General features: G+C 38.9%; 8 protein-coding genes across 15 annotated transcripts in view; 2 read left to right on the forward strand and 6 right to left on the reverse strand.

Moving 5' to 3' along the window:
- Positions 1–67: 67 nt before the first annotated feature.
- Positions 68–6,260, reverse strand: LOC146473094 (short-chain dehydrogenase/reductase family 9C member 7-like). 2 transcript variants are annotated; one of them, XM_085118946.1, is made up of 4 exons: positions 5,009–6,260; positions 2,963–3,145; positions 2,513–2,725; positions 68–1,677 (listed from the first exon to the last, which is right to left on the reverse strand). In XM_085118946.1, the coding sequence occupies exons 1-4, from the start codon at positions 5,325–5,327 to the stop codon at positions 1,457–1,459; spliced, it is 936 nt and encodes a 311-aa protein (XP_084975072.1). In that variant the 5' UTR covers positions 5,328–6,260; the 3' UTR covers positions 68–1,456. The 2 variants fall into 2 exon arrangements, with proteins under 2 accessions (XP_084975072.1, XP_084975071.1); XM_085118945.1 differs by having other exon boundaries at positions 2,513–2,752.
- Positions 6,261–8,627: 2,367 nt separating this feature from the next.
- On the reverse strand, positions 8,628–25,780 carry LOC146473095 (short-chain dehydrogenase/reductase family 9C member 7-like). 2 transcript variants are annotated; one of them, XM_085118812.1, is made up of 4 exons: positions 25,352–25,780; positions 11,306–11,488; positions 10,513–10,695; positions 8,628–9,906 (listed from the first exon to the last, which is right to left on the reverse strand). In XM_085118812.1, exons 1-4 carry the CDS (start codon positions 25,668–25,670, stop codon positions 9,686–9,688), a joined length of 906 nt encoding a protein of 301 aa, XP_084974938.1. In that variant the 5' UTR covers positions 25,671–25,780; the 3' UTR covers positions 8,628–9,685. The 2 variants fall into 2 exon arrangements, with proteins under 2 accessions (XP_084974938.1, XP_084974937.1); XM_085118811.1 differs by having other exon boundaries at positions 8,629–9,906; positions 10,513–10,752.
- Positions 25,781–27,341: 1,561 nt separating this feature from the next.
- LOC146473096 (short-chain dehydrogenase/reductase family 9C member 7-like) lies at positions 27,342–32,105 on the reverse strand. Its single transcript, XM_085118810.1, has 4 exons — positions 31,480–32,105; positions 29,886–30,068; positions 29,023–29,262; positions 27,342–28,450 (listed from the first exon to the last, which is right to left on the reverse strand). Exons 1-4 carry the CDS (start codon positions 31,796–31,798, stop codon positions 28,230–28,232), a joined length of 963 nt encoding a protein of 320 aa, XP_084974936.1. The 5' UTR covers positions 31,799–32,105; the 3' UTR covers positions 27,342–28,229.
- An 8,591-nt stretch (positions 32,106–40,696) lies between these two features.
- On the reverse strand, positions 40,697–43,322 carry LOC146473097 (uncharacterized). The gene has a single exon (XM_085118947.1). The coding sequence runs from the start codon at positions 42,906–42,908 to the stop codon at positions 42,003–42,005; it is 906 nt and encodes a 301-aa protein (XP_084975073.1). The 5' UTR covers positions 42,909–43,322; the 3' UTR covers positions 40,697–42,002.
- A 4,767-nt stretch (positions 43,323–48,089) lies between these two features.
- LOC146473098 (protein D3-like) lies at positions 48,090–56,454 on the reverse strand. The gene is made up of 5 exons (XM_085118815.1): positions 56,300–56,454; positions 51,235–51,288; positions 49,767–49,836; positions 49,404–49,617; positions 48,090–48,551 (listed from the first exon to the last, which is right to left on the reverse strand). The coding sequence occupies exons 1-5, from the start codon at positions 56,357–56,359 to the stop codon at positions 48,446–48,448; spliced, it is 504 nt and encodes a 167-aa protein (XP_084974941.1). The 5' UTR covers positions 56,360–56,454; the 3' UTR covers positions 48,090–48,445.
- A 13-nt stretch (positions 56,455–56,467) lies between these two features.
- LOC146473099 (WD repeat-containing protein 91-like) lies at positions 56,468–75,502 on the forward strand. The gene is made up of 16 exons (XM_085118814.1): positions 56,468–56,624; positions 57,851–58,115; positions 59,337–59,458; positions 61,317–61,546; positions 62,085–62,274; positions 62,685–62,997; positions 63,454–63,483; positions 63,851–63,894; positions 64,716–64,810; positions 66,619–66,715; positions 68,821–68,915; positions 70,367–70,562; positions 71,492–71,600; positions 72,308–72,420; positions 73,507–73,719; positions 73,992–75,502. The coding sequence occupies exons 1-16, from the start codon at positions 56,502–56,504 to the stop codon at positions 74,145–74,147; spliced, it is 2,391 nt and encodes a 796-aa protein (XP_084974940.1). The 5' UTR covers positions 56,468–56,501; the 3' UTR covers positions 74,148–75,502.
- A 1,134-nt stretch (positions 75,503–76,636) lies between these two features.
- LOC146473100 (uncharacterized) lies at positions 76,637–120,964 on the forward strand. Of its 4 annotated transcripts, none has more exons than XM_085118817.1 (26): positions 76,637–76,938; positions 84,457–84,504; positions 87,598–87,670; positions 88,499–88,532; positions 89,403–89,461; positions 91,118–91,275; positions 92,590–92,794; positions 94,493–94,734; positions 97,269–97,427; positions 98,968–99,067; positions 99,501–99,761; positions 101,371–101,525; positions 101,801–101,983; positions 103,305–103,587; positions 105,876–107,840; positions 108,774–108,972; positions 109,351–109,427; positions 110,388–110,592; positions 111,404–111,531; positions 112,597–112,782; positions 113,400–113,483; positions 113,993–114,058; positions 114,993–115,073; positions 116,276–116,528; positions 117,363–117,569; positions 118,315–120,964. In XM_085118817.1, the coding sequence occupies exons 1-26, from the start codon at positions 76,868–76,870 to the stop codon at positions 118,743–118,745; spliced, it is 5,913 nt and encodes a 1,970-aa protein (XP_084974943.1). In that variant the 5' UTR covers positions 76,637–76,867; the 3' UTR covers positions 118,746–120,964. The 4 variants fall into 4 exon arrangements, 3 of the variants coding, with proteins under 3 accessions (XP_084974943.1, XP_084974944.1, XP_084974942.1); XM_085118818.1 differs by having other exon boundaries at positions 76,638–76,876; XM_085118816.1 differs by lacking the exon at positions 76,637–76,938 and adding an exon at positions 78,244–78,595.
- Positions 120,965–122,211: 1,247 nt separating this feature from the next.
- Positions 122,212–127,500, reverse strand: part of LOC146473101 (PACRG-like protein) — a 12,077-nt gene continuing 6,788 nt past the window's right edge. Inside the window, exons 4-7 of one of the 3 annotated variants that reach the window (XM_085118824.1) lie at positions 127,346–127,411; positions 125,201–125,308; positions 124,074–124,154; positions 122,212–123,095 (exon numbers count right to left, since the gene is read on the reverse strand). In XM_085118824.1, coding sequence (XP_084974950.1) covers positions 123,039–123,095; positions 124,074–124,154; positions 125,201–125,308; positions 127,346–127,411 — 312 coding nt within the window. In that variant the 3' untranslated portion in view covers positions 122,212–123,038. Of the gene's footprint in view, positions 123,096–124,073; positions 124,155–125,200; positions 125,309–126,326; positions 127,412–127,500 lie in introns of those variants that run through there. The other 2 variants (XM_085118823.1, XR_014866473.1) reach the window with 2 other exon arrangements.

Below are 127,500 nucleotides of genomic sequence, written 5' to 3' on the forward strand. Positions count from 1 at the left end.
CGCAAATAATTTTTAGCGATACCGCAACATAGAATGTAGCGCGGAGAACAATACATACATACATACACTTTATTTAGACACGGTAAAAATATCAGTTACAAGATAAAAATTTAAAAATAAAACTGATTTACATGTTTTCCGTGTGGGAGTACGAGGAGGACAATTGGCGATCTATCTCATTTCTAAAATTAGTAAAAGATCTAATGGCTCTGACGTTAGATGGAAAGCTGTTCCACAAATGTGCCCCACTGTAGCAGAAACTACGTTTCAAAAACTCGGTACGAGGCTTAGGCAGAGCCAATTTTAAGGGATAAAGAAACAGCGCGCGCAAATAACTTTTAGCGAGAAAGAAACAGTGCGCGCAAGTAATTTTTTCGCGGCATAGAAACAGCGCGCAAATAATTTTTAGCGATAAAGTAATATAGCAGGCGAAAATAATTTTAAGCGATTAAGAAATATAGCGCGCGCAAAAAATTTTTAGCGAGAAAGAAACATAGCGCACGCAAATAATGTTTTAGCGAGAAAAAAAAGAGTACGTCCAAAACAATTTTTAACAATAAAGGAACAAAGCGCGCGGATAAATTTTTGGCCATAAAGCAATATTGCAAGCGCAAATAATTTTTAGCGATAAATAGTCGATGATAGTTGATGGTAGTCCAAACTATCGTTCACTATTTTCAACTATCAAGTGAATGATCAAACGGCTCAAAAAGTAAATCGTAATAGCCGACGATAGTTTGGCGTAAGCCCCCAGCGTCAGGCACCTGCCGAGTGTAAACATTGCAAACATGGCGTCGCGTTAAGTTAATGTCCACAAGAAATCTTGACTCACAGTCCCCGACCAGTTAACTTGTACCTTTCAAAGCTCTATTTTCACTGGACTCTGATAACCTGCAGCTGCATTATTTTTTTATGGCTGCGAACATTATTCTGTCGTTCATTCTTTTGTTTACATCTTTTCTAGATTAACATTGTTCAGTATTTATAATCACATGGGGCGCTTTAAACATTGCTGACCCAAGCAGGACACCTGTCACATATGCATGAAAGAAGTAAATGGCCTCGCTCGCCACCAGTCTTCCTTTATCTCAGTGGTTAGAGCATTCCAACGGTTTACGGAGGGTGCATTTTGCTCGATCCCTGTCGGGGACTCAAATGGTTTCTTTGTTCCACGCTCGTGACAGTATGAATATTACATCCTTGGTAGGGTTTAATAAAATGCCTGATCCTAGCGTTGCCCAGCTTGAGCTTCTGTGTTTTGTTGCAATATCAAGTACTCCGAAACATTTGTTTTTCTATCTTCTACTTTAACTTTGGTCATGGTACCATAACTGCAAATCACTGGAGTTGCTGTGTTCCAGCTGGAATGTCTCCCTCATCATAGCTGACCTCTGAAGTATTTTTATCATGGGGCCAGATTTATGCGACTTCCCAAAGTTTGTTGCATTGTGCTGCATCACTTGCTTGCCAGCGGTGCTGGTAGCCTAAAAACCATGCGCGTAATAATGAAGTCCGCAATGACAGTTGGTAACCGCGCCATCCACACAAAGAAACATTGCGCATCCAAGCCAATTAAATACCGGTCACGTGGTGCTTGTGACGTCAGTGCGTCGACCACAGCGTTTACAACTTGATAGGTGTTGGGTGAAATAGGAAAGGACATTAAAAACGTAATCACTAAAAAGAAAAAATAAATAAATAAACTGAGATCAATTCCTCTAAAAAGATTCACGAATAAAATGATTGATTCTAAAGGATAACGTAACTTTTCATCCCAATAAGTGTACAGTTGTATTTTGTAAGAGTGGCGTTTAGCGGGATATCTTGGCCATTAGCTCTACATTGAGCACGAACCAAACCGCTACTGAAAATCCCTGAAGAAGTAAAGGAAACATGGTGCTATATTATATTAATAGGAAATTGTTAGGCAAGAGTGCTGAGCTACGTATTAGTAAACTTTAAAACTATGAGTAATGAAGGCTCTAGCTTGTGGACTGGTAAATAATAATAATAATAATAATAATAATAATAATAATAATAATAATAATAGTGAAGGTTGTTGTTAGCGCATTAAAAAATTCGCAATGCGCTCACAGTAACTAAGAATAAAAAGGTAACATAAATAGTTAAACGTTGTAACTAATAAAAAAAACTTTGTTACTAAGATATCAACCTAAGGTTTAAAATGTTCAGAAAAGGAGAAATGTTTTAAGTTTTTTTAAAGATGGCCTCAGTTTCATACTGTTTTATAGATTGTGGAAGAGTATTTCAAAGTTTCGGGGGCGTAGGAAAAGGAAGTCTTTTGACCATAGGTGGCTGGTATCGTGTGAAATTGATTAAAATCCCCGTAACTATAGAAACCTTGCATAATCTTCATTTTTATGTCAATTCCAGCGAGTCTTGTTTTATGAGGTGCTCTTTTCAGTTGTTTTTCATTGTGCCCTCCAGCACCTTTAAAATTGCCAATTTAAAAACAAAGTGAAAGACCATAAGGCTGACAAAGGAGGGGTACCTTTTTCCCAGAATTCTTTGCCATATTCTTTCTTTAGTTCATCACTCAAGTCATCCCAGCCTTTTCTCATCTGCCTTTCTCTCGCCCCAGGTTCTGTTAATCTTGTTTGGAATGCTCCCGATTCTATGATGCTAACTTTTATTCCCCAAGGATGCATTTCTCGTCTGAGAGCGTCTGAAAACGCTTCCACGCCATGTTTAGTAGTGCCATAGGCTGAGAAAAAGTTAGATGAAAAACGGCCTGTAAAAAAATATTGGACAATAAAAACCAATCAGGAGCAAACGGATCTATAGTAAAAAGGCTTATTCTATAGCAGATATTAAGCGGGTGGGCCGGCAAATGCTTTGCTTATAAGGGTATAAAAAGCAAACAGAAAGAGTTACTATTGCAAAGCGGTTGAATATTGACCTCAAACCTGTTACACAGAACACTTTTTCAACGATTACGTACCATGAACGCTTGAGAAGTTAACAACTCGTCCCCGGGCCCTTTTCACTAGCGGGAGAAAGGTTTTAGTGACGTCAATCATTCCCCAGAGATTTACGTCTGCGGTGCGTTTAAAAATGTCCAGCGGTGTCCATTCGATGGGAAGTACGTAAAGTATGCCAGCATTGTTTACCAGGCCCCACAATCCTGCCAACATACCAAACAGGGGAAAAACTAAATTGAAACAGAAACACAGCTAAGGAACAATCCTTATGTATTTCTGGTTGAAAACGGATTAGCGGCGATATAGCTAGCTATGTCGAACTACCTGGAGTCCCGTTCAGACATATGAGGACATAAGCCCCCCCCAAAAAAAGAAAAACACAGGTCTTCACTGCCAACTTCTTTTAAACTTTGCCAGGAACTCAGGCATGTGTGACCCAAAGAGTATGGGTTTTGCGCCGTTTTGGTCTGAAATAGGGAAAGGATTTCAAGGCCAAGTTCAAGTTGTTCAAAGAGCGGAAACCTCTATCCAGCGGATTGGGGTACATTTTAACCGCTGGATGGCTATTTATCCAGTGGATAGCGTTATCCGCTTTAAGAACAGCCGGTGCAAGGTCTAAAATTTACTAACATATTTTTGATCTGATATATGGCCAGGGTTTGCAGACCCGAGGCACACACCCCCATTCGGCAGGTAAGGCAGGAATTCTTTTCGGTGATAAACAGGGCAACTGAACAGGCCATAAAAGCAAAGGTGATAATGTTATATTTTGAAATATTATATTTTCTCCATCGCTACGATCTACAACTTCAAATTTGTTTTTAACTAAGCTTGAGTCGCAGGAGTCACCGGTATATGGTTTACCAGTCACAGTTCTACCTACAAACCCACGAGACAAGCATCACTGAAGTGTTGACCTGTATATTCCACGCTATGAGAAATCATAAAAGGAATTCATGTGTTCGCTGTAATTAATTTAAAAAGTGTGTGTACGGCTTTCTAAAAGAACTGAAAAAGTTGGTCTTGTGTCTAAAAGAATGAAAATTTTAAAAAAGCTGAGTTCACCGGAATTTCGAACTCTGGTCCGGAACATAACTGCAAAACGGTACCAAACAACGAAGATTCCCTAAACAAAGAAAGGTATTTCAGAATGAAAAGGGGGGGAGCCCAACTTACTAGCGACTCTTGTGCAGTTGTGTTATTCAAATATGTAATCGTCGATACAACGAGTGAGCAGTCAAGTGCAACATCGTACAAGAGCATGAATAATAAGCACAGATAACAAAGAAACCTCTTACAACAGGTTTGAATGTTGGCAATAGATTCGAATATTATAGACATGATTCAACGGCTATGATTCGACCGTCACAATTTGTCCACGATGGTGCAGGAAATCCCACCATAAACTACTGAAATAAATAACTAAATAAATAAATAAATACCTCTTAGAATTTAAACCGCCGTATAGAAACTGAGATCTGTGGATTTGCCTCACCACGACAAAGTATATTATTGTTTCTTGAGATATAAATGTTAATTTATGCAGTTTATATCGAGACAAACGATATACACCACGAGCAGAATCACTTTTTCATGCCTTTGGCATCGCCATTTTCTGAAAATGAGCGAATCGGGACCGGCGAGGCGGACGGGTTTAATGCTGTGTGTATACCCAGGTGTTTCAGATATCAATCGATGGTCATTACTCGACCATCATCATTCCCTTAGATCAGACAATGTTGAACGAAATTTGATGAAAACTTACTTTAATACTGTAATAGATTCCCCTGGAGCGTACGAGCGAACACAACATGCATTTGTCGACTCGGCTGCAACGGCTTTCTTGTGTTTATGACATGCATATTTAGACAATCTTAGAATCCACATCCAAAATTGAACAGGAAAATAAATTTAAGGTATTCTCATGTTGGGAATGTTCTCTTCCAAAAGGTGCTTATTTTTCAAACTTCAATATCAACTTCTATAATATAAGGTCTAGTATGTTGAGATATTGGCCTGAAATAATTAAGGTAGCCCCTTCATATCACGCAATGCAGTCTGGTTACCTGATTCAGAAGGAATCCTTCTTTCAAGTTCCTCATAGATTTCCTTAATCTGTTGGGAGTTCGTGACATCCATCTGGAATGTTTTCAGTCTGTCACTCGTCACTGATTTCAAACTCTGTTCTCCTTCTTTCGTCAAACAAGTCGCCAACACACAAGCTTCCATCTTGTCCAGTCGAATGGCTGTTTCGCGACCGAAGCCAGAGTCGCAGCCGGTAATCAGAACATACTTTCCTTTGAGATCAACTTTTGCTCGCGGGATCAATCGCCATACAAAATAAATTGTAAATAAACCGACTAAGAGTGGAATGAACCAAGACATGGCTGGGCTAAGGTCTGCAATCTTAATCAGTCACACAATTTAATTTTAATCGTACGCCTACGCGATCTCAGCGTTACGAGTTGGGGGTGGAGCTTCCTACACTGGAGAGACAGCCTGAGGTAAGTTTGGGGATTCGTATAAAAATATGACGGGGCTTAATATATTTTACCCCCAAAGGAACGTGATTTACTTATCCAAGATGAAGATGGAAACTAAAACTGGATTCTTATCCCTAAAAGGTACAATGGTGCACCTTTGTTGTCATCCTCCCACTCCCCACCAAGGCAAAACATTATGTTGTTGTTTGTTGTTGTTGTTGTTGTTTTGACTTGGCAAAACCGGAATAATAAGGAGATATTCCGTATTCATTATACAACGGATCCTGGGAACTACGCTTACGGACTCAGCTAAGGCCTGCATTTAACACTTGCTAGTAAAGCACTCCATACACCAGTTGTTAATGTGAGAGATATAGATCGACTGCCATTAATGAACCAAATTATGCGTACTGAAGTGCAATCACCATTACACGGCAAGGAAAGGCTTTCTTTTAGCTTTTGCTGTGCTCATTGTTTCATGTTGTTTCATGCCTCTCAGTCACAAGTGAAAACCAAGAATTCATGGACATGTTCTTTCGTTGTGCTGTTATTGTCGATGTGGTTGATCAAGCAAGAATGATAATACACTCCACTCATAAATATGCATGTGATTCAGTAATTGTGTCTGTATGACAGAAAAATGCTTTGGTGTGATACTAAGGAACATCTAACATACTAACTAAGTTGTATCTTCAGCCGGTAATCAGGACATACTTTCCTTTGAGATCAATCGCCATACAAGATCAATCGTGGAAAAAAACCCAACTATATATAGTTGCAATAGACTAAAACATGACAGAGAAAGTCGGTGGAACTGTTTCAAGGACTGACGTGGCAACGCCGTTCTTTCTTTCTCTGTTTTCTTTCTATCTTATTTTTTTAGTTTTAGAAACAACTCGTTTTATAGTTTTGTTTTGTTTCAGTAGTAACTTTTCCGCTTCCTTATTTTTGAAATCGTTTACTGTTACCGCGGTTAACTATCATAATATTCCAAATGTATTGTTCCAGATAGTCTGAAATGTCAGCCGTCTCCTCCCCCTAACCCACAGGGGGCGCGGGAGAGAGAGACGTCTGAATTCCGAGCGTTATAATGTCGTCCGTTGACGTCACACAGTAATTTATGCAATTTTGCATAAATAAAACCTTTGAAACAAAATGGCGGCCACGAGTCATGGAAGCGCGCGGCGTGCATTGCAGCATGCATAATGTAGGAGGTTGTGTGCGTTTTGTAAGTCGTAAAATTTGAATACAAAGCATCAACAATGTATGTACGGGATCGCACTTCATTTTCCACCGAAGATGAATCGAAAAATGTTCCGATAAATGCTATTAGTAAATAAAGTGTTGACAGGCCAGACACGACTCATGTTAACGTGGTATGGTGGTATGAAATGTGACTTCTCGTTATGGTTTTGCTTTTTTTTGACGGTTTTTTTGTATGAAATAAGAGTAGGTCCTTCAGAATATTCCTCGAAGCAATGGTTGGTTTTGAATTAAAAGTCATTTGCTCCTCAAGATGTTTTTGAGGTTAGGCATGCAACGCCGGGTGGTAAGTTATGACAAAAGAAAGAATTTTCTTTCGCACTTTATCGTTTTGTTGTAAAGCCGACTTCCGTTCAGTGAAAATCAGAGGTTATTTCTTCAATGAGATTGTGAGGGTAGCCTCTAGCCCAAAAGTGCGTTTTGAAGTGGATGATGTAATAAAATGATTTTGCAGAGGAGGTGTTTCGATAAAGGTCTCAGGGCTTCATTTTTTATTAGTCCCGGCTTTTCTGACCCCGGTGGGTGGCAGGAAGAAAACTGTGTACTGGAAGGTCTCTGCGGGTTTAAAGTGCGTGCGAATGTCAAGGATTCCCGCATGATTGCAGAATCGCTGAGACTTCTGAGAACCAACTACTCAGTGAAATCATTCTATTGCAATACCACCAACTTCAAAACGCGCCTTCAGGCAAGAGGCTATCAACACAATCTCATTGAAAAAATAACCTCTGAGATTAAATTCACTGAACGGAAGTCGGCTTTACAACAAAACGAGAAAGTGCGAAATAAAATTCTTCCCATCTTCACAACTTACCACCCGGTTCGAGAAATATTGAAAGAGCCTCCCACTTATCTCTTACCAAAAAGGAAAATCTTTAAGAGATATACTCGTGAGAGCAAAACTACGTTAAACGAGAAGTCACTTTTCACACCAGGAACTTACGAGTTGTGTCTGGCCTGTCAACACTTTATATTCGCCGCCGAAATGAAATATCTGTTTTCGCAAGTTCGACCAATAAGAAATGGTTATCTATTTCAATTAGGTTAGAACCAATCAAAAACTACCTACCATATTCGCAAAAGTACGTGACGTCAACGGACGACATTATAACGCTCAGAATTCAGACGTCTCTCTCTCCCGCGCCCCCTGTGGGTTAGGGGGAGGAGACGGCTGACATTTCAGACTATGTTCCAGATACAGTAAGCAACTAGATGCGGGTGCATAAGCGAGTGTGAATCGTTACAAACGTAGTTGTCTCTAATACCGAAAAATGTATTAGCAAAATTTTTATTTTGCTTAAAACTTCGTTCAACTTTATTATGTTTCTCTTCAATTTACGTGATAGAGAAATAATTGCTACCCGCAGTCGAGGCGGCTATCCAAGGAATTAAGTTAAAACGAAAATACCAATAAAATTTGAAAATTTACATCTCGACTCAGATACTGCTGATTTTCTCCTTGAGTACTACCATTTCTTGTTCAAACTATTTCAATTGCTTTTTCAATGAAAAACTTTTCTTTTGTAGGCCTTGAACTGAGTTTGTCATGACGAATATTTACCATTTTTTACCAGGTCCGCACTCAACGAACACACGTGCTCTCTCCATCTGCGCCAGATTTCGTTTCGAAAGCCGTCTTACTCGTGCACTCTTGAGGCGGAACTTAACCTGGACTTGACTTCAAAAGCCGTTTAAATGCTTTTTTTCAGAATTGCCAAGTTTAATTTAATTATTGGACTTACTGTTGACAAGTGTGTTTCCGTGATGTTTTCAAAGTTGAAATGCAATCGAATACAAGAGGTGTACGAGACGTTCCTCAGTATCATGGCAACGGACATAGCATTTCTGTAGTTTTGGCTCTTTTCTCCTCCTTCAACAAGACGGGTTTGTCCACAAAATGTTAAGCGCAGTGATGGTATATCATCGTCTTAACTTTCAAGGTGTTTATTTCAAAATGGCATTATTACTCCTTTGGGAAAGGATATCTCTTGAAGGATTTGACCAAACAACTGGAAATGTTCAGTGTAGATTGCTTTCAAAGTGTTTGATGGGATGAGCATAGGAAAGTTACAGGGAAATCTCCCTAAAATTCATCTACAAGAAGACTTTAATCTGGCACTGCATCTAAAGAATTTATTTGATTACAAAATTCTGCACCTAGAAATAGGTTTTGCGCTATCTAATGATGCAAAAAACTCAAAATTTGGGACATTTATAACGAGATATCTGTTCTCACGTACATACTGTCGATGCACAGTATGGGGTCACCGTCATGCAAACATATTACTTATTTCTACAGTTTGTGGTTTATAAGCTTTCCAGCAATTGTTAGATATAATTTTTATATGGCTTGAATTAAACCCTGGGCCGGGTTGTTCGAAAGCTCGAGGTTTTCATCTCGCTCGTTAAAGATGGTTCTAAAGGTTAATTTCAAGCTAAAAGTAAAGAAGAGTCTAAGTCAAAATTGAGGGCCAATCCTCTTTTGGAAGAATCTTAATTGATTAATAATTAAACTCGAATAAAAGGTTCACGTTAATCCAGGATTACTTTAATTGGGCTTTGAAAAACTGGGCCCTGAACGCTACAAATTATTGTAAAGAGCACCAACTTTAAGGTTAAATCATGCCTTGGCCGTGTAGAACGGTCGCTTGAGTCTTGTGTGTGAGAGGCAATATAATATTTTTATTTCAAAAAGACATACGAAAAAATATGGAGGTGAAGAAACCTCACTTACCCATTTCAAAAACTATGATGAGTGGGGCGCTAACCTAGGCCGCTACGATTTCTGGGATCGGGTTAAGGGGCAGAGGGAAAATATGGCGTGTTCACAAATGTAGCAAAGGGATGTGTGTATTAATACAGCTTATCTCTGAAACCTTTTTACAATACTTTCTCCCCCTCAAACAATCCCATAATCCCCGCTCACAGGGCCAACTTCATGCCCAGAGTCTCCATAGTTTGTGAAAGGCAATTGCTAAAGGTTTGATGCACAGTGCTGCATCACTTGCTTCCCAGCGGTGCTGGTATCTTAAGAAACAAACTCGTTATTACGAAGTCCGCAATGACAGTAGGTAACCGCGCCATCCACACAAAGAAGAACCGAGCGTCCAAGCCAACTAAATACCGGTCACGTGGTACCTGTGACGTCAGGGCATCTACAACAGCGTCTACAACTTGATAGGTGTTGGGTGAAGAGGGAAAGGCTGTGAAAAATGAAATGGCTGAAACAAAACAGGCATATGATATGATCAGTGCTTCGAAATATATTCATGATGAAATAAAGTAATTACATATATTTATATCAGCTTATTCCAATACATATACATCTTCTTGTTATAAGTGGGGTATAGCCAGATCGTCTTACGAGTAGCTCTGGATTGTTTACCAAAGATGAGAGGATCAAACATGTATGCCAAGGTTATGTCTTCTTAGGCATTAGATAGGCAAAACTGCTCACCTGTTAATGATAATTATAATAATAACCTTTGCTTAAAACTGGAGTACAGTTATCCTGTGAACAGGCTCTCAAGTGGGGTTTATAGGGCGAAAAGAAACATGGGCAAGCCGGGCGAGCGGAGGGCAGTATGTGGGCGCCCCCTTCTCCGGGATCGATTTTGTCTTCGCCCCATACCCACTTGGGAGCCTGTTCACAGCCTAGAGTACAGTAAATACGCTAAACAGTTATAATTACACATAAGCTTGAATAATCTTCGTTATTATGTAACCTACTAATGAGTATCCCTTGTTCATCCGGATGGTTCCTTCCTGGACCTTTTCAAAGAATCGCTATTTTCTAAACTGGTAAAAACCTGAAAATTGTGGGGTACCTTTTTCCAAGTATTCTTTGCCATATTCTTTCTTTAGTTCATCACTCAAGTCATCCCAGCCTTTTCTCATCTGCCTTTCTCTCGCCCTAGTTTCCGCCATTCCTGTATGGAATGCTCCTGGTTCCATGATGCTCACTTTTATTCCCCAAGGATGCATTTCTCGTCTGAGAGCATCTGAAAACGCTTCCACGCCATATTTTGTAATAGCATAGGACGAGAAGAAGTTAGAAGATGCTCGACCTGTAGACAATACCAGTAAATGTTGCCGGACAGTGTTTTGAAAGAGCTTAAGTGTATTCCAAAGGTTCGAAGGGTTACTTTTATGAAAAATACTTTCAGGTATTTTCAGCTGAAACTTCGGCGATCTTGGCAGTACCTCGGATGACCATCAGCATGTCCTAGAATTTGTTCGTACTAACTGGTTTCCTTGTATGAAGTGACCCTTTAAAACAGGTCAAGACAAAAGAAACAACTCGTTGGGACTTAGTTAAGGATGTCAAAATTACAGTGATTAAAGGCCGTAATTTTCCGAACTTTGACAACTGACCGCCTAATAGAGGGTGACCGCTTTACTTAATTCAGTACGGTGCTGCTTAATGCAGGTTCGACTGTATATAGTCTTTTAGGGTTTCTATAAAAGAGGCACGCAAACATTTTTTTTTCTGAGGAACACCCGCGAAGGTTTGGAATAACCTTAAAGTAATACAGTTAGAGTCGCGGTTGCACAGTTAGTTGAACACTGTACTCAAACATAAACCAGACACATGCATTTTCCTTCTCACTGATTCCTTACCTGCAACACTTGAGAAGTTAACAACTCGTCCTCGGGCCTTTTTCACCAGCGGTAGAAAGGTTTTAGTGACGTCAATCATTCCCCAGAGATTTACGTCTGCTGTGCATTTAAAAATATCAAGCGGCGTCCATTCGATGGGAAGTACGTAAAGTATGCCAGCATTGTTTACCAGGCCCCACAATCCTGCCAACATAGCACAACTTTTTAGGTTACAAGCTCGGGGTGGGGGGGGGGGACTCCCATGTGAAACAGACGGGGATGCTCGTCGTCTCGCTTAGGGGATTTTGGATTTTGGTCTCGCTTAGGGTGTTCCGGGCAAAGCGCCAATATTTTAAGCCCCCAAGGTCTCATTCAGGGTTACGCGAAAAGAAACAGAAGTCAAATTTTGTTTTTAACTTGTTTTGTTTACCGCATTAGGGGTCAAAATTTGCCTGAACCACGCCCAGATGGTCTCCTTTAGGGGTTAAATTCAAAATTTCCGACGAGCATCCCCGTCTGTTCCATATGGGAGTCCCCCCCCCCCCCGGGGTTACAAGTAGCCTCTTGTTTTTCTTTGGGATAGTAGAGCAAGCGAAAATGCGTGTCTCACGGGAATCAAGAAAAAAGTTGAAAAATTAAAAAGGCCGTTTTGTGCTTGTTATGAGTGACACTGTTATTGCATGCTGCCTGCAAGAGTACGAAATATGGATCAAGTGTTAACAGTGTATTAAGAGCGCGTCCGCGAAAGAACCACTCACTCAAAATTTCGGTAGAAATTAGGTTTCTTTTAAATTTTCTGCAAAAGACAAGCAATATATACAATGAACAAAAATTGTGTTTATTGGGGCTGATTCGGTTGTTTTTTTGGAGGGGGAGAAAAAATTTTTTATAGCTACCTCAAATAGCACAGAAAAACGAAAACTAAAACACAAGATTTTTGGGGTTACTCCAAAGTCGCTTAAAAATTACACATTCAGTGAAACAGCTTAATCCTTTCAGGATTACTAGAGTATTGTTTCTTCTTTCCAAATAACTAAAAACTGTTACTCTTTTTTAAAGGGAAGAAAAGTTTTGAGTTTTTGTCTCAACCCCTAAAAATCGCCTTCTCCATTGTTGCCAATGGAACCTTTAAATAAATCGATTTTTCTCAAAGGTGGGAACTCAGCTTGAACAATGACTTTCATCACTCTCTAGTACTAAGGCTAAACAGCAAATAAAGTAATTAAAAGTTGTAGGCACTCTTCACTTTGAAGAGCAAAAAAATCGAGTAAGTTGCCGAAAAATCAACTTTATGTATAAAACCTCAGAAAATCGCATTAGTTTTAAAGTGGGTTTTAGATTCGTTTGATGAAGTTTTCGATCATTGTCAGGGGCGTAGCCAGCCATTTCCTCCATTTAAGCACAAGTTGTACAGCGTAAGTCATATATATCAAACTTTGCCAACGTCCAACGTAGGAACAGGTGGTCTTACTAGTTTTATCCTTGGCAGTCAACAATCTAATGCTTTAATTAATACAGATGCACAGCTGATTCCTTTTCCTTGTGGGATTTTGTTATATTAGAAGAAAAAGTTAAAATTAATAAAGACTGCCTGGCATGATCATGTGAATGACTATTACGGACTAATCATCACTCAAATTCAAGCCTTCTTGGTTTGCTCGCACAGAAGTCGCTGATGATGCTCTCGGGGTCAATCGACATCTCTCTGTATGCGTGCATAAGAGCTAGAGATGATAGTCGCTCTGTCAGCATAGTGGACCCCACGTATGCTTTCACTCTTCTCGTGGTGCTAAATGATTTCTCTGGTGTGGCAGTGGACACTGGCATGGTGAGGAGAATGGTAAGCACGATGCGACATTCGGATAGAGATCTTGTTAAGCGGAAATCAACAGTCAACTAAATTTCCGTGCGCAAAACTCTTTCAAAGTTATATAGTAACATTCCTTTCCTTTGTTAACCTTTCAGCATTTTTAAATATATAATATTAAAAGCCATTATTTTATTTTTCAAGATAAAACGTTGATATAGCGGGTATTCGCTATTGAATAGTAGGCCCACGAAAATACGACCTTTCGGCTGTTAAACAAATTAATTAAGAAAATTCTTATTAAGCCCGTGGTTAATAGCTTAAAGGCTAGCTACGCCCCTGATTGTGAGATGAAAAAGATTCCATTAAAAACTAACTTCTAAATCGTATGCCAACAATTCAATTGTCACAACAGATTTGATGAATTTCGGGCCTCTGAGAATTCTATCTATAAAAAAGGTGTGTGACATGTGGCGTGGCATGTATTACGTCAGTCACTGATTTCCCGTATATAAAGGAAGCGAGAGCATGTGCTCGCCATTAAAAAATATGTAGCTTGTTGTTGTGAACTCTGTGTTGTTTACTCTGTATTTGCGAGAGGACGTCTTGATACATGGTGGCAGCGGTAGTGGTTTTTATTCTGTTTACTGTTTCAACGATGAGCGACGAGGAAACTTCCTCTGGAACCTCCCCGACCGTTTCAGTTCACTACGGCTTCAAACCAAGCTGGACATATCCATCGCCCGTCGTTACCTGAAGTGAAACCGCAACCTCCACTCAATCTTGCTGACTGCTCGGCGAAAAGGTGGAAGTTGTGGAAGCAAACCTGGCTCAACTTTGCTATCGTTTCGAAAGTTTCAACGCAAGGAGAGGCATACCAGAAGGCTCTTTTTCTTTGCACCATCGGGCAGAGCGCCTTGGAAATTTTTAACGCATTTCAGTTCACCACGAGCGAAGATCCAAACAAGGTCGACACGATAATCGCCAAGTTTGACGAATACTTCACGGGTGACGTAAACGAGACGTACGAGCGCTTCAAATTTAACCAACGCAATCAAGAAGCTGGTGAAAACTTCGATGCTTACCTGACCGCCCTCAGAATAATGACCGACACGTGTAACTTCTGCACGTGCCCGACGATGAAAGACTCTCTAATACGAGACCGCATAGTCCTTGGGATCAGAAATGATGATGTTCGAAAATGTCTACTTCAGGAAAGAAAGCTCGACCTAAAGAAATGTATCGATATTTGTCGAGCCCCGGAGAGCGCCACAACTCATATGCAAGTGATAGGTGGAAAACTCGAGGAAGTTCATTGGATTAACAAGGCAAAGGGCCCTCCAAAGACGAGCGGGAGACGCAGTGACCGTCTCGAACATTTACCTGACAGGAGTAGCTCCCAATCACGAAAGCTCAAGTGCAAGTTCTGCTTAAAAATTCATCTTATGAAGAAGGAATTGTGTCCTGCATGGGGTAAAAGGTGCAGTGTCTGTGGTAAAATGAATCACTGGAAGGGCTCGGAAATTTGCGAGCGAAATGACAAAGTTCACTCGGTAAGTGAAGACTCTGAGCATTCTGACTCTTATTCGGACGTCGCCTCAAGACTCTTAATGTCGTTGTTAATGGTGTTCGATCCCAACAAGACAAGCCCATTTATTGTGAAATTCTTGTTAACTCTAAGCCAGTCAGTCTACAAGTGGACTGTGGAGCTACTGTCTGTATCATCCCTAAAAGCCACACCGGTGACAGCCCTATTAAACCTTCCAATGTCTCCCTGGAAATGTGGAATAAAGTGAAAATGAAAGCGCTTGGAACCTGCTCGTTGAAAACCCCAAAACACTGATGAAGTACATGGTAAAGTTTGTCGTTGTTGACAAACAGCTCACCCCCCTGCTTAGCCGCAAGGCTGCCGAAAAGATGAAAGTCATCACAGTCAACTATGACCAGTTTTAGCATGTCGATGGAGTAGTAGATAGCACAGATATCTTAGATGAATTTCCTGACGTTTTCAACGGGGACATTGGAACCCTGCCTGGCTCTGTGCGACTTACACTGAACTCTGATGCGGAACCGATACTTCGCCCGCCAAAGCGACTGCTTATTGAGTTAAAAGAACCAGTGAGGCTAGAACTTGACAGGCTAGTCACTGCAGGAGTTCTCACTCCAGTGGATGAACCCACTAACTGGGTAAATCAGATGGCAATTGCCACCAAGAAGAATGGAGCCCTGCGCATCTGCATAGACCCACGTTCTTTGAACCTTGCGCTAAAGCGGAAACACTATCAACTACCAGTCCTTAATGACATCCTTCCTGACCTTGCTAAGACCAAAATCTTCAGCAAAGTTGACCTTAGTCATGGATATTGGCACTGTTCTTTGGAAGAAGACTCTAGCATGCTTACCACATTTTCTACCCCTTTTGGGAGGTATAGGTGGACACGCCTACCCTTTGGACTTTCCGTAAGCTCGGAAATATTCCAGAAACGTCTGGTCCAAGCACTGGAAGGACTTGTGGGTGTTGCCTGCATAGCAGATGACATCTTGATTTATGGTGTTGGTGACACTCGTGATGAAGCCAGGCAAGATCAGGACAAGGATCTCTCATTGCTATTGGAATGTTGCCGAGAGAAGTCCATCAAACCCAACAGGGACAAAGTGGTGCTGAGGGTACAACAGGTGGATTTCATGGAACATCTGCTGACTGCACGTGAACAGGGTTTGAAACCTGACCCAAACAAAGTGGAAGCCATCTTGAAACTAGAAACGCCTGAGACCAAGGAAGAAATTGAGAGACTGAATGGCACTGTTAACGACCTTGCTAACTTCCTGCCAAGACTTTCCCAAGTCATGGAGCCACTTAGGAGACTGACCCAGACAAGAGTCGAGTGGTACTAGGGAGATGCTGAAGACAAAGCTTTCGATGAGGTGAAGCAACTAATCACTCAAGCTCCAGTTCTTGCTTACTACAGCCCAGACAAGGAACTTGTCATACAGTGCGATGCCAGTAGCCTAGGACTTGATGCGGTCCTTAAGCAAGAAGGTCGGCCCCTTGCTTATGCTAGTAGAGCTTTAACGGATCCAGAGACCCGCTATGCAACCATCGAAAACGAAATTGTTAGCAATTGTCTTTGCACTGGAGAAATGGCATCAGTATGTCTATGGGCGTCACGTTGTCATAAAAACAGACCACACGCCTCTAGAGTCTATCGCCAAGAAACCACTTGATAGGGCGCCAAAACGCCTACAAGGTATGCTCCTCAGAAGCCTGGCCTACGACATAGAGATCCAGTACACCCCTGGTCATACCCAACATCTGGCAGACATGATGAGCACATCATTTCTCCCAGCCGATGGTCAGGCAAACCCCAGTGAATTTGAGTCTGTCAATGCGGTCCAATTCCTACCCATGCGACAAGAGAGGGTACAGAAAATTCAACTCGAGACTGCAAAGGATGAAACCCTGCAACTGCTTATGGACACCATACTGAAAGGATGGCCTGAGGATCGGTCAAAGATCGCAGCTCAACTGACCCCCTACTACAGCATGAGAGATGAACTTAGTGTTTATGATGGGCTGGTGTTCAAAGGGGAGCGCCTTGTTGTGCCTCAAGGGCTGAGAGCTGAGATAAAAAAAGACATACATGCGTCGCACGCTGGTGTTGAAGGCTCTTTAAGGAGAGCGAGAGAGAGCGTGTACTGGCCTGGTATGAACTTTGAACTCAAACACTGAATCTCGACTTGTGAGCCCTGCAGATTATTTGAAGTTTCTCATGGGAAAGAAACCCTCATGAGTCATGACATACCGCAGAGGCCTTGGGAGAAAGTTGCTGTGGACCTCTTCACCCTGAACCAGAAAGATTACTTGGTGACGGTCGACTACTATAGTGGTTATTGGGAGCTGGACCGACTACATAACACAGATTCTGGAACTGTGGTCAGAAAACTCAAGGCCCACTTTGCAAGACATGGGAGTCCGTGTCAACTCGTTAGTGACAATGGCCCCCATTTGTAGCTGCAGAGTTCCAAAAGCTTACAAAAGAATGGGACATTGAGCACAGGGTCATCTCTCCTTACAACAGTAAGGCTAATGGCAAAGAAGAGGCTGCTGTGAAGTCCGCCAAAAAACTCCTCCGTAAAACTGCCAAAGGTGGCAATGACTTCTACTTGGGACTACTGGCTGAGCGCAATATCCCATCACAAGGAATCGGTAGCAGTCCAGTTCAGAGGCTCATGAATAGGAGGACAAGGACATTACTGCCCACACCTGGTTCTCTCCTGGAACCAAGAACCCTGAGCTCTAGTCACAAGAGAGAGAAGCTGAAAGATGTTCAAAAAAGGCAGGCTCGATACTACAATGCTGATGCTCATGACTTACCTGAATCGAATGAGGGAGCCACTGTGAGGCTGAAACCGTTTGTACTGGGGCAAAAGGAGTGGAAGAAGGGAGTGGTTGTTGAACGACTTAACGAAAGGTCATATGAAGTTGAGACAACAGATGGATCTTCCTATAGGCGCAACAGAGCCCATCTGAAGAAGACCAACGAGTCACACCCTGAAGCAGCCAGTGGTAAATCACAACAAATACCAGAAAGCAACATATTAGGCCATGGAAGAAGGACCAGCAAGCTGCCTCCCGAGGAAACCCTTACTGAGCCACCACAAATGTCAAGCTGCCCTGATGAGCCCGATAAGCTCTCACCTTGTGAAGAATCAGGCACTAAAGGCCTGCCATGTATTGATCCCTACAAGGAGCAGAGAGAGCCGGACTTAGGGACTAGAACCCGGTCAGGGAGACTGGTCACCAGACCTTCGTACCTTAAGGACTTTATAGCGTGACCAACCTACAAGCAACTTGTGAACATTGCCTGTTAGGCTTAACACCGAACCTTCTACTTGTCGTTAGGGTTTGAACATTTATAAACAGTTGAGACACTTTCAATATTTTTTGTTAGAGATTGAACATTTATAACCAGTTTAGACAATTTCACACAAAGTGTCCATGTTCCAGTTTATTATTGTTTAAGGTTTCTCATACATGTTCCAGTTATTTTTTTTTGTTTTTTTTTGTTTGTTTGTCTACCCATTTTATATTGGGGAAGATGTGACATGTGGCGTGACATGTATTACGTCAGTCACTAATTTCCCGTATGTAAAGGAAGCGAGAGCATGTGCTCGCCAAAAACATGTAGATTGTTGTCGTGAACTCTGTGTTCTTTACTCTGTATTTGCGAGAGGACGTCTTGATACAAGGTGTTTATTTTTCAAAGTGCAATATCAACTTCTATAATACAAGGTCTAGTATGTTGAGATATTGGCAGTCAACAATCTACTGCTTTAATTAATACAGATGCACAGCTGATTCCTTTTCCTTGTGGGATTTTGTTATATTAGAGGAAAAAGTTAAAATTAATAAAGACTGCCTGGCGTGATCATGTGAATGACTATTACGGACTAATCATCACTCAAATTCAAGCCTTCTTGGTTTGCTCGCACAGAAGTCGCTGATGATGCTCTCGGGGTCAATCGACATCTCTCTGTATGCGTGCATAAGAGCTAGAGATGATAGTCGCTCTGTCAGCATAGTGGACCCCACGTATGCTTTCACTCTTCTCGTGGTGCTAAATGATTTCTCTGGTGTGGCAGTGGACACTGGCATGGGGAGGAGAATGGTAAGCACGATGCGACATTCGGATAGAGATCTTGTTAAGCGGAAATCAACAGTCAACTAAATTTCCGTGCGCAAAACTCTTTCAAAGTTCTATAGTAACATTCCTTTCCTTTGTTAACCTTTCAGCATTTTTAAATATATAATATTAAAAGCCATTGTTTTATTTTTCAAGATAAAACGTTGATATAGCGGGTATTCGCTATTGAATAGTAAGCCAAAGAAAATACGACCTTTTGGCTGTTAAAAAAATTAATTAAGAAAATTTTTATTCTAAATCGTATGCCAAAATATTGTGCCAAGTAATCCTTGTATTATTTGCTACCGGCTTCGGCCGGTACTAGTCACATGTCATGCATTCTTGGTCCATATTCATTAACTGAACGCATAGCGTGAAACACTGTTCGAAGCTTTGCATTCGGCTTTTAAATGTTGTTCAGGTGAACTGATGAAATTGTTCTTCTTCCTGATGGAGTTTTTCCCTGAACATACTGAAATTAACATATTGACAACCTGTCTTATTCTCCAAAAGCAGAGCATGGAAAAGGGGTTGGGTGATATAAGCAATCAGACAGCACTCAGATGGTTTAAAGGAAAAGAAATCTCGCCCTCTTAGCCTGATGATCAATTTGAATTATTTTTAATCACTCAAAGAACATAATTTTGCGCATTCTTGTACAAAAAATTAAGACAGTCTCTACAGCAAGTCAAAATGGAACAAAAGTATTCTTCATGCTTTGGGTATATTCAATAAGACTGACCTTAAAACTAACCGCGGTTCCTTTCGAACTCACTCTGCTTTTTAGGCATTTCAGCCACCGTTGTTGTCATGCAACACGTAATCTTTGGTTGAACTGATTAGCAATTTACAGTTTTAATTCCCATATTTCTCATATAAGCAGTCGTACGGGTTATTCTAATCCTCATTTAATCTTTTTTTTTTCTCTTTTTTCTTTTTTTAATAATTTCTAATAATTTTTAATAATTTCAGAGTCATTAATTGCCAAAGTCGATAAAGGAAAGTCGAGGTCACGGTCAACAATTCAATTGTGAGTCACAACAGATCTAGATTTGATGAATTTCGGGCCACTGAGAATTCTATCTATAAAAAAAATTAAAAATAATAAAAATAATACTAATGATGATAATAATAATAATAATAATAATAATAATAATAATAATAATAATAATAATAGGATCTTTATGATTAGGAGTTGGGATTTTAATTGTAGGGACTTTGGTCGTTGCATTGATTGGCTACGGCTGGCCGCCCAATCATTGTTTAGGATATCTGGGCATTCAGAAGTTTTTACTGCCATTATAATAATCAAATAACAAGGGCTTCTTTAGAGATTGCCTGTACAAGGACCTGTAGTTTTTATTTTTTTTTTTTTAGTTCCTTACTATACGCCTAAGATTGGATGTGTAATTCCCAAAATGATCACTTACTGAGTAAAAACCACATGTTAATATCCGCAGCTGTTTTTCTGATGGGAATGTACGGTATACGGAAAATTTTTCACTAAAACTGATTACAGTTGTAGGGGTTGAAAATCACCCCATTAAAAATAAGACCTTTGAACACTGAATCCTGACTATTGATATTTTAAGCATGAGTTTGCATTTTCCACAGAACGGATAAAATTACAGTTTAACAAGAAAGTTCTATTTTTAAATCGCAAGGCCCGTAGCACCTATAAGGATATTAGGGACGGTTCATTATTTATGGGGATGACTGGGTCGGATAAAAAGTGACCGGGTCATGAAAAATTCCGCCCCTTAAACGACGGGCTATGAGTATTTTAACAAGCAGAATGACCGGGTTCTGAAAAAAATTCCTTTAATGATAACAATAAGAAAGACACTTCGTCACTTCAAAGTATTAATCCTGCTAAATATTCTTGTACTACAGCTAACTATATCAAACAAACTTTTTTTATATTATCAACATGATATTTATAACGAACCGTGCTTTCCAAACTTTACAAAACGCTAAGCGCAAATGATGAATTCTCAACAAAAACGACATTTGCTTACTTTTCTGACTGTCAAATTTAACTCGGTAGTAAACTGAGGAGTAGATACCTTGATTTAAACGTGAACGTCCAAGCTTCAGCATTATAATATATATATATATAAAGCTGATATATATAATCTTTACATGTGTGTAAAAAAAGAAGAGGATGGAAGCGACGTACGTACTGAGAAAATTTACTAGACACCAGGCTTCTCACATCTTTGCAAACGCCCTTTTTCAATAAAATGTACCTCAAGGAGCATCAAAATGCAGCCCAACAGAAGAAATCAGATGTTCCTGGAAGCAGCTATATCGAGAAAATTCTAAAGTTTATTGAGATGCATTACAAAATTGGAGAACTTTTCTTTGAGTACGCGTACTGCGGCTGCTGTACCGAGACTTCAGAATATTGTTCGTTTTGTTCTGATCAAGGTTGGACAAGTCCTTTGCCCATAAAAGGTATTCCACAGCCCATTCCAGATGCAGAAGAACTCTTTCATTTTAAACCGGTGAATGAGACACCCACTACAGATGAGAGTGGTAAGCCATGGGCTCCAGATGACTTCCAGCCACGAGCTAACATTAAGAGATTGGTAAGTGAAGGCACCCTGTCTTGCAAAGAAGAAGTCGAGCAGTTCTCCAAGAAATTTGCTGTGGAGCAAGACTTGATACAAGCTTACATTGCACATTTACAGGATTTGAAAATTCAGAGCAATATCAGAGCAAGGGGGCGCATTGAGCAGAAAAACAAACGCGCTCAAAAAACAGTTGAAGAGTTAATGCCTGGCTCGAATTAGTACAGTCTGGAAGCATAAAAAAAACTACTTGTTTCCGAGTTGGAAAAATATCTAAAACATTACAAACTTTCAAGCAGTGGAACAAAAGCTGACAAGATTAGAAAAATCTCTTTGCTATACTTGGTGCAGACGAGGGTGGTGGCAAACACGCTGATGACAAATCTGTCAACAAAGCTACAGAAATGTTGGAAGATGTAAGTGAAGGTGAAAGTGAAGAAAGTAACAGTGAAGATGATATCGTTCTCGCAGAATTAATTGAAGCAAGCGATTGTGAGTCAGAGAAAGGAACAGCTGGGAGAAGCACGCGACAGGATTACTCTCTCCATGCCAGCGATAAATTGTAGGCTGTTTTTCAGAGTGACTCCGAGGAAGAGGAATTTTATGATTTCAGTTAAGTCATCAAAATGAGGCTTGTACAATTGAAATGCGAAACTAAAAAACTCCTCAAAAACTCGAAGTAGCAACACGAAACCTGGTTCCAGAATAAAAGTAACACTGCCCAAACAACTGTAAAACAAAGCTTGCAAGGTAACGTTCACTAGCAGTTTTGTCTCCGTGGCTTCGCTTATCTCCGGTGATTAGTGGTGTTTGTTCATTTCGATCTTTTCTGTCTGTTGTTTTGGGTTTTAGGGCCTTTTCATATCAGCCCGGTTACCGGGCTGGCCCGGTAGGCGGGACGAGTTTTGTCTTCTGTTCGTATGCGAAATTTAATCCCGGTTACCGAGATGAAAAATGTCCTGAAGGCCCAAAATACCCGTGGAACCGCGTTCCGACTTAACATAACATTTATTCAGGAGGCTTCAACACCAATATAAAAACATCCTGAATAGGGAAATCGCGGGGTTAACCCAGTATAAAAACAATTTCCCTGACTTGTCAGCGACCTTACAAGCCATGCTCGGTTAAAATTGTTTCGTCCCGGTCAGTCCCGGTATCCGGGCTGGAGTGTTCATTTGGGAAAAATTTCCAGCTCGGTTACCGAGATCTCGGTCGCAAAAACCGAGATCTCGGTAACCGGGCCAGCCCGCCTTCTTATATGAACACATCGAAATTTTTGTAAAGAAAAGAGTGGCGAGGCAAGATCTCGGAAACCGAGCCAGCCGGGTCGACCGGGCTCATATGAAGAGACCCTTAGTACACATCTTAATAAATGTTACCAATTTTCTTCGAAATGGACGTTTTGTTTACATTTTTGACGGTGAAAAAACTATGCCCATATTTGGAAAAAATAAAGTTTGTATGCAAATCAATGCATTTTGAGCGTGACGATGCGGACAATGTGGCAACGCGAAGGTACATTAATAAATGAGTTTTACTTCTATGAAAGTGACAAATGGATTTGTCATTGTGGCATTCGTGGAGAGGAAAGATACAATCATCAACAATCATTTTTTACAACTGCATCTAGGCAAAGGCATACGGTACTGTAGTTAAAGTTCTGGCACTGAGGTTTAATAACCAGATAAAAACATTTTGTAATTACACATGCCGCGTTTATTAGGAAAAAAACAAAAAGTTGTTTTCAATTATCCGACCCGGTCATCCCCATAAATAATGAACCGTCCCTTACTCGCTGACTATGCAGACATTCTAAGATATGGTTTTTACTCAGTAAATAATCATTTTGGGAATTACACATCCAATTTTAGGTGTAGGGAACTGAAAAAACCCAAACAACCAGGAGCTCAATATTTGTCTTCGATAAATAAATAACTGGTAAAGTTGTCTCGAATTGTAACAAAAATTTGTTTGTTTGTTTGTTTTGTTTTCATTTTTGTTTTCCTTTTTTTTTTTTTTTCTTTTGGAGATTTCAATTTTTGAGCAGCTGCTGCAATCTACAGGAAATCTCTAAAGAAGCCCTTGTTATGAACCAGTCAATGTAAACCCCGCACCCCCCCCCCCCCCCGGCCGGGACATAGCGGGGCATTTGCAGGGAATTTTCCGTTATTTGACGAGCGAAAGGGCCGCAGGTATCGGGGACTTTGACCTCTTTTGCACGCCATCCAAGAACAGCGGGGGAGTGGACCGGGGTATTTTCCACCGAAATGTCAATGTCAATTCTTGACTGGGTCAAGAATCGCTAATCCGGCCAGATGGCGGCTTTTGGCCATGAAAAGAAGCTAAGAGTCGTTTTATCTTAATCACCTTATATCTTTGGCTGAATATGCCATCCATCTTTAAGGTCGTAGTATAATGCTAAGAACACATAAATATAATTTATTGTTTTGTGAACTTTCAAAAGATTTTTGTTCACAAAAATCTTTTGTCACAGTTTTTATTCGTACTTTATACCAAAGAGCTGGAGATAAAAAGATAATCTCACTAGAGCCGGTGTGAAGCTGTGGAATGAGTTAGCAACAAAGCTCCGGGTATTACCCAAATCGCTATTCAAAAAGAAAATCAAAATATTATTGTACTATTTAACAACCTAGAATCTGAAGACTTGTATGACGATTTTGAATCTCTAGTAACAAAAGTCAAATCGCAGTTGACATAGTTGTATATTACCGTTTTTTCATTCTTTTCCTTCCTACCCTATTTCATGTTTTCCTTGTCTTTTCTCCTGTGTTGCCTTTCAAGAAGCTCAAAAAAGTTCTTCATTATTTTAGTCCTCCCAGAAATCTCAGAAACCTTTCCTTTTTTGTATCTTTGATCTTATAGCTCAGTCTGCCTTCTTACTTAGCAGTTAAAGTCATTCTTTCTTTTTGTCGTCCTGGCCGTCCTAAATTAGCTTTGGTACATTTATACAAACACCTAATAAAGTTGGATAGTTGAATGAGCACTTGAAAAGCATTGTATGGGGTGACGCGTGTTTCTTCACAAATAAAGTTTAAACCATTTACATTAGCCTGTGTAAGCCTCTTTTTTTCAACAAGAGCGGGAGATATGACCGGGGTCATTAGCTTCAATTAGAGGAAAAACCTCACCTTGGGGTGCGGGGCATTTTGCAACTTTAGCAGTGAACGCTTGTCAAATGCCCCGCTATGTCCCGGCCGGGGGGGTGCGGGGGTTTACATTGACTGGTGCACTATTTGATAATTTTTTTTTATCAACAGAATTCTCAGTGACTGTGCATACTACTAAAATTTCTCAAATCTGTTCTGACTCACAATAACTGATGTTGACATTGACCGCGACTTTCTATTATCGACTTTGACAATAACTCTCTGAAATTATTAGAAATATTACAAAAAAGAAAAGAGATGATTAAATGAAGATTAAAATAACCCATAAGACCGTTTATACGGTGAATACGGGGGTTCAAACGTGCTCTAAATCACTAATCGCTTCAACCAAAGATTACATGTTGCGTGACAACATACCGGTACCGGAAATGACCAAAAAGCAGGTTGAGTTCTAAAGGTTAGTTTTTTAAGATTATCAAACATGTACACCCAAAACATAAAAATTAAATACTTTTGCTCCATTTTGACGCAACGTTTAACGCTAAAGACAGGAAGAAGGACTTGCTGCAGTGACTGTCTTATTTTTTCTACTGGAATGCAAATGCTCCTTGAGTGATAAATAATTCAAATTGATCACCAGGGCGATATATCTTTACTTGTAGTTTTCCTTTGAACCATCAGAGTGCTATCCGATTGCTTAGATCACCCAACCCCTTTTATGTGCTCTGCTTTCGGAGAATTAAAGATCAGACAGGTAGGCAATATGTTAATTTCAGTATGTTGATGAAAAAGCTCCATTCCATTGTAATATTGGACTGAAAGATCAATTTTAAATTAAGGTAGCCCCTTCATATCACGCAATGCAGTCTGGTTACCTGATTCAGAAGGAATCCTTCTTTCAAGTTCCTCATAGATTTCCTTAATCTGTTGGGAGTTCGTAACATCCATCTGGAATGTTTTCAGTCTGTCACTCGTCACTGATTTCAAACTCTGTTCTCCTTCTCTCGTCAAACAAGTCGCCAACACACAAGCTCCCATCTTGTCCAGTCGAATGGCTGTTTCGCGACCGAAGCCAGAGTCGCAGCCGGTAATCAGAACATACTTTCCTTTGAGATCAACTTTTGCTCGCGGGATCAATCGCCATACAAAATAAATTGTAAATAAACCGACTAAGAGTGGAATGAACCAAGACATGGCTGGACTAAGGTTTGCAATCTTAATCAGTCACACAATTCCAATCATACACCTACGCGATCTCAGCGTTACGAGTTGGGGGTGGAGATTCGTACACTGGAGAGACAGCCTGAGGTAGGTTTGGGGAGTCGTATATAAATATGACGGGGCTTAATATATTTTACCCCCACAGGAACGTGATTACTTATCCTGTTATTGTCGATGTGGTTGATCAAGCAAGAATGATAATACACTCCACTCATAAATATGCATGTGATTCAGTAATTGTGTCTGTATGACAGAAAAATGCTTTGGTGTGATACTAAGGAACATCTAACATACTAACTAAGTTGTATCTTCAGCCGGTTATCAGGACATACTTTCCTTTGAGATCAATCGCCATACAAGATCAATCGTGGAAAAAAAACCCAACTATATATAGTTGCAATAGACTAAAACATGACAGAGAAAGTCGGTGGAACTGTTTCAACAACGCCTTTCTTTCTTTCTTTCTTTCTTTCTTTCTTTCTTTCTTTCTTTCTTTCTTTCTTTCTTTCTTTCTTTCTTTCTTTCTCTCTTTCTTTCTTTCTTTCTCGGCTTTTCTTTCGTTTATTTTTATTTTTTTCCTTTTTTTTGTAGTTTTGTTTTGTTTCAAGCATAGTTTCAGTAGTAACATTCAGCGTGATGTGTGTGAATTCACCGAAACGTTTACAGTGTCATTTTTCTCTTCCTAATCTTTAAAATCGTTTACTGTTAACTGCGATTAACCATCACAATATTCCAAATGCATTGTACCCGACACAGTACGTACCTAAACGCAGGTTCGTATGAATTGTTACAAAAGTAGTTGTCTCTAATACCGAAAAACGTATTGGCGAAACCTTTATTTTGCTTTCAACTCCCTTCAACTTTATTATGTTTCTCTTAAATTTACCTGATAGAGAAATAATTGCTACCCGTAAATAGCGAGATTGACAGTCGAGGCGGGTATCAAAGGAATTAACTGAGTTAAAACGAAAATACCAGTAAAATTTGAGAATTTACATCTCGACTCAGATAGTACTGATTTTCTCCTTGAGAATTACCATTTCTTATTCAAACTATTTCAATTGCGTTTTCAATGAAAAACTTTCTTTTAGTGTCTTCAAATGAGTTTGTCATGACGAATATTTACCATTATTTACCAGGTCCGCACTCAACGAACACACGTGCTCTCTCCATCTGCGCCAGATTTCGTTTCGAAAGCCGTCTTACTCGTGCACTCTTGAGGCGGAACTTAACCTGGACTTCACTTCAAAAGCTGCTTCAGAATTATTGGATTTACTGTTGACAAGTGTGTTTCCGTGATGTTTTCAAAGTTGAAATGCGATAGAATTTATTGTAAACAAGAAGTGTACGAGACGTACCTCAGTATCATGGCAACGGACATAGCATTTCTGTAGTTTTGGCCCTTTTCTCCTTCTTCAACAAGACGGTTTTGTGCACAAAATGTTAAGCACAGTGATGGTATATCATCGCATTAACTTTCAAGGTGTTTATTTCAAAATGGCATTATTACTCCTTTGGGAAAGGATATCTCTTGAAGGATTTGACCAAACAACTGGAAATGTTGAGTGTAGATTGCCTTCAAAGTGTTTGATGGGATGAGCATAGGAAAGTTACAGGGAAATCTCCCTAAAATTCATCTACAAGAAGACTTTCAACTGGCATTCTATCTAAAGAATTTATTTGATTACAAAATTCTGCACCTAGAAATAGGTTTCCGCTATACAATGATGTAAGAAAGACTCAAAATGTGGGAAATCTAGGCGAGATATCTTTTCTCAAGTACATTCTGTCGATGCTCAGTATGGGGTCACCGTCATGCAAACATATTGCTTATTTCTACAGTTTGTGGTTTATAAGCTTTCCAGCAATTGATAGATATATATTTTATATAGCTTAAATTAAAACCAGGTCCGGGTTGTTCGAAAGCTGATTAACGCTAATCTATGATTAAAACTGAGTTAATCGAGGTTTTCATCTCGCTCGTTAAAAATGGTTCTAAAGGCTTATTTCAAACGAAAGGTAAAGAAAAGTCTAAATCAAAACTGAGGGTCAAAACTCCTTTGGAAGAATCTAAACTCGAATCAAAATTCACGTTAATCTAGGATTAGTTTAATCGGGCTTTGAAAAACTGGGCCCTGGACGCTACAAATTGTTGTAAAGAACACCATGCTTTAAGGTTAAATCATGCCTTGGCTGTGTAGAACGGTCGCTTGATTCTTGTGTGTGAGAGTCAATGTAATATTTTTATTTCAAAAAGACATACGAAACAATGTGAAGGTGAAGAAACCTCACTTACCCATTCCAAAAACTATGATGAGTAGGGCGCTAACCTAGGCCGCTACGATTTCTGGGATCGGTTTAAGGGGCAGAGGGAAAATATGGCGTGTTCACAAACGTAGCAAAGGGATGTGTGTATTAATACAGCTTATCTCTGAGACCCTTTTCTCCCTCTCAAACAATCCCATAATCCCCCGCTCCTCTCTTCATAGTTTGTGAAAGGCAATTGCTAAAGGTTTGACGCGCAGTGCTGCATCACTTGCTTCCCAGCGGTGCTGGTATCTTAAGAAACAAACTCGTTATTACGAAGTCCGCAATGACAGTTGGTAACCGCGCCATCCACACAAAGAAGAACCGTGCGTCCAAGCCAACTAAATACCGGTCACGTGGTACCTGTGACGTCAGGGCATCTACAACAGCGTCTACAACTTGATAGGTGTTGGGTGAAGAGGGAAAGGTTGTGATTAATGTAATGGCTGAAACAAAACAGGCATATGATATGATCAGTTCTTCGAAATATATTCATGTTGAAGTAAAGATATACAAAGGGTATAGCCAGGTTGTCTTACGAGTAGCTCTGGATTGTTTACCGAGTGAAGATGAGAGGATCAAACGTGTATGCCACGGTTATATCTTCTTAGGCAGGAGGTAGGCAAAACTGCTCACCTGTTAATAATAATTATAATAATAACCTTTGCTTAAAACTGGAGTACAGTTATGCTGATGAAAGGCTCTCAAGTGAAGTTTATAGGGCGAAAAGAAGATGGGTGAGCCAGGCAAGCGGAGCGCAGTATGGGGGCGCCCCCTTCTCCGGGCTCGATTTTATCTTCGCCCTATACCCATTTGGGGGCCTGTTCACAAGCTAGAGTACAGGAAATTGGCTAAACAGTTATAATTACACATAAGCTAGAATAATCTTCGTTATTATGTAACCTGCTAATGAGTATCACTTATTTTCATTTGTTGTTCATCCGGATTGTTCCTTCCTGGACCTTTTCAAAGAATCGCTATTTTCTTAACTGGTAAAAAGCTGAGAATTGTGGGGTACCTTTTTCCCAGTATTCTTTGCCATATTCTTTCTTTAGTTCGTCACTCAAGTCATCCCAGCCTTTTCTCATCTGCCTTTCTCTCGCCCTAGTTTCTGTTATTCCTGTCTGGAATCCTCCTGGTTCCATGATGCTCACTTTTATTCCCCAAGGATGCATTTCTCGTCTGAGAGCATCTGAAAACGCTTGCACGCCATATTTTGTAACAGCATAGGACGAGAAGAAGTTAGACGAAAATCGACCTGTAGACAATACCAGTAAATTTTTGACAGTGTTTTGATAGAGCTTAAGTGTATTCCAAAGGTTCGCAGGGTTACTTTTATGAAAAATACTTTCAGGTATTTTCAGCTGAAACTTCAGCGATCTTGGCAATACCTGGGATGACCGTCGGCATGTCCAGGAGTTTGTTCGTACCAACTGGTTTCCTTGTACGAAGTGACCGTTTAAAAAAGGCCAAGACAAAAGAAACAACTCATTGGGACTTAGTAAAGGGTGTCAAAATTACAGTATTAAGGGACGTAATTTTCCGAACTTTGACAACTGACCGGCTAATAGAGGGTGGCCACTTAATGCAGATTAAAATACTGCGTAGCGGAGTTAATTAATGAGAATTGATAGATTATAAAATCGACGCTGTTTCGGCAATGCTGACTTCTTCAGGGTACAAAACTATATCGTTAACTATACCGTTTAAAAGTTTTAACGGTATAGTTTTGTACCCTGAAGAAACAGGGTTGAAACTCTTTTAACAGCGAATAACCTTTAAATAACACAGTTAGAGTATCGGTTGCACAGTAGTTGAACACTGTGCTCATGAAACATAAACCAGGCACATGCATTTTCCTTTTCCGCACTGATACCTTACCTGCAACACTTGAGAAGTTAACAACTCGTCCCCGGGCCTTTTTCACCAGCGGTAGAAAGGTTTTAGTGACGTCAATCATTCCCCAGAGATTTACGTCAGCGGTGCGTTTAAAAATGTCCAGCGGTGTCCATTCGATGGGAAGTACGTAAAGTATGCCAGCATTGTTTACCAGGCCCCACAATCCTGTCAACATAGCACAACTTGTTAGGTTGCAAGTAGCCCCTTGTTTCTCTTTGGGATAGGAAAGTAAGCGAAAATGCGTGTCTCACGGGAATCAAGAAAAAAGATGAAAAATTGAAAAGGCCGTTTTATGTTTGTTCGGACTGTCATTGCATGCTATCTGCAAAAGCACGAAATATGGATCAAGTATTAAAGTTCCACCATGTGACAAGGAAACTATAAAACAAATCTTCAGCTTGCTTTGTTTGTGGTCCAGTTTGGCAATGTTTAGTGGTAAAAATGGAATTTCTGGCGTGTGAGGGCGTATGAATTAGCCGGAAGTGAAATATTTCTGTGGTATCAGAGCAGTGGAAACTGGGGCTAGTTCAGTTGAAGTGCAGCATGGGTAGAAGGGAGGGCTATATAAGAGATGTGTATCATGTGCACGTGAGAAATCATACTAGGCTGACACCTCTCTTAGCTTGCGTTATTTTATTTTTTTGTTTGTATACGTATTTTGAAGTGTGTTGTTCTTCATTGTCATACAACATGCAACCTTCACTTTACTTAAAGTGTGTGAGGATGTTTGAGCTGTAAAGCCTCGTAGAGCTTGAGCCGCGGTTCCTACCCAGATTTCCTGCAGCGTTTTTTCCCCATCGGGGATTTTTCTGGCAGGTTTTTTCTGGCCTTCGTCTGGCAGTGGTCTCTTTTAAACTGTCGCTCAGCTCTGTTTTGTATTATTAACCCCGTATTCGGATGTAATCAGAGTTTGTGGTTTGTAGGTTGTAGTAGAACGTGTTGTTATAGGCACTGCTGCTCGGCCCAAGACGCCAAAATAAACCTAATGGTCTATTTCACGTTTGTGATCTGCGTGGTGGAGCTGAAATCTGAAAATGGATGCTTGAATACGTTGCATGAAGGAAGCACGTAAAATGGAAGTCCAATATTATCAATAATATTCAAAACATTTCACAAGATTGGAACAACACAAGGGGAACCTTTCAGCACTTTAGGCCGTGATTCGAAGCGTGACATAGAAACCGTCACTGAGTGAATTTTGCTCTCTTATACAGAATTTCGCTAGTGAGTAAGGGGCGTAGAAATGAAAAGCAACTTCTTGTTCTCGATTGGAGGCATCTTGAGCCGTTTTTGTCGCTCATTGTAATCTCCGACACAAACAAACAACAGTTGAGCAGTCAAGTGCATCATCATGAATGAGCACTGATAACAAAGAAACCTCCCAACGGTTCACGTTTGGTACAAGATGTTTGCATTATGCTAACAAACAAATAAGCTCAATCTAACTTCACAAAGAATAAAAGGAAAATTACTTTAACTTGTTGATGAAAAAGCTCCATTCCATTGTAATATTAGACTGAAAGACCAATTAAGGGAACCGATTTGTATCACGCACGACAACAATACGTTTACTGACCTGCCTCAGAAGGAATCCTTCTTTCAAACTCCTCATAGATTTCCTTAATCTGTTGGGAGTTCGTAACATCCATCTGGAATGTTTTCAGTCTGTCAGTCGTCACTGATTTCAAACTCTGTTCTCCTTCTTTCGTCAAACAAGTCGCCAACACACAAGCTCCCATCTTGTCCAGTCGAATGGCTGTTTCGCGACCGAAGCCAGAGTCGCAGCCGGTAATCAGAACATACTTTCCTTTGAGATCAACTTTTGCTCGCGGGATCAACCGCCATACAAGATAAATTGTAAATAAACCAACTAAAAATGGAATGAACCAAGACATAGCTGGGCTACTGGAACCTAACGTATTCACAGTCGTCCAGTTTCGTGACAAAATACAACAAGAAGACGAATGCGCAAATCTACATATTGACTGTAATATTGCACGAGTATGATTGGTCAATGCATCCTTAAAATTGGTTCCAGTAATCTTGTTAATAAATTTCAATTATTTGATATCCTTGATATGCAAAAGATTGTTTTTAGCATCTTTAACCGTTTCAAACAAAAGTATATGAAATTGTTAATGAGATTAAACCGTTCAAACATGGCTTACGTCATTTATTTGATAATTAGGGTAAATCAATACACGTGTAACAATGAATGCGAATTTCCCAAAGTAACGAGACCCCCACTCGACAGTAGCGATAACTTACTAACTAACTTAGCGATAACATTTGACAGAGGTATATTACCTGCCATTATACGAATGTCACAATTAAGATTGACTTGGTGATATTGCGAATTTCTGAAGGTAAAAGTAAACCTATCAGAAGTAGCTGTCCCATGCATAAAAAGTAGTTTTCTAATAAAAATCAATTCCGGAAAAAGCTACATCATAACAATGATAGCCAAACGACTTTTACTTAAGCAATAATTGTGGGAGTAGGTACATGATTTTTGTCTGAGTCAGTACGGGATGTATGGACAAGGCTTATTAGGGGTGGGGGAGGTTTGTAGAGCGTGGAAAATGAGCTGGGCCCATGTGGAATCGCGGGAAGGAAGAAAATTCTAATTAGTAGATTGCATCCAATGTTTCTTAAGATTTTTAAAGGATAGTACGCAAGTCTCTAAGGTTTATTTTGCTGGAGCAGGTTCAGTTATCCGCTGCAGCTAACCAGTGTTAACGTTCGCCCATTTCATCCAGTCTTTTCTTCCTTCTTTCCGGAGTTTCTTCATCTTTCTCCCGTTTGTTCTTAATTCCTTCCTTCCTTCCTCCCTTCCTTGCTTCCTTGCTTGCTTGCTGGCATGATTCTTTACTTAGTTGGTACTTGCTGCCATCCTTGCATGGTGTTGCTAAATGATGGCCCGCGGCATTCCTTGGCCCACAGCGAGACTTTTCTCATGAGTAAGGAAGCACCGAGAAGCAAGCGCGAGGAAACATGGAAAGAAATAAGGCACGATACAAGCAAGAATCAGGAAAGAGGAAGGTGAAAAGGAAGGAATGGAAGTCATTTTAAAACTATTTTATAAGTCAACAAACTACGAAACCAAAATGTGGCTTGGATGGGATTTAAAACTCTATCACTTTACAAATGTATGTTTCGAATCCTGTTGGAATCTGTTTTCTTCATCTTCTTTTCTTCTTCTTCTTCTTCTTCTTCTTAATTGCTTCCATTGCTTTCTCAGTTTACAGATGCTTTGTTTGACAAGAATGCTGAGGTTCGCTTATTTAAAGCTATGTGGCATGTTTTATATGATTCATTTTACTTGAAGTTTGACGTGATCATTGCAGACTATTCATCACCACAGCTAGGACATCAGACTCGAAGGACGAAGACAACTTTTCATCGACATTTCTAAAGAAGTTAGGATCATTTTGACTATGTATAGTTTAAAGATGAGATAAATTTGTTAATGTCCTCCTCGAACTCCCACACGACAAACATGTAAATCAGGCTTATTTTCAAAATCTATTTTGTAACTTATGTTTTATCGTGTTTAATAAAGTGTATGTTATGTATGTTATGTTATTGTATTTCGATTCTATTGCATTGCATTGTACTATATTGCATTGCATTGTATTGCATTGCATTGTATTGTATTGCATTGTATTGTATTGTATTGTATTGTATTGCATTGCATTGCATTGCATTGCATTGCATTGTATTGAATTGCATTGCATTGTACTGTATTGCATTGCATTGCATTGCACTGCATTGCACTGCATTGTATTGTATTGTATTGTATTGTATTGTATTATTGTACTGGATTGCATTGTATTGTATTGTGTTCTATTGTATTGCATTGTATTGTAATGGATTGCACTGCATTGCATTGTATTGTATTTTATTGTATTGTATTGTAATGTATTTTCATGCATCGATACATTAACCAAAATGTATCGATGCATGAAAATACATTACAATACAATACAATACAATGCAATGCAATGCAAAGCAATACAATGCAATGCAATGCAATGCAATCCAGTACAATACAATGCAATACAATAGAACACAATACAATACAATACAATGCAATGCAATGCAATGCAATGCAATGCAATCCAATCCAATCCAATAAAATACAATACAATACACAATACAATGCAATGCAATGCAATATAGTACAATGCAATACAATGCAATGTAATGCAATGCAATGCAATACAATACAATACAATACAATACAATGCAATACAATGCAATGCAATGCAATGCAATACAATGCAATGCAATACAGTACAATGCAATGCAATGCAATGCAATACAGTGTTAATTCCATGGATAATAGCTTTTAATAAGATTGCTTGTAAAATTTTGGGGTGGGTAACCTGTGGCACTTTGATTAAAATAAAGAATGGCGCCGTACGGCCACACCCACCAATCGATCGAGTGCAAACATCGATATTTGGAATACCCTTGGGTAGAGGTTTAAAATGATACATGTCTGCAAAAATCCCGAGAAGGGGGAAGGGTTTCACTTTCTGGCCCATGGACTATATTGCTTCCTTTTATACTACGGTGTAAACACCTCCTGTTGATTAAGATAAATCAGTAAATGTCTTGAGTGGTTTGGTTATTACCTTTTGTGTGTGTAACACGTTTTTCTCTCCTGGTTCCTAAGAGGGAGGGGGGGAGGGCTTCCATCCAGCTAGATTCGTCACTGGTATTTCCCTTTGGCACAATTCTATCGTACTGATCGTATTGAAAAACTGAAGAGAACCCCCAAATTCCAGTCCCACCTGGTCTTTTGTCTGATCTGACAGGTCCTGGGGGGAGGGGTGATTGTCTGATTTGGCACATCAGGTATAACAGGAAAGCGGCAACTGGTGTGAGGGAGGCCACCCATGAGGGCTACAGAATGCTAACATACTGCCATGTTGGAACCGGGCATCAGACCAATAGGTTGCGACGAGGGGGGGGGGAGAGGGTAAGGGCTAAGGGGATTCGGCGAACCTCTCCACTGGCTGAAAAGGTCAGTATCAGACTGTGGTCTGCTCAAGGTCATGTTGCGCCTATTTAGGAAAGATTCTTTCGGTTTATCTTACATAAACGCGTACTTGTAGCAAAAAATGACCAAAATTCTTTTTCAGACTCAGTAGAACCAAACGCATACCTTTATTATGTGATATCTCATGTAGGCACATTTAAATTGTCGTAGCCGTAGGGATTTAGGCTCCCCCTCCCGTCGATTACGCCTGCTAGTCACCATTTTTTTCTCACTTCTTCTCGCTCCCCCTCGCCATCCCCGATATCTAGAGGTAATTAGCTGTTATGTGTAACAGACTGTATGTTACGGTTTCTATTTAGTTAGACTGAAATAAACTTCACTAGAGAAAAACCTTGTCAAAAAACACTGAAATTAAGTAGAAGAAAATTCGCATCAACGTCTGAATAACTGTATAAGAGCAGTGCTGCGAGGGGAACTTTCTGGCAAAACGTTCATCTCACTGTTCAGCTTATTGTTTCCTTCGCCGTTCTGATCAAGATCTGATTAAGATCAAGCTGCTGCTGGGTCTCTTGATATAGGGTCGATATAGCAATTTTCTGAAGCGATAAAGCTTCATCTCAAATCGGCCCGAGGACGAATTCGTTTGCCTACCCTTTGAATGCCCAGGAAGTTGACCAAATGTTTCTGTATCTTAAAAGGCTCTCAATTCTTCGTTGTTCTTTGTTAATCGAAACGCAGGCTTTCTACTGCTCATTAGTTTCTCCTCACCTTTTCAGTAAAGGCTTGTCAAGGCTTACACTGCTGTAAGGGCTTCAACACGTTGGTGCAATTGCAGACAGACCAAGATTGCCAGGCCGTTCATACCCTGAGGCAGTGACAAGCTTGATTACTTTAACTAGTTTTCAAATTTCGCAAGCAATTGAGTAGCGCAATTCACCGAGGCATCACTGATTCGAGGAGGATCTTTTACAAAAATCCAGGTAGAGAAAATAAATGACAATTTTCTTTGAGGTAAAAACTGCTGAGTTACTACTTCCAGTAAAGCGTCGCTTTTGTAATCCAAAGTACAATAGTGTTTTAATATACGAAATCTTTTTTTTTTTTTCAGATTGTACCGTTGTGAAGACTTCACTTCCGCGGAGTGGATTACACGTTCCCTATTCGTTTATATCCTGCCTTTAGCCTACCTTAAGGCTGCCTTACAGCCTACCGGCCTATCGAGTAGACTTGCTAGCTGTGCCTTATTCTAGTTAAATACAGTTTGAAATTGTGTTCCTTCAAAAAAACTTTTCTCGGATTTTTTGTCGAAAATTATACAGATTTAGCACAAATGAAAGCAGAAATTAAAGTTTACTTGAATCCTATGTCAAAGCCAATGGTTCAGCTTAGATATTCTGTTGCCAATTTTCATTTTTCATTTTCATCCTTCCTTCTCATCCTCGAACACTTCAATGGTAACCTGAAAAGGTAAGCAGGGCCGTAGCTAGCATGAGGCAAGACGAGGCAGTTGCCTCGTCTCGATTTTAGCCTTTTTTTTTTTTTTGAAGAAACGTTTAATTGAGAAAATAATCCCTAAAAAAAATTGGATTGGTTAAGATAAAACCAGCTAATGTAAGGTGGATGAATTGAGGGGAAAAGCTTTTTAATGAGGTTAATTCGTTTCGTGTGAACTGTGAGTAGCAGTTTTTCAAAAGGTTACAGAGGGGCCATTAAGGAGACGTATCGTGACATAACCGTAACAGGCCGCGTGACATCAAAGGTCACCATAAATCCCGTGTCTTATCTGCGATGGTTGAGAGCCGGTGTGGGAGCTTTCTTTACTTATACAGTAAACTCTCTCTAAGGCGGACACCCTCGGTACCAGATTTACTGTCCGCCTTAGAGAGAGTTCATGTAAACTGATACCCGAACATCAAAACTGAAACCAGTGCGTTATTACTTTAATTACAGTGACAATGTAGTCATGACGGGCCGGCTGCCGTCTCTTTTATATATTACTTACGGAATCCAACACAGTTCATACACACTTTGAACATTTGTGAATCGACCTTAACAAAACTCGTTTGTGTCGCTTGTTACTTGACAGTACGTGGAGTCGGGGTTCATAACCCCCATTCACTACGAAAAAAAAATTTTTAATGCTGCACAGTTGTTGCGTTGCAAGTCTGGTATCTTGTAGGTCGTGGCCTGGATAGCAAAGTGCATAGGTAAAGAAAACGAGAAGATGACAACTGCGGTTGATCTAAACCAAGACGCGAAAAAGCGAAGGAAGAATACAAGTGACTCAACTGATTCCAATAAACGGCAGCGCAAATGAGTTGTTGTATAAATGACGGGAAAAGTGACTTTAATATTGTATTAAGACATATTGTAAGGTCTGGTATATTTTATTAAAACCGCTGTTATCAGATTGCGCTAATTTTTCGGAATTTTGGACCTGTTATAAAATTTCAAAAATATCCGGTGTCCGCTTTGAGAGGTTTTTTGAACCAACATGTTGGAAAAAGTGTCCGCTGTCCGCCTTAGGGAGATGTCCGCCTAAGAGAGAGTTCAGTTACAGAGAAACAAGTGAAATTCGGCAGGGACTAAATTTTCTGTCCGCCTTAAAGAGGTGTCCGTCTTAGAGAGGTGTCCGCTTAGAGAGAGTTGACTGTATAACTGTCGTAAAAGAACAAAAGGTCGTTTGCAGTGCTGGCAATCGATTTATTGCAAACACTCTAATATTGAACGTTTCAGCGAAAAGAAAATGTAAAAGAATAGATTTTAAAAGATTTGTTGATCAGGCTTTTTTTTCGTTTGTAATGGCTCTTAATAGAGCCGTTTGCATTTGGTTGGCGTAAGAGAGGCATTTTATTTCAAAACTTTTGACGGAGCTCGCACATGTTTGCCTCTAGAACATCCATACTGTCTACCATTGAGGTGATGTTGTCTCTCAGACCAAAATAGGTTTCTATTATCCGTCGTAAATAATCCTCTCCCAGTACAGCCGCGGTTATTGCATAGGTGTTTTTTCAAGACATGCAGCAATGCCTTTCGATGTTCTTCAAAGGTTTCCAGGAAATCGAGGGGATCGTCACGGATACGGTTTATCTCTTCCACAACTTCCATCTTGGTGGTACAGTAAAATTTTAAAGCGGGAAGCAAGTCAAGATTTCGCATAGGGTGTAAGTTTTCCATTCAGTTTTTCCATTTTACAGCTTCTATTGACCCTTCCAGTTGGCTCCTGTTCATGCGAGCGTTCCTTCAGCTCACTGAGCAGGCTTAAAACCTGGTCCCGAACAAGCGTGGCTAATGCGAGGCTGAACGGGCTTGCTTTAGCGTACATTCATAAACCAACGGAAATTGACAGCAGCTCTGTTTTAAAGAGATGGGATGCCTCTGGCCACAGACGGATTTCCTTAGCTTTCAGTAAAGAATAAACGATGGGCAAAAAACTTTTACTTCTCTAACTGTTAAGGGAGAAGTTTACTACTCTTATTAACAATTATTCCATGAGCGCGCGTTGGATATGAGATGATAGATAGCAAACGAGGCGCGTAGCGCCGAGTTGGCTATAATCATCTCATATCCAACAAGCGCGAGTGGAATAATTGTGTTATTAGTAAAAACAATCAAGTAACATTGGTAGGCTATGCTGATTTCCTTTTCAAGAGCAACCAGAAAATGATTTATGGTCGCTACTTCTCGGGCACGGTATAATGGCTCATATACCATGGCCGCTAAGCCAATCAAAACCCTGGAATTGCATTATACAATGGTCCAGTTTTTAATAATACGTGTTATAACATTTGAATGCTTTAAAACGCAGATTGTCATTAACTTGGCACCAGTATAAGTATCGCTAAGCAATAAAAAAGTGAACTTCTACACTTGCCCAAGATTGACTTTTCTGAAGAAAAATGCCACGGAAAATGCTGACAAGAGCATTTTTGAGCCTCTAGATTTCAAAATTTTCTGGGGGGGTGGGGGGGGGGGCATGCCCCCACACCCACCTAGCGGCTCGCGCCTTCGGCCCTCGAAACTTGCCTCGTCTTGTTCTGAATTCTGGTTACGGTCCTGGTAAGGATTATAGAAGTATATTATTTGCGAGGAGATGCATGAGCTATGAAATTAAAATTGAGTCGAATAAAAATTATATGAAACACAGATGATAAATTTTGACTAAATCGCTCCGATAATAATCTACTCACCCGCACTCGCTTTCTGGATCCGATCAGTCATCTCTTCCTCTTAACAGAACCAAAAAAAGAACTTCCTAATAATGTGACATCCAAAAGGGTAGATGGATCCTTTGCTGGTCTCGTATACGCGTACAGTCACGGATGTTGACAGTTCGCTGTATAGAGTGAAATTGGCGCAGTGTTTGAGCACTCGCCTTCCACCTATGTGGCCCGGGTTCGATTCCCGGACTCGGCGTCATAAGTGGGCTGAGTTTGTTGGTTCTCTACTCTGCTCCGAGAGGTTTTTCTCCGGGTACTCCGGTTTTCCCCTCTCCTCAAAAAAACCAAGATTTGATTTGATTTGATTTGATTTGTAATTAGCTTTCTTGGATTGTAAAGCGCCTTTGATCATTTAGATGTTAAAGGGCGCTATATAAGTATTAAAATTTAATTTTTTAAATTTAATCAAGGGTCCTTTTATAGTCAAGGTCCTTGTCTAATTAGCTATTTTCCAGAAACTGTGGGGACTATTTACAGACCGAAGGTTTCTCAATGATACCCTATCCTTGACCAAAACTCTACCCCAGACTAAACTGCTTGAAAATCATACCTTTCACAGCAGCCTACAGTACAGGCGTATTTGGGGAGCGAGCGACTTTCTTTGTTAAATGTCTTGCGTCTTGAATTATAACAAGAAGAAGACTGGGGAGAGTAGAAAATCTACCAAAGAGGGACCCCGAGAGGGTGGCGACCCAATGGGCGAACGACTAAAATGGAGCACTCAGCCATAAACGATGAAAACGCCTGAACTGCAGGCTACCTTACCGATGACATCACGACATCGATGTCGAAATCCAAAAATTGCCGAATACACTCGTAAATATCGTAATCGTATCGCATCGAATCAATTTGAAATACTAGTATCGGCCACCCTAAGAAGCCATACAGGAAGCCATGGGTCACTGCTGCGATCAGCCTGGCGCGGCACACGTTCATTCGGGTCCAGTATTCCTCCCGTGTTCAAGTCCTTCTCCTCCTCCTCGCGGTTGGTAATCGAGCTTGGGGACCAGCGGCCGGCGAATTAAAAATATGTTTTCAAGCCTTAACACCATCAGACACTGATAAGAAGGTTTAGGGCTCCAAGATAGATGATGTTTGACAAACGTGTGTGTGCGTTTTTTTTTTTTTTTGGTCGAATGTTGGAGTGATGTTAACTGGCATTTACTCCAGTCACGTTAAACATTGTCCTCATTTCCTTACGTTGTTTACAGCTATTTGCTTTTTTATTGTTTTTTTTTTTTTTTAATCAGTGCTACGTCGCTGAAAAAAGACTGAATTGACGGCGCCAACGCAATGCCCAACACCCACAGGCATTATTAATAGCATCACATCAGTTCCTATCCCCACGCATGAATTATTTGCTAAAATACCCGATTAAAGGTGGCAAAGGCTCGGAAAGGAAGTTTGATGAAAGATGAAAATCATTTGGTTACGTTTTAGATTCCCATTTCGGCACGGCATTAGTCTCATCTTTGCATTTTAAAATATATGGCATCATTTCTATTTACTCGTGTTCCATGTAGCCAATTGTTTTTTTTTTTTTTTGGTATTGTTTTGTCGTTGTCGTTGTTGATGTTTTTCAAGGAATGTGAAATACCAAAATACCAAAGAGCTTCCTGGGTTAAAATTAGTCCCCTCTTCCGCTGAGCCAATAGGCGAGACGAACCCGAACACGCGTGAAAATAGTCTATGTAATGTCGCACGAATCCCCGCCTTCAAATACAGAATATTTATACAACAAATGTGACTGCTTCTCTCGGAACATTTCTCCTGTATGAGAGCCGACATTCTTAAACGATTTCTACAAATTTCAACCACTCTGTTGAACCAACTGGAGTCAAGAATGTTATTGATACTACACAATTATCATTTCAAATGTTTATGGTAGGCGTGAGTTTATCACTGACTAACACTCTCGTCATGTCCGCAGTTGATTTAAGATTTTGCTGTCGCAGATTAGAGGCGTAATTCTCTCATCCAAGGCTCATTAGTGTCAAAATTTCCCGTTCTTCGGTATTGATGCTCAAACGGTTGAACAAAGTAGAAAAAAAGAACAACAACAACTATAGGATAACATGCAAATAATTGTAGTATTGCACATTTTTTTTTAATAAAAATTATTGAAACACCTAATTTGTTAAAAGATTATGGTCCACATTGTCTTTCAATTCTCCCACGGAAAATGCGTTGTCCACTTTCCGGCTTCAAATCTTTGTTTGACGTGGTTGTTTTTCTTTCATTGAACTGGTGGGCAAAATGCATGGCCAAAGAAAACAATTATGTTGTTGTTTGACAATAAACGCTTTAACTTACACTGTTTTTAATAGAAATCTAAATTACCCATTGATGGGTGTTGATTTGCAATTTTAACTTAAATTGAAAATGCTGTTCAATTATGGCAAACAAAGAGATGGAAGTAGAATGTTTCCAAGAAAATTAATGCCGCTGCGATAATTAATTAACCGTCATGAAGTACTTGGCTCCTTCTTCAATCTTGTTTTTGTCTTCGCGGGGCTGGTTCAGTTATTTTGTCCACAATCGCAAGGCGTCAAATGATGAGTAGACTTGTCCGAAAGAGATTAAGTTTCACATGAAAGGTCGCGCTCCCGAGATCTTATACCACCATGAAAGCACGCAGTATTAAACTGGCAACAGGCGATGATAGCAGTTTTAATACCCTTCATCTACCAGCACATACCAACTCCGTCCATAGACCTTTTAGCTCTATTCTAACAGTTTTCCTGTATCTTTTCCCTGTGATCCTTCTCTGTATAAAGTCCTGCTGTCTTGAAGGCGCGTGTTCCTCGGGCCCTGTTCTGCTATTCTTTTCACTCAAGTGTCACAATAAACATCATAAAGATGATAAACAAGTTACACTGTCCAAGCGGCGCTGTTCGCCTGGCGGACTGAACATGGATTCACGGCTCTCAATACATGAGGATCACGAGGCAAGCGCTTGATGGCTCTGGAGCTTGCCTTCGTCAGTGAATGAGCGGTCCATTGATGCCTCGTCAGAGCATCAGACCGACTGTACTTCTGTCCACATCCCAGTACAACGCAAGTAAACACTTTTTTCTCGGCAGTTTGAAGATGTGTCTTTTGATGTTTACTCAAGTGATCCTTTCTGCCAAACGCTTTGTTGCAAATTTCACACTTGTGAGGTCGCACACCGGTGTGTATACGTTTATGTCGCGTTAATTCCTCGTTGCGAGCGAAACGCCTATCGCAACCATCAAAAGTACATTGAAACGGCTTTTCACCGGTGTGAATTCGCAAATGGCCTTGCAGTTGCCCGTTATTGCTACATCGTATATCACAAAGCGGGCAAGGGTATTTCTTCTTTCTTGTTTTGCCGTTCAAAGCTGGAACGCCGCAAATGTTCGATTTTTCGGCCGATTCTTCGAGAACTCGTAAAACCGGTGCAGATTTCAGATTCTTGCACGGTTCGTTAGAATTCTGAGACACAACACAAATGGAAGGAATTATGGTCTGTGATTCAGCGCAGAAACTCATCGGCGAAACTTGGACGTTTACAGGGGGTGGAGGCGTTGTAAAGCCAATCGGGGTTACAGATTGCTTCCAAAACGCTGTTGAGCTACCCAGCTCAGGCGGACGAAAGATCTGTTGAAGAGAAGGTAGCGAAGGAGCGTGAAAGAGAATCGTTGGCTTGAAAACGCGAAACAATCCGAGATTATTTTGTGTTGCTTGCATGGCTTGAACTGTGTACTCCAACAAAACACATGAAATGTGCCCAGTATGACAAGATGGGATTGACATGGAGTTAGGTGGGGTGACGAACGGCCAATCACAAGGCTTGTTGTCGGGCAAATTGTAAATGGAGATGATGCATTAAAGCTTTGATGGCGGGGCGTGATAGGGGGCATGAGGCTATTCAAGGGCCACCACGTAGAATCTTCCTGAAAGCAGACATTTTTGAAGATGAAAAGTCTCAATGTTCATTCTACACGAGAAAATGTTTCCTGACAGATTGCAAAGCTTAGTTTAAGGCAGGGTTGTTGCGTGTTAGAGCGTGATTTTCGATTAAACAGCGCGCTCTGGTTTGTATAAATATTTATCGGCACCTATCAAATACATCGCAAAAGAAAACAATCGAAGTGCAAAACTTCACACAATCGTGAATGATAAACAAAACCCAGGACTAAAAATACGTTTTCCTCACCTAGTACTTCAAATTCGGTTACATGTTCATAGCGTTCAAGCGAATTTTTTGCATTGAGGACAATAAAAGCACAATATCACATTTGATTTCGGGATGAAAACAATAACCATTAGAATACTAAATTCATTAAAACATTAAGCTAAGAACTTGAATTGAACTGCCAACTGAATCCAATATTTTTATCGGAGGTCTGTTCCTTGTCAATATAACACAATTAGCATATTTTCGCAATTTACACTTAGGTCTGTGCACAAGTATTGTGATCACGCCCGCACTGTGGATTGAAATTCATTTCAACACAGTTTGGAAATCTCGCAGAACCGGAAATCATTCGGGGGACTCTAGATCTCGACATACTATACAGTGCCAAGATTGGAAAACAAAGACGGTGGAATACTTCCTGTTCGATCACACGCAACTCGCTACTGGTGAATAAAAATAGTATAAATGCCATGATCGGCAATTGGAAAAACATGTGTACTCAGAAATCCCGGGTCAGAAATGTAGATTAGACCTCCCATTGTTAGAGTCAAGTAGAAAAAAGGCAGATAAATCATTCAGTTTTAAGATCTGTAAGATAACAGAAAGCGATGGTTTGGAGCGTGGCAGCGCGGACAAGTGTTCGGCCCTGAAAAAAAAAATATGCGTCCTTTTAATACATCTCAAATTCTTCACCGAAGAGAGTGTTCTGCTCTTAGCTTTACAAACAACCCTTGACGTCAAATATTTGTTTCACCTTGTTGCAAACTTGCCTCGTAAAAGTGGATCAGTGCCTAACGAAAATCCTAAACGCCTCATCACGGATACGTTGCCGAAAAGCAGCTCTTCCTTTCAATCGGGAAAAAAAATAACACCGACTTGTGTAATCACTTCGATAACAACTCCGTCAGTCCGTGAAAGGCCTGGGTCCCCACCCAATCCACTCGGCTTTTTATTGTTTTGCTGGTGACTACTTCTCCTTTTCTGCTTGTCCCGGCTCTTATTATACTGATCACAGGTCATTTTAAACTTAAGACTGAAGCCACAACGCAGTTGAAACCACAAGAAAACAGAGTTCCTCGGAGGAACTCTGTTTTCTTGTGGTTTCAACTGCGTTTCCTCCTCAGTCGGGAGCATACGGATTACAGTTAGCAAATTGTTGAGAGAGCACGCCGCCTACCAAATTTAAGTAGGCTTGGCTCCTGGAAAAGGAAGCGAGCAACATACATCCTCCGGGTTTGTACGGGTGTGTACGAGAATCCCTGGTCTTCCTTTGTTCATAAGTAGTCTCTAGACGTGTTTCCGTTACTCTGAGAGCATTTGGCAGTTTTAGTCGTAAGGCATTTAACATTAAAGGTGCTCTGGAGTTAGCAGCATTCGGATTAGTTGTCGAAAATTCCCCGACATTTCATATATGACTTCTCGATGACAGAAGTTGTAAACGGCAAATGTTAGAATACATTTGAGACGGAGAGGAGCCTTCGCTTCAGTTTCGCCCCCGCTCGCCCAACCCTAACGCGTCAGCCGTAATTCGACCTTTCCTCCTTCTCAGGCTGAAAGGGGGCAGCATTGGCGACGCCCCTTTCGTCACGTCTTGTTTGTATTCAACTCGACAACAATATCCGACATTGCAGTTCTTCTTGCACTTACGGTATCAGTACTTTACTGGAAAAGTAAAGTTAAGAGAATAGAAAGAAAATTTATGAATCGCTGTCACCTGAAACACATAAAGGAGCTACCGTGGCAGTCCAGACAAGAGTTTAAAGGATCGTCGAGGCGGTCTGAAATGTTAGCAGTCTTTTGACGCTGATCCACAATCGTCGTTGCTTCTTTTGCAGCTCAGTTTTTGGCTAGAACTCATCAGTGACAAATGAATGATTAAAGAACTTGATTATAGACTGTAACAAGTTGTTTATATTTTTTTTATTTTATAGATAGGAGTGTTTTACTGGAAACATCCGGGACTCGAGTGGCGTATTTTCCATATCTTCACCGAGTGAGGATATTGATGATGTCATTTCCCACTTTTTCAATGGCGAGCGATAGATTTTTCTACATAATAAAAAGAAAATTACACGTTGACTTGAAGATACGAATTTTATTTTCTCGTGTTAAAAATAATATTTTACATCCTCGCGCCGCCGTGTAATATCCTCTATATATTTGATCAACTATCGTCCAGTTTTATTATGATTGTTTAATTAATATATAAGTGTACATCGCAGTTATGTATGATTGTTTAGTTGCCAAATAGCGTGACATCATATTGGCTGATCAGAGTTCGACGGTGTGGCCTTGCTATACGGGCTCCCACGGCCGACCATGAGAAGGCTGGGAGCAGCGCGGAAGTTAAATAATTTGTGTCGGTTGTCCCAAACTGAAACGTGACTGATTTACTGTCTCGTTAAGGGGACTGTGTAAAGCCCTTTGTGGTTGCTACGTAAGAAAAACTTGCATTGTAGTTTAAGTCATTTCGTGGTGTCGTTACCTTAAAAACGTTATGCAGTGAACAATAAAGAGCAATAAACGGCAAACGACTTGTTGACGTTTCCCGTTTGCCGTTAGAACGCCAGGATTGATCCCTTAAATTATTTTAGGGAGGGAGATAACATTAAGATGAGCAGGATGTACAATATAAACTTTCTAAAAAAAGACGAAGGTACGCGTGCCTGGCTCACCGCCACAACGCATGATCATCTACAAAGGAGTCGGCTCTCTTGAAGGAAGGTAGGACAAGTTAGTTACGGTAAGGAAATTTTTCTGTCCTAATGACATGTTGTTAAAACATGTGTCTGCGGTTAACAAGCAGTTGACACTATTGTTGTGGTATTCAAATAGAAAACCAACGGAAATTAAATTTGAGGCACTTAGACTGTTGGGACAAACCTAAGTTCAGGATAAAAAAGCTACCGACTAACTTACCAGTCACGGAAAATCGTAAATAAAGCGAATTGTGCATTAATGGCTATGCTTACACAGTTCGTATGTTTATAGAGAGAGCGGCATTAATATTTCCCGTCCGAAATCAATTGCTGTGTCCCTCTTCGTTTCTTCCGTGATACTGTGAACGGCTACAGACATCGACTTTGGCTTGGCACTCCTCCTGGGTCAGGACCTTATTACTTTCTCGCCAGATCTAAAAACATAATAAATAAGTACTTCGCTGCACGAACGCTACCTCCCATAAAGGTCTAGAGAAGGGTACATATTGAAGGGAAAGTTCTACTTGGGCAGGCGACATTCAAACATATTCTAAATTTCCTAAACATGTTTACCAATTGTTCTTCAGACTGCAACCAACCGACAGCCTAATCAGATTAACAATTATCACTTGGTTTCGGTGTAGGGATATGGGGTACCTGGCCGCGGCTCAACCTTTGATGCCGATTTTTCTTTGGAATATGACACACAAATGAGTACATCTCCGATCCTGTAATGAAAACACGTAAAAATTCATAGACCGTACCGAGATATAGGGTAAAGTTGCCAGGTAAACTGCAAGCCGATTGCTGCCGGGTCATTTCTTGCAGCCATGAAATCCTTGGTTCTTAGAAGAGGAGTCGGATCGGAAGCGACCCCAAAAACCATTATCCTACTGGCCCTCATATAATACTGGAAAGGCCCGAAGAGTGTTCACGGCAGCAGACAGGTACGTGACCTATCAATCCCGACTGAGAGGTTTAAAGCACTTTAAAAAAGGAGTTGTCGGAAATGAAAAGAAGTTTTAAAATTAGTATTTACAAACACTAAAATTTTAAAACTTGTCGTCGAGAAAGTCACGGAAAAAATTCTGCAACAGTGGGGTGAGTACATACAGTAGCAAGCCTGCAGGGCTTTGATAACCTTTCACGATGTTTCTTACTCCGTTGCTCCGGTAAGTGATTTACGACCGCAACAGTCATTCGTGCATCGCGGTTGACCGGAAAGAGTAATTCCGTAATCCAATTTTCCGATGAATGCATTGCTGTAGGGAGCTTGGAGCAAATTCCACGAGGGAGATTCTTAGCTCAAAATCCACTGCACGACCTTATCTCATTATCCTCTTATCATAGAAGTATAGGCAGAACTAAGTTTATATTTTGACCAAGAATAGTAACTCACATTTTCGTGCGAGTTTGATTTACTGTAAATAGTACGAATGATCGAAACTCTGCTATTTTAATTTCCAAGAGTGGAGTAACCAACAATCTTGAGCAAGAACTCAAACAACAACTCATGTAATTATAAGCTGAGTTTGAAGGCGAACAGCAAGGGACGCAGAAAGGCTAAATACCTTACTATACAACCTTGCCCCTGAGAGAACTTTTTTTCGAATCAGAGGTTACTAGACAGACACAGGGTACCCACTGAGAGAGACTATATCAAATAGAAGAAAGATCCTCGCAGTTACTACGCAACTTAAGCAGTTGCGAAAAGGAAGCCTGAAAAAAAATCAGGCTTGAAAGGGATTCGAACCCATAACCCTTACGATGCCGGTGCAGTGCTCTACCAACTGAGCTATCAAGCCAACTGGGAGCTGGTCATATTGTGAGTTGGTAATATACCCGTGAAGGATGAATAAATAAATGTAAATATATGAAACATTGCGTAGTAACTGCGAAGATCTTTCTTTTACCTTGGCAGTCCGTATAGGAAAATTCGGACCACTCAGGGATCCAATAAAAAAGTTCCTTTTCACCGCGGATTAGTTGAGCTTTAGAATAATACCGTTTGTTCTCAGAAAAAATTAGGAGCATCGCTATCGACAGAACGTTATTTGAGAATTCACATGATTGGAAAAAAATAACAAAATGAATCCATTATGGAAAACTCTTTCAGTGTTGCCTTTATTTGTTTCAAATTATTTCTATTTGTGCTGATAAAAGTAAAACCTTTTACATTCAAGATTGTTTTAAAATCATCTACTCAGATCTAATCACTTTTTTGTGTCCGTTACATTAGCAAGCGTAAAACAACTACAAAACAACTACACTCAAGTTTGAGAAACCGCTACGTGCTTACACTACAACGGACCAACTCGGCTTTCATGGTAAATGTTGCACCAATACGTTTGCACCACTACTATTAAAGACGAAAGCACAAGACATCCAGATTTTTAAATTTCCCTCGCTGCCGAGTTCCAACCTTTTGGATTGCTGTAGGTGTGTCTATCCCATCAGCCTTCATGCTCAGCCTGGAAGAGATTTCCTGCTACTGGGTTGCCAAGGTTGTACTGAGCGGCCAAATCACGTGCTTTACGGGAGGCACGCTCAAAACCAGGCCTGAAAAAAGAAAAAGTGTGAAGTTAACGAGGAAAGAATGATATCAATTAATCAAAAAATATGTTTTGTCAAAAACTGTCATAAATGGTATAAAATGGTTTTTATATAGACAATAATCTGATTGGCAGAAAACAAGTACATTTTACTTGACCACTTAAAGTGCAAATAACCCCATTTTTTTTTGCCAAATGAAAACTCCTAATTGTCCTGATTAGTTGTGCGAGAGAACCTTCGATGACATCACAAAAAAACTAAGACCCATTCTCCTTCTTGTAAAGGGGTGAACCCAACGACCACAAAGACTTGAAATTTTCACGGACCATAAAAAATATCAAAGAAAAATACTGCAAACAAAATTTTTTTGCATAAGTAATCAGGACAATAATTTTTAAGAGTCTTTGTTCAGCCAAATAAAAATTTAGGGTTAGTTGCACTTTCAGATGTGTCGCACAATTCATTTGAAAACAATCAAAGAGATAAACCAGAGAAACAAGTAAACATTATCACTCTGTTTTTTTAAACAGATCCATTTTGCCAAATGAAAAAGCACCAGGGTGAAGGGGAAACAATTGTGCCTTAACACAACACTAATATAATGTTCTTCATTTTAGGTCATGATTCCGATCCCTTCCTCTCACTGGTTTGTAAAACTCATTTAATAGGATATAATTCACTTACAAATCACCCAACATGATGGCATAAGGTGGGTGCTGACTAGAGCAAAACTAGAGATCTTGTTACAAGTAATCACTTTATTTCTGGACTACACTGATAACTAGCCACTAGACAACAGTCTTGGAGGCTGGTTTGAATGAAGGTACAGTTAACCATTTTACTGTCTTTACATCTTACTTGCTGCAAACAACAGTGTCTGTGTAGCTAATCTTCCCAGGTTGTTTGTATGCTAGAAATATGTAGCGGTGCAGTTTTGTCCCCTTAGGTGGTCCGCTTCCAACATATTCCAGCTGAACCTCTCCTTTGCTCACGTCACATCCAGGGATATTTACCACAAGCCAGTGGTGCCACTCACGGAACTTGGGGTTTTGACGGCTTGGGGCATCAGGGTCTGTAAGTCACCAACATACAAACAAGCCATACTCATTTACAGACTGACACAGAAAGGGAAATAACAACATGAACAAAGACATGTGAGGATGTGAGGAGAAGTTGGTGACATTAAGCTAGACTAGAAATGGCGACAAGAACAAACCCTACCTGTCATTAGAAGGGTGTAAAGTGCCCCATCTTCAACAGGCCAAGAGATTGAAGTTGGAGCTTTCTTTACCTGAAACAAAGTACATGTACCTGTCATCTTAAAATACTATAAGCTGATAGAACAACTGGATCATTTTTTTTTATGGGGCTTGGGAATTTTTTTCTGCACATTGTTTTTTCGTGGGGGTGACCAAATGCATTTTGCAATTGCCTAACCTCCCTTCCCCCCCCAAAAAAAAAAAACAACAACAACAACAACAACAAAGGGAATGGTTCATTCCTAAAGAAAAACATACATGGCAAAGTTGAACCTTCATGTAGCCTGTGTAGCAAGCATTTCATTGGTTTTTGTGCCTTTTCGCTTTTTGACAGTGTGGAAATTAGGAGGACAGCGGAAAAATGGAGTAGGGGGGAGGGGAGAGGAGAGCGAGCAAACACTTGCGCACAAACCCCACGATTTTTAAAAAAGGCTCCTTTGACATTTGATGCTTCAGTGAATTCATTCCTTGAGATGTCATTAATAAATTAGCCAATAACAGAAAGCAAAGTTCTAAGGTTCACTTCAGTTAAAATCAAATCATATTTTCAAGGGAAAAATTAATGCAATGTCAAAGGTTTGGACTACACAAGACATTTTTGATATTGCTGATTCCAGCAGTATGTAGTACGCAAATCATATATATATTATGAACCTAGCAAATGGCCAAGCTCGCCAAGGTTCGCTTCCTATCAGGAAGTCAGACTTTTTCTGGTTTTGTGCTTGTGACATGACAAACTTGTTTCCGGTTAGACATTCTATCCTCCTTCCTCATAGATGAAACGAAATCCTTTCGTAGGACATCTTGGCCATCGATATTGATGAGATGACATTTTAAAAGGCAGCGAGCCTGCAGTTAATCCCATCAAGGTTGAATGATACTTTAAAGTGTTTTTCAAAATCGTGGGGTGTGCAGGCAAATGTTTTCTCTCTCTCTCCTCTCCCCTCCCTCCATTTTTTCTCTCATCCTAATCTCCACATGTTCAATTAACAATGAAAAATGCACAAAACCCTTCTGAAACGCTTGCTACACAGACTTACCTGAACCCCATGATGTACACTACAACAACTAAAGTGTATTTACTTTGTCACCAGAATGGGAAAAATCTGAGTTTCCAGCAGGAGTCATATCCATGACCTGCCAAAAAGTTGATAAGCATCCAAAAAGGAGTGCTTGCAAAGAGCCACATGTTGAACTCATGTCAGCAGCTCAAATAAAATTATTTTTTCTTTGCTGGTGCAAAACTAAACACAGTTTAATAATATTTACACATAAATTTATAATTTATATTTTGCTATTTTGTAGCCTGTTCCAGGCTCCGCAGGCCAGCTATTTTGTGGAAACATTTCCACAGAATATCTTTTCAAAAGATATGTCTACCCAGCTTGCAGAAAACAGATTTAATTACAAGCATGCTGACTGAACATTACCTGAGATGGAGTAAGTGCATTCCCCATGTTCACCTCCAGATCTCCATACTTCACCTAAAATTATATCATTCAAAGAAGGGTCAATAAGGCTACACTGTAGAGAGATTAGAAAATTGACTGACCTTTTTCATACAGATCAGCCTAAAGTTCAATGTACTCAGAAATCTGTATCCCAGAAGAGGCACCCATTTTCAATACAAAAGATAATGGCTTAGTTCCTCCCCAGAACATTCTGGGAGAAACTCTTACTGTTGGAAATTACCTTGCTGACAGAGGTCTCCCTGTGTTGTTTTTGTTTTCATCTGACTTATATTTTAGTTGTTTCTGTGTTCTCCAAGAAATGACAAAAATATAAGAAGAAAACAGAAACAAAAAAGAGAAACCTCTGCTTGCAGCCTACTTGGACATGGGGAGTGGAAAATTTAATCAGGGTGAAAAATTTAACATGGATTTTTTTTTCTTTTTTGGTTCAGCGGGATTTGTGCATGGGTTTTTCCTGGTTTAGAGGAGTTGGGAGTTTTTCAAGGACAGAATTTCGCCAGGTACAATTGTGAGCAAATGGCGCACTCAAAATGGTTTCAAAATAGTTTTTGAAGGGAAAATTTAAATATCACTGTTTGCAAAGCATGAATAGTAATTAACTGAAGCTGAAAATTTGTCCTTGAGGAGAGGCTTTGAAGTGTCAGGAGGGAATTTGAACAACCTTTCACAAGGTTTTATGCACATTTTTATTTTTAAATTCTTAGATAGGTGTCCTTACTAAGTGGGAAACCACTATATTATATTGACACAGAAATAAAGTTATTATTATTATTATTATTATTATTATTATTATTATTATTATTATTAATATTAATATTATTATTATTACTCGGGCCGTAAGGCGGATCGAGTTAAGGTTTCGGTAGCATTATCAAATTCTTTTTTCTTTTTGGGGTAGCCATGGGCCGAGAGATAAGACTTCGGGCCACAAGTTATTGTTCTCGGTCTCGTCTTTTGCACTCGGCTGGTACGAATTATGTTTTCTGTCGTGTTATCATATTCTTTAAATTTTTGGTCGCGTTCTTTGTTTTCGGGCCGTGAGGAGTGTTTACAATATGCGAGCCAGACGTGCAAAGCATGAACAACACATGCGAGGCATGCGAGGCATGAACAACCCCAACATAAACTGCTAACCGTTAAGCTAACCGGGGAGCTATTTAAGCTAATAACCCAAGTGCTATTTAGGCTAACCGGAGTGTTTTTTAGGCTAACCTGTGTCTCTCAAGGTTAGTTTTGTTTAACCGAAAATTTGGCAACTAAATCAGTCTATGACCTCGCGGGCCAAGATAGATTAAGATTTCTCACGTTTACTATAGAAAAACAATCAATGTAGAAACCGTTTCTGTCTTCAAATGAAAGGTGAATAACAAATGCTTTCCCCTGAATTTCATTTAAAAATATAAACAGCGAAACATTGAAAAACGTACAAGGATATAAACGTACGTGTGATGCGTAACGTTACTCTAGAATTGGGGAGGGGGGTACCCAACAGATGCTTAGGTAGGGAGCTGCGGCCCGAGCGTTCAAACCCTCACCCTGTTTAAGACACAATTCTCTGATTTCCCTATCCCGTTTGAGACAGAATTCAAAATTTTCAGGCCCCTTCTAAGACATTTAACCCAAAATCACGCTGTTAATGACTAGAATGAAATAAGAATACACTAGTTTCTTACTGTAGTTTTATGCATTGGCAATCACAATCTGTTTAAGCCATTAGGTCATGTAGGGATACCCTGTTTAAGACAGAAAGTGATAAAATAGATACCCCGTTCAAGACAAAACACCCTGAAACGCACGTCCCCGTTTAGGTCACATAAGGGAATACCCCCTGAGTCTAGATCATACCGAAAATTATGACCCGTCATTGACCCGGCGTCACATACATATTAGGACCGCACAAATGGTTTCTGTCTCTAAACAAAAGGTGAAAACGTCAGGATTAAAGCCCAGGAAGTATGAAAAGCATTTGTATGACAAATGTCGTTTTCCCCTGTGCTTCATTCTGGCTGCAAGAAATGCAATTCTATCTGGTGGTTACTTATTGCCTCACTATATCTCTGTATCTCTATCTATTTGGTAGCCTGCGAGCAAGCTCTCTTGGGGGTGGGGAGCGGGAGGGGGAACGAGTGTCCACCCCCAAGAGAGCTTGCTCGCAGGCTATCTGTTTGGGGGAATTGGCGATGCTGGAGGTTATCACTGTTAAAAGATTGTAGGCTTCACGCACCACACAGTCAAATATGGCCCGAGTATAAGCTGGAAACAGCTTCTTGTTATTACCTAAAATGCCAGGGAGGTGGGGGGGGGGGGAATCGGGGCATAATTTGGCAAAGATATTAAAAGGAGGAAGGAGGACAAGTTAAAGGGAAAGTAGATCATCAGCATGATTCTAATCTTATTGCAATATAAAATAGACGAGCTTTCGCACACAACTTGTCTGTGTATGTTTGAGTAGAGCGTTCCCACATGCCACGCCACACTGCGAAAAGCATTCACACGCAGAATTAGTCCTGTTTAAGGTGGCTGAACACAGTTTGCGTGTGCTTTACAGATTCTGTAAGTGATGCTATTAAGCGCGCGCTAGGGTTGTGGTACGCAAATACGGCGGTCGATAAAGTGATCCCTCAATTTCACATGAAATGGATAATAAAGTTAAGTTTTGATCCTAAATAACTAAGTTTCTCGTTTCTGGACTCTTTTCCTTTTCTTTCCGAGCAAAAAAAACATTCACCAAGATCTTTCGCAAGCTTTTCATCTTTGCCATGAAACCCAAATAAAACCACGCATGCGCATTTGACCAAAAAATTGCGACTGGTTGTTTTCGTGGAAATGAACTGTTTTCTAAGGAACCGCTCATTAGAATTCCCTGAAATTTGGCAGGAAAATAGTTCCCTAAAAGCGTTACTCGCCTACAAAGAGAAACTTAAATCTAACAGAGGGTATCTTCACAAAACATTAAAATGCAAAATCAATATTTGCAGGAGATCTCTCTGTCAAAATTACATGAAAATAGTGCAACTGTGTCAGTGTTTTGTGAATTGTTCTTAGTTGGTCTTACACCATACCAACTTTGGGCGTCCAGAAATACATAGTTTCCAAATAACGTACTCTAACATCTGTACACTAAAAAACTGTATTCGGCCACCTTAATTCGATCAGTATTGCAATGTAAAATTTGTTAGTCTTATGCGCCGATCAAATCGAAACTTCAACATCCCCCCCCCCCCCCCCGGGCAAACCCCGGGCATTTGACTATTTTCTGTGCCCGGGAGTGGGGAATTTGACGGGTAAGGCCTTCCCGGGGGTGGGGAATTTGACCTTGCCTGGGTGGGGTGGGAAAAATTGAACCGGAAGTGTCAGGTTTCAAATTGCTTTCTGGGGGGTCGCCGAAGTCGCTAACAGCTATAAACTCGTGTTTGGACGAGATGGAAGAGATTAAAGGAAGAGATACAGCATTACAAAAAAAGCTTACAAAAAAAGGTCTTCAAAAGTCAGAGTGCTTAAATATTAATTATTTTTATAGATTATATATGAACGATGTACATTTTTTATACTATGAGTCAAGCTGCCGCTTTGTCCCACAGTGAATAGTAAAAGAAATGAACACTGTCGAATGAAAAACCGCTAGAATATCCTGCCACTCGAACAGCATTCTACGTAGCCGGCTAACTAATTAATATGTATTTCTAGTTCTTTAAACGATTTAATTTTTTATGCAATGAGTCAAGCTGCGCCTTTCTCCCGCATTTGTGTCTGCAGATGTTTTTAGAAAATTATAGCCATAAAACAGCAGTGAACAGTTAAGGAAAAAAAAACATTGTTGAATGAAAAACCGCCGCTTTGGCTTAAACTGCAGAATACTCTGCCACTCGAACAGGCTACGTAGCCGGCTCACTCATTTTAAATATGTTATTATGTATTTCTCGTTAACAACCTTTGCCGTGTTTCGGAGTTAGAACAGCTTACACTTGCTGATTGACATTGTCCGACTTAACAAATTCAATTTCCAATCATTAGTTTCAATGTTAATTGTGGTTTTTGTAGTAACTCATGAAAGGAGCCGACAATGATTGTTCTTTAGGAGAGGCATTTGACAGACAAATCCGACGATAAGGTAGAGCATTTGAACACCATTTTGGCCCAAGGGGGCGGGAATTTGAACGACCCAATCTTCAAAAGTTCAAATGCCCGGGGTTTGCCCGGGGGGGGGGGGGGGGGGGGGATCGTTGAAGTTTCGAGTTGATCCGCGCATTACTCCTTACAAACGGAGCCACTTGTAGTTTTCAGTCAACTGACGTGATCGTTTGATACCAACTTTGCCACTAAACAGCACTAACCTTAACTTTATTCTTGGTTTTCACATGACGTCATAAAAAACTGAAATTCATAACTAAACACAATTTTGGGTTTTTATCTTCATCACATATCAGAAAATCTAAATTTACATCGGCTTGCTTGTTTTCAGCAAGATAGCATTCTTTGTTTTGAAAATTGAGCAGTTTGAATTTTAGATTTTTGCGCAGTGCGTGACAGAAGGATTGCTGCTCTAAACATGTCACGTACATGAAAACATCGATTCGCCTCGTGTTTTTTTAGGTCTGATCAGCTAACATGTAATAGAAGCGTTAATGTCAATGTGTGAAAGTTCAGCAGAGAGAAGAAAGGCTTTGAAATAGCCAAGGTAAACTCCAGATGTTTTTGCTGGTTTCCGGCCGCCATGTTGGTGCCCATCAGACGGGGCACCAACATGGCGTCCCATACTAAACTCTGTAATTTTCCGTGGTACATTTTCTCGAATAACTCGATTAGGAGATATCACACAACCCTGTGGCCTTCACACGTTGTATCACTCTTCTACAACATATCAATTTCTCGCCTTTATCTATTGAATGGTTGAGGATTTTATTTTTTCACTTGCGTGACGATGTGTGAGGTGAAAACCACCTATAGTCAAAACTCTCGGGAAAGTCAAGCCGAAGCGATTAGTCAACAGACATGTGTAAAAATATATTCATGTAAAGCTAACCTTCATGACATTACTGGGGAGCACATCTACCACATCGGGGCTAACTTCGTGAGCTTCCATTTCAAAACCTTTTTTTAAAAATGCCTTTTTTTCTGAAAGTCAAACAGGGCAAAACTACTAGCCTGCGCCGCAGCTGTCACTACTCCCGCGGGAACAGCAACTTTGAACGTTCATCAAATCGAGGCTAGTGGAAAGCAACAACATGGCTGCCGCAGTGCCAATGCTTGATGATATAATCAAGGAATACCTCGTATTCCGTGGGTTTTCTAACACTTTAAAGAGCTTTGAATCAGATCTAAAAGCGGATAAAGACAAAAGCTTTAGGGTAGGTTGTTTTCTCAAGTTTACTTTGCATTGAAGTTATTGAGAAAAGGGAATGAAAGCTGGACCAGTGGTACGAGAGTGGATCAAAATAAACAATAATTGACATGTCAGATTGAAGTATAAACAAATAACTGACCTGAAAATAAATTGCTGAAAAATTTATTTTGATAAGGAAGCAGTAAATATTAATATAATGTGTAATTCCAATTGTATAGTACAAGCCTTGTTTGCTCTTCCTAATGACTGCCAGCACTATCACTACAGTTGTACATAAGGCAGGTTTTCTTGCAACTTACATCTACACATACTGATATAAAGAGCACTGAGAGACACGTTGCCAAATATAGATTACATGCTCTAAAGTATCTTGCACTGTTGCAAAACATAGAAGACTACTTTTCCTATAACCCTTATCAAAATTTGGTTTTGGAAGTTGTCAGGAATATACTTTCACAACATTACGAGAATAGTTGCACTTTGTCACATGTTTTTTGCCTCATGATGTGCTCATCAGCATTGCAAGTTGCAAAAAAAAATTTCCTTGGGTAACGTTGCGTTTAGACTTCAGAGTCAGTTTTGAAAGATGTACACAAACCATGTTAAAAGTTGGAAAGAGCTGAGACTGAAGGAAGCAGGTACTCTGTCAGATGGATTGTACTTTACATTGATTTCATGTAACATGTCATGTCTGTAATAGTTATTATTAATAATAATAATAATAATAATAATAATTATTATTATTATTATTATTATTAATTACGAATAAGAACACTATTGTAACTTGATGAGATTTTTTTTTTCCTTTTTCTTCAAAAAAAATTGTGCTTGAAAATAGTCTCTTTTTTTAATCGAAAAGAATTGTAAATAGGTTTTAATAGCTCTTTTTTCTACTTTTAACTTGTAAATAACTATTTGGTTGGAATATTTTACTAGAGATTATTTTTATTTTTAAAAAATTATAATAATAACAATAATAACAATAATAATAATAATAATGATAATAATAATAATAATAATAATAATAATTATTATTATTATTAATTAAATTATTAATTATTATTAATAATTTCTAATTTAACAGGGTATACAAATGTCTTTCAGTAATATCTATATAATAAAATAATTATAGAGCAACTTTCAAATATACAAATATATAGTATACATAGTTTATACCAGTGTTGTTGTTAGCACTGACTAATAATTATTGTTTTGTCTGGTGTATTTTAGGTTGACAAAATTGTGGATCAGCTGTATCAGTATATTTTAAGTTATGACATAGTGGGACTGAGAGACTTTTGGGACTACTTAAATGACAGATTTTTCAAAAGGCTGGACTTCCAACACAGTTCCAATGTCAAAAAGCTGGAAATGTGTCTTTTGAGGCTCTACATAGTCCATGCTCTTCAGAATTCCAAAAATGAGAAGGTTGTGGAGTTTTTTGAGAAGTATACTGCAGAGCTACAAACACAAACAGAGTGGAGAGAATGGTTTGGTAAGTTGCTCTGACTCATAAAATATTAATTGTTTCTCTTGTTTTTTGTTTTCCTTCTGCTATATCTTTCTTATTTTTTCTATTCTACTTAGTTACTTTTCTTATCAATTTACTTCCTTTAAAGCGGCACAGTATTAGTTTTACTAGAGGTGCCCCTCTATTCTTCTCTCGCCTATTTGAATTGTATTTTTGAGCTGCGTGTTAGTCTGTTTTTAATACCTCCAACTTTTGTATTTTGCACTTATATGACTGTAAGAGTGGAGAGTACAAATAACAAAATGTCAAAATGTCAAGTATTAATACTGTAATATGTCAGTTTGACCCAGTTGGTCAGTGGACAGATAACTTTTTCTGGTGGATAAACAAACTTGTCCCTAGGCCCTAGGTAACATTCTGCAAAATACTCGTTGAATCATGGTGTATTCTGTCACTGACATGAAACACTTGATTTTTGTTTTCACTATACTTTTTTCCAGGATCAGATAATTATAATAAACAGCTATATTTGATTTTGGGAAAAGTGTACCAAAGGCAAAAATCAAGTGTTTCACATAACAAAATACTCCATGCTTTGTGGAGTATTCAGCAGTGTGTGCCAGGGTCCTTCTCCGTACCACCATTTGAATATCACAAAGACCCTGGGGACAAGGTTGGTGGATAAATCACCCTTGATTAGAAAAAATGGGTTAATTGGAGAACATTTTATTTGCTAGATAGTGAAATATCACTGACTAAAGTTTTCTGCTTGTTGAACAACCAGTGCCTGTTTCACATGTACCAGCTAAACAACGTTAAAGAAACCTTATCATCATTTGAAAGAGTACATGTACATTAAGTAATAATGAAATTTTTGCAATTGCCTAGAGTATTTATAAAACAACATCTCTGTGTCCTAACAATAAAAATTATAACTACTGAACAGTACTTCTTGAAACTATTAGTGCATTAGGATGCAGGCAGTAAAACCTTGTCTTTGCTATTGTGGATTGTGGTGAATTCACCAGGGTGAATTAGTTTCTGAAGTGCAGGTGGTGATGTCTCAGTAAATGGCATGATAGTAATCAGTTACTGTTGTTACAGTATGTTTAACTTTATGTCAAGTTTGATTCACCAAGGAAGTATTCAGAAATACCTTTGGGTAGTAGCTGCTCAGTCCGAAGGTAAACAAAGAAAAAATCAATATACAGTATCTCTGATTGTGTATTCTTTTTTGTTTTACAGCTATTCCTTTTATCAAGAATCCTGAACAGAACTTCTTGTTTGAGATGTACTTTCAGAGGGCATGGCAGGATACATTTTTCCTTTCACTCTACAACCTTTTGATAACCCTGTTCCATCATATGCATATCCTTTATAAGTATGCCTTAAACAAGATATTTGTTAATAATCAGATCACATCTATCATAATAACAGCCCGTAGCAGCATAAAGAACTTACTAACAATGACTTTGTAGCAAATTAAATCACTCAAATTTAGATGACAAGCTCTTAACCCCAAATCCTTGCCCTAACTCTAAACCCCAACCTAACCCACTATCCCAAAACCCTAAGCCTAACCCTAAAACCTCTACATCAAGATGGAATTTCAATTTCAGTTGTGTGGATGAGGGAAAAACTGAAAATTTGAAGAAAAACTCTGTGAGTCCCCTTGAGAAATACATACCAGTAGCAACTAGATTGACTCAAACCACTTAAAATGTTTAGAAATCATCGGTGTATTTCCAGGAAATTGGCCTAATGGTGGGCATCCATAACCCAGATGGCATTCTGACTTCAAGCTTGCATACCGTTGTGTATGATAAGAAGTGCTCACCATCCTCACTTTATTGTTGTGTACAAAATCATCACAAAGAAGAACAAGCAAATGGGAAAAAAACCTCACTCAATTAGCACGGTCACTCACATACCTGGGTAGTATCATGGAGGAGAAAGCTGGTGCTCATGATCTCCTCCCTCAAATTAACAAGAGCAGAGCTGCCTTTGTGTCTCTAAAATCTAAAGCTTCCATCTCTTTGAAGACCAATGTAAGGCTTTACAACTCAAATGTTAAAACAGTCCTTTCGTGTGACCCAGAGTACTGGGAAATTACCCTGAAACTGATCCTTTTTGCCCAGAAATGCTTGATGGTTATGCTGTAGATCATTTTTCTAAGGATGGTTTAGGGGTCAGATGACCAATGAAGATTGATCAGCAGCAACAATATAAAGGAGAAATGCAACCAAGAAGACGTCATGGTTGAACTGGCTTGCAGACAGTGAAGTTGGATCAACAACCAGCATATGGCATCACCAAGTTACTTTATACTGCACCCTGGAGTGTAGACACAATAATGATTGAGGTAGGTGACACCTGACATCAAGACGATCAGTGGAACCAGTACTGAAGGGAAGATTGCACCTCACCTGGAGTGAGGCATCAAAAGTTGCACAAGACAGGGGACATTGGAGGGAACTAGTGGGGGTCTTACATAATGTACATATATGCACCACATGGTGCAAAGTAGCCTAAGCTCAGTAACACAACTTAGAGGTGCATTACTTATTTTTGCCTTGAGTGTGTATCGGTATCATGTAATTTTTTGTTATTGGATGTTACAAAAAAACAAGAACACCGACTATCTTTTGACATGCCATCTTACAGCAGGTTAGATAAACAGCTGAAAGACCGTTTTAACTATCAAGTTGGAAAATGTTCCACTTCTTTGCAAAAGAAATGACAAATTAACTGTAACTACTAGTCTAAAATGATAAATGTGTTAACCTATTAACTTTGCACAGCTCTGTCCTCTTTCTATCGGCTCTGTTCTGTAACTTCCAGTAGAATTTGGCAGTTTTGTTCACAAGGTGTTAAATTCAATTCCGTTGATTTATCGACTTCAGATTGACTTCTTGATATTCCCCCACATCAGTCTGAGGGTAAATAAACCCATCTTCATTGTCCAAAGTTGAGTTCAACCATAAATAAATCAGTTGTGCTTACATTCATTGGGCCTGGTTACATGGCATGTTGAAAGATAGTTGGTATACGTGAAACATTGAGAATGGCTATAAGAATCTCAAGTTCTAACCCTAGCTGTTTTGTGTTCCTCATCTCAGCCCATGTTTAGTAATGTCCATTTATAACCATTTGTCAACATGTTCAAAGGTTAAAGGTCTAAATAATAAGATATACTACTGCAGCATTTTTTCTTAACAATAATTACCCATGCCAACAATTCTGAAGTATGACGAGGAGCGTGGCAAACTGCATAGGCTGGAACAGGAGGTTTTGAAGCTGAAAGAGCAGGTTGTGTCGTTGGCTGAAGAAGCAGCAAACTTGCAACGTCAGAAATTTAAACTGGAACAAGAGCTAAAAGAGAACCAACGGAGCAGGTCTGATACAGCTGAAACTGTTGAAGAGGAAGACATGGATGAGTTCTATGTTGTTAGCAGGTAAATTCCTTTGGTCAGGCAACTCACCTAATGTATCTCTAGTATTTCTATCAATCCATGCCACATCTAGTCTGATATCAGAGACATTATTTTTGAGTCCCTTCCATTTCATCTACTGCAGTTTTGTCTTCCCTTTCTTGCATCACACTTCACTCCTCAAAACTCAGAAATTGGTAATAATTAAAATGGTCAGCAACACAGTTCCAGTTTTCTGAGTATCGTTTTCAAAATACCCTGATCTCTACTACCAAAGAAGAGAAATTCCAAAACATGTATAATATTTTGGACAAAAATTAGTTATTGAGGCAAAGTTCGTAGTTTACATTCAGTGATCTTAATGTGTCAGGAGCCCCAGCAATTTTGTATCTTACAGGCAATTTTTTTCCACTGATGTATATAAATCCTCTACACTGGATGCCAACACCCCCATGTATTTGAAGGACTGTGCCCATTTCAAAGAAATTCATATTGAAGATAAAAAATTTTTATGTGTCTGGTGTACAGTGTATTGGTTTTTTTTTTTTTTTTTACATTATAGGCCGCAAAAATTTCTACCTACCATGCAAAAGAGGATTTCCAGCTTATTCAAAGACAAGCAAGACAAGAACAAGAAAGGGAAAGACCCAAAACAGCAGCAACAACAGCAGCAGCAGCAGCAGGTTCAAGGAGAGAACATGCAAGCCAAACAGAAAAGACAGCAACTACTCAGGCAACAGCAACAAATACAGGTCAGAATACAGGAGGAGTAGGATGGAAGAACAAATCACAATTTGCTAGATGTTCTATAAGATAAAAAAAGTTGTAAATTCCAGATTACCAATGGTGCTTTCATTAATCTCCACACAGCCAGGCCAATCATTTCATGAATGGAATCCGAATGCACCAATTTTTATGTTATTCCTTTGAACTCCTTCAAATTGGTACATATATGTACATACCATTTCCAGCATGTCTCATTTTGAAGAATTTGTAACGATTTACAGTGTACTGTTGTTGTGTGAAGAACTGAGTCAAGTTTGTGGTTCCAGGATTGCTGATCTAAAGATTGCAGAAATTAAAGAGTTTTGCTGTGGCCATTAAATTACCGTCCCCTTTTAAAAAACTGTCCACTAAACCTGGTTTTGTTTTGTCATAAAAGTTATTACAGGAACAGCAAAAGCAGCTATCATTGCTTGAGGAAGAACAGTTGAAGTCAAGTGTGGTAAATGTATCAGTGCCATTTGACAAATCTCAAGGACAAGAGGCTGAAGTGCAAACCAACTCTCCAAATGATGAAGAGGATGCCAAAACCTCTAAGACAGTAAAACATGTCGTAACTAAAACTCAAAGCTTAGAACGCTGGGAGGAGAATCAAGAGGATGGGGAAAAGTCTGGGTTTTCAATTCGTAGGAGTAGGACTTTGCCTGGAAGATTAAAAACAACTTCCTCAGAGCTGCCTGAAGACAAAGCAGGTATGTATTTTTTGTTAGCAAGTACCAGTCATGTTTGCTTATGACATAATGGAAAACTTTTCTGTTCTTGTAGGATTTGCAAATAAATTTGCAAAATCAAAAAAAAAAAAACCTGCCAGGAAAATGTTTCTGGGTAAGATTTTCATGATATTCTGTGATTTTTTTCAGGAGAATTAGGTTGGAACAATAGCTAACAAAACACAAAGCTTCCAATAAAAAATTAAGGTTTTTTTTTGTCAATTATACTAATAAATGCAACAAAAAGGAGCAAAGCTGAGTATGGTAAGCTACATTAATACATTTGTGTGTGGCAAGCAAGTAATATCTTTGCATTTCAATTTTGTGGAGGTTTATTGCCGCAAATCATTTAAGATGCATAAAGGTAATGAAAATGGGACACACATGAACATGAAAGGTATTAGGGTAGTGTGTTTATTTTTTTTTCTCCCTTGGTAGATGGTGGACATCCAAAAACAGTGCATGAAGGTATGAAGCACTTTGGTTATATTGGCAGTTAGATTATTTATTTATTTACTTATTTATAAAATTTACTACATTAAATGTTCAGTTTGAAAATAAAGCAATACAACATAATGCTGCGAAAGTAGTCCCCACTCCTGAAATAATGACCTTCAAATCTCAGAGGCAATATTCCTTTCAAAGAGTGAGACCTCACTGTCATCTTGGGAAGTTTTACCTCTATATATAGAACATGCAGGTTTGGTGAGAAAAAGATAGTAAGAATAACATAATTTGTAGATTAATGTTGTGGCAAACTCGGAATCAGTTCCCTTTAATGATGATGATTTTATCAGTTGACATAACTGATCTATTTTAATATACACATTCTCAGGTACTGATGACCACAAGCCCAAGCCCTTTATATTTCTCAGTCAGGTGGTTTTTTTTTTGTAATGTTACTGATTAATTTATGTTCTACACAAAGGTTTTTTATGTTATTTTATTTCTGCGTCTTTGGAGTTCCATCATTAGATGGTCAGGATGGTACAAAGATTCATAAATTATGATGTAATCAGTCCAAGTGAAAGTTAACTCTTATTACTGACACCAGAACACTTCACACCTCTGTTTGGGCAGAGAATTTCTGCTATTGTATTTTTGTGGCCAGTACAGTTCCGTTGCACCACTTCATCTCATGCTTACGTTGGAGTATTATTCTCACTACTGATTGCCACACTTGTGGGCCCCATGCAGGAGAATGTACTTCACTAGGCTACACAATTAATTTACTTACAGTGGAGAATCACCAAATTGCAAAAATTTGTACATCGTGCTTTAACATAAAAGTTAGGATACCTACATGTAAATTAGTACAGGGATTTTTTTTTCTTATTTTGCTGCAAGTTTTTTCTAAACGTCGCTCAAGGAATCCTCTGTTGAACAAGCAACTAGTGTGGAGCAATTTTTATTCTGACCAGCTGGCCGCCCAGGGCCAGGTGACGTCAAATGAATGCCATTTATAACCACTGTTGTAGTCTATCTACAAATACGTTATTTCCTGTAAGTGTCAGGCTATAAGGACAATCAATTGCTTCTTTTTGGAGAGGGTGAAATATCACCCCAACTGTGATTTTAGCTCCAACATGATGGTTAGGTGGCTTTAGCTGCTTATTATCAGCTCTTCTGAGATACAGAGTACCAATGAAATGTTCAACAGTGAAAGTGTCTCATTAACCAGTAAGATTTTCTTACCACAGGATGGTTATAAAGAGCACCACTCTGCAATAGTTCACTGTAGGTTTTCATCAAGTGGAAGGATGATTGGCAGTGCTGATGCTGATGGAATTGTTAAGTAAGATTTTGAGCTGTAAATTGCCCTGATCAGATGTTGTTCAGAATATTGATGGCCTCCCATGGAAGGATGACCCATTACCCAAGTGGAAATTCCAATTTAGCTTCATACTTTCCGTTTGGAATCCCCCCTTTCTCCGAGGTTCCAATGACTTTCCATGGAGGCTATGGATAATAGTAATGAACAACACATTGCATAACTGGCATAGCACAAAACTCTCCAGAGATCTTGCAGTAAACCAGATAGTTACCTGACTGCATTATCTGGATTTAATGTCTCATATTACATTTCTCTTCAAGACAATCTCAATAAATTTCTGCTATTCTTGGCATAACTTGGCTTTCCATTCAAAGCAAAGTTAATGATAAATACCTGCAGGTCATTTTGTTGAAAACAGGATTCTGACTGATGGAAGCACTCAAATAATCTCCCAGCTAAGCTATAAACTTTTGAGCTTTCTACATGTGTAATATAATCATGTACACAAAAAAATGTACTCACATGAAATGCGCCTACAATATTGTACCAAACAAGAACACTTAACTGTTAAACCTACAGATTTTGTTTGGCCCTTTTTATTTTACAAACCATCATAGATAATCAAAAAAAACTGTTGTTCTTCATGAATCAGATATTTGCACAGTGTGTGACAGGATTTATGACAACTGAATATTATGTTAGAAAGCTCTCTCTTTTTGTTTGTTTGTTACAAAAACGTTTCTTATAAAGGATGGTTAGGCAGAGATTGGCAAAAACTTTAGGAACATGCCCCATACTGAAGTTCAGTGAGAATGTCTTTGTTTTGCCCACTTGTTTCAGAAGGTAAACTTAAGTATGGGAGAACAGATGAATAGTCCAAGCACCCCGAATGTTAGAGTAAATATCATTAACATTAGTTTTCCAGGTTTCCCGGTGACAACTGCATTAATGTACTGACAATCCTTACCATGCAAAATTTTATACCAGTTATCTTGAAGAAGTGTACTGAGGGCCCAAATCACTCAAAAAAATGAATTTGCTTTGCTGGTCGAAGTTCAGCTTAAAAATTAGTTGTTCCTATAAACAGAGACTAGTACATGTTTTTGCTGTACCAATGAACACATTGTCTAGACATCTGTCTAGAAACAGGAGGATAGAAGACAAGCACAGTATTAAAACATCAAATATTAAATTTTCCAGTTTTGACAAAGTTAAAAGTTCCTACAGTATCACTATCTGTCCATGGATACATCCCTTCCCTGTAGAAATGCTGTTTGTATGTTTACAGTCAAACCTGTATTAAGCGGTCACCCTCTACTAGGCTGTCAGTTATCAAAGTCCTGAAAATTTCTTCCCTTAATTACTGTAATTCTGACCTGTATTAAACGGTCACCTCTATTAAACCGTCACAGTCACCCTTTACAAAGTCCCAACGAGCTGTTTCTATTGCCTTGACCAGTTTGAAACAGTCATTGAAACAGTCAAGGAAACAACTCAATTTGGTAACAAAATGGTGTGCCAGGCAATTGAATCTCTTATCAGTGACCTGCTATACTTGCAGTAAGTAGGATCGTGGCGTTAATGTTTTATAAGTCCTTTTCTTTTCCTTTACCAAGTAAGTGATTTTGTGAGCGCGTTGGTGCATTACCAATGTCACTCTTATTGTGTTTAATTTGTATTAAGCGGTCAACCTGTATTAGGCGGTCACTTAGCCATTCCTTGAGGGTGACCACTTTATACAGGTTCGACTGCATTTCATGGGCTGGGCTTTATATAGTGTCCTCAGTTATCATTGTTATTCAATAGATTGTTTGCCCCTTTTTTTGCAGGGTTTGGACACACCATCCTGATATCCAGACATGTGCCACTGTAATGTCTAAATCCCCGTTGTTATCACTAGAGTGGGCACCTAAACCTGACAGACTGGTAAGATGGTCAGCGGCTTACTGTAACAATAGCCTGACTAACAAGCAGTCAATTTTGACTGGAGGGTCAGATCAACAATGACAAACGTGAACAATACAAAGAACCCCTCTACAATGAAAGTTAAATGGCGTCTAGTGTAGACAAATGAGTGCCGGTAAGTTACGATTGGTTTACTTCTTGGCTGAGAAAGTTCAAGAGTTTGAAACCCTCATGCAAAAAACATTCGGTAAAACATTAGCCAACAAATGTTTGGTGAAATAAATTTAGGGAGAGACATTCATCCAAATTAGTAGTTAAATATATACGCGGATCTTCTGACTGTAAATTGCGTTAAAACGGATACGATTTCTCTGGCCTTGGAGTGGATCTTTTAAATCAAAATTTCGCATGGAAGGCATGCTTCAATTTTCCTCGTATTACACCACCTTTTCAACCATTATGATCAATTTTTTTTGTTGGTTTCCAAGCGACAGCTGTTACCATAGCAACAGTAATTCAACGCTCTTCATTTTTATCAGTCATCTCGAAATCTAGTCAGACACTTTATAACGAAACTTTCAGAATCTGAACTACGCCTAGACATCTTGTTGGTGAACTTAGGAAAACATACACCAACGCACTTGTCACTACAACTAAGATTTGTAAGAACAATATTTTAGTACTTAGCAAATCAATTTTTTCGGGCTGATTTTAGTTATTCCCGCATTTTTCATTAAAATTTTAAGAAGAATAAAATTTATCACTTTCTCTTGTCTTTTATTATAGCGCAACATTATAAGGTCATCCCATTACATTGCATTGCGCGTTCTTACTGTGCATTATTTCTTGCCTTATTATCGCATGCACGTTGGAAACATTGTAGATTTTTCTTGATGCTAAACCCAGCCAATTTCTAAATCCTTATTTCTCCTAAACGAGCACCGTGAGCTATCTCTTTATCTCGTTATTTTATTAAGCTGTTATCCTCTTTATCTTGGAAAATCTGTAGAAAAAAATTTACTACATGCACCACATGCACGCTTGAAACGTTTTAGACAAATAGTCCTTCATACTGTGCTTCCCGGCCAATAAATTTCTCGTCAGTTGCTGCTTATGCTCCATACATTCTCTGTGAAATGTTTTTCTAAGTTCTGCTTTTTCTATGTAATTTCTGTTACCATCAGACATGGCGAGAACTAATGCAATAAACTCATATTTGAAAGCGAGTATTGCAAGTAATTATGGGGTAACTTGAGTGGATCGTAGCTCTTTCGCGGGCACGGTGACCTATCGTCTTTATTTGCATTTTTTTGAAATAACACATAGTGATAAACAATCACAGAAAGTAAATGTACATTGAGCTTCTCAAGTGGCTGCGAAATTAATGCATTTGTGACTCGAAAAGCTCGTAAGCCGTTAGAATAATAATTGTTTTTGACGTTCGAGAAAGTTTAGGATTAACAACCAAAGAACGTGCAAGCTCAATGTGCGTCTATAATGTTGTGCTATGATAAAAGACCTTTGGACAAATGGTAAAGTGATAAGTTTTATTTTTCCTGAGATTTTAACCAAAAATGCGGCGATAACTAAAATCAGCACGTAAAAATTAATTCTCTATTTATATGAGAACGTTCTTGCAGATTTTTTGTCTAAATTATCTATTCTAGGTTGAGAAGTTCAAATCCTGAAATGCGCAATCACCAGGGCCAGGTTGTTCGAAAGCCGATTAACGCTAATCCACGATTAAAAATTAACCGAGGTTTTCATCTCTCATTAAACTGAGGACCAAATTCCTTTTGAAGAGTCTTCATTGATTAGTGATTAAACTCGAATGAAAGTTCACGTTAACCGAGGATTAGCTTAATCGGGCTTTGAACAACTGGGCCCAGAGATAAGGGTTAGGGCAATGTTGGGATGATTAGGTCAGGTTTAGGGGAATTGGGAGATAATTAGGTTAGGGTTAGGACGGTTAGGGCTAGACAACCAATTTTTTTTTATTAAGTTATATTTTTAAGTTTATAGCTGTACGTTATTTTTACTAGCTGGAGGTGAAGCCTCCAAATACCTTTTCAATGGCTTGAAACTGATTCTGAATCGCCTTTTTCTCATTCCTCTGTTGTTTGTAGCTTCTTTTAGGAACTGGAAATGGTAAAGTTAGATTCTATGACACAGAAAATAAGAAGATAATATGTGACGTTTCAACTGAGTCTCAATATCCCAGGTTAGTTGATTGACTTTTGTTTACTGAAAGCCATGATTGTGAGGTCAGCATACACGTTACCGAGGTAACGCTTGGCAACATAGGTGCCATCAGACAGATCATTTTGATGTAGACAACTAAAAGTAATCGGAGTGTTCATTAGTGTCACTGACAACATAACTGCATCTTTTAGTGCTGTCCCAATTTATAACCTGCTGCATGGGAGATGTATAGAATAGAATAGAAACTGGGAAAATCCCATACTAATTTGAAAACACTTAAAACTGCGTAAAATATCTAATAATCGAGTGATAATCGCTAAGCAATTGACATTGTAACTCGTTAGACGTGTGTTTGAGAGCTCCGTTATCCGAGGACATGTTTCTCTAGAATTCAAAGCCACCCAACCCTAAATGGTTTAACTAGTGGGAAACGGGATCGCAAACAGACGCGGATGAACACCTGGCGCTTGAAGGAAGCTGCTGTGAAGCTAATGAGAAGAGATTGGGCAAAGTTCTTCAAGCATCGGGCGAAATCAAAGAGCTAAGAAAAGAAACATGTGAGTTGAGAGGAGAAGTAAAAAGTTTGAAAGGAGCGCTAGATTTCGTGGATAAAGACATCACTGACTTAAAAGGGTTGTTTTTCACGTATGATCAAACATGAAAAAGCTTACTAATATTTGGTGTTATAGAGGACTTTCCGTCTAAGCAAAAGTTACTATTATCAAATCGCTACTTATCCCCAAACTAGTCTATACGTCGTTATTACTTCCAAACCCAACAAAAGTTATCAAAAATGCGAATCACATAATTTATACGTTTTTGTGGAATGGTAAAGACAAGATGACTAGGCTTTCGACAATTTACGATTTTGAACAAGGTGGTATAAGAATGATTGACATAGAAAACATGATAAAGGCTTTAAGGCGGCGAGAGTACATGGAAGACTTACTTAATGTAACTTTTAAACGATGTCGGAGGACCTTTTATTTTTGGATGCAATTATACGATAAAAGATCTTTCCGTAACATCAATTTTTTTATCGAGAACTTCTGCAGTGGTGGTCAGAATTCCGTGACCTTTTCGCTGACGAAAAAGACTTGTTAACTATAATTTCGAATAGTAAGAATAAACAGAAAGGTGGTTTCTTATAAGACTTACTACGATTCCGGAGTTTATACTGTCAGAGCAGACCAACATTGAATCATTCGACACAATTAGGAACAAAATAAAAAAAGTCAACGTGGTCATTTCTGCTGTTTACCGTAAACGTAATGCTATTCTCCAAAGGGAGTTCAGTAAAAACCAGTGATAAACTGTGTTTGCAAGGGCCACCGCGACAAAATAAAAGTACCGGATCCTGTAGTGAAGGATCTAATCAGCAAAAAAATTGTAAAGCAAATAATCTATAAATTAATTATTAAATAAATTATTTGCTTTCCAAAGTGAGTGCTTTTTTTTTCTTTACCTCAGGGTAGTGTCACTGTCATGTAGTCCTACTGGAGGCGCATTTGTATGTTCAGCGGCAGCAAGCAAGAAATCTGTGACGTCATCATTAAGGTTGTCCCAATCAAAGTTCAGTGAAATGTCCAGTATGTTGGTGACCAGCAACCCAGGGAGCTGCTCGGGTGTGCTGCAGTGCTGGGATATGAAAGCCATGAAGGTTGAGGTATGAAATAGAAATAATGCCAAAGTAACTTCACCACCATGAGAAGAAAGACAATGCTCGCAGTCGAAAAGCAAATCAACTCCATTTGTGGAGCAAAACCACCTCAGGGATGACACCTATATTAGCAACATTTTTGATACTCATAGCACTTCTTATTTCTTAAGACAAACTGATTTTAGTATTCCCAGATTTAATACAGTAACATATGGTCAACATTCCCTGCGCTACCTTTGGACCAAAATTATGGGGAAAACTGCCTAAAAACATTAGATCCGCAAAAACTTTGAACAACTTTAAAATCGCTATAAGAAAGTTTGACGTCAGCTCTCTGTTGGACGATGGATGTATGCGTTGTTCTTGCTGTTCATCTATCTAGTTAATTGTCAAATAAATAATTTTTTAGGTGTTAATTAATGATAATTAATTATTAGGTTTTCTTAACTTTACTTAATCTTAGTTGAATAGATTTTACTTTACATTTTTTGTTAGTATCCCCAATTAGTAGGGCACTCGTGCTCGGCTATTCAGATTGAGACTTAAATAAAGTTGTTGATTGATTGATTGATTGTTTTAGTTATCCGCAGTTTTCCCTGTGGCCCTGATTACTTTATACATATTAACGACTCAAATCGGTCAAACCTTTGAGCAAAGAGAATGCAAGTAATATCTTCAAGCAGGCTTCATACGTTCGTCCGTTTTGGCCCTTGATATTTGGTTAAAAATCATGGAAAGAAATGTCCAGCATGGCGTTATTTTAATGTTTTCTTTGGCTGCAGTACATCGTGTGAATCGTTCGTCTTATGTTCCGTGGATATCTTTTGCCGATTGCAGTATGTGGATCATGTTTGGATGTCTCAGCGAGTCTGGATAATCCAGGTTGGAATTAACCCAATTCTTTGTCCTAAATTGTGTTTTGTTTTCTCTCTCAGCGTCAGCTTCGTTTGGAGCCAGTTCCTACATGCATAAACTGTACAGCCTTTAACCACAATGGAACACTTTGTATTTCAGGGGGAGCTGATGGCATGATACGGCTGTTTGGTAAATTAACCTTTTTAGTTGCAAGCTTTGAGGTTGTTTCTCCTCCTACCTATGCGCGTCACTCCTAATTTGAAGAACATGGGAACCATGCGCGTGACAAAGAAAACGATCCTTGCTACAAGCACCCTTCTCAGTTTCACTTTCAATGTCTGCGCTTGTATAGCAAACTAATCAGCACTAGGCAGTGGTTACAGCGTAACTTGTACGTGGATTACAGCTAGCGGAAGCAAATAAAATGTTAAATTAACGAGGCAAATTATACTAACTCTCTTAGAAACAAACAAATAAATACGATGGAACAAAATCTAATCATGAAATCCCAGAACTAGTGGTTTAAAGGATCAACAGAGGGTACTGTGACAATATAATCAGTAAGGGCATTCCACGAGGGAGTTGTTGTGACAAGACTAGTTCTTATAAGCATCTAAAGGTGTGGGAATAGTGTGGGTAGGGCAGATGATTATCAATAAGACTTGTTCTGAAAAAAGGAAAACCGATATTAACTAGTCTGCACTTAGTCACTTAATCACCTAAGTGAACCCTTAACTACAACAATCACACAATTTCGACGTACAGGAAAAAAAAAAACAGCAATAGTCTTTACTCTAGAGTAATTAAGAAGTTATTAATGCTTCGCTACATATATTCGCGTACTTGATAGACTGTTCAAGTTGATTTCCGTACATTTTGCTACTGTGTTTTGGCAGATATGAGGTCGTTTGACTGCTTAATTGGCTGGCAAGCTCATGCGGGTGAGGTGTGTTCAATGCAGTTCAGTGCTGATGAGACGACTGCTTACAGTATGGGTACAGATGGCAAGGTAACCAGCCCAAGCAATTTTCTCATCATTTTCATGATCTATGAACAAACAGCAGATATGATTTATGGTCTCTTGGCTATTGGAGTTGTTTTCCAAGATAAAAAACTGGTAGATCGTTGAAATATCTCGTGCCATAATTGCACCTCAGAAGAAAGTTCAACCCACCCATTTTCTGGAAAAAGAAACTCGGGACAGGACACCAATTTCTTTCGTCGAAAGGCAACAGCCATGCACGTTCTAGGGATTAGGTTTATATCAGTCATGCGTGTTCCACCGTCTGCTTGATCCTGATAAAGGCCAGATCTTTTAATTTTATCCTTCCTATTTTTCCAAAAAAATTAAAAGATTTTGTTTTCACAGTGTCCGCGATTCCCTGAGGAATAGCCAGATTTGAAGCTACGAAAATTGTGATAGCCCTAGAGTTTAAGTATCGTGACTCTTCCGAATATTGTCAGGTCTCTTGCACTCCATATATCAAGTTTGGTTTGCAATTTTTGAATTTTTTGGTTAAAGTTGAGCTCATTATTTGTTTATCATCGTATGAAAAATAGATTCCAAGAATTTGAACCGGGCTATGGAGCCATTTCAACCAAAGTGGTTTGTTTCTGTTATTTGACCATTTCCCGAGCCAAATTGCCTTCGTTTTCTTTACATTTAAAGACAGACCAGTTATTTTCCAAAGTCATCGACTCTTTCTAGTGCCACAGAAGCTAAGTCGGGGTTAAAAAGGGTAGTATCGTCTGCAAACTGGGATAACTTAATCTCGTTTTCGAATACTTTTGCAAGTATTTCAGTCGAAAGAACAAAACAGGTACGGAGAATACATTTATTTTATTATGGTATGGACAATTTACTGTGGTGTAATTTTAGGGGGGGGGGGGGGATATTTTGGTCGGTTGTCATCGGTGGTATTACTATTACTGTACCATTTCTCGTATAATTTGCACTGAGACAAAAGAGACAAAAGACGGAGATTATGTCTCCCCACCCCCCCCCCCGACTTAAAGTCTCTTTTAGAACTTCATTACCGCAAGAGCCAAAAGTGATAACACACCAACTACAATCTATTCTTATTGCTGTTTGTAGTTTTCTCAATGGAGTGTACATCGCATGGGGCAGAAGCTTGCTGACCTTGATATTCATGAAGGAGCAGTATGGTGTGAGACAGAAGGAGCTAGTCTCTCACAAAATAAATCCAAATATACGTCGTCGCCGTCGTCTTACGGAAGGATGTTTGCCTTTGATGCCGAAGGACAATATCTACTAACGTGTGGTTCAGAAAGTGGAGTCGTACATAAAGCAAGTGTTTGTTTTTATCCTGTTCTTGCGGCTATTGTTACTTGTTAGCTTCGTATAAAAGTTTATCATGCTGTTAGCAACCCTAACCGAAAATATTCAGCGATACGTTTGTTTTTTGAGTGACATGACATGTTTTTTTCCCGGGATGTCGAGGTATCCCATGTTACTATAATTTCTATCTCGTACTATTGAATTGCAGAATTTTGCTAGGTGAAATTAAGGGCATAGTAGAGGCCAAGAAAGTAAAGTTTGATGTGTTTCCTACCCTACAGGTGGAGAAAAACCAAAGCTTGTGCCAAGTGCTGTCTTTGCCAGAACACAAGTCACCCGTGGTGAGTGTGGACTGGAGCTCATCCATGAGCTGCTACACGTGTTTGACTGGCTCCGTAGATGGATTCATACAAGTCACATCTTTACTGAAACATTGAGAATGTGATTCCAGATTAACTTGTTTGACTGGCTCCGTAGATGGATTCATACAAGTCACATCTTTACTGAAACATTGAGAATGTGATTCCAGATTAACTTGTTTGACTGGCTCCGTAGATGGATTCATACAAGTCACATCTTTACTGAAGCATTAAGAATGTGATTCCAGATTAACTTGTTTGACTGGCTCCGTAGATGGATTCATACAAGTCACATTTTTACTGAAGCATTAAGAATGTGATTCCAGATTAACTTGTTTGACTGGCTCCGTAGATGGATTCATACAAGTCACATTTTTACTGAAGCATTAAGAATGTGATTCCAGATTAACTTGTTTGACTGGCTCCGTAGATGGATTCATACAAGTCACATTTTTACTGAAGCATTAAGAATGTGATTCCAGATTAACTTGTTTGACTGGCTCCGTAGATGGATTCATACAAGTCACATCTTTACTGAAGCATTAAGAATGTGATTCCAGATTAACTTGTTTGACTGGCTCTGTAGATGGATTCATACAAGTCACATTTTTACTGAAGCATTGAGAATGTGATTCCAGATTAACTTGTTTGACTGGCTCTGTAGATGGATTCGCGCCCGTTTAGTTAACTATTGTTTCTTAACAATAGTATTGTGTTGGAATGACAAGAGGCTATTGTTAAGAAAAAATACTTAGCATGCATGCTAACTTAAGAGGATTTCGTGAACCTGGCTCTGGACCCCAACTGGGTCAACTTTGAATGGGAAATGAAAATCGGACTTGAAAACTGGTCAAAATTGAGCAAATGTATTGGTTCATCGTTTCTTATGTTATACACGGATTATGATTTTGGCGAAAGTGTGACCCCCGAGAAATAATTGTAACTGGACAAAGTTTTCCCGTTTGTGTCCAAAAGATGTATAACTCAGTGGTTTGTGGTATGCCGTTTGCAGTTTTTGTTTTTTGTTTTGTTTTATTTTGTTTGTTTGTTTGTTTCTTGTTTATCACGGGAACTGCGCCTACTAAAACATTTTTCGGTCGGCAAGGTGAAGCGACAGTCGAGTATTCTATTTTTGTACTTTTCAATTTTTTTTTTCGTGGAATTAGTGTAGAAAAGATCCTTATATCGAAAAGTAATGTGATACGTTTTCTTCCAATTTTGTAAGCATTTTGTAAAAGAAGTAAATAGAAAAAATAGATGTTTCAAAAAAGATGTAAATGTGCTAACGGTGATTCAAATCAGTAATATATAATTATTATAGTTTATACATAGTCTTATATAATTGAACTGTCAAAAGTAAGCTAAAGCTCTGCGTAGCGAAGAGGAATGTCAATATTTTTATAACGCTGAATAAATAAAATGTTTTAATTTCAGGTAACGTCTTGAGTCTTTGCTTTCGTTAAACGTCGAACGAGTCCTGTTATGACCAGTTTATCATCATAATCAGAAAAGCCGTCCAGGTTTCTGACAAAAAGTAAAAACTATCAGTCGATGTTATAGTTACATAGAACATGATAAGGTCAACTTCAAAAACCTTAACACGTCCAGTTTCGTACAAAGGCTATGGGACCGAACAAGTGAAGAATCCGAACATTAGAAATTGTTAACTTTTGTAAAGAGGATTTCTGCTCAAACCATTGAACATCATCGAGTTGATGTAATCCTTTTGTTATTTTCTCAATAAAGTCTCTGTTGTCTGTTTGTAGTTGTTTAAGGGGGATACATTTTGGTAACTTTTCTTCGCCGTGAACCTGTCCGAGCTGTTTTTCTTAGTCTACCACATAGCTATTTGATAAAAACCCTCGGAAATCCATGTTGTGTTCTTTCCAACTAGTTTTATTTTTCTTTGCTGTATCTTCTTGGGCTGCCACCGTCACGGGATAAGGGAAAGGGTGGCATTCCTTCCCAGAAGACCTTTCGATTTTGGCTCCTATTGATCAAGGGGCAAAGGTGAGCTTACGCCTCTCTCAACATAGTGCCAAGAAATTCCAAGGTATGTTTAGAACTTTAGAGTAAAAAATGAAATGTTCAAACACATGTTGATTTCCTGCGTGATTAATAGCTTTCTTTCTTTTCATATACATGTCTACTATAAAGAAGATTCTTACATATATCAACTCTTGCGCTCGCACTACTTTCGTCAATGCCATCGACCTACAATCAATTACTTTACGCAAAGTGCAAGTACAATTAAATGTGCAAAGTGTAATTTTAAGTTTTATTGTGGTGCGTTCGTGTCAATTGAGTGCACAGATTCTTTGTACTATATATTACTGAGAAAGGCGAACATCAAGCCTCTCTCCTGCTGGTTTGAATAAATTCGCAACTGATCTTGGAGAGAAGACAATCAGAAGGGCTGTCATTTCCCACGCGAATCATTTGCGTTTTAAAATAGTCATAATCTTGGGAGAGAGATAAAACTCTGAACGCGTATCACGCCTGCCGGGTCAAGTCTACAGTAGTCCAATAAGGATAGATTTCCTGGATTGTGTCGAGACTTGCGGGAACAATGAAGAAAATTAAGATCAAAGTGCTTTTTAGGAGCGAATGAGGATCGACATCGGCTTGTAAACCAAATTTTTGCCCGTTGACCAATGCAATATACCGCATAAGAAAAGAAGCTCAGAAAAAGGAGTTAAAAAGAAAACCGCTAGCCCTGAAATGATAGTGCAACGACGGTCCGTGTCACTGGCGCCTGGGGAGCTCTGGGAGAGCATATTTGGTGCAATCGGCAAGAAATGAAGGATGTAAGTTATTTATCCGTACGCATATTTATAACGGGTTTCTTTCTTTGCTGGGTTGACAAATGGTGAGTCATGTCCTTGGCTTGCCATGATCCAAAGCTTTCCGATTAATACAGAATACGACGTCACTTCTGTTAGGGTATAATACGAATTCACAAGATCACCAGCTCCCAGTTGGCTTGATAGCTCAGTTGGCAGAACAATGCACTGGCATCGCAGTGGTCATGAGTTCCAATCCCATTCAAACCCGAATTTTTTTCAGGCTTTCTTTCCACTGAAGTTGCGTACAGAACTGCGATGGCTTCTTATCTTTAGCCCCCGCGGAATACAACGCAACACAGAGGATACCAACCTGCGCCCGCGTCTTCCTTGTTTGTCATTATGGAAAGATTAATCCGACTACATCACCTACACCAACCACACAATAAATAGTCAGTAAGAAATCGTCTGTCTAAAATAACACGTCTCACCACAGAGCGTTTTATTGTTAGTGGCTGTCATCTTTACTTTCACATGGCACCATTTAACTATACAAAGCCACATAATGTATGAGTAACTTGCAAACTGAAACACTGTTCTAAGGTTTCAAAAATTCAATATACCACCTGACTTTCAACCTTTTCGATGCAGCGCATTGCCAACGTGTGCGTTCTTTCTTACGGGAGGGGGGGGGGGGGGGAGTAAGGGGACGAACCCGGGTTGTCAGATTCCCATGCAGGAACCTTACCACCAGACTACCGACGGCTAGCTACTAGAATTGTAATGTTTTGGCTAGATATCCTAACCCCAAATACAAACTGTGAGCTACCTAAGCTAAACCTAAGCTAACCGGGGAGCGATTTAGGCTAACTGGTTAATTTTGCCAGGGTTACTAGAGTTTATGCCTTTTTCATCTTCAATCATTGTAAATCTAACACCAAAATGTTCGGATTCAAGGGTATGTCTCCCATGTTGACTTAAAAACAGAATATACTTCAGCGATCTTGCTTGCAGTTCTCAAGCACCCAAAACAGCTTTACATCCCCCTGACGACCCCTCCCTCCCTTACTCACTCCCTCATTTCTTGCCAGTGCCCTGCCCCCTTCCCTGTGATAACTTCAGTGGTCGCTTATTTGTTTAGTTGTTGTCTATTTAGGGGATCGAACCCTGCCAATCGACACCCCTAGACTAGGGACAGTTTATTCGGCTTTACCACCCCTACGGCAGCGACCACTTTTTGACGCCTCAAACGGGGTCAAACCGGCTCATAAAAATGTTAACTAGCATAATTCTAGCCGTTCTAAGTTGTGTACATGCGCCACCTGAATCAGCTGCATTTGTCATGAAAAGACAAAGTATGCCCCACTCACCGCACTCTGTAAGTGAAGTGGTTAGATACCAATCCTTCCCGGGCATTTCCGCGAAAAGCGAAAGTAAACAGTTATACACCTCGCAAGAGGACACAAGAGCCTTTAACTCTCACGAGTTTTTAAAAAAAACTGGTTAAATCCTACGGACTATGACGACCTGAATGGTGGACGCTTGTGCTTGGAAATCTGACAAACATCTGGTGCCTCAAGACCAGCTCGGAGAGCTGTTGTCTTCGCTCCTCGAGGCCGAGAAGCAAAGATGGCTGACCAGCATTTCACCCGTAAATTCCTCAGCGCATGACGACTCATTGGAGCCTGAGGGGAATGGAAAACGAAATTTTTCCTATATTGATGCTGGTTTACATTTGTTGAGGTAATTACTTATTCAGCTTCTTTCATACGTGAGTTGTTTCCGACGTCTGAAGCTGTTGTAGTGACGCGGTTCAATTTGTAAATGGTTTTTCGTTGCATGGCTGACCTTGTATTCACGCTGTTTGTGTTTTTCTACGGTAGGATTGACTATAGATAGCTTATTTAACTTAAAATTGGCTTGGTCAGTGCAGACAAACTGCAACCTTTGGAGAGAAGCAAAAATTGTTTTCCTTCATAGTAAGTTACTTCCGGCGAGAGTGTTGGTGAATTGCTTCGAATTCCCACGCAGTCATTTTTTAGGCGCGCCTCCTCAGACAGAAGAGGCTAAGAATTAATTCATTTTTAACTTTAATTCACAGTTTAGGTTTAATATGTGTACTAGCTAACTAGTTCTTGAAAGCAGTAGGCAAGTTACGATTTTATAAAGAAAAAGACACAGCACTCTTTAATTACGCGGGATGCCCCGAGGGGCGTACCGTGTCTTAAAACGGGTCGATTTCTTTTTTTTTTTTTTTCTTCCTCGTAGCTACGAATCGGTACATTAATTTATTCATTAAACTCTCCCCTCTACTACTCGGGATGTATTGTTCTGATTGTCTTCAACAACAGCAGGCCAATCAAAATCCATTCTTGTCGCTTATATCGCGAGGGAGGGGACCCACTCACCCTTACCTGTGTGACGTCAACGCATCATTTGATTTCTTAATTAAAAGTGCATTAAATTGTCGCGCCATATTGTTTATAACATGTTCTGGACTCAAGTGTGCCGTTTTCAAACGGAAATTTCACCATTTTGAAGCGGCAAATCGAAAGAGTAACTTCTAAGAAGCACTCGACATTTAAAACGGTGGAAATTGGTGAGTTCATGGCGAAGGAATCGTGCTTTCTTTGACAGTCTTAGACCACGACGCGAGACTGAAAAGAGGTCATTGAGAAGCTTACGTTATCGTAATGGAATTCCACACATTTCCGGTGAAAGTCTGAGTCGCGTAACACAAGGTAAACAACGTAACGCGATCGTTGTGACTCAAACTATTCCATTAGCAAGGATAGTTTTATCAATCGGCAAAGCATACAGTTGGAATAAATGAATCAGCCCCAGCATCACGCGTAATGCCAGTGTAGCAGGCATCTTGTTTTGACACGTTTCGACAGCGTCAGCAATCATGTTGTCAGTATATTGCACAAAGTGCGAAGTTACACATGGCTCACAGGTTCTTGCAGGTACCTTCGCTGAAAAGCTACCTACATTACATTTTATAAGCCTCCTCGCATAGGCTCCTTTTCCAGTGTTACGCAGAAACACTGGAAAAGGAAACAGGGGAAACAGGGGAAACTGTCCCAAACAGGGGAAACTGTCATGATTGGTGCATTTGCAAGTTTTACATCCAACTTGAAAAGTCTAGGCTAATGTTTTCAAATTCAAAATGGCGGACCATAACTTTGTTGATTCTTTACTTAATAGAGCGTTTTCATTCACGTGACTACCGGCCAAATTGGTTTACTGAAACAAAAGAAAGTATTTGCATAAAACTAGAGTTCAATTCCCAGAGGTTTAGTTTGGGACACCAACATGGCCGCCATTTCTTTGTTTTGGGACACCAACATGGCCTCCGTGATGTCATGTGAAAACACTCTATACTTAAGCGCTCGCATAGGGTATGATGGGCTCCAGACGTCTACATTTCGCATAATTTGATCTTCTCAACATTCGGAGGTAATCTCCTGTAATATATCCAAGTAAGTCCAGTCAGGTAGGGTCATGGGCCCCTACAGTACCTTTCCTCACCCCTTCCTTATTTTGAATGTCACCCCGTGGGTGTGGTTCCTAAGAAACATTTGTCAGAATGCTGTACCATCTGCCACCTCTCTTACCTGGAGGGGGACAAATTATGTCAACAACCATATACCCAAGGAACTTTATTCCCTATAATTATGTACATTATGTTCGGGTGGATGATGCTCTACACATATTACAAAAACTTAGGTCCTGGTGGCTTCATGGCCAAGACTGATCCATTTGAAATCTGCATTCCATCAAATTCCCATCCACCCAGATGATTGGAACTTTTTGGGCATTTACCAGCAATGTAAGTCCCATGTTGATCTACACCTCCCTGTTGGGTTCTGCAGTGTGCCATTTATTTTTAATCTATTATCTGACGACGCAATGGACATCATCCATGTCCTGGAGGATTTCTTCCTAGCCGAACCCTCCAAATTGCTGTGCCTACAGTGTAAATAATTTTCAAAGTACTTTGCTCCTGACATTCACATCGGTTAAGGCTCCAGTAGTTGCTTCTAAGACCTTGGGCCCCTCCCAAGTGCTTGAGTTTATGGGAATTGTGCCACTAAGACAATCTTTTTACAGTGAACCCAACGGTGAGTGAATCATGGCCTAATTTTTGCCCTATTGTGGAACCCCGCCTTACAGCCACCTCGGTAATATGGTCACCTCATTATTACGGCCAATTTTTTTTGCCCGGTAAAAGGGCAATACAATTTCTTATATAAAAACCCTCATTAATACGGTCACCCATTAATAAGGCCAACAGCCTCATTTTGAAATCCCAAACAGTACAATCCTTGAAAATTTCACCCCATTAATACGGCCACTCACACTAAATTTAGAAAACCAAAACGCCTGCGACACATCAATTTCATTGAACTCTGTCATTTACTCTTATCAAACAACTGATTTACTTTACAAAGTAAGCAACAATCCTCCCTGTTTTCATTACAAACATAACAAAGCAGACAAAGGAAAGACAGTAAATCTTGATGCTAACATCTGCTTTTAATAGGCAAAGAAGCTCAAGAATTTTGTACAATTTTGTACATCTACATTCCCATTGTTTATTAAAGAGAACTGGTTTTTCAGGAAGTGTGAATGCAACATACTTTGTCATTACCGGATTTACCACCCTGAAGTCATGAAATTTGACCCTGCCCTGGTAATACGGCCACCCCGTTAATATGGCCAATTTTTTTGGACCCATCGGTGACCGTGTTAATGGGGTTCTACTGTATTTAACATTCCTTGACCTCTAAATCATCATACAGCAGTGTTTGAAATTAAAAATTAATTATTTCCAAGTTGTCTCAATCCATAATGCTGGGCAACCTGAGCCAAGACTCATGCCCTGATACCTGCTAGGTCATCCTTAGCTGTTAAACAGAGATTTTCGAAGGGGTTCTGATTGGTGCTCATGGAGGAGGGGGGAGGGTTTGGAAGATGGCTGCACAAGTGGAGTTTATATGAGATGTTGACAAAAGCTAGCACTAATTATGAGCGATTGGTGCCTGGTGGAATGTGTCAGAATTGAACTACAGGAGTGTGCAAAGAATGCAAACAAATTTCCCCAAATATTGGCTATGGTTCAACTGAAAAATCGCCAATCTTTTGGGTGAAATTTCCTGATTTTTTGGCCAAGATTTCAAACAGAAATGGAGAACCGAAAAAAATCGAGCACATCCCCATAAATTCGCTAATCTAAGAACGATATTTTGAAACGTTTTTGTTTGAACCGAAAAGACATTCTGTATAGCTAATCAAAAATTCTTAATCTTAAGTTTCTCTTAAGTTTTTAGTCTTGCCTTGGTTGGATGATTTGCCATGATGTTCAATTTGCAAACTCGCTGGCACGTGTCGTGATTGGTTTTATGTCGGTTGGTATTGAAGCTATCACCATACTTGCAGAGTTCCAGAGGTCCAAGAAAAAGATCAATCTTAACATCAAAGGGAGCTCTAACTCGCAAGGAATTACAACCTGAAAAGCAAGGAGAATCGATTTGTTGCCATTTTCATGGGTGTCTCTAAAATGAGCTATTTATAGTCGCCGCTCGTGTGCCTTTAATAGAACTTCGAATATCCTGTATTGAGTGTAAGAACTTGCTTTCATTCGAGAAGGAAACTGAGAAAGAAGACAATTATAGCTTTAAGCTACGTTTTAAAGTAGGTAAAGGTCTAAAAATCTTCTGACCAGGCAAATATTTGTTCTGTCGGATATAATCGAAAAGTAGGTACTCAACTGTTGATGTTTGATCGAACGTAAGCCTTAGTTGTCCGTAGTTTTGTTCTTAGACAACCAGGCCCTACAATTTACTGAAAAATTGGTTACTTGGTAAACATTTTAGTCGTCTTGGATGACCGGAGGACCGCTAATTTCGTACATTGTACAGAGATGAAGCTATAATTATTTTCTGAGCTGTTAAATCGGGTACTATTACCTTTAATAGCAATTTGTGAAGATATGTAGGGCAAAATGATAACATTGATTTATGTGAATGGTTAGCAAACCACGGACTGTGTCAATAGTAACACTGTGTCAGTACCGTTGGATCGTGTTGCAACCCAATGGTACATGTAACTGACTGAAACATGGTGTAGTCAATACTGAAGAACAAAAATCTTTTGGAAGAATCTTCATTTCAAGATTAGTAATTAAACTCTAATCAAAGCTCATATTAATCCAGGATTAGTTTAATCGGGCTTCAAACAACTGGGTTCTGGTGACCGCCGTTTACACACAGCGGCAAGAGAGTCTCTGAGAGGAAGCAGTACTACACGTCAGCCTGTGATAATGTCACTCTAGATGATGCTGTTAGTAGTAACTGACATATCAAACTAGTTTCTTCTTTTTTCAAGATTTGTAATATGTTCAGCCCTAAAGTCCCCATCTCTAGGAGTGTGGACAAAATGGGAGCCAGCGAGGCATGTGAAGCATGAACAAAACATGTGAGGCATGCGAGGCAAACGTGCGAGGCATGAACAACCCCCAACATAAATGCTAACCATTAAGCTAACCAGGGAGCTATTTAAGCTAACCTAGGCCCAGTTGCTCGAAGCATCGTTAGCGCTAACCCGGGTTAAATGCCATGACAACCTATAGGTTTTAATACCTCTTAACCAATGGTTAGCGCTAACCATGCTTCGAACAACTCAGCCCTGAGTGCTATTTAGGCTAACTGGAGTGCTTTTTAGGCTAACCGGAGTGTTTTTTAGGCTAATCTGAGTGCCTCGCACGTCTGCTTCGCATGGCTGGCTGGCTCACAGATTGTCAAGGCCCCATCTCTAGTGGGCTGCATTCATGTACATAGCATACAACCTTTTTGTGTTCAGGCTTAAGCCTGTTATGCACATGTCAACAGCCATCCCCAGGAGGGGGGACCATGGTTAAGGGCGGGGAGTTTGTACAGTTCCCTCTCGAAAATGCTAACAGATGATGATAGCATTGATAGAACGTCGTCAGGTTCTGTGACCTTGAATTTCCTCCTTCCCCATCTCTTATTTTCCCTTTATCCTGCTCCTACAACAGAGCCTGTTCACAGGCTTGGCAACTGATTTAAGACTAAAGCCATGGCTAAACGATCTAACATTGCTGTTCAACATTTGTTAGTTCAACAATGTTGAAAAGCCGACTAAAAACTTCAACATTTGTGAAATGATTGATCGAAAGCAAAACATTCAGTTAGCAAAAAATGTTGGACACACGTCATCAAACATGAGGTGCTAAACGTTTCAACGTTGTGAAACTAACGAATGTTGTACGACAAAGTTAGATCTAGGTGGGGCTTAATAAACTGCCTTTGAAACACAGTAATAATTATAATTATATGAAAGACAGGCAAAAGCAACATTGAAGCCTTACACACAATATAGTGATACAACATCGTAATGGCCAGCAAGGTGGTCATTCAAATGCAACATAGCACAGCATCAGAACAACAAATTGTAATGTTCAACATAATCTATAATGAATAATTATATCCCCATTCAGTTGTTATGCTGGACAGTGTGAACCAAGATGTGTTGTTAAACACAAGTATTTAAACAGGACTGTCCCTCTTTAAATCTTTCAGGCATGGAAAATGCGTTCATCAAATTCACAGCTACTTTCATCGTCTGGAGTAAGTATAATTTTTTGCAATAATTATTTGGTAGTAATAACTTAATTATTTGCTCGTTGTGTGGGTTTTTTTTAGGGATAATAATAAAACAAATGCAACAGAAACAAATACATGTACTTCAAATAGGACTAGAGAAATGAAGAATTCCACCTGGCAGCAAGTTGAAAAGCTGGCTATCATTTTACATGTGGGACGTGAGGAGTTCAACTCAGCTGGGGCTACCCAGAAACAAATCTGCAGTAGTCGGAAGTTAGAGTAGGTAATTTAAAAAAATCAGGAACCTCCAGCTCAAAGTAAAAATCCTATCTATCCTATCTATACAGAGTATCTAATGTTTCCAAATTATCCGGCAAGATCTCACAGAATCTTGTTTTAAGGCCCCATACTTGGTAATTAGAAATCAGGAATTCCTGATCGTGAAACTCCTTGTTCAAGTATGGGCATTTTCTAGTATGGGGTGTAACAAGTGTAAATGTACTTTTAGAAGCCTCCAAAATATGAGCAACCGTATTTCCAAAAATGTACTTATACTTATTTATAGAGAATTTGCATAACAAAATCTGTTCGTTTAAAAATATTAATAGTGAGCTATTTCAGGTATCCCATGTGCTGCACGCGGCAAATTAATAAATCAAAAGCTCCTGTGAGCCAACTCGTGAATGCATAAGTGAATACATGTAGTGGTAACCGTAAAGCGGTACTCACATCAAACTAAGCTACAAGGATTTGTGGACACCATAGGCCTTATCACGGTTTTCGATGCCATTTTGACGAGTAGGCAAACACTTCTTGAAATAACAGTGTTTGTATGGAAATCCGATGTCAAATAATTTTCATAAAACATCGCTTCTGAAAAATTCATGAATTGGAAACTTTTGGCACTAGGAAAACGATTTTAACCCTTTCCTGTCCGAGGGAAATGGCAATTTTTTCTAAATCGCTAACTATGAACTGGAAGACCACATGTGATATACCATCACATGTATAATAAATAAAAAATAAATAAATCACACTAACAGAGATGGAGGAGGTCACATATTAGCGTCTAGTTGTTCATACACCTACATGTATTTGTTGCAAATGAGGATGCAAATCAAATCAGCACATTCTCAATTCAACTCAGTTGAACCATTCTGTGATTTTCTGTTCAAATGCCCGACTGCAGGGCATTTGTGGATGGCCAAAAGTCCTCATTATAGGGATATAATTGTTGTCAAATCCCCTGCACCCCCCTCCCCTATAGCAGCTTAACCCTAAGTCCTGTCTGAGGGAAATGCCAAATTTTTCTAAATCGCTAACTATGAACTGGGAGGCCACATGTGATATACCATTTAAAATGTATTTTCTGGGGTGTGCTATAAATCACACCAACAGAGATGGAGGAGGTCACATATTAGAGTGAGAAAAGTTCAAAATGAAAGAAGAAAAACGTTGAAAATTTTCCTATTTGTTGTACATATTGGGTATCCCCCTAAGCTATAGCTTAATGTACAGACTCAGCTTCCAGTGCATTGCTTATTGTCAGATATCAACTGAACCCTTAACATACAAAGGAAAAAAAATCCAAAAGTTTGAGGGGTGGTAAATCAAGTCTCATATAGGAGGGGGGCATGATTTTATGCCTTCAATTTATAGATCTTTCAAAGATCATTTGGTTGTGCAAATTTCACACAAATTGACTAAATACTGAGCTCATAATTGCGTCTTGTGCCATATGGCACTCTTGGGCGGGGAAGAAAATTGGAGGGATGTAGCTGTGCCAGAAAGCATCCAGGCGTGTTTTGAACTTTCCATGGGCAATTCTGCTACATTACAATCACTCATTCACTGCGCATGCCTGAAATTTAACAACCCACCAACCAAGTGAAAACCCCACCATCGCTATAACTCGTTCATTGCGCATGCACACATTCACAAGTTAAAAAGTAATTATTAATACCTAGAACAGGATATTGAAAGAATTGCCCTGTACATGTATTTCTACAACAGGATATCAGTTTGAATTTAAAACTTTTCTGAACGCTTTAAAATCCTACACTAGTATCCTGTTTTGATCGAAGACCCTAGCTATAACTAAAAAAAAAAAAAAAAAAACAGGTATAGTATCTGAGCCCGAATTTGTTGAAATAACTACTGTAACCAATGGTTTAGACTGGGATCATTGAGAAATTGTAAATACTATGTTTTTACATTCAGATAAGTTATGATTGAGCCAAAGGAAAATCAAATATAACAGCTGTATGGATATTTGCAGTGTCTTCCACTTGTGATAAATCAGTGCGGTTGTAATCTAATTAAATTAATTTACATGTAGCGCATCTAAACTTTGCTTGCTCTGACAAGTTTTCAAAGTGATTGATTCACAAAACTGTATGAAATTGGCTGGCGATGTGAAAAACCATCATTACTTTCAATATAAACATTGTAGACAACTGGGTATGTCTTTCCTTGTGTTTATAATAATCATCATCATCATCATCATCTTCATGTAAAGCACTGAGTCACGTACACCTGGATTTTCATAATCAATTGTTGTCACGCAATCATCCCCCAGGACCAAAATAACTCAGTGCTAGGGAAAGTGAGATCCTTACACACAAAAGTTTTAAAAGTAATTAATGGGCAATAATTGTGCTTGTAGTTTGCTCTGATGACAATTCATGCAGAAAGCGCCATCATTTTAAAACATCTGCTGCATAAGTGTTAACAATGGATGAACGAAAAAGAGCTGTTTCTAGAATTTGCAATGAGCTGTACTGAATGATAAATTGCCACAAAAGCAAACAAATAGATATATTTCCTGCTGCACAACCACCCAGCATTCAGAAGTTGGCTCATAGAGCCCTTTGATTTTGAGATGGAGAGAAACCACTTAATATTGGCCAACCCAAACATATGTAAGAAAATATACGGAGTGACAATGTAGTTCATTTATAAAGTTGCATTTACCCGACCCAGAAATCAAAGTTGGGGTTTTATACATGTATTATACCAGAGTATTGGGAGAACAGGAGACATTTCAACGGGATGTTGTAAGGTTGAGCCAGCTTGATGTTACCACATTACACTTGAATGATTTCTAACTTATTTCAGGCCAAATCATTACTGCCTCAAGGCCACAACCAACGGCAAAAACCCTGACAGGCCTTCATCACAAATCAAAGTGGTAAGCAATAGGCCATTTCTGAGTTGCTTTAAACCTCATTATGACAGGGAGGCTAAGTGCAAAGTTTTTATTTATAATAGTAAGTTTTCATTCATATGCAAACAAAACTAATTTTCATATGAAAAGCTTTGCATTTAGCCTCGCTTTCGTAATGAGGTTCATAGCAATTCAGAAATGGCCTATTTTTTTTTCATTTTACTTTATATTAAAGCTCATTTTCTTCTTGACTGAACAGTGCATTTTCTACCTGCTTATTTATTCCATAATTAGGCAAACAGGTACATTGTTAATGTATTATTTAATGGAATAATTTCCTTCATCCTTTTTGCACCAGTCCTGACAAACATCTAACCACCGACCTGTAGGTATTATGTAAAGAAACTGAAATTCTTCCACTTAGAAGATCTACATGTAGTATGTAACTTGTTAAACAACCAATATGAAACAAGAAATATTAATTTTACAGATGGCTACAAATTGAAGGGATTATGCTCAGAACTAACAAATATGGAAATAAGACTTGAATGTATAGTTACATAATGATTGTATCAGTGATTGCTATTTTTAATAAAATGCTTCAGTAACATTACATTACATCCATACATTAGGAAAGCTGTCTTGGCTATAAAATCTCTGTCAAACTTGCAAAATGCTACATTCATTTAAGGATACCTATATTTGTTGCATTGTAAAATTTTGGTTGTGATTAAACTATGCTAAGTAATTGTATATTTCTAGTTACCAGGCATTTTTTGTGTGCTAGTAAGGTGCATGTATTTACTCTGCAAGGCAGTGTTTTAAGTTGGAGTTCATAATCTTGTTTTGTAGGTTTCTAATGATGAGAGCCTGACAGATTCAACAAGTATGTTTTATTTTTATTTTTTTTCAAGTTAAATATTACCATGCATCATTTTATGAGATGGTTAACTGAATTATTACAGCCTTAATTCAGCATTGTATAGTTATTGATAATAAATTTTTTTTTAATATCTTTTTTCAGGCCCCTTTTTCTTGTAGTTACCTTAGGCTCTCTTATTACACCTTTAAAGAAGGCACTTTAAGGTGGCTCACAGTGGTTTGCAACACTTCCCTCTAGTTATGATTTGATTGATCATTACTACCACTCTTTGAATACTATGTAACAGTATCAAACAAATGCCTAAACACTGGTTAACAAGTTATGATGATATACCGGTATAACCTGTTTCTACTAGCCTTAATTTTAGCTTTAGGCAAATATAATTTAAAAAACTAGCTTGGTGATCCCCATTTTGTACTATAGAATTGTGATCAACATGACAAGATGCAACTTTTAAAAAGATATTGTAGGGAGGGGTTCATAGCCACCTTAAATTTTGAACGTTTAAGGTATCTCTGGGACAAATGTAACAAAGTATGCTATAACCTGCTAATTTAGTGTGACCTAACCAACAAACCATGTTGTTCATTTACAACACATGTTACTTTCCCACACCCTCCCCCAGTGGGATGTTGACGTCCACAGGGTATTTCTGTTACACAGTCATTCTCCACATTATTAGGGGATGGGAGGATGGGGAATGAAGATGTGCATTAGAAAACACTGTAAATGTAAATTTGCTCCAACCCTGTTGTCCTTGATTGAAGGTGACACTTCATTAAGCTGGAGAGAAACTTGCTTCTTGCTAATGTGGTTTATTGGGAAATACCTTTTCATTAAATATTCATTTTATTTGCTGCTCATTTCTTGTAGGAACAGCATCAACTGAAAGTGCCACCTTACAAGAAACTGGTGGAGTTTTCACACACAGGGTATGTGCAAGTCATCAATTAAGCATTCATGAAATAAAAATTAATTTTGTACAGATATTTAGGCCTTTTTGTAAATGTTCAATCTATTATCCTTAATCTTTGCACTTTGTGATCCTTCAAGAGGACTTGAAGGGTTTCATGTTACAAGAGTGGTGTAATAATCTGATCTGGCCTTGAAATCCAAATTTCTATGGGTAAGCTCTATTTTGGTACACAGAATGGATATCATGTAAGAAGATTTAATAATAACAAAAGTAATAACAAATTATAGTAATATTTTATAATAACTGAACATGACAGGGGACAGGGGATAATTTAAGTAACACGTGTCTGAGGTTACACACTTTGAATAACTAGATCATTTAATAACTTACATGTGCTAACTGAAATTCATATTATTTTTATTTTAAAAAGCATAAATTCCATGTTCATGTTTTGACCTCAATCTTTAAATTATAAGAATCAGCTTGTCTCTTCCTTTAACTAGAAAAGTCAAACTAGAGAAAATCAAACAAAAAGAGGAGTCAATGCTTTTGTTGATTCCTTCTGTTTTTGCAACAACAGACAACAGCTGTAAATAAACTACTGCTTGACTTGAGTATTTTCAGTTTTTGGTATTAGGTAATTAATTTGAATGCAGAAATGTGTTTTAAGCCAGTATTAAGTTTGATTGTCTGAGTGAATGAAGTCCTGAGATTATGATACTGTTATATTTAGTGACATTGTGTACATGTGGACTTTAGCTATAAAGTATTGACAATTTTCCACACAAAAATTGTGTTTCCCAAAAATTTGAAAAACATTGAATATTAAGTGAATTGTTCATTTTTTTCTTTCAAAAATTGGCACCCTGAGCAACCTTCTGGATAAAACATTGCTGATGTTTTAGCAACCTGACCAAAAGTCATTGTCAGAGTCAAATGAATTGGATAGCATCAGTAGATGGTATTAACATCTGATTATTGGCCTGACTGGGCAAAAAAGTCACCATTTGATTGCAAATAGCAGTCTGTCAGTTAAACTGCGATGTTTTTGCCTGCAAAGACTGTAAAAAGTGATGCATATTTTTTTTTTTAAATGTCTGTTAATTTAGTTAGTAAAATTAGCAGGTTTGTCTTGATTGTTTGTCTGTCTTGTCAATATTGTCAGTTAATTTTGTTAGCTGGTGAAGTTAGGTATCAGCATCAGTGGTGTTCATTCTGTGCTATTAAACAGGTTTTCCAGAGTGATTCACTGTCAGTAGTAGTAAGTTTCAATTGATTCAATCTGTCTTGTTTGTAAGTGGTGTTCAGCAATGTGATTGTCCATTTCACTATTTCTAGTCATTATTTGTGATCAGTCAGTAGTATATTGAAATGCATCAATAACATTAGAGCTGATTTATTTCAGGGTAATACAGATCATGCATTTATGCCATTCTTGCCCAAATCCCTTCAATGCACGCTAGTTGCATGGAATTATAAATGGAGGTTATTGGACCAACTGTTGGTACAGTTTGAACTTCCATTGTCTGGATTTTTCTCTTCCATCCCAATTTTTTTTTTTTAATAAATATCAATTTGTCACAATCACAGACTACATGATATTTACAGTGTATAGCCTCGATTTTGGAAATCTGTCCATTGAAAGTTGAAATTGTTTCCCGATTTCTTTCAGCATCCCTTGTTTGAATTATACAAGAATGCATTACTGTGTGCCAAGTACCCAGTGCTCAGTGTGTCACAGCCGGCATCTCCCAACGTCCCATATTCACCAGCGCTCTCACCATCCGTCTCACAGAGAAAGTTCTCATTTTCAAAAGTTCCCAACCCAAGGTATGTGTTAGATATTAGGCTGATTTAGCAACAGAACAGGAGCGTCAGTTGACAACAGCGCTTGCATCAAGAATGCCCATATATAGTCGAAATAGACTCGCGTCCAGACTATTCCACGAGCTCTCGCGTCCACAAATGACGTTCCCGTTCTGTTGCTAAATCAGCCTGTTGTGAAGAATCCATATCTTGGGTCATGAGGCACTCAAGCTCACACAGATTCATAAACCACAACAAGCTGCAATGTCTGATTACTTTGCACCACGTTACAAAGACTGTGGAAGACTGGGTTAATGTGTGTTGCAATTGATTCCTAACAGGGGTAGGCACAGGTCTTCTACACTGCCCCCTCCTAGTACACTACCTTGTATGCCCAAATAATGATAAGAATAATATTGTTACAGAATGATGCAATGTCAAATTAAAACATTTGAAAATTCAGTAAACTGTTCAATTTCCAGGCTACTAAAATAGTTCCACCCAATCCTCATAATGCTTTGCTTCTCTTCTCTTCTCTTTCGTAATGGCTCCATTCATTGCATGAAGGTGTTGACCAGAAAGAGTTCTTTGTGCCTTGACTGTACGGTCATAGGGAGACACAGCTTTCCGCCTCAGTCTGAGTCTTTGGTCATTTAATTGCTGACGATGTGCATGACTGCACAGCATTAAAATACATGTAATTTTGTCTTCGCAAAACATTACTTGACAGCCACAGCATAGTGAAAGTACATTGCAGAATAATGTTGATTCAGTACTGAATCAATCCCTTTAATATCTGCGCGCTATGAAAAGCGCTCATATATTATAGCAAAGACAAAATTAGCACGAATCAAGTGTTACATGAAATGGGTAGTTCCCAAAAATATCCATTTCACCCCCCCCCCCCCCCCCTTCCCCTTCCCCCAGTCTGGTTCAGGAAAAGCATGAAGCTAAACTGGAATTTCCAGAGGGTAACGGTCTTTGAAAAAAATCCATTCAATGAAATCAATTGCCTTTGGGGATATGAGGTTACAGTACATGTGAATATTATTGGTTGCTTACAAGGGGTTGAAAACAACAGAAACAGTCAATCCACTAGCATTGATGGGTATGGTTCTTAACGGAGAAAGTCGCTAAAATAAATGCAATGTGACTGGGAAAGTTTCACTACTTGGTCAAGGTCTGTCCACTTTGGGAAAATTTTCACTTAGCAAGAAAATTACAGCTTGCATGGGAAGGTTTGACAGTATTGCAGCCACCAAACATTTCAGTTCTCATTGATAGAGAAGACACTGACATTTTAACAGTCTAACATTGCTGTCTCTCTTGAACTTTCAGCTCAGTTCCTTCTAATGTAAGTGACAGTTATGCCAAGTCAGCTTCCTGTGATGGCTGTGTTTCTCCTGAAGTTTCTCTTCCAACTTCATCAGATGATCTGCAGCAGTTAGTGATGAAAGTATTTGCACTCACAAAAAAAGAGCACAAGTATTTTTGTGGGACTGTCATACCACAAAGAATTCCTCAGGCAAAGGATCCTCAAAGGGTATTACTATCTGCAATGACAATCAGTTATGAATTTATTTAAAAAAAACAACAACAATAACTAGTCACCAGTTTCTGCAAGTTTGGTGGTTCATAATCTAATGGAGTTGTTTTCATTATCAGTTCTATAATTTATTGTCTTCGTTGACAGATCTTGTTGTGATTTTTATGAAACAGCTGAAGGTCACCAAACAAAGAATCTCCACTGTTTTAAAAGCAGCGTCTAGTTGTTCATACACCTACATGTATTTGTTGCAAATGAGGATGCAAATCAAATCAGCACATTCTCAATTCAACTCAGTTGAACCATTCTGTGATTTTCTGTTCAAATGCCCGACTGCAGGGCATTTGTGGATGGCCAAAAGTCCTCATTATAGGGATATAATTGTTGTCAAATCCCCTGCACCCCCCTCCCCTATAGCAGCTTAACCCTAAGTCCTGTCTGAGGGAAATGCCAAATTTTTCTAAATCGCTAACTAAGAACTGGGAGGCCACATGTGATATACCATTTAAAATGTATTTTCTGGGGTGTGCTATAAATCACACCAACAGAGATGGAGGAGGTCACATATTAGAGTGAGAAAAGTCCAAAATGAAAGAAGAAAAACGTTGAAAATTTTCCTATTTGTTGTACATATTGGGTATCCCCCTAAGCTATAGCTTAATGTACAGACTCAGCTTCCAGTGCATTGCTTATTGTCAGATATCAACTGAACCCTTAAGTAATGTACAAAGGAAAAAAAATCCAAAAGTTTGAGGGGTGGTAAATCGTCTGATATAGGAGGGGGGCATGATTTTACATGTAGATATTTCCAAGATCTTTGGGTTGTGCATATTTCACACAAATTGACCAAATATTGAGTTCATTATTGCGTATTGTGCCATATGGCACTCTTGGGCAGGAAAGGGTTAAGATTGATAGGTGCATAATGTAGTGTCATGTAGTATTTATTGTTGTTTAGCTATTAGTGAACTTTGTACTGGTTATAAAAAGGCTGATTCTAGACATGCATGGGACTTTTTCTAAGACATGCTCGCAACTAAACGACACACCTGATTTTGAGTGAAATTTCAGGCCTATCAGCCAGTTTTTGCAGTAAGCTTTAGATTGTCTTTGCTTTGATGGTTGGAGTGCAACTCCTGAAATCCAAATCCAAATAGTGATATCCATTTAAGTTACTACCAGTACGTGACCTGTACGGCCCCATGCATCATCAGTCTGTATGAGGGCTGGAGTCAAATATTTTTCTTCACCTCTTGCATGTACTGTAGTCAGTATGTATATGTTATAAACGCACTGCACCCGTGACTCAGTAAGGTGTAAATGGTAGCTGGTTATAGAGAGGTAAAGTTGTGCTCGTCTCAGTTCAGATGATTGCATCATTGGCTAGCAACATTAAGCTGCTAATCTTGTCTGCTACACTTTCCATATAAATCAGCAGGGAAATTACTGTCTGAAAAGAGTGGGGGGCATAGTCCCTGGTGTTGCAGCCTGGCCTTTCTATTTCTTTCATCATTCACTTCATACATGTATAATTTCATGGGTTGGATGGGCAACAGTGAGATCCAAAATGGACTGGTAGCAAGTGAGGCAAAGGTGTGTCTCGTTCCACTGCAGATACAATGTAAGGTTACAATCAGTCATGGTGTATCTCTTCTTGGTTTCTCCTTTATTGCCTGTATCTTAATTTCTTAACAGCTGCTGGTGGAAACATTGCTGAGTCAGCGGGTAGTGCTTGAACGCAATCATCACCCTTTTTACAGTGTTCAGGCTTTTATGGACAAGAATGCTTACAGTGAGTGGGTCATCACAGAGAAAGAGAAGATAGACTGTTTAATCAGAAGTTTCTGGCACAATGCTTGCCCTCCTGTGCATGAATTACCACTGGAAGATCACGAATTCCATAAACAATATGTGGATCTGATGAAAAGACTTGTTAGGTGAGGAATGGGGTTCAGACTAACTTTTCACCTTACTAGCCCAGAGACTAATGTCAGGTTTGATTTTACTAGCCAGAACAAGTTTTCATTAGTCAGACTGGTCATTTGTGGATTCACCAATTTGTACTTTTAAGGGATAGGAGCACAAGAATTTTTTTAGATACAATAATGATTAAGAAAAAAAATTCCTAGACTTGTGTTTTCTTTTCCAGCTACAACACTATAGACTTCCTTCTCTCTAAGTATAAATCGCAAGAGAGTGAAGAGATAAAAAACAGTTTTCTTTTATGTGTTATAATATCATAAAATCAGAGTTTTTATTTTACATTTCAGAATCCATAAATGTCCAGAAGTGTAGCCAATGGCGAATTTGGCAATGTTGACGAAATCTTGCCACAGTCATAATGGTGACGAATTTGGCAAGATTCCCAAATTATTCCCAAATAAATGCAAGTAAGCTAAACACATGGAAGCCTGCCATGTTAGCAAATTCGACCATTTGGGCAAATGTGACGAATTTGGCAAAATTTCATCAAATTGCCAAATGCATGCAAATAAGCTAAACACATGGAGGCCAGCCATGTTGGCGGATTTGACAATTTTGGCGAATGTGACGAATTTGGCAAATTTGGTCAAATTGCCAAATGAATGTACTAAGTAAGCTTAACACATGGAAGCCTGCCAAATTTGCCGCATTCATCGAATTCGCCACTTTGTTCGAACCCTTGTATGGAGCTCATTTGCTTGCATAATTATTTTTGGTCTTTGGCGAAATATTGTCAAATTTGCCATGTTGCCAAATTTGGCGGAATATCGTCAAATTTGCCATTTTCGTCATTGCCTGCTTTTCTGAATGTATGCATACATGATCTTAGCACATCTTTTTGTCTTGAGAAGGGTACAGAAATAAAAAAAATCAAAGGCTCCTGTGAGCCAACTCGTGAATGCAGATGACACATCAGTAATTGAAATTAAGACACTACACTACCTTGAAAGCTAAAAGAAATTATATCTTTGCCCGATCATGTAACAAGAAATAACCATTCTTGTATTAAAATGATTGCAAATTTGTTCCCTGCAACACATTGAATAAGGTTATTCTGATGTGCCGATTAAAAAATTTTCACGTGTTTTTTATTCAAAGTTCGTGCCGACACCTCGCCAATTGACTTTAAGACACTCCACGTTGTGGAAAAACTAAAAAACTTATAACTTTGCTCAGATTTATCGAAAAATCTGCATTCTTGTACTAAAATGATTGTCAAATTATTCTCTACAGAGTGAATGAGATTATTCTGATGCGTCATGAAAACATTTTTCTGTTTTTTTTTTTTTTCGCTAATTGAGTTTACGACACGACTTTCAGAAGAACTGAAAAAAAAATTATAACTTTGCTCAGATTTAACAAAAAATCTCCATTCTTGCACTAAATGATTGTCAGATTATTCTCTACAGATTGAATAAGAATATTCTGATGCGCCGTGAAAAATATTTTCCCATGTTTTTTGCACTAATTGAATTTAAAACACTGTAGTTCTTTCAAAACTGAATAAAACCAGAAATTGAACAAAAATGTATAATTTCACCATTAATGCTTGTTTTTCGCTGTTGAAACTGTCATGCATCCCTTAGAAGTTCCTCTTTTGATTCATTGTTTCCAAGAGGTATGTTTCCTTTTCGAAAACTAATTTCGACCAGCGCCAGAGTGAAATTCCACTACATTACGATCACTCATTCACTGTGCATGCCTGAAAGTTAACAACCCACCAACCAAGTGAAAACCCCACTATCCAAATCATTGCTATAACTCGTTTATTGTGCATGGGTGCATTCACAAGTTAAAGTGATGGAGATAAATGCTAACAGATGTAGTGTTGATATCCAATCTGGAAATGAACCAACACTTATTTTACCCACTTTGGGTGAAGGTTTTTCAATGTATACAAATTGTGTTATTGGTGATTCTAATTTGCAGTTGGACATAGCTTTAAAGCTTTAACTTTATGTGTGCAGCAATGGAATGTGTGCAAATGGCTATCTTTAAAAGTCTTTAAGAGAAGATAGAATCATTATTATTAACAACTTTTTCAAAGCCAGTTAAAAATGTAACAAAGATGTCTGGATAGACACAAATAGCCATTGAGGTACTGGTATATTCAGTTGGCGGTGGTAGACAGAGATGAGAATGTACACTAAGATTTCAAATTATTGGTATGTGCATATTATTGGATAATAATGCAGGATAAGAAAAACAGTGCCTTATACTCACAAGTTTGACGAAGAGAGGAAAAGAGAGTGCCTTAAATTGATTGAAAATAGTCCTTGAATTTTTGTTTGATGAATGAATTCTAACATTTACAAGATTTGTAGCTGTGAACTCAATCACACTACTGCAGACTCCTCACTCATCTGAGTTCTTGTGTAACATCAAGTCACAGTATATACTATTTTCTACTTCCCTTTTAGAGGAAAATATAATTATGTTGTGTAAAAAGCCATGTTATTTTAGTGTTCATCTATGCATCTCTTTCTAGTTGTGAAAGTAAAAACAAGCAACCCCACCCTGTTCATGGCGGAGTGACACCAACGTCTCCTCTATCATCAGACGCTTGTAGACTGTTGAAGGAATTTCAACTTAGATATGGAATAGGATTGCTATTCTGCAAGATTTCCTATCTTGACTACCTTGTAAAGTACGTAATAAAAAGTAGATCCAAACTCACAAATAAGCCACTCATCCAAAAGTCATTTTAACAACTACATGTATAAAGGATGGTGCCTCCTAATATATTAAGTATCCAAATATTCAGGATTAGTTGCATTTCTGGACATAAGTGTAATACAGAGATATTTTTGTGCAGTTTATGACTATGCGGGAAAACCAGATCGTTATAAACTGCGCTAAAAAACCCCTCTGTTTTAGTAGTCTTTATTTTTCTTTTTTTTTTTTTTTTTGTTCTTTTTTAATTTTCAAGGACTCTTTTGTAAATCACTTATTAGTGAAATTGATTTCCTCAATAAAGAATATTATTATTATTATTATTATTATTATTATTATTATTATTATTATTATTATTATTATTATTGTTATTATTATAGGCACCGTTGTTACGTTGTAAGAAATCTGACTTTCTGGGACCATTCAGAGATGCCCAGAACTTATGTGCAGTAGCAAAAGGAGGCACCATGGTTAATTGTTTTGGCATTATGAGTTTCAAAACTTTGAATACTGTGAGATAGAGTGTCGGAACTTAATACAATGTAGTTTTGTCATCAAACTTTAATTTATGTACTTACTATAATTGTGTTAAATGTACGTGGCCACTGGAGCTTTTCAGTTAGATATTTTATGCAAGCACTGTCCATCACTTGGCAACCACATATTACCTCAGGTACAGGGACTGTACTCAGATGTGGGTGAGAAGACAAGGCAATCCAGAAAAAACGAGATGATCAGGATGTTGATGATCATGATGATCATCTGATGCAGTTAATTTTGGAACTAATGCTTGGTATAAAGTGTACATTCAAACAATAATATTTAGGTTTAGACCATTTTTAATGGCTGAGGGCATACATTTTATGTTGAATTTTAGGTTGTTTTTTATCAGTTTTGCATCATATTTTGTATGTGGCCTGCAAGGTATTTCAAAAATCCCATTCCGCATACGACTTGTGCCTCTTCACCTCCCTTCACTGTTTTTGTTCTTAAAGGATACCACATTATTGAAAATATTGTTTTTTCAAAAATGAAGGATGAAACGGGCCAAAAAAGTCTGGTCAGTGTGTCAGTAGATTGTAGGCCACCTGAAAAAAAGATTTCCGTTACGGCAATGATAAGAGCTATTTTTCCAGCACAAATGGTGCAAATGTTACAAAATGATCAACAATTAGATAAAAGATGGTTATGCTCTCAGCACTTCATATATGAACAGTTCCTCCTTCCTGTCAGAATTAATTCATTGGGCAAAAACTCCAGATTATAAGCTACAAAATAATAGTCCTTCATTTTTCTCCACACGTACGGCCATGGTTTGATTTTTGTGGAGGAAATTGCCACACACTAATATGTTTAACTTCTCAAACAATGGCAACCTCTTTCTCCTTTTCCCATCCCAGGGAGTCAAGAAAAGTGTTACTCCAGGGTTCCACTGCTAATTTTGCTGAACTTATAATTATGTTGCTGCAAGCAACATCATGAAGTAACTTAATGTTGTTTATTGTACTCCTCAGGTACCTTGAGAATGAGCCCTGGTATATACATCATGTCACCTCTTGTTTACAAGACGTCATGGAGCATGTTACATACCCAGAAATTTTTGTCGAGAGTGTGGTAAGCAAACTATCATAGAGAAATGATGCAATAATCATAGTGTGTAAAAACCCTTAGCCGCCACTTTGCTTATTCTCACTTCTTTAGAATCGAAAATTCCATGTCCATATAAATGAGTTGTTAACAAAAAATTCTTATCAGTGAGTAGGTTAAAGATATCAAATATTATTAAGTGTATTTCATGAATAATTATACAAATATGTAGATCTTTAGCATCCTATACAATCAGATCCCACAGCTTCTCAACAGTGTTTGGGAAGAAGGGGAGCTAAGTGTTCCAGCATGGGGCTAGTGCAACAAAAGCAAAGTTGTTCTTAGTACTAGTCTATGGACGTATTTTGTTTTTTGTGTCTCCATATGGAGGTTTTCATTTGCTATGTACAATGTCTTTCAGTTAAGAGGTATGAAAATGTTAATTTTTTTTTTCTTACAGTTCAAAATGCTGCTTTCTATACTGTCAGATTTGCTGGGTAAAACAAAATATGCCTTAACTAATATCAGGAGGATCTTTCCTGAAAACAGTCCAACAGCCGGTGTGCCAGTACTGGTTGCACTATTTAAGTTATCTTTGGAGTCAGGCCAACAGTTGCAATCAGAATTTCCTATGGTGTTTTCAACACTGCATCAGGCTCAATTGTTTGCCTGTAACCTGGCGACAGAACCCTTCGCGGATATTCTGGCCTCGTTTTTGAAGGTAAAAACCAGTAATGCCTTCATTAGATTTTTACTTGCTATGCTTCCAAAGCTTGATAAAGGTTGATTTCAGAAAGGGAGTTGGCTACAGGGCTCATGTTATATATTGTGACTCTATGTCACAAGTTTGAAAATAAATCAACAACTGCTAGAGTGCCATCTGCCATGTTGGATAATTCTTTTATATTGTGCACAGCTGTATGACCATCGGAGTAGTTGCATATGATCTGTTATAGTTTAAATTGAGTTTGATTTAAAACTTTTCAAAGTTGTTTGGTTTTGTTGTTGTGGTTGTTTTGTTTGCTTTCCTTTGTTTCACATTCATTACCGTTATCTGAAACAAAGGAAACTAAGAATCAAACTGGTGCAAACAATTTCAAACCAAATACAAAGTTTAGCCATGGCATACTCGTATCTTGCATAGTAACTCCACCATGTTAGAGACGGTGCTTTTGTTAGATATCAGAGCATACAGTATATACTGTATATACGCCTAGTCCCAAAACCGACAAAACAAAGTTCACCAAACAGTGTCCATTTAGAATATATGGTAGGTAAATTATCAAGATAATCATGGCTACGAATTGCAGTTTGAAAGATCAAGATTTTCCCAACGTTTTACTCATGTATGATGATGAACAGGACGATTTAACTTAATCAACGTAATTGCTGTGATGGAAGAAGCATATAATATGAAAAATTAAACAAGCCCCACCTGTAAGGTGAAGTTTGAGTGAGATTCTACCTCCTCATTGTTGCATAGAGAGATCACTAATCACAGTGATTAGGGTGATTGTAATAGCTTTTAGCCTTTGGTTGCTTGAAAATGTTTAAGTTTAAAACTTAAATGAAAAATAATGTGGCATTCAAAGTTTGCTGACACAGAAAGATTCTCACTAGGTACCTTTCAGGGGGTTTTCAACTGTCCAACGTTGCCGTCAATCATGTTTATACAGACGTCCTCTGACTTAGGGCCAATAACCATGGAAAGAAACCTAACATTTCTTATCATTACCCTATTCTTTTGAAGGGAGTTCGCATGAGCATGCATTTCCCACCGACACCTAGACACTGTTTCCAGCAATTATGCAAAATCGTGGCTTTAAAGTGAAGGCCGTGTTTTGATTCATTACCATGCACTCATTAATTTGAATTTCTGAATTCAGAAATTCAGAGTTCTTAATTTCCTTCATTGCTCTTACAAAGAATAAAACAAAACTTGGTAATGTGGCATTAACAGCTACAAGTAATTTAATTTAAAACAAACAGGTTTATTTGCAACAGAGTCATTTCGATAGTTTCCGAAAATGTTTCAGGAATCTCTTTTGCCGAACTTTTTTTCCAAATCGGTTATTCAGGTTATTGATCGTTCGCGTATAACGGAAAGTATTTTTGCCCATGGAATTCCTTCTATTCTTATATTGCACGATTTCAAGTGTTCACCGGAAGTAAAGACCAATGCACAGAAACGTAACATTTTCCACCTTACAGCGCACAATTTTGGACAGCCAATGAAAAAAGAGGTCGCTCTGGGGAGGAGAATGGTGCAAGTGAGGAGGTAGAATTTATCTATGTCACTTGATACAAGCGTTATATTATTCCCATTGCAGACTGAGATGGAAGGTCGCTATGAGCGTCTTAAGGTCATTGCCACAGATGAGCTACACCAGGATTTTTTGTCACCTCGGCTACTGATAAAGTTGATCCTGGAAATTCGAAAAGAGGCCAAAGATTACCACACATTTTACAACTTGGCCTTTTCCGGGTTAGTGTTACCTACTCGCCGCTCTCATTCAAAACAGGTTTTCTTTTTTTCTTTCCAAGAGAACTATAAAAATTAGTGATCAATGTGTTTTTATTAAAGCAGTTGATGAGCGCTCAAACTCATTTACAATCTCGTACCCAGAGTCCTCAGGTTCTTTGGCCAGCGGTTGATCGCCAGCAGGAATCTGGGTACAAGATTGACTAATTTAATAAACGTAGACCCAGAAGGCATAACGTTAACAGTTTGCATTTAATTCTGTTTATTCATTTTGACAGTTACTTTGATATGATGGAGCTGGCAGCAGTCCAGTTTTATTCCTTGTTGATGTCAGATGTTGAGCAACTTTGTGTAAATCCTCGTCGAGCTTGTAAGCGTGGCGATGTGGAGCCAAACATGCTTTGCTTGGCATTTCGATTGTCTAAGCTGGACAAAGATTGGGCAAAGTTCATTCCCTTTAGGTAAATTGGTAATGTTCTGTTTGTGTTCTGTGTGATGACCTAGGTGTAGTAGGTGTGACTAAAAACTTCGTCCATTGTGGGACTTCCCTTGGGATCGCCAGAGCGCGAAGAAAAGAAAAGAAAACAAAACAATAGGGAGCAAACCCCTTCCCACAAACTCGCAACACACAAAAAAAGAAAACTTATGTCGAAAGCTAATAATTTTATTAAGTAAGTAAAGAGGAAAATGGTACACTAGAATAATATGGTAAACCGACCTATACTTAAACTAAAAAAAACCCTATTTAATAAATACTAAAGACTATTATGCCAAGTCAGTGTGGAATTTTATGCTTCAATGATTTACTCCTAGTTCTAGTTACAGTACAAAAGCGCTTTGTTACCTCGTTCTCTTCGTTTACGCTTTGTTCCTTCGTTTTCTTTGCTTCCTTCTCGTCCTTTCGCCACACAATTAGGCTGACGTTGCCACCGGCGAATGGGTTTTGCCGAACATATGGCCAACTCCCTGCTAACGACTTTTAGCAGTGTCACGCATTCACTCCTGTTTCTTCTTTTCAAAAACCTTTCTGCTCCACTTCTTCGCCTTCTTCAGTCTTCCCTTTTCACACCACGGTACACGATTTTATGCATGCACAACGATGCCAGACAATTACCACCTAAGAAACCTTTTTTTCTCTGGAATAATAGGCCTTAATTACACAATATGTAATTAACTATGTTATGAAACAAGCTACGCCAAGTCTTATCGTTATAATAATAATAATAATAATAATAATAATAATAATAATAATAATAATAATAATAATATCGAAACAATTCAATTCAATTTTCAATTCAATTCAATTCAATTCAAGTTATTTGCCATTAACAAAAAAAATACAACATAAATACATTATAGACGACGACACACAATATTCTTACTATTACAATATTCATACTTGACTATTTACAATATTAAATGTGTTAAAGGCTAGGAAGCCTATATAGAAGCCGGGGGCTTATTAACTATAGGCTTCCTAGAACTATTGGATAAACCATAGAAGTTAAGGGTACTGATTGAAACTGCTGAAACACCAGCACATAACAACATACCACACGCTTAATTGATAACACCAAACAAACTGTGTACATGACTAATGTACAAGAGAGAGAAGAAAGGGAAATTTCATGAGACTGGTTTGCTGATACAGATATGACTAACCATCATGATCAGCTCACCTGTCTCAATACACATCCTGCAGAGGTTTCTTCGCAATGCTAGTGTCAACTGTCCAGGTCACCTTGTATCTGTAAGTAACATCGTGGTCATTTTGCATTGCAGTCATCAAATATGGCGCCAGCCATTTCAGGAGTTTGCACTGCAGTGGTTAGATGCTATCGGTCATTCGTTTCAAACCCTTGTTCCTCAGCTCACCTGCCATGATACATGGAAAGCAGCTGAAGTGAACTTCACTTTATCACAGAAACGACACCACAAAATGAGTAAAGCGAGGCCGACAGCGCAGAGACCCATGGGTGCTAGGTCTGCTTCTCTACAGTCCTTAATGCATTCACAGCATTCGGCATTCAACACTGTTAGCCCATCTACCAGTGCACCTGTTAAGGTGAGTTGTTCATGTAATTATTTACAATCATATTAAAATGAATTGAAATTACGCAAACGTTGTGCTATGACTAAGAAAACCACAGTAGCTCACCACTAGCACCACCTATTAGATACTCGGATATTGCGGGAATTGATCCGATGGTAATCGACCTTCTTCATGAGGTGAAAGATACGCTTAATGCAAGCCAGTGTGCAACCTCTTATCGTGCAGGCAATATCTTCACAGTGCTGCCGGGCAGGCCAAAGTTTAATATTCCGAAAGAACAGGTACAATTCCTTGTCGGGCAGTGGTTTAGTATTCCTGCCATAGCTGATATTCGGGGTGAAAGTAAACGGTGACTAGTGATCTTAAGTTTTGCATGGCTACTCTGTGCAAACGTGGTACAGAGTCTATCAGCCTGTATCCCTATTCTCTGGTAGCTGCATCGTTTATAGTCGGGTGGGTTACAGCCTCATTTGCGTTCGCCTCTTTGTTGCCCGATGACCTGTTTCACTTCCTCCAGTAGCGAGATACATCTCGCGGAAAGATCTCCTTCTTCACCACTGACAGCCATTTTGATACGGGAATACATATTCTTTATGCGCAAAATATGACCGAAATTAATACTTATAAATTATAATTAACAATTAGATTATGAGCTCGAGCTAAAACGCATAGAAATCGAGTGCGAATAATCTAATTGTTTTAGTATAAATCTACTAGTCGGTCAAAACTAAACAAGTAAATTATCTATTTCCTTATCGCAGACACTTCGCAAACACGACGAAGCGACTGCCATTTTGTTTAAAACAGCTACTCACTATCTATCACAGAATAGATAGCGAGTAGCGTAGCCCATCAGAGAACGTCATTCGTGATAGAACACTAGTAGATTTATACTAATGTAAATTAGCTCTAACCCAGGTTCCACTCGGTTCATTCTTCAGCGGAACAGAAATTGAATGACCCGAAGGAGCGTATCAATTTTTGTTCTGTCGCTTCAATTTCGGTTCTGGTGTGTTAACTTCACTTGCGATGTCAAAAATCTCGCTCTGTTACCATCAGTTCCAGTTCTCATTTCCTAATTTCTATTCTGTTGATTTAATTTCTGTTTTAATGTTCTTATGACAGAAATTGATGGTTAGCATAAAATATGAAGGTTCTCCTTATACAAATGTGAAACAGGATTTTAGCGGGGATAAGCCGTCATAGTCACAAGCCTCCCAGCATCTTACCCCGACTTATTCTTTCTATTTAGCGACTTATCCCTGTTAAGCATCCACTTCCCATTTCCCCGTGAAGGGAATTTCCCCATTTCCATTTGCTCGTCAGTTATGGTGAAGCTTGGCAAATTTCTTCATTCATCTTTTCTTTGTCCGCTTCATCTGGGTAATAAAATTTACTTTCACTATGGTAGCTCTCGTCAGAATACATTGTTTTTAGCGAGAAATTTCAGTAATAGCACTGCAAACATTGTCCTTCCCTTCCGTCTTTCCCGTCCTCCCTTGATTACCGAGACCCTGGTTATGAGATAGGAAACTACTGCCTGCTCCCGGTACCAATCAGACTGTAGGATATTCAGGGATACCACCCTCCTCTCACGAACAGAGAAAAAAATATTTATTTCATGTTATTGGTATCTAAACACGGTGTGTTTGTCATTGTACTGCTATTTAGGCTATTGCTGAGTACAACGTGCGTCATAAAATCAGCAAATTGACACCCCTCAGAGTGGTATTTATCACCAAACTTGAGTGTAGATCCCGAGGTGACTGAAATAGGGTGGAACAAGACTTAAGCGACTATGCCAACTGTCTTTAATAGCTAAAGGTCACGCTTTCACTAATCAGTGTAATGAAACTATCATTTTGTAAGTGTCTTTGGGTACGGATGGTGCGGATTTTTGCAACTTGAAAAAACTGGCAATTGTTTTCAAGTCCTTCTGTTGTGTCGTGCAAGAATTGCTGAAAACGTACACGTGTTAAGGCTTTTTCGTCGTTCCAATATTCCCCAAAAATATCCTTCAGGTTGTTAGTTGCGCACGTTGCTCACTAGGATGGGCACGTATTCACAATTTTGAATAATTTTGACGAAACATCATCAAAATTCCTCTAGGAGCTGCCCTTCCAATTCTCTTCAATAGTCCCTCTGTCTTCTAAGAAACGCCCATCACTTATTACATAGGGACCTTCTTACTGGTGATGACCTGCACTGTTAGTACATCTACCACGAAGTCACACATTTGGGTTAAATACAGCAAAGCATTTGTTTTTAACTAATGTGTTTTAATTCTATTTTTTGTGTAGGTTATGAAAAGTGAGGGAATGGCCAATAGCATGAAAAGAAAACAACCACTTCAGTCTGGAAAGTGCCCCCTAGGCTCTAGTCCCATTCCAAGAGCAAGAAGTCCAGAACGAAGGCGATCTCATTTTCCACATGAAAGCAGTTCAGAGGAAGACACCACAAGGATGCAGCGTGCCTACAGGAGCAGACCTCCCTCGAAAGCAAATCATGTACAACAGGTAATTGCCCAAGTCCATGAACCAAAGGCAAAGGCTGGTGCTAAAGTTAAAAATTTACAACAACGAAGTCACCAAGGTGGAAGCAGCAAGAGGGTCGCAAGTACAGCATATGGCAATGAGGGCAGTGAAGATGAATCACCAACACGCTTGGAAGTTAAACCAGAAACAAGGCAGTCAGCGAGTAATCAGGGCAGCTCAAGTAAACCTCAAGATCGTCCAGGAAACATTGAAGACATTGTGCAGATTAAAAAATGTGGTGAGCCAGGTGACCACGAAAGCCAGACAGAGGACAAAGGAAAACCTGATTCCTTTACCACGGCGGATAATCATGACAGTGTGACACCAGATTCATCAGAACATGGCAATTGCAACGAGTGTGAAACAATTTCAGAAAAGCTAGAAGATGACAAGAATGTCCCAAGGACGGAAAAGTCGTGTGACGCTTTTGAACCCGATTCTATCGGACACTCAGTCAGTTCAGAGCAAAGCCAGCATGCATTAAAGGTTGATGACAATGAGACAGACAAGGCTGAGCAGAGTGATATTCCTAGTCAGTCAGGGGATACTGAGGTCCATCCTGATGGCACAGAAGACAAACTAAATGATACTGGCCCAGGATTCTCACTGGACTATCCTAAGGACAGGAAAGAAAAGACAGTAAAAACGTCTGCTTCAGTCACGTCCTCACAAACAAAATGCGTTGGTCAGCTTCCCGGTAAAGGCAGTCATTCCGAGGATGAGCATGTAGAAAGTGCAGGAAATTTAGAAAGTCAAAGCTATGCATCCGTTGGTATTAATCACATGAATTCTGAGAATGTTGAGGAGGGTTTTTCAGATTGTCCTGGACATTCAAGAGGTTACGGCACTCCTTTTGAGAATGACTCTACTGGGGAGTCTGACAGTGACACTTTGATGCACTCTTCAGAGATGCAGAGGGAAGCTTCTGTTGATCTTCCATCTGATGTGTCAAGTTCATTGCCTGACTCACATCAGCAAGAACCACAAGAGGATGACAATACAAGAGGGTCTAACCCGAATCCTGCTCCAAAGTTAGTCTTTGTTAGCATTGCTCAAGCTATAGATCCGTTTGAGGATGGAGGGATAAGCAGTGAAGGCCAAAATACCAGTGACTTGCGTGAAAGTTGTCCAACAAAAGATATCTGTGTTAAAAATGATACAACTAGTCTCTGTGATGAGGAGGGTGAAGGCTCAAATGATCCTAAAGCTGTCCAGCAAAGTCAAAGTGCTCCAATTAACATTCCACCCACCAGACCCAACAAACTCATCGTTAGACTGCTTGACACACCAGCTGGCTCAATTGACTCTGCACTTTCTGGTTGTTTTGTAAGTGCTTCTGGGTCTGTTCGTTCTGGAACCAGTATAGAGAGCTTTCAAACTGCACGTTCTAAAGACAGTTCCTCACATTCTCAGCATTCGAGAGACAAGGAGAACAATGATGATCAAACAGACCCACCGTGTGCCTCACAGGTTGGCCAGTCAACAATTTCTGACGAAAGTGGCGATCACACACGCAAAATCCAACCAGCTAATGATGCGCCCCAGGTTTTGCCCATTTCCAGTTCATTCGTGGATTTACTTTGTGCTGTGAATCGTCTTGTGTCATTTGTCTGTCACCTTTGTAAGATCCTTTGTCCAGATGAAAGCCTTCAGACAGATGAACGTGTGGATGATGAGTTGAGAAATGAGGCCCTGCGAATAAAAAGGAGACTCTGCAATAGGCTGATTGAGGTATTTATCAGATCTGTCGTGAATCTCGTTGTTATAAGGCTTTTTACTTCCCCAAGTTGAGCGTTTCCACTTCCATATTCATCAGTGTTTTGTTTTAAGTTTCATCCAGACGCTATTTTAGTTGAGAATACCAGAGCAAAGAGGGGTTGGTCACATCCCATTAAATTTTACAGTTATGTGCTTAGCACCCTGGCATTCGAGTGGAAGCAGGGCTGTAGTTGTCTGTGTTGTGGTACACACCTCACAGCTTTTAAGACGTAAATCATTGCTTGATTTCATACCGTGGGGGTCTGGGTACGAGTCTGTGTATTATGGGTTATGGGACTCAACACCCACATAGCCAGAAAGAGCACATCGAACTTTACAACATCCTCAAGTTTGGTGTCAATCAAGCTAACATTAGGCGAGATACAGCCATTCAAAAACTTAAAAATTTACTAAGAAATGTATGGAACGCCGGACGTGTTGCTTCCTCCCAAAGGTCAGGTCACAGGTCACACAACTGTACAATGTGCTATTCTGAAACAGGTGACCACACTGTCTTTGTCATTGCTCAATATGGATAGCACCTATAACCCAGTCGTTCTGCAACTACCAGCCTTTACAACAATAACGTGTTGGTTGACCTAAAAAGACACCACTGTCCTTGGATTTGGCTGTGTGAATGGATGACAGAATAGTTTTGTCCACACAAGCATTGTTTGATGCATGGCAGTTCAGGATAGACGACCACTGTGTGTTGATCTGAGCTACCCTTAAAAGAGTTCCTTTTAACCGTCAGTATCTTTTTCATTGCTACTATTGCATTAAGCACACGTTCGAATATTCAGATTAACCTGGAACCGACGATTACAATTTTTACGATTTTGACATACATTTACTGGAAGTCTAAAATCTTTCTTTTAACACAAATGAAATGTTGTTTTTTGGTAGGTTATCCTTTCGTTTGTAATGCTGTATTCAGACAATATCCTTGGAATGGAGACTTGTGGGTTACCAGAAGATCTTCTTACTGAGATTTTGGATGATCAAGTCCAGCGGCATCTGAAACTCCAGCAGCAAGCTGGGCATTTACGGGGCTGCCGTTACAATCCCGCAGCCAGACAGGGTTGCAATACAAGGGATAGTAGTGGTAGGTATTGTTTCTTCAATCTTTACGTTTGCCAGTTCCAAAGCCAAAATGTTGATGTGCTGTTGACCGTAGTTTTATTTAATTTAATTTGTTGGCAATGAAAAGGAGAGTTCGCTGGTTGATGATATTCTTTATTCTGTCCATGTTTAGTACACTTAAAACTGTAGCCATTTGGTCCCTTTCGAAGTGAAGAAATGCCAGCAATTTACTTTTAAGAGTTCCAACACCAATTCGTTTTATTGTATGTTGTTGTTACATGTGGACTGCCTTATAACAGTTCTATTTTTCCCAGGGACGGATCTTTGCTTATTTAGCTTTATTAGGGGTAAATATTTTAACGTGGCTTTGGATGATGATATTGACCTCTATGTCATTTAGGGATGTTTATTCCACCTTGTGAAGGAGTGTCACGGACAGAAACGAATCCTGGCCAATACGAGCCTCCTACTCAACAGGTTGGTTTAATGAAGTTGTGAGTTTCCTGTCTTCCCCTTTGATTGTTATCAAGGACATTACTAAGAGAAGGCTTGTGTCAAGTTGAACCATGTACAGAGAGCTTTACACTCCTTCTCGTTTGATGCCTCTTCTCTTTTTTAAAATTTGAATACTATTTTTATCTGCATGGCAAACTAGATTTTGCAAACTGCGTTTTCCAGCTAGCATATTTGTTTAGCGTTGAAACCCATGTGACCTTTGACCTTTTACTTCTTTATTGCATACTCTCGGTGACGCTAACCCACTCAGTAATCAGCATCGAATTTGCTGTCAACTTATTATAATAATTAACAATTGGCAAAAATCATTGAAAATAACGGAAATAACAGAATCGTTGAGTTCAGTTCAGGGAATTTAGCAGCTTAAAACGGCAATGCATTAATGAGCTTCATTGTTTGCCCTTGGTATATCTAGTTTTACTTGATGAGATGTGTGTGTGACGCGTGATTTCCCTAATGCTAATCTAAAAGAGAAGAGCACGACAAGAATAAAAGTAAGATCTTTTTAGGCAAGCAGCAAGCAGGATTACACACTTTCAAAGAATTTTTTTAGTGATTTTAAGAATTGATCGCAGATCTTCATTGTTATTATAAGCTGTATGACTTCTTACCACAAGAGTGGGGCAGGGATGGCGCAGTGGTGAGAGCACTTGCCTCCCACCAATGTGACCCGGGTTCGATTCCCAGTCTCGGCGTCATATGTGGGTTGAGTTTGTTGTTGGTTCTCGTCTTTGCTCTGAGAGGTTTTTCTCCGGGTATTCTGGTTTTCCCCTCTCCTCAAAAACCAACACTTCTAAATTCCAATTCGATTTGAAAAGTATCCCCAATTAGTGCTCTGCGCTTAAATAAAGTGATTGATTGATTGATTGATTGATTGATTGATTGATTGATTGATTGATTGATTGATTAATTTATTACCAGATGGGTGTCCGATTAAGCAATGTGGCGATTTTAAGAAGCATCCTTCCGTGGCTGTCAGAACATGCAACCACAGCTGTTAACAATCATGACTCCTTACCATCTGCTCATCATTGTTATGTAAGCAGTACTGAAAGTGAGGTTTCATATTCATTTTCGTACTGTGAGTGCGGACCAAGTCTGGATGGTGTCACCAACAATACTGCAGGTAAATCAAAAAGGAAAACTAGAGAGTGATCAATGTCACCAGATACGTTCGCGATATGAATATATATGAAACTTGTACACGCACTGGGGATGAAAGATTAAATAGAAGAAAAGGTTCTCGCAGTTATCTACGCAACCAGACTGTTGTGAAAAAAACTGAAAAAAAAAAATTCAAGCTTGAACGGGATTTGAATCCATGACCTCCGCGATGTTGGTGCAATGCAGAGGGCATGGGTTCAAATCCCTTTCAAGCCTGAATTTTTTTCAGGTTTTTTTGCAACCGCCAGGTTGCGTGGATAACTGCGTGAATCTTTTCTTCTATATAACTTTCGGGATAACTGGGAAACATCGGTACACTGTAGCGTACTTGTGCGGCTTCAACGACATAATCGACTGTAATCGCAAGTGAGATCTGTAAACCAAACTTTACTTGTAGTGTAGTACGGTGAAAAGACCAATCGTCAAATATTTCCATCCACGAAGCTACCGGTACATAATACTAGATTAATGAATGAGTTATGATTTTGATTACAGTAATGTAAAGTTTACAGGTCATCGAGCGACCTATGTAACGACCGAGCGAGTGTCATTTCCGTTCATTACAATAACTCGTTCATTGCTCATGCGCAATTTATCAGTCAAAAGTACGCATTCGACTATCATGATACTAATCTCGTTTCGAGATCTTCTCTTATCTAGGTACGAGATTATCATACGTCATATATACAAATATAAACCTTTAGTGTGGATTCTGAATGAATTTCGTATTCACATTTTTTGTTGCTTTACTCTTTCACTGATTTTGTTTACAGCTGAAGCAGCCAAATACAATGTTGCTCAACCCAGAACAGATGAGCTTCATGACCAACGGATACTAAATGATGAGTTAGAGCACTTCTGTAGACTGGAGACAGCCCAAGTCAAGCTTGTGACCTACAGGGTTAGTGCGCATGTGCAAACGTAACTGTGTGCGTGCATTGATTTTGCATTTGTAACCTATTTTGACACATACGGACGTTCTGAGTAATTTTGGCTGACCTGTTACTCCGCTTGCCATGAAAGAGACTTATAAGCAGTGGACGTAACTTTGTCCAGCAATATTATACTCACACGACAGTGGCTGCAGTACGGGATCACAGATAATAGATCACCCAATTAAAGTATTCTTACCCTCTCAATCAAAACTGTTTTCAGTCTTGTAACGGTGCTGCAAGTCCTGTAGATGACGGATTATAGCATGCGAAATGGTCTCTGTACTTTTATTTGCCCTTTGTTTGTTTTCTAAGGTAACGTTCAACTGACCGTATTCTGGAACAGCCTACAGATTTTTTTTGGGGGGGGAGGGGGGGTAAATTTAGGAATACCAATCTGCACACTTTAGCTGACGCACGGTCCTCAAGACGTGCGAGTATTCCGGTAACTCCAAAACATTGTTCATCGCGACCACGGCCACACGAACACACCCTTAATCTGCATACTAAAAGCTTCTGTTTTAGGGTTATGTAGGATCCTTTGGCAATCTCTTAATTTGTGAAGTGAATTGCGCGGAAAATGTAAAGAGATGTTGACAGATGATGGAATTATATTGTGATTGTTGTTTTGCTGGCGGATTACGCATTGCCGTGATGTTAAGAAAAGTTATTGGCGGGGGTTAGAGATAGAGAAGCGATGCTCTCACAACTTGAACAGTGGTCCACTCACAATGTGGCCAGCGGAATTTTAAACAAAACTAAGAAAATATTGTTTTCGTTTCACGTTTTTAAGTCCGTACCTGAATTTCTAATACTATTAGAACTTTTAGTTTTGTCTGAAATTGCCTGATTTTCCTGCATTTACATGTTTTCGTAATCTGATTTTGGATCATTTTGACTTACACTTGCTCCAATGTAAGAGTGAAGCTTCTAAATTTCAAAATTTTTGTTTTGATTCACAACCACTAACGGGAACATTTTTGTTACAGTAAAGTAATTGGCACTGAATATATTGAATGCTTTTCTTCTTTCAGATAAACAAGTTTTTTAAACAAGTTTTACAGCATTTACTCGACCTTAACCTTCCAAGATATGGTATCACAAGACGTCTGAGACCGGCCAGGGAATTCCTATCACGTGAACTGCGGAGATTTCACGGTGTGATGTATCCAGACTGCTTCAACAAACTTCTTACTGACATATGGACTGCAGTGTCTGAGGTATTTAATTAAAAAGCTAGTTCAATTCATGAAAGAGGTTTTTCGTGTACAATTTGTTCTTTGGTTGACCAAAGCTGCACAAGTACCGTATTTTGAAGCACGGGAAGACCATTTTTTTACCGGCTTTATCACCCAGTTGATATTTCAGTTTGTATTTCGCAGATTTCGTATAGCGCAAGGGCTAGTGCAGTGAGAATGCAGTGATTTCTGTCAACACTTTGAATATGTGGAATGTTGATATTTGGATTAGGTCCCAACAAAACGCCCCCTTCAATGTGTGTGTATTACTTTTTGTTATAATTATTATTATTATTATTATTATTATTATTATTATTATTATTATTATTATTATTATTATTATTATTATTATATTTATTATTATTATTATTATTATTATTTTTATTATCATTATTATCATTATATAAATAGAAGTAAATAGTCTCTTTTTTAATCGAAAAGAATTGTAAATAACTTTTAATAACTCTTTTCTCTACTTTTAACCTGTAAATAACATTTGACTTGGAATATTTTAATAAAGAGATTATTATTATTATTATTATTATTATTATTATTATTATTTTACTGTGGTTCTTTGCTTTTTGTCGCCAAATTTTTAGAACTTTAAAGAGGAATTGTCTCGATTGGTGAGACGAAGGTCTTCAGCATCAGAACACAGCAAGCTCCTCCTACAGGCTGTAGCGGTAACGAGTTTGTTTTAACTTAAATTAGTTCACCTTTTGTGAAAGAGCAGTTTGTTATGAAGGTCTCGAAGGAACTCTGTGCACGTAAGAAAAAGAAACATAACCTTCACAAAGATTGTCCCCACCCAGAAATGTCGAATGGCGTCACGACCGCCTTGACGTAAAAATGTATTTAGCATAACATCAATGCCGCCTTTACTATAATTGAGTTCGACGAAGAAAGAACGCACTCCTAATATGGATTGGAGTCGAGATTGTATGGGACAATGTTGATTGCATGAATGAATGAATGGATCTTGGGGCCCTTATCTGGCATCCACCGCAGATTTTGTAGGAGCGAATGACATCATCACCAACTTGGCAAAAGAGAGAGAGCCTTGGATTGAGATCATCGAACCCACTCCCAAATCTTTGATTATAACCAGTATATATTTATTTGCTGAGCTCTTCAAACACGTTTTCGCCGCATTTTCATCTAAGATAGCTGATTGTTGAAATTTTTCTTTCAGTACCTGATACAGTTTTTCCACGCTGAAGGGATTGGATTAGATCATGATGAAATGGCTGCACCCTTGGTAAGTTGATACGCTTGACGGCTTTCATTTATGGTGTATCTTTGAATGACCAAAAAATATTTTTTTTTATCACTGTAAACGATAAAATAATGTTTTGCTAACAGTAAGCCTACTAGTGCACAGAAACTAGCATTGAATATCTGCGGCTGCGGATGGCTAGGATGGAAATGCATTGCAACTTGAAAAAATTGGCCAATTTTCCATATTGGTTTTGTGTATTTTACAGAACTTGCTAAAACTGATTATAGTTAGTTAGTTCTTCCTTGGAGAAATCTCTCTGTATTTTCTTCCCGGTGTTCTAAGAGCAATTTCATGTAAGCAAAAAGGTTTTCCATGGAATATTTCATCAGTTTTGATCAAAATAAAGCAAAATCGTCGTGACAGTGCCCCTTTAACTGTAGTCCAGAAAACGGCTTCAGAATCCTTGTCATTGATCTCTAGTGTGTTGCACGTGAAATCTGGTTTGTTTATGTCTTTAGAACGCTAGAAACCGTTTGGAGTTTTTAGTTTATTGTAAGGTACGAATTTCTCTACACGCTTTCTATGTAGCCTGTTAGCGGAGTGCGCTCACGTGGATGGATTTTCGCAAGTGTTTTGTTGACAACGTTTCAGTAAAAGTCCTTTGGCCTCGCTGCCAAGAGATGTTTGTAAAAAGCGAAGATAGTTAGCCTGCCTGTAGACTAGCTTTCTGTTTTATGTTTATCTAATACTCTATAATTATCACCATCATCACCTAAGTAACACGGTGACTGGACACCATGGAGAGCAATGAAACGATGAACCCGGCTCAGTGTCATAACTGTACCCACCTGATCTTGTTGTTACATATTTTTGAGTAAATGAAGAAAGCGAGGGAAGATGTCAAGAGGGGAAACTTGGATTGGAAGACGCATCAGTGATGGCTAACATGATTGTTTTGGTTGCCTTCTTTCAGGAAGCTACAGTGAAACACCTGCAGTTATACACCAGCCCAACTGACAGGCTCATTTCCATGTACGACTCCCTATACAAGCAGGTATGCAGCAAGCACCACTGATGGAATTTTTGATGAATGTGTTTCTATCCGGGGTATCTAATCGACGAAACCAATAATCGATGGAATCAATAACAATCGATTGCAATCGATATCAATTAATCAATTATCAATGACAATGGCTAGGCAATCGGTGATGAAGATTTTTTCCCTTGGTACCAATCAAAAGCTTCATTGAATGGCATCGATTGACTTACAATCATATACAAGCGATTGATATACAATCAGCGCTTCAGTTGTCCGCAAAGTTTGTGGACGCGTGAATTACAAGTTTATTATCGTTTAATAAACGGAAATACCTGAGCGATTTTGTCTCCCCGAAGGCATTAAAAATTCATGGAGATAAAATAAAGGAAATCACTACTGTGAAGGAGGTTTGGAAATGTGATGTTAAATTTTGTGAACTTTTGCTTCGAATTTCTCCAAGAATTATTAATGATTTAAGAAGCCATATACAACACTCTAAAGAGTGTTTCATCTTATTTCCAAACACCTCAAAGTTGGTTGCGCCTCGTTTTTTTTTTTTTTTCAACCAACTCCTCGGTGTTTCGAGATCGATTGATTTAGATGCACTCTGGGTAACAAGGAACTTAATAACAACATCTCTATAAGTTTGCGTAAAACAGATCAGCAGCCGTAACGGTATAAATTTATTTCATAAATCGACGTACGAAATACACGAGAGCCTGTAAAAAGGTACCAAGGTCATGTGAAAAAAAAAAAATCCCTAACCACGCACCAAACCATGTGTATCTGCTTGCCAGGCTGTGTCCAGAAATAACTGATTTGGAATTTCTTCTTCACTGGAGGTGTGGCACACGTTACATTTTGACCATCGATAACCAGCCCTGTGTGACCTATCGATTGGTCATTGGTTTGCTCAAACCAAGCGATACAAATTAATTAGTTGGAAACGATTGGTATCTATTTATTGATTGCGTTCCCGATTGAATGCCCGGGATTTCTATAACTAAGGATAGGAACTCTTTTTTACGTAGTTCGAGGTGACGCGATTCCTCAACAAAATTGTTGACCCAAATAGGTGTAATGTTTGAAAAAATGTTATTGCTTGTGCAACTTAAAATGTCATCTGTTCCCTCAAACAGACCTTCTCAGGACTACACTAACCCGAGTGTTCATAATTTACCTTGAACCATTTACAATTTGTTCGTGTTTTTACTCAGGTGCTAATTATGCAGAGGCTTTATCGAGTAGATGAGATGACGTCATCGGTTAGCATCAGTTCGCATCAGGCTAGTGCCAATGCCCCTGCGGACTCTGTCCTCCAAGCTATGCGCAAAGAGTTACATACAACGCGCAAGTGTTTCACAGGAGTACAGCTTGTCGAGTGGGTGAAAGACTATGTTCGTAACCATGATCTTGAGAATCTCGGTGTGTGTATTGGAAGCACAGAGACTGAGACTGGATTGGAGTTAGGTAAGCTGTATTATCTGCTTTGTGAGAGAAACAAACTGTTGTATTCGTGATCAGAACTCAAGGACATTCCTGAAATTCCAGTTAGGAAAAAGAACCGTTGAATAGGTCAGCTAAATAAATCCTGTTAAGGACGGTGCCTACTATTGTTACTGCGCGTATGTTCTGCGCATCTCGACATACTCGGGTCTCCTATAGGCACCCTCCTCAAATTCGTGTTGGTCGCCCGATGTGCCGAGTTGCCTCTCACAAAATCAGTTGGTGATGAACGTTGATACCATGCCGATCCTCTGAATACTGCGTATGTTCAAAGGCTTGTCAGTTTCAGTCTTGGGAAGATCGTCGCGTTTCATAAATGTTAGTTGAACCACTGGAAGATCTTCTGATTTTATGGTCCAACATAATAACACACCCTGAATGGTCCAAATATTGACCTTAGTAGCCTTTGGAAAAGGTGTCCATTCCCTCACTGGTAGAAGAGAATTAACCCTATTCGTGAATCACAGCAGCGTGTTCTAATGGCTTTGAAATTTTGTGCAACTTACTTTCACTAGAAGTGATATATGTTAAATTCATATACTTGAACTGCGGATGAAAGAATGACTAGATGAGAGACCTTTGCGGTTACGTACGCGAATTAAGCACAATAAGCAGTTGTGAAAAAATAAGCGTGAAAAATCTCAGGTGGATTCGAACCCATGACCTCTGCGATACTGGTGCAATACTCTACCAACTGAGCTATCAAGCCAACTGGGAGCTGGTCAATGTGTATTTTGAATTGTTGCCACGTTTATGTTGCTTGAATTAATAACCAGTTTTCCCTTTGTTACTTTGCAGGCCAGTATCTGCTGGAGCACGGAATGATTATCTGTGTCTCCCCTCCGCCACTTTTCAATCAACAAATGCCATCTGACGGAAGGGGAAAAGATGCAGTAGTGTTCGTAGACAACGCGCCAGCAGAGAGAGGGAAGGTGTTCATCAATGATATACCACCGCCAGACATTACCATCAACGATATCACAATTACAACCCGGAATAGTAATGGTAAACATGCCATTCTTGGTGCATTTTATTTGATACTAGTTGTAAGGGCATCAGTTGTTAACACGTGACCCATAACTTTTGTGCTTAAGGCCTGGCTAAACTAGGAAACATTTTTTCTTGTTAAGTTGTTTCCAGAGTGGCTAAATTAGCGAGAAGCAAACAAAATGTTTTACTGCCCCGGTGGCTAAACGAAAAAACATTGTTTTGGAAAACAAAGGACCACACATGCGCATAATAATAAACTTTGTTGCTAGGAAACATTTTGAATGGGCAGCACTGGAAACTAGTCAACATTGCTTTTATGGTGGCTAAACTGGGAAACATGTTTCAGAAGCAAAATTTGTGTCTGGGAAACAAAGAAGTTTTTGACCTGAGGCAAAAACATTTTCTTGTTTCCGAGCAGCAAAATTTTTTCCGCAACATTTGTTTCCTAGTATAGTCAGGCCTTTAGTTTCAAGTGATGAGAGGGTGAGCTAGGTAGCGTTACTAACAAGGTTCTGTTAAATTTGTTGTCTTCTTGGGCATGGGATTGGAACTTTATCCCTGTCTTGTTCTACCGTAAAGATTCCGTTATTATTATGCCGGACTTCTACTTACGGAAACCAATAGAATTCCAACGAAGTTTTAGTAAAGAAAAGTTACAAAAATCACTGAACTCCCGGTCTTACAGAGTTTCACTAGTACGGTTGTCCTTTATGAGTGGGATTGAGTTTACCAGTATCGTTCCTTTACTTATTTCTTGTAGGTTCTCCATTGCGCTCGACGTCACAGTCTTCAATAGTGGATGACTCGGAAAGCCAAGACGAGGCTGATGATGAGTATGAAGATGATGATGATGACTTCTTAGGCAGCGGGAGTGATCTGTGGACTCGTGCTAACAGTTTGCTGTCCGAGCGCAATGCCACGTTTTACAACCACCACAAAGCTTTCTATAAATTTGTTTGCGAGGAAGACAGCTCTAGAACGGAGATAAAGATCAGTCTTGGCATCACTGATCGGTTGAATTTGCCAGGCAAGCTGAAGGACATTCTGTGTGTGTTACACGCCAGAAGGGATTCGGATAAAAGCGCGCGCAACTTTCTGAAGAGGTTACCTAGACAATTGTTGTATGAGGCTGTTGGCGGAGAAACGGACTTCATGTGTTTTAGTAAGCTCAGGGTCTGCCAGACTTCATAAAAAGTTTGAAGGGAAGTGCAAGGTAGAATACGTGAATAAAGATACGAGCGCTCAAATGTAAGCAGTTAAGCGTTAGGTAGATTGTTTTATGAGATGAAATCGAGCCAAAGCCGTATGTAATGATAGCAAGTTATAGAGCGTACGAAATAGATAAAAGGTCAGTAAAGAAATTTACTTTCAGGATTGAAACGGAGCATAATTACTGTAACGTGCTTTTTTGTCATATCAGCAACTGTTATACTGAGCCGGTCAGTTTTTGCGTAGACTGTAAAACAGTCTTTTTTTGGTCCGAAACGCACGTTGTCTGGAGCGAGCGAGAAGACTGGGAAGAAATAACGCTTTCGTCCATTCGCTTCTCCCGCCGTGAATTTCAAGACAAGAAAACAACTGTTTTGTAGTCAGCAATTGTTGGTGCAAGAGCTTGGCTTGTCATGTTTGCGGCAAGTAATGTTTTTTGTTTCGTCGACGGAAAAGAAGTGTCTGCTGTGATAATCTCTGCATTGAACTAATATGTACAATAAAAATCGGATGCCTATAGGCTCTCAAGGAAAAATAGCTTTAGAGCCAAAATCTATTTTTTTTTTCTTTAATTCAAGTTATATCGACCAAAGGAGGTTCATCAGTTCATTTTTAAAGTATTGTGAAGACCAAATAGAAAATTTACAAGTTTTTGTGACTTTGGGAACCAGCGAAAAGTTGTCCTGGGTAGGCGAGTTTTTGTGTACAGGGCAAAATGTTTTCCGACCTACTAGACAACCTTAATACTCAGGTAGGCTAGCCGCCTTGTAAACACGGTAAGGGTAAGTTCCCTACCTTCTTGTAAACAGGCTTTAATTTCAAATTCTCCTTGTTAGTTTCTTCAGCCCACCGAAGCGTGACGCTTTAGTTGTTTCGGCAACTATCTAACAAAAAAATGCTTAAACGCCACAACGGACAACTTTGCCTTGGTTGTTAGGGTAACCCTACCTCCTTGTAACAGCACCTCAAACACTAACGGTGGAGGCTTGACACGCCGTATTATTAAGACCCCGAACCCCCCCCCCCCCTCCCCCATGGGATGCTTTTCCACCTTAGGGCTACCCAACAGCAGTATGTTGCCAGTACACATTTTGTAATACAGCTATTTCAATCAAGGTTGTCGGATTAATATTACTGAAAGAAAGTATGGGTAGCTGTAATTCTTTTGTACCTTCAAGGTTGTAAAGTAGTGCCATAGGCCTAGGATAGTTTAAAATACCATAACATCAACCTCTGTTGGGGTAAGCCGTGGTCTAGTAGCCTGCAAGGAAGCTCTCTCTTGTAGCAAACAACAAGGAAGGAACCGTTCAATGAAAATGCTGCAAGTATACGAAGGATCTGTAAAAGATCTAATCAGCCAAAAATATAAATGAGTCTCTTGTTGGTCAGCCGCGAGAGGATTGGGGCTCCCAGCCCAGCTCGTATATCCTCTCACTCTGACGGCTGACCTGATAGCTAATAGAGAGCTTCCTCGCGGCTAAATTACCCATATCACTTTGCAGTCTTGTTGCTGGATACGTCTCGGTGAAGAAAGGCAATGTGGAGTCAAGTTCAATAGACCTTTCTCCAAAATGGCGGCTGAAAATTCAAATAAGTTAAAATTAAAAATGTATACTAGCACTAGAAAGAGCACCTTTACTTTAGTAACCTTGCAAAGTTTCAGCATATTAGGTGTTATGTCAGCTTAGGAAATGTAAGTTGAAAAATGAAAAACTTACAGACGTCCGATGACGTATACCCCCAGTCATACAAACGTCTGTAAATTTGTCAAATTTCATCTTACATTTCCTAAGCTGATATAACACCTGATATGCTGAAACTTTGCAAGGTTACCAATGTGCTCTTTCCCGTGCTGGTATCAGTCTTTCATTCATTCAGTTCAATTTTAATTCATTCAAATCTGTTGCCGCCATTTTGTAGAAGGGTCTATTCTAAGATAATGAAAACAACTGTAAATAAAGTACGAATTTAATACAAAAATTTATATAAAGAGTTGGTACTCAGTTTTATTGTTGCAATAATACAGAGTACAATATTCTTCAGATTATCTAAATAGTTTTAAATCAAGTTATCTTGTGTGTCTCGAAATTGCCCACATCTGTAATCTTTGACATCAAATATCAATTACGTATGTGTTTTTTCAGTTTGTTATGTATATTTTCGTTTAAAATGTAGGGAATAAAAGTTGATTCATCCCTTGAGTATATTGTTTTCGCTTAATGTCCAAACCAACAACGTTTTCCTGTTCGGGCGAATCTTCACTTTCACGACTTGAACAAGTATTCCCAGTGAACATCCATTGAGAACACCAAAATCATAAGGGCGAAGCGAAGCAAACACAAATGAATCCTGGGTTTAAACATATTTTATTTGAACTTTTCCCTACTCTTTGTGTGTGTTACCGCGGTCGTTATACAATAAAATCCCACATAAGAAAACAGTCTCGGCCTCGAACCATTGAAAAAGAGAAGAAAGATCTGTGGACTAGTGATCAGTGATGTATCAAATGATTCACGGCCTCGTAGATATGAATGTTTATAATTGTTTGCAGTTTTCCAGGGAAACACCAACACGGAATAGTCATGTTTGTAAATTTCAGACGCCCTGCAACTCCAAAAATGCCTTCAAATTTTCCTTTTTCCCAAGGACTTCAAGGGACTGGAATCAGCTCCCGCCTGACATAGTTACCGCTGCATCGTCGGCGACGTTTAAGGAGAAAATGACTGTTTTAGTATTATTCTTTTATTTATTATAATTGTTTACAGTTAATGTGATGCCCCATCGGCTTTACTTTACTTTAAAGGGGTTTTCTTCTATTTAATCTTTCACCCGCAGACCCTAAAATGACACTAAAATGAGTCGAAAACTGCCCATGAAGTCATGTACAGTTGACCATTATATACAGTACACTGGTACTACACTTCACCGACGCCAGGTTAAAGCCTCAAAAAAAAAATGATTTGAAAAGTTTACATCTCGGCCCAGATGTTCAAAGCCCGATTAACTTACTCCCGGATTAAAGTGAACTTTGACTAAACTTTAATTTCTAATAAATAAAGTTAAATTATGACTTACGATTTTTCTTTACCATTAGCCCAAAATTAGTTTTTAAAAACATTTTTAAAGAGCGAGATAAAAACTTCGGTTGATTTTTAATTGGGGATTAGCGTTAATCGGCTTTCAAACAACCGCGCCCTGGAGATTTCACGGGAAATGATCATTACTTAGCGGACCGGCATCAAAGGCCAAGTTTAACAACATCACTCGCCAAATGAAATATATAAACTAGAGGAAAAGAGCCAAGACAACCCTGTGCAAGAAAGGCACTCAGCTGGCTTTATCGCATGGGAACAGGAGTTAAATAGCCCTGACATGCACCAGTAACCCACGAGTTTCAATTTGGGTAAATCACCTTCAGTCTCCTTACAAATGTTTGCCCATACGCTGATGGATTCTAAAATGTTATTTAATTCACTCAAACATACAGGGAACTAGAAAGATTGCACACACATTAGGGATTGGCTACGCAAACTGACTTACACTTTGTAAAACCTGTTAATTGATTTTTCAGAAGCTGTTAGTCATTCTTAAACATTTTGTACTTGAGACCTGTGTGCCACACCTAATTTTAAACGAAGTTTATCTATTTACATTTCTCAACTTAAATGACGTGCACCACAGAAGTAAACAACAGATCATTGTGGATTGTTGATCATGGCCAAAACTTCTCGTAACCTTAAATTTCTACACCAATTAAATAACAGAAATTGAGAAGTGCTTCTCTGTGGCATATTCACTCTTAAGAAATAATTATGCATGAATTGGAGGGCTAAGAAAAAAATGTTTCTTTGTTTGTTTTTGTTAATGTCTACAAGTGAGAGATGAGGCCTTTTGTTTTAGCCCTTCACTTCTTTTGTAAATTACATATGTACATCCATATTGTTAAATACAAAAATAAATTTGTCCTCAGTTATATTTAACACTGAAGCTGGATAATGCACATCTTGGGAGAACCGGTAGATCCTGAGAACAAAGTCATGTTTTCACTGCCCTTGACTTTAACAATATAATATACTTTTAGCAATGGGCAAACAAAGGATTACTGTCAGTTATTCAATACAGGATTTAACACAAAAAATTTGATTACCAGGTGTAACATTATTATGCTACTATCTAAACAGGAATTTGTTACTTGTTGTTTTCAAGACAACAGGGGGCCGATTAATCATTTTTATAATGCTGATACTAATATTTTTTAGCACTGTCAGGCTGATGCTATAGGCACACTGATTGATAAGTTGGTATCTTTGACTTGATGATAGAAACACTTTCCTGCAAGAAAAATAAACACAGAAAAAAATACGTGTACATGTATCGAAGGGTAACTTAAAAATAGCCACTGGACAGTGGTGTGTATTACTGCCTTCGAAAAATATGAGACATTAACTCTGTACTAAATAAAAGGATGACTCTAGCAAACATAATTATGGAACATGCTGTGGCAGCTATCAGAAGGATCACAACTGGGTTCTGTCCCGGTGTACCAATAATATTAATGAAAATCGTATTAATAACAACTGAAATTAAGGGCATTAGGATACTATCTATAACTATAATTACCTTAGCCAATAACAAGTTATCCAGGCATACAAACTTTGTATGTTGACAATAAATCAATTAATGTTCAAAAACTACATTCCACAGTGACATTTCACACTCTTGGCCCAGTTGTTCAAAGCCCAATTAAGTTAATCCAGGGTTAAGGTGAACTTTAATTCGAGTTGAATTACTTAACCAAGAACATTCATCAAAAGATTTTTGTTCCTCAGTTTTGACTAAGACCTTCCTTTACCCTTAGCTTAAAATTAGCTTTTAAAAAACATTTTATTGCATGAGATGAAAAGCCGGTTAATTTTTAATTGGGTGTTAGCATTAACAAACGGGTCCTGATAGCTTGTAACATTTGGTGTAAATATCTTCATTAGTTCTGGCACCAGCTCAAAATGGTATGGCAGTTTTCCAACCCAATAGGCTGGATGAAACAGGATATTCACTCAGCACTGGTGATTAGCTCCAGTTACTGTAACATATTGAAGCAACTTGTGTCATGTATTCCTAACAGTTCACTGACACTCAAAATACAGCTGGTTGAGAAGGAAACAAAAAACTGGAAAAAACAGTTATGTGTCACTAACAACAAACAAGTCACCAAAAATGTGACCACCACACCCTGATATACATGTAGCACTGGTTTGAGGTATATTGTTTGGGAAAGACATCTGAGTGCTAAACATCATCAAATTTACCTACCTTTCCAACATTTTGCTCTAGTCTCTGTAATGCATGTAATATCCTTTCTTTTTGAGTTTTATCCATGAAACGTTTTGACACCTGCAATTGTAAATAACCAAAGTTTTAAACACTAAAGGGTAGTTACTGAGTCACTGTCAGGTTTATTTTGTAGAACTGTTAAACAGCGTAGTTATTCATTGTGTCTAAAAATCTTCCTGAAATTATGGAAAAGACAACTATACAATTTTAGGTTGAATTTATAAGTTTTTGACTCTACACTGTATGCATATCCTACACAACTAACTATTCCGTTAAATATAATTTTATTTTGGATTTTCTACACCCCTGTAATTTGAGGAATTTTCCCCATCTCTTTTGTTTGTTTTCATAAAGAGAGAGGACAGGTCACAAAACATAATTATCTATTAAACTGTCATTACAGAATTTATTATATCCAAGGTGTCATTCTTGCAGTCAGAAAATTTGTTTGTTGAACCGAGTGAGTGATAACATTATCTTACTAGCCTCAAAAACAACTCTTTTCTATCAGTATAAGCCAAGAGCAATATAATTTTGCTAGGTAACAAATAATGTCATATCAACAGAAAAAAAAGCAAGAAAAAATATTCTCCCCTTTATGCAGATTCAGCCACACAAGATACATTTGCTGGCTAGTAAACGGCAGATCATTGGTTGGCTATAATTGGGAGAACTTGGATTTTTTCCAAGTGATAAAATGCATCTTTCTCATTTTATCGCCAGGCTTAAAACAATTACCAACACATTCACCCCATTGCATAAATTATAGCCACTCATCAACATTCCAATCCTAGCAGTAAGCAGAATGTTTCGGAAAACTCGCATTTTTTCCTGAGTATGCCTGCATCACTGACTAATAAAATACATCTTTTTAAACAACAATGTAGAAATGATATGGAAGTATTGCATTAATTCACATAATTTATATCATTATTTTGAATGATTATGTACAGTCATTATTAATAGTCTTACAGCAAAGAGAATAAAAATACAAATAACGTTTCTTACCAATCACAACATCTTCACCTATACACCTAGGACTGAAAAAATTATATACTTACATGTACAGAAAGGTAGTCACAGACTACATTTAAATACAGCTGTACCTGTGGTAAAAGAGCCTTGAGATGAGGGTTAAGTGATGAACCAACAACAGTACTGAGTTGTACTAGAGCTTCTAATGAACCGTGAAAAACTTGAATGTCTGGTGAGGCCTAAAAACATTCAACACTATAAGTAGCTGGCCTGAACTGTTACCCTACTCTGTATTCTCCATTCCTGCAGCTATGGGGAGACTGGTAAGAGTCAGGGATTATGGGATTGTTTGGGTAGATGGATGGAAATTATGCCGATGAGTAAGTGCATTTCTCAGCAGTCAGCGTACCCAATGGATCCCACAATCCCTCACTTGCACCAGTCTTCTCACAGTTTCTGGAGTGGGGAATTTTACATAGCCAGGGTTGCCATTAACTGTTAAGTCGCTGGATAACTATCCAGTGGATAGGCCTTTCCACTGGATAAAGTTATCTGCTCTTTGAACAACCGGGCTGATCTTCACAGGTATAAACACAGATTTCATGGTTACCAACTCAGCTCACTTTGTTTTGTTTTGTTTAGTTTTTTGCTTGGCCAGAAAAGTGGCACATACATGATGGCTTTCAGTATTTGGGGAGGAAAAGAAACAGTATAACAAGAAAATCATAGAGCATGCTAATGAGATATTAGTCACTGACAAAAACAAACACCAGAAAATTGAAATATTAACTTTCAAATATTTAATAAAAAGCCCCAAATTAGCAAAACTTTCAAAATCTCCAAATTTACAAAACTAAGCTATCACTAAAATATTTAAGGGACACTGTCACGGCGTGACATGCACAGAACTGCTTCCTCTCACAGACTCTCTCAGACTGTTTGTTTATGTTGATCACCAAAAGGATTTGCTGGGATCGATTGTTTGGAGGTTAAGAGACAAAAACAAAAACTATGCCATGTTTCACTTAGTTACCATCGGGTTGTAACATGTTCCAACGATACTCACAGAATGTTGATATTAACGCAGGAAGGGGTTTGCTAACCTTCACATAAATAAATTATTTTCCCTTACATAACCCACAAATAATTTGCTAAGGTATGTCATTTGAAAGCTCAAAGAATGTAGATTCATTTCTGTGATGATTTTGGGGTTAAAGGACGTTAAATCAGCCAAAAATTATGCTGTGTTTTACTCACTGTTGGGTTCAATGCAATGCGACAGGTACCGACTTTGAGTTAGTAATATAATCTACACTGACTCTCAGTTTGACACTGCAAACATCTGACATAAATATACTTCTTTCTCCAACATATCTCAACAGATTGCTAAACTTGATACGCCATTTAAAAGCTCCAAAATAGATTCATCTGTTAGTATTCAAAGTTCAATAGGACAAAAATTATGCTGTGTTTTACTGACAGTTGGGTTCAGTGTAAGTTCAATGCATGAGTTGTTAGTGCACTGTGCTAACCTCTCAAACAAATATTGCTGACAGATTGCTTCAAGCTCAATATTTTGATTGCTAAAGGACTGTAGATTTCTGTGCAAACAACAATTATTTGGAGTTAAAGAGCTGCCAAATTGGCCAAACATTTTGTCCTGTTTCACTCAGTTACCACCAGTTTGAAGTGCAATTCTTGAGTATACCAATTAAAATTTTAGTGGTAACCATTGAGTCATTGTAAATTTCGTTTCCCTCAACTGTTTTTTGACCACAATGAATCACTTGAAGACTGGGAAGAATAATATTGTGAAGAGGTCAAATGAGGAGAAACGTCTGCATTGATGTTGCCAGAAACTGCGCAAGCAATGTCGATCATCTGCCACAAATTCCTGCTTCCTTCCTGCAAATTATCTGCTAAGTGTCATACGTCAACGCACAACTGAATATAATCTCAATCTTAAATATCCTCTTGTACAACATCTTTCACAGCCTCGAGCTGGCTCAATCTCTTCTCTAAACCCCCTTTTTCCCATCGAGTTTCTCAGTTTTCTACCATGACCACCATCATTTGTCCATGCCATTTTGCAATTGGCACTTCAAACTTGAAAAAATACAGCCTGAACTTTTCATGTTTTGACTGGAAGAGTTGGCACATGCACTTATAAGACGGTGTTCCTTTAACCTCAAAGTAGCAAATCTTACTAGTGCAGCTCTCACAGGAACAATAAGCTTGGATAAGACTGGTAATGTCCGAGACCTTGCATCATCTACCTCAAGCATTTCCCGAAAACCCTCACGAGCAACAAATGTATAAGGGTGTTTTGTCTCCCGAAGACCCTGAAAAGATACAACATTATTTACTAGATATTTATCACATAATTAATAAACATTAGAAATCTGCTTGTTATTTAACTGTATGTCATGAA

Source organism: Pavona decussata, unplaced genomic scaffold (assembly GCF_977016875.1).
Source record: "Pavona decussata unplaced genomic scaffold, jaPavDecu1.1 SCAFFOLD_95, whole genome shotgun sequence".
Taxonomy (NCBI): Eukaryota; Metazoa; Cnidaria; class Anthozoa; order Scleractinia; family Agariciidae; genus Pavona; species Pavona decussata.

Coding starts and splice junctions, on each gene's coding strand:
- LOC146473094 (XM_085118945.1), bottom strand. CDS start 5,327: ATGTCTTGGTTCATTCCACTCTTAGTCGGTTTATTTACAATTTATTTT. Junction 3,146..5,008: donor AAGGATTCCTTCTGAATCAG/GTAACCAGACTG, acceptor GTATGTTGGCAG/GATTGTGGGGCCTGGTAAAC. Junction 2,753..2,962: donor TAACTTCTCAAGCGTTCATG/GTACGTAATCGT, acceptor ATTTTTTTACAG/GCCGTTTTTCATCTAACTTT.
- LOC146473095 (XM_085118811.1), bottom strand. CDS start 25,670: ATGTCTTGGTTCATTCCACTCTTAGTCGGTTTATTTACAATTTATTTT. Junction 11,489..25,351: donor AAGGATTCCTTCTGAATCAG/GTAACCAGACTG, acceptor CTATGTTGGCAG/GATTGTGGGGCCTGGTAAAC. Junction 10,753..11,305: donor TAACTTCTCAAGTGTTGCAG/GTAAGGAATCAG, acceptor TATTGTCTACAG/GTCGAGCATCTTCTAACTTC.
- LOC146473096 (XM_085118810.1), bottom strand. CDS start 31,798: ATGTCTTGGTTCATTCCATTTTTAGTTGGTTTATTTACAATTTATCTT. Junction 29,263..29,885: donor TAACTTCTCAAGTGTTGCAG/GTAAGGTATCAG, acceptor TATTGTCTACAG/GTCGATTTTCGTCTAACTTC. Junction 28,451..29,022: donor CAAAGAATACTGGGAAAAAG/GTACCCCACAAT, acceptor GTTTTGTTTCAG/CCATTACATTAATCACAACC.
- LOC146473097 (XM_085118947.1), bottom strand. CDS start 42,908: ATGTCAATCCCATCTTGTCATACTGGGCACATTTCATGTGTTTTGTTG.
- LOC146473098 (XM_085118815.1), bottom strand. CDS start 56,359: ATGGAAGCTCACGAAGTTAGCCCCGATGTGGTAGATGTGCTCCCCAGT. Junction 51,289..56,299: donor TCCCCAGTAATGTCATGAAG/GTTAGCTTTACA, acceptor ATATAATTTTAG/GTGAAGTATGGAGATCTGGA. Junction 49,837..51,234: donor ATGCACTTACTCCATCTCAG/GTAATGTTCAGT, acceptor ACTTTGTTTCAG/GTAAAGAAAGCTCCAACTTC.
- LOC146473099 (XM_085118814.1), top strand. CDS start 56,502: ATGGCTGCCGCAGTGCCAATGCTTGATGATATAATCAAGGAATACCTC. Junction 68,916..70,366: donor ACTGAGTCTCAATATCCCAG/GTTAGTTGATTG, acceptor TCTTTACCTCAG/GGTAGTGTCACTGTCATGTA. Junction 72,421..73,506: donor GTATGGGTACAGATGGCAAG/GTAACCAGCCCA, acceptor TGCTGTTTGTAG/TTTTCTCAATGGAGTGTACA.
- LOC146473100 (XM_085118816.1), top strand. CDS start 78,384: ATGGTGGACGCTTGTGCTTGGAAATCTGACAAACATCTGGTGCCTCAA. Junction 89,462..91,117: donor GTGGAGTTTTCACACACAGG/GTATGTGCAAGT, acceptor GATTTCTTTCAG/CATCCCTTGTTTGAATTATA. Junction 117,570..118,314: donor TACAACCCGGAATAGTAATG/GTAAACATGCCA, acceptor TATTTCTTGTAG/GTTCTCCATTGCGCTCGACG.